This window comes from Leopardus geoffroyi, chromosome D1 (assembly GCF_018350155.1).
Source record: "Leopardus geoffroyi isolate Oge1 chromosome D1, O.geoffroyi_Oge1_pat1.0, whole genome shotgun sequence".
Classification (NCBI taxonomy): Eukaryota; Metazoa; Chordata; class Mammalia; order Carnivora; family Felidae; genus Leopardus; species Leopardus geoffroyi.
This window is the reverse complement of record NC_059329.1, coordinates 21,249,545-21,377,176: the sequence shown is the minus strand read 5'-3', so window position 1 is coordinate 21,377,176 and position 127,632 is coordinate 21,249,545. Positions and strand designations below refer to the sequence as shown.

The 127,632-nt window shown below is 38.9% G+C and overlaps 8 protein-coding genes across 9 annotated transcripts in view; 7 read left to right on the top strand and 1 right to left on the bottom strand.

Moving 5' to 3' along the window:
• Nucleotides 1-7,667: 7,667 nt before the first annotated feature.
• On the bottom strand, nucleotides 7,668-10,672 carry LOC123600857 (olfactory receptor 143-like). The gene is made up of 2 exons (XM_045483289.1): nucleotides 10,661-10,672; nucleotides 7,668-8,603 (listed from the first exon to the last, which is right to left on the bottom strand). The coding sequence occupies exons 1-2, from the start codon at nucleotides 10,670-10,672 to the stop codon at nucleotides 7,668-7,670; spliced, it is 948 nt and encodes a 315-aa protein (XP_045339245.1).
• Nucleotides 10,673-29,250: 18,578 nt separating this feature from the next.
• LOC123602219 (olfactory receptor 8B3) lies at nucleotides 29,251-30,275 on the top strand. The gene has a single exon (XM_045486567.1). The coding sequence runs from the start codon at nucleotides 29,251-29,253 to the stop codon at nucleotides 30,268-30,270; it is 1,020 nt and encodes a 339-aa protein (XP_045342523.1). The 3' UTR covers nucleotides 30,271-30,275.
• An 8,916-nt stretch (nucleotides 30,276-39,191) lies between these two features.
• Nucleotides 39,192-40,124, top strand: LOC123600856 (olfactory receptor 147-like). Its single transcript, XM_045483288.1, has one exon. The coding sequence runs from the start codon at nucleotides 39,192-39,194 to the stop codon at nucleotides 40,122-40,124; it is 933 nt and encodes a 310-aa protein (XP_045339244.1).
• Nucleotides 40,125-52,020: 11,896 nt separating this feature from the next.
• LOC123600855 (olfactory receptor 8B3-like) lies at nucleotides 52,021-61,206 on the top strand. 2 transcript variants are annotated; one of them, XM_045483286.1, is made up of 2 exons: nucleotides 52,021-52,031; nucleotides 60,273-61,206. In XM_045483286.1, the coding sequence occupies exons 1-2, from the start codon at nucleotides 52,021-52,023 to the stop codon at nucleotides 61,204-61,206; spliced, it is 945 nt and encodes a 314-aa protein (XP_045339242.1). The 2 variants fall into 2 exon arrangements, with proteins under 2 accessions (XP_045339242.1, XP_045339243.1); XM_045483287.1 differs by lacking the exon at nucleotides 52,021-52,031 and adding an exon at nucleotides 54,367-54,377.
• Nucleotides 61,207-68,003: 6,797 nt separating this feature from the next.
• On the top strand, nucleotides 68,004-68,960 carry LOC123600854 (olfactory receptor 143-like). Its single transcript, XM_045483285.1, has one exon. It carries the CDS (start codon nucleotides 68,028-68,030, stop codon nucleotides 68,958-68,960), a length of 933 nt encoding a protein of 310 aa, XP_045339241.1. The 5' UTR covers nucleotides 68,004-68,027.
• Nucleotides 68,961-91,808: 22,848 nt separating this feature from the next.
• On the top strand, nucleotides 91,809-92,741 carry LOC123600853 (olfactory receptor 8B3-like). Its single transcript, XM_045483284.1, has one exon. The coding sequence runs from the start codon at nucleotides 91,809-91,811 to the stop codon at nucleotides 92,739-92,741; it is 933 nt and encodes a 310-aa protein (XP_045339240.1).
• Nucleotides 92,742-107,814: 15,073 nt separating this feature from the next.
• LOC123602218 (olfactory receptor 145-like) lies at nucleotides 107,815-110,799 on the top strand. Its single transcript, XM_045486565.1, has 2 exons — nucleotides 107,815-107,825; nucleotides 109,836-110,799. Exons 1-2 carry the CDS (start codon nucleotides 107,815-107,817, stop codon nucleotides 110,797-110,799), a joined length of 975 nt encoding a protein of 324 aa, XP_045342521.1.
• Nucleotides 110,800-126,987: 16,188 nt separating this feature from the next.
• Nucleotides 126,988-127,632, top strand: part of LOC123600852 (olfactory receptor 145-like) — a 933-nt gene continuing 288 nt past the window's right edge. The window contains exon 1 of the mRNA XM_045483283.1: nucleotides 126,988-127,632. This exon is cut by the window's right edge and continues 288 nt beyond it. Within this exon, the coding sequence (XP_045339239.1) occupies nucleotides 126,988-127,632 (645 nt within the window).

Sequence of the window (127,632 nt, the reverse complement as noted above, 5' to 3'; positions counted from 1 at the left end):
GCTTTTGCCAGCCAGACTCCGGGGCTCTGCTTGGCCGGCGAGCCGCCCCTCTGCCCCGGCTCCCTCCCACCAGTCCGTGGAGCATGCACCGCCTCGCCGCCCTTCCTACCCTCTTCCGTGGGCCTCTCGTCTGCGCTTGGCTCCGGCGACTCCGTTCTGCTAATCCTCTGGAGGTTTTCTGGGTTATTTAGGCAGGTGTAGGTGGAATCTAATTGATCAGCAGGACGCGCGGTGAGCCCAGCGTCCTCCTACACCGCCATCTTCCCTCAACTCCTGCAGTGTTATTTCATTGCGGTTTTAATTGTGTTTCCCTAATGATATTGAATATCTTTTCATGTGTTTATTTGTCATCTGCCTGCCCTCTTCAGTAACATGTTTGTTCATGTCTTTTTCTAACTTACTGTTCTTTTCTTTTAAAAATTTTTTTTTAATGTTTTATGTTATGTTTGAGAGAGAGAGAGAGTGCGCAGGGGAAGACAGAATCTGAAACAGGCTCCAGGCTCTGAGTTGTTAGCACAGAGCCTGATGTGGGGCTTGAACCCAACGAACCGTGAGATCATGACCTGAGTCAAAGTTGGACACTTAACCGACTGAGTCACCCAGGTGCCCCTTTATTTTCTTTAACTGTTGAGATTTGAGAGTTCTTTATATATTCTGGATAATAGTTCTCTGTCAGATATATGCTTGCAAATATCTCCCTCTTCCGTAACTTCTCTTTTTATCCTCTTACTAGAATCTTTGACAAAACTAAAACATTTAATTTTGGTGAGGTTAAATTTACAAGCTTTTCCTTTTATGGATTGTGCCTTTGATGTCAAGTCTTAAACATATATGTCTAGCTCTAGATCCTGAAAATTTTCTCAAAAACCGTGTTCTTTCAACCAACTAAACAAGCTTAAAACTATTGGGTTTTTGTTTTTGCTTCCAACTCTGTCTATCCTACTTAGGAGAGAAAGTTTTAGAAACAGTGGCTAGAACAAATGTCTATCGGCTGATGAATGGATGAAGATGTGGTATATACATACAATAGATCACTACTTGGCGATCAAAAAGAATGAAGTCTTGCCATTTGCAACAACATAGATGGAACTAGAGTGTATTATGCTAAGCGAAATAAGTCAGTCAGAGAAAGACAAACATGTGATTTCACTCATGTGGAATTTAAGAAACAAAACAGATGAACATAGAGGAAAAATAAGATAAAAACAGAGGGAGGCAAACCATAGGGACTCCTAGATACAGAGAACAAATTGAAGGTTACTGGAGGGATATTGGTGGGGGGATGGCTAAATGGGTGCTGGGCATTAAGGAGGGCACTTGTTGGGATGAGCCCTGGGTGTTATACGTAAATGATGAATTGCTAAATTCTTCTCCTGAAACCATTATTAACTATATGTTAACTAACTTGGATTTAAATTTTTTAAAATCTTAAAAATAAAAGAAATGGGCTGAAGATCAAAATTTTCTTCTAGGCAGGTATTCTTGGTGATATTAGCTGAGTTTTACTTTCTTCTATGGTCATGAGGAGACTCTGAGTCAGGGTAAATCCCACCACAAATTCCATAGGGCAAACATCCATTATCATTGCTTTCATAATGAAATCAATCATCTGGTGGTTTTCTTTTGCTGATCATAATTGTAAACAGATGATATTTGGGAAAGATTGGGTAATATACAAAAAAAAATTCTCTCCATTAAAAAAGGACTGTATTAAATCAAAACTACAATGAGATATCATTTCACATCAGTCAGAATGGCTAAAATTAACAACTCAGGAAACAACAGATGTTGGTGAGGATGAAGAGAAAGGGGAACTCTCTTACACTGTTGGTGGAAATGCAAACTGGTATAGCCACTCTGGAAAATAGCATCGGGGTTCCTCAAGAAGTTAAAAATAGAACTACTCTACAACCCAGCAATTGCACTACTAGGTATTTATCCAAAGGATACAAAAATACAGATTCAAAGGGGCACATGTACCCCAATGTGTATAGCAGCATTATCAATAAGAGCCAAATTATGGAAAGAGCCCAAATATCCATTGACTGATGAGTGGATAAAGAAGAGGTAGTGTGTGTGTATGTATGTATATATATATATATACATATACGTATACATATACGTATATGTATACGTATATGTATATGTATATATATATACACACACAGTGGAATATTACTCACCATCATAAAGAATGAAATCTTATCATTTGCAATGATGTGGATAGAGCTTGTTTCACAAGTCAGTCAGAGAAAGACAAATACCATACGATTCCACTCATATGTGGAATTTAGTAGGGGGAAAAAAGAGAGGCAAACCAGGAAACAGATTCTTAACTACAGAGAACAAACTGAGGGTTTCTGGAGGGGAGGTGGGCAGGGGATGAGGGTAGGTGGGTGATGGGTATTAAGGAGGGCATTTGTTGTGATGAGCACTGGGTGTTGTATATAAGTGATGAAACACTAAATTCTATACCTGAAACTAATATTACACTACATGTTAACTAACTGTAATTTAAATAAAAATTTGAAGAAAGAAAAGAAAGGAACAGTATTAATCACAAATGAAAAAGGGTCATTTTCCTCTGAGTGAACTCAAATGCACAGCTGCACACATTATTCTCTTCATGGGTTGATTTTTCTTTATTTCTCTTTTTTTAAGTTTATTAATTTATTTTGAGGGAGAGAGAGAGAGAAAAAAAAAAAAGAGAGACAGCACAAACAGGGGAGGGACAGAAAGAGAGGGAGAGAGAGAGAATCCCAAACAGGCTCTGCAATGTGAGGCTCAATCTCACAAACTGTGAGATCATGACCTGAGCCTAAATCAAAGAGGTGAATGCTTAACCTGAGTACAGGCACCCTTCTGGGTTGATTTCTCTTAACCACATTTTTTAACCTATTGCTCTGTTTGATATTTCATCTCAAAACTGAGGGAAATCGGACAGTTTTTCTACCTGGTCATAGCCACCATTCTATACCACAGTATGAGTGAGTTCCACAAATGTAGGGGACTCTGTTTTATTCTATATTATATCCCAAGCACAGCACCTACTATGATAGGTATTCAAAAAAATTTTTGTGGAATGACTGGATGAATAACTCAAGAGGATAACCACTATTACTTTAGGCAATTTAGGAGAGTCATCCCTGCAAGAAAGATCAGAACAGTGAATTCTCTTAGTGTCCTATTTCTAAATAACAGAGCTAAGGAGTACACAACAAGAATTTCTCAGGCTGGTGACCTTGGAGAGGAAGGAGTCTCTCCATGCTGACCCAGTTATATACAGTCTCAAGTTCTGAGGTTTGTGTTCTGTTGGTTCATCCATATTCATGCCTGAGCTGAAAATAACCAAGACGGGCAATATGGATACCTATGCCCATCTCTCAGGGGCCTTAGCTTGAATTCCTAAACTCAGTATTTGGTGGGCATATGCATCCTCCTTGGCCTGTTGCAACCTCCCCCAGCTCCTCTATTAGTGCCCAGCCTTAGTCTTGGAAACCTGATGACATTCCAGCCTCTGCTTGGATTGACTAAATCCTCACTGTAGATCCCAGGCCACACCTTAGACATCACCCAGAATCAGCCACTATTTAACATTTTGCTGTATTTCTTTACAGCCCTAATTTGTAATCACCACGTACGCTTCCATTTGCATGCTTGGGCTCCTCCTGGAATGCGTCATGCTCTATCACCTTTGGCCCTTTCCTCATACTGTTCTTCTAGAATACATCCTCCCTGCCACGCTCCCACCTGTCTTCTCATCAGACAATGCTCATTTCTGTCTTTGTTCAGTTAACTCATGTCCTTCCTCTGTTTTCTTTTAAACATTACTTTCTCTATTAAATCTTCCAGCCTCCTAAACCAATTTCATATGGCTGGGCACTATTGTACCTGTTGTCCTCACTGTAAGTGTAAAACTGCTTGTCAGACTCTAGTATAGACTTTAAGCTCTTAAAAGACAAGGGACAAATTATTCATTGCTGTATCAAGATTGTGGGAGTGGGGCACCTGGGTGGCTCAGTTGGTTGAGCGTCCGACTTCGGCCCAGGTCATGATCTCACGGCTCGTGGTTTCGAGCTCCGCGTCGGGCTCTGTGCTGACAGCTCAGAGCCTGGAGCCTGCTTCATATTCTGGGCCTCCCTCTGTCTCTCTGCCCTCTCCTGCTCATGATGTCTCTATCTCTCAAAAATAAATAAACATTAAAAAAAAAGATTGTGGGAGTGTTTCTGATATGCAGGCAGCAGGTTTCTAACCTTGGAGATACACAGGAGAGAGAAGAGTATAGAGCTGAAAGACAATGAGCATTATCTGGCACATGCTGTCTTATTGATTAATTCTCTTTTATTCTACTTTTAATCCTAAACAAATGCTGTAGGTTCCAGAGTCCATAGTGAGTGAAATTAACATTATGTTGAATTTAGCCTGGTACCAACTTGCCATGATGATATTATCACCAAATATCCTGAGAATATGGTTTGGATGTAGCCTAAATTAGATAATCTAGGTAAACTAAGTCCTTTCGATCCTGTCTTCTCTATAGTTTAAAAATATTTTTTTAATGCTTATTTACTTTTGAGAGAGAGGGAGAGAGATAGAGCACAACTGGGGGATGGGCAGAGAGCAAGGGAGACACAGAATCCAAAGCAGGCTCCAGGCTCTGAACTATCAGCACAGAGCCTGACGCAGGACTTGAACCCACAAACTGCAAGATCATAACCTGAGCCAAAGTCGGACGCTTAATGAACTGAGCCAACCAGGCACCCCAGAATAACTTATAGTTTTGAATAGAAGCAAAATTTGTATGTAACTTACCTCTAATAGCTTTTAGCGGCAAAAACCCATAACTGTAGCAAATGAGGTTGGTGTTACATGAAAGAGGACTCATTGCTGGTAAAGCCAATAATGACATTGCTTTCCTGGTATGGTATCTGATACCTAGCATTCGAATAGCCTAGGATTTAGGGCAAGGTAACTGCCAGTCCTAATGAGGACACTAAAATGCAATCAATTTTTACCATGGTTCAAGCCAGGCCTGAGGACTGTGGAAGACAGCACAGATGTCCATACTGTGTTTCTGCTGCCACCCTGAGACAAAATTTTATCTACCATGATGAATTTTCGTGATATAAAAATTCCACAGCGACTTTGCATACACAGCTAATTTATTCACTTGCTTTTGTTAGCTCCTACTGACATAGACATAGGTTGCATTTTGGAGACAGGTTTTAAATTTCACATATATAATAAATAGTACAACAAAACCCTATTTCATTTTTTTCTGAAGGTAAAATTGCATGCTTTTCCTAATTTGTGCTGTAATCCAATGAAACAGTTCCTTTTTTTGTTTCAAAGGAGCTCCAAGTACTTCAGGAGAAACAAGTTATTTTGCAAGTGGGGAGTGCTGGTTACCTAGAACATCAGCCAATTTGAAAGACACGTGTATTATAACAGAAAGAATGGCATTTCTTTCCATTGTATCAAACCAGACTCTTTTTTTTTTTTTTTTTTGGTCTTGAAGATTTATAGCCATGGGTTCAGAGAAAACTAATTTTATGGAAAAAAAATGAAAGTTTTTATTAACATAAACTTTTAATTTGCCTTAGAGAAAAATTCATATCAGACAGCTATGTAAATTTAATTACATAAATATTTATTTTGCCAGATTTTAGTCTAACCTCGCATAGGAGAAAGAAAGATTAGGTGGTCAAATTCTATTTGATTAGACAGAGATATAAACAAAATCATGACAGTCTGATATATCTATATCTATATCTATATATCTATATCTATATCTATCCATATCATCTATATTTATAAATATCTTATATCCAATGCTATTATAACAAGTCAGATTAAATCAACTTAAATTAATTAGGTTCATTTTTCTCAGTTTCTAACTGGTATTAACATATGTCATACTTATTCTTTTTTTTCTTTCTTTTTTTTGTGGTACTTATAAGCTAATACTTGCAATCCCTTTGACTAAGCATAAATATCTCACAGATATTACTGAAACTTTGTTGAGCATACCATAGTCACTGATATAGCATGTATGGAGTGTCTTTCTTTGTCCCCACTGAGAATCAATAAGGAAAATAAATTAGTATTGTATCTCTGTATTCACACAAAACAAGAAATTTGGTAGAGCTCAATTTTTGATATTTTGTAGTATGAAAACACTACATTTTCCCCTTTTTTCAAATGTAAACTATTGTAATTAGTTGTCTCATTTTGAAAGTATTTACAGAGATTGTCATGCCTCATCAATATTATGCTATAAAATCATAAAAATTCATATTAAATATTTCTAGAAGCATAAGCATTTCTCCAGCTTGGTGTTAAAGCCTTAATGGACCATTCTTCCACTATAGGGATTTTTGGCTAAGGGTGTCATTCCTACCCTTTCTAGCTGATTCTAAAATAATTCTCCAGATTTTCATCTCCCTTTTCTTATACTTCCTATTTTTCTCCTTCAATTCCACCCTGAGAGGCAAAATGATAATATGGAAAGAATACAGGGTTTGTTGTTAGATGACTTAGGTAGAAGTCTGGGCTCTGCTCTGAACTAATTGAACTGAATCTCTGAATCTCAGTTTCTCCATCTATAAAACAGGGCATTAAGACTTGGATTATGATAGCATTTGAAAAGAGACAACTCCTTTTAAGAACTCCATAAATGTTAATTCTGTCTCCTCCAAAGTGAAAGTTACAAATTGAAAGCATGAAGCCCTCCATGGGAAGGGTCTGCTCATTCTTGTTTGTAGGTCTTGAACAGAATAAGAAAGGCTTCCAACCTTTGCAAAGGGGAATTCTTTTTGTGCATCTGGGCAGAGAAGCCTCATGTTGAACCTGACACTTTATTTTGTGGCCAAGGACACTCCTTAAGCTATGAATTCTGTTTCATTCATTATGGTCAAAATATTTTTTAAGAATTATGAAAATATTAGGAGGAAAAAGCTGATCAGCAGCCAGGGCAGTGGCAACCTTCTCTCTATTATATCAAACCATTTTCTCAATGTTATGAAACATACCCATGTTTCTAAAGAAATGTCTGTAATTTTTATCACTGGTGGGTTTGAAGAAGGTGGGAAGGTTGGTGAGCCTCACCCATTCTTAGCCATCCTCAGGAATAAACATTTTTAAAAACCAAAAGCTCAACAAGGAATCTTTTTCTATCTCTTCTGTGGGTTAGGAAATCCAGTATAGAAACCAGGATAAAAAGAACTCTGAAATTCAGGGAAATTTATAACTTACACAGTAAACTTTCCCCAAATGCTGAAAAACAGAAGGGCCATATGCAATTGTTTTTAGGGAAAACAAAGAGGGGTGACCTAATCAGAGAGCATACTGCTATAATGTTTGCTTATATATGAAAAGTACATAGAAAGAAGCAAAGTGGGAGGTGGTTTAAAAAGGAAGTATGGATTGGGTTGAGTCTTAGAACATGATGTTAAGAATAAAGTTCAAGTCAGTATGGGACTGAGAGTAACCATGAAATTCAATAATGTTTGCACATTTAATTGACATGCTTACAGAGGATTAAGTATTTAAAACAAAAAAACTTGTTCTGAAAAAAAATTATGAGGACATGTGCACACACACACACACACACAACAACAACAACTCAGAAACAACACACACCAACAACTCAGAAACATTGATTCTGCTTAGTTTGCTATTCTCTTCAGGGTTTTTTTCAGAGCACATTTGACATCCTTGTTCCTTAGACTATAGATGAGGGGGTTCAACATGGGTATTACATTGGTGTAAAATACTGAGAAGAACTTCCCCTGGTCCACAGAATCAGAAGGAGAGGTCTTGAGATGTGTGAACAACCCAGACCCATAGAACAGACCCACAGTTACTATGTGGGAGCCACAGGTGCTGAAGGCTTTGGGCCAACCCTGAGCTGATGAGACGTGGAGGACATTGGACAGGACCAAAGCATAAGAAATGAAAATAATGAAGCCGGATATTATGACAACTGTGCTCACAATAATGGAATTCAGCAACTCACTGGCATAGGTGCCACTGCAGGAGAGCTGAAGGAGGGGGAAGATGTCACACATGTAATGGTTGATGATGTTAGAATCACAAAAGGACAATCTGACCATGTCCCCTGTGTGGATCATGGCACCAGCAAACCCCATCACGTAAGAACCAAACATCAGCAGAGAACAGACCTGAGGGGACATGGTGACCGTGTACACCAGAGGTTTACAGATGGCCACATAGCGATCATAGGCCATGGCTGTCAACACATAGCACTCAGAATGCACAAAGAAACAGAAGAAAAACAGCTGAGTCATGCATTCTGTAAAGGAAATGATGTTCTTCTCTGAGACAAAGCTCATCAGCATTTTAGGGGTAATGACCAAAGAGTGGCAGAAATCTATGAAGGATAAGTTGAAGACGAAAAAGTACATGGGAGTGTGCAGGTGAGAATTCAGGCATATTAGATTAACTAGGCTCAAATTTCCTACCATAGTGACCACATAGTTCAGTAAAAAGAGAAAGAAAAGGGGTAACTGGAGCTGAGGTCGGTCTGTAAATCCTACCAGGATGAACTCTGTCATTGAAGAGTCATTTTCTATAGCCATTACCTGCCAGGGTGTGATCTGTGAGAAAAGGAGAGAGGTGTCACATCAGGAGAGGATTCAGATCCTTTGTTTCTAGAATAAGGCTTTGTTCTACGGGAGCTTGAGTCTGGCTGTAGGGACAGCACCCTGGAAGAAGAGCCAGGGCAAGGATTCTCCACCTTTAACTTTTCTTTTCTCATTTGTCCTTTTCTTCCATGTTTTCAGATCTCACCCATAACTCCTAACCTCCCCTGGGCTGACACAAACCAGGATGAAGTGATGGTCACATGTGAAAGCAATATCTTGAAGAGATGAATAGGCTGGTCAAGGCCACACAGACAGAGAACAAAGGAGCCGACAGCTGGACATGGGACCACTTCCTATGAAAATTCTTGAGGCTCTGAGACAGTAAAGTCACTATGATACCCACTGCACCCACTGTTCAACCCACTTTCTCCCTTTTACCTTTCAGAAACTCAGTACCTGGCTTAATGAAAGTGCTAAGAGGTAAAAAGGCTCAGAGAGGTTAAGTAACTTGTCCAAGATCACACACATAGTAACTGGAGGAATTTGAATTCCCCTATCATCCTGAACGTCTCCTACCCATTCCCTTCATCCAGTCTTACCTCAAAATCACAATAAATTGTTCAGGAAGGACAGGTGGTCTCCCCACACCTCTTTACTGCTGCAGCTGTGAGAATGAAAACATGAGAACAGAAAGACTCAGCTGCCCACCTTCCTTCTGCCTGGAGACCTCACTACTGCTAGACACCTAAGTGTTTTCCTTTCACTTTCCTGAAGGAGACAAAGCCTCTGAAAATGGAGAAGCCAATATCCCTTGCTTGTGGATTTGCATAAAATGTCTTTGGGGCAAGGCAAATGCATCAACTTTATGTCTCCAAATCATCAGCGGGCTAATATTGTGAATTTATCTTATTCTCCATGGATCTCAGTAACTTGTTTAGAAGCTTGGAAAACAAGGCTCATTTAGCATCAGAGTTTGACCAGGCTCCTGAGGGAAGAAATTATTGAGCCTACGTTTACATCCTTTGTCAATATATTAACACTGGTTCCTTTGAGACTCAACGTTCTTCACGTTATCAGCTCACATTAAGAATTTCAAATTTTCCATGCAGGGAGGAAGTAGCTTCCTTTGTGCTCCTAGTTATCCTAGAGCTCGTGCTCAATTATAAAAGAGGAGTGTTCAGGGGCAGAGCCATTGCCATTCCCAATACTTTTTTTTTTTGTTATTGTTCTGTGATTGATATAGTGTGTGTCATAACTCTAATACTTTTGGTGTCTGTCACATCTCTAGAAAAGTGTAATAGAGAAATGTTAAAAGAATGAGATCTAGAGTCAAATTAATCAAGCTTGAATTCAAATTCTTCCACTTGGTATGTGTGTGATCTTGGAAAGATTACTTAATCACTCTGAGGCTTTTTTACCTCATCTACATTGTAAGTTTAATAATAATTCCTACCTTCCTAGATTGTTTGAGGATTAAATGCCTCATAATCTCTAGCACATTTTAGGGAAATTCTTGGTATAGGGTAAGTCCTAAGTAAGTATTAGGTTGCCTTTCTCTTTATCCTTATCTATATCTATAGCATGGTCCTCTTCCCCAAGGTACCCAACTATTTACTAGACATCCCCACTAAACTGAGTTCACCATCTCCTTGTGGTCCCTTGTGGTCTCCTCTTGCTATCCTTTTATATGTTAATGGCACCATCCTTTACCGAGTTAGCTAACCTAGAAATGGGTTATTATTCAGGGCTCCTCATTCCCACTAACCATTACCATCTTATCTTCAAAGTTTACATAATTCTATTTCCTTAAAATTCCTGGTTTCTTACCCCTCCTGTTCATTGCATTGCCTCTGATACAGCTCTCTTGCCTCAAGTCTGGAATACTCTAAAAGTTTTCTTAACCTGGGGTCACACCATCACCCTATATATTAGCTTGTTATTGTCGTATAATAAATTACCACAAACTTAGTGGCTTAAAAGAACACCCACTTATTAGTCACGGTTCAGAAGTAGGTGAGACGTCTGGTATGGAATGTCATGCTTTTTACAATTACACCCAAAACCATAAAATACCTAGGAATAAATCTAACCAGAGAGGTGGAAAATCTATACACTGAAAACTATAGAAAGCTTATGAAAGAAATTGAAGAAGATACAAAAAAATGAAAAAATATTCCATGTTCCTGGATAGGAAGAACAAATATTGTTAAAATATCAATACTACCCAAAGCAATCTACATATTCAGTGCAATACCTATCAAAATAACACCAGCATTCTTCACAGAGCTAGAACAAACAATCCTAAAATTTGTATGGAACCAGAAAAGACCCAAATAGCCAAAGCAATCTTGAAAAAGAAAACCAAAGTGGGAGGCATCATAATCCTAGACTTCAAGATGTATCACAAAGCTGTAATCATCAAGCTGGGACAGTATGGTCCCAGCACAAAAATGGACACTCAGATCAATGGAACAGAATAGAGAACCCAGAAATGGACCCACACACATATGGCCAACTAATCTTTGACAAAGCAGGAAAGAATATCCAATGGAATCAAGACAGTCTCTTCAGCAAGTGGTGCTGGGAAAACTGGACAGCGACATGCAGAAGAGTGAACCTGGAACACTTTCTTACACCAGACACAAAAATAAACTCAAAATGGATGAAAGACCTCAATGTAAGACAGGAAGCCATCAAAATCCTCGAGGAGAAAGCAGGCATAAAACTCTTTGACCTTGGCTGCAGAAACTTTTTACTCAACACATCTCTGGAGGCAAGGGAAACCAAAGCAAAAATGAACTACTGGGACCTCATCAAATTAAAAACTTTTGCACAGTGAAGGAAACAATCAGCAAAACTACAAGGCAACCGACAGAATGGGAGAAGATGTTTGCAAACGACATATCAGATAAAGGGTTAGTATCCAAAATCTATAGAGAACTTATCAAACTCAACACCCAAAAAACAATCCAGTGAAAAAATGGACAAAAGACATGAATAGATATTTCTCCAAAGAAGACATCCAGATGGTGAACAGGCACATGAAAAAGTGCTCAACATCACTCATCATCAGGGAAATACAAATCAAAACCATAATGAGATACCACCTTACACCTGTCAGAATGGCTAACATGAACAACTCAGGCAACAATAGATGTTGGCAAGGATGCAGGGAAAGAAGGTCTCTTTTGCACTGCTGGTGAGAATGCAAACTGGTGCAGCCACTCTGAAAAACAGCATGGAGGTTCCTCAAAAAATTAAAAATAGAACTACCTTATGACCCAGAAATTGCACTACTAGTTATTTATCCAAGGGATACAGGTGTGCTGTATCAAAGGGGTACAGGCACCCCAATGTTTATAGCAGCACTATCAACAATAGCCAAAGTATGGAAAGAGCCCAAATGTCCATCGACTGATGGATAAAGAAGATGTGGTATATACACACACACACACACACACACACACACACACAATGGAGTATTACTCCACAATCAAAAAGAATGAAGCCATTTGTAACTACATGGATAGAACTAGAGGGTATTATGCTAAGGGAAATCAGTCAGTCAGAGAAAGACAAATATCATATGACTTCACTCATATGAGGACTTTAAGATACAAAACAGATGAACATATGGGAAGGGAAGCAAAAAATAAAAAATAAAAACAGGGAGGGGGACAAAACAGAAGAGACTCATAAATATGGAGAACAAACTGAGGGTTGCTGGAGGGGTTGTGGGAGGGGGGGATGGGCTAAATGGGTAAGGGGCTTAAGGAATCTATTCCTGAAATGATTGTTGCAACATGTGGTAACTAGCTTGGATGTAAATTATAAAAATTAAATAAATTATAGAAAGAAAATAAAAAAGAATGTCATGCTTGATTCTCTGCCCAGGCTGAAATCAGTATGTGGGCAGGACTGCATTTCCTCCTGGGGGCTCTGGGGAAGGCTGTTTCTAAGCTCACTCAGGTTGTTGGCAGAATTCAGCTTCTTGAGGTCTCCACATCCTTGCTGGCTGTCCGCTGGGGGTCACCCTCAGCTTCTAGAGGCTGCCTGCGTTCTTTGTCCTCTAGCCCCCTCTTTTTCAACCCAGCAATAAATTCACACAGGAATCCTTCTTGTGCTTTGACTCTCTCCCTGATATATCCCCTTCTGCCACTAGCTTGATAAATACTCTCTGCCTTCAAAATGTTTGTGTGGTTAGATTAGGCCTACCCTGGTAATCTCTCTATTTTAAGGTCGGCTATACTATATACTATGGCACAGTCACTAGAGTGATATCTCATTATACTTACAAGTTCCACCCACACTCAAAGGAGAGAGGATTATACAAGAGAAAAAGTCATTAGGGAGACATGTTTTAGAATTCTGCTGACCACACCATCTTCTCTGGATATCTATTCCTACATTTTATATAGAATTACCTATAGAGAATGCAACATTCCCTTGCCTAAAACCCTTCCGCTTGTTTCCCAACACAAGTGCAAACCTCTCAGCCTGTCACAGAGAGCTCTCTAGAGTCTGCTTCCTAACTGTGTCCACAGCTTTATCTGCCATGTCTCCACTCCTTGGATTGTACTCTCCAGTAATACTGAGGCGTCTCAAGTTCCTCTCATACATTCTGATGATTTCTTGGCTCCATGTTGTTTCTGCCTGACATGCCTTCTCCCTTCTTCTTCACTTGAATACCATTTACTTATTCTCCAAGACTCAGGCCTGGCATCATTTCTGATAGAACCTTTCTGACCTCTTCCCCTGTCCCCACTCTCAGCACCTAAGGTGCTTTCTCTGTGTGCTGCTGAGGCGGCTTGTGCATGCCCTCACTTACACACAGCGAGCTCACCCGTGTACCTTCGTTACACTTGGACTGTACATTCCTGAGGGCAAGGATTCAATCTTACTCATTTTTATCCATGCTGCTATTAGCAGATCTCTTTCTTCCCCTTCCTTCCTTCCTCCCTCCCTTCCTCCCTTCCTCCCCTTTCCTTCCTTTTTCTTTTCTCTCCTTTTCTTTTCCTCTCATCTTTAACTCTGTATTTCTAAATAGCATGTAGTTGCTTCTTGATTGGTGAGAAGCATTCACTTGGGGATCTGACTACTTTTTTTAAAGACTTTCATGGAGCTCTCCTATTTTTACCTTTTCCTTCACCTCTACTATCGGAGGTGATTCGTGCCACCACATTCCTGAGCATATGGAAGATGACGTAGCATATCATATTTGTTTCTACCATGCCGCTTAGAATTGAGCTTCCTGGGGATTACTGAGTCAGTTACTGATCATTCTTCTGCTTTCCAGCTTTCCAAATGTCTTCCTACCCTTCTTCCCCCTACGGTTTTCCTTGTCCCAGTGGGTTTATGTAACATACTTGTGCTTCTCATTTCTAATGCCTTTATTATCATTCCAGTGGGTTTTCAGAAAGTAAGAGTGGTTAAATACATAGGCTCAATCTGCTACCTCTAATCAGGAGCCCTACTGGTATATGGTAAGTGCTATGTAAGTATTAGGTTGAATTCCTAAGGTGATGTCTGGGAGCATACAAAGGCTGCATAAGTCTATGGGCAAAAAGCACCTGTGTCCCTGCTTAGAGAGGGTATTGGCCCTGAGGTTTAAACTCCTCCACACACAAGTCAACTGATTATTTTAGAACTTTACTGATTCATTTCATTCAAGAAACATCTCTTAGAGGATTTAAGTTGCAAGGTACTTGGAGCACAAAAAGCAGTAAGATACAGATCCTGCCCCTTGGTTCTCTCAGTTTGATTAGAGAAGCAACTGAGAATTGTATAATTTATGGATAACAGGTGTTAGTCACAATACTAAATTCTTTTATTAACTTGCCCTTTATAATGTTCACAACTACCTGAGACAGGCGTCTCTGTTTCACACGTGAAGAAACCAAAGGTAGGGTTAAATGCTTTTGCCAAAGTCACAACAACTAATGGCAGAGCCAGGACTCAAATACAGATCTTTCATAATGTAAGATTAATTTCTCTTATGATGCTATGCAGGAAAAAAGAGTAAGCACTGTCATAGAAGTCTACACAAGGTACAGTAGTGACAAGTATTGATTAAAAACCTTTTCATTATGATAATTACTTTTCATTTTAAGTAAAATCAACTTTACTCAAACAAAAAAAGTTCATTTAACTGGGAAGTCCAGGGATGCATTTTACTTCAGACTTGACTAGATGCAAGGGGTCACAGAGGTTGTATCTCTCTCTTTCAGTTTCTTGAATGTGCTTGGTTCTACGTGGCTTTCTTCTCGGAAAGACTTTCTCCATGTATAGACAAGAAGGCTCCACTTGGCTCCTCCTGACTATATCTTTGTTTTAATTACTCTGACTCAAGTCATTAATAGATCGTTCCTTTACTTGATCTTATATTAGCTAAAATTTCAAAATAGACCTTACTAAGAGTTGGGGCACAACTCAAGGGAAGATGGCTTACCAAGAGACTGTATCAGACTAGCCTGTTTTCTGGGGCTTTATCACCCTTGCCCATCTACTCAGATCCCACAAAAGAGAGTAGCTCTTATCTGGGTACCTACTTTTGTAACTTCCAGTTGTCAACATGTGGCAGGCATCAACTTTAACACTCTTCATCCAAGACTATCCCTGAGGTATTTGGGGTTTGGGAGTCCAAAATGAGGACGGAAAATGAAAAGTGAGGAAAAAAAAAACATCTATATCTGCTGCTCAATGCCTATACTTTTAATTTAAGTATTCTGTTAAAAAAGATGCATCTTTAAAGTGTGATTGACACCAAGAAAATGAACCCACCCTCCACCGCACAACTCTGGGAGGGATTTCAATAGAATATTGTTCTCAGGTAAAAAATGGAGAGAGCCAAATCCAGTGAGGAATCCTACTCTTTCCTTGATTTCACCTATTTTTCCTCCTTTCCCTTGTTCTAATCTTTAAGATTTTTATTTTTTGTAAGCCATTAAAATACAAATTTTATTTTGTTATTTGACTTGTCTACTTACTAACGTCTATTGTTTCTTTACTCCAGACAGGGTACCTTAAAAATTTTATTTTATTTTTCTTCTCTGGAAGTACCAAGAGGTACCACATCAAATTGCATATCCTTTTCATTCCTTTCCTGTATATCTTGCTCTGATCTATTAAGGCACATTTTTTTCTTTCTCAGAATTAGTGTGCACTTACTCTTTCTGACTGTGGTTAAAGATCCAATTAGATCCATCACAACTGCCCTCTTCTCTCTTCCCCAGTTTTTTTCCCCTACCTGCCCTTGCTCATTGCAAAAGCTTGAAGCAGAGTAGGACTCAGAGAGACTGCTCCCTGGCAACTGTAGTTTCATCTTTTTCAAATTTATAGTTATTTTGAAGTTTGGGTATTTCCTATCTTTGGATAATGCTATGACTATATTGTTTTTATGGTGTTTTATTTGTTCTTCTTAATGTTGTGTGTTACCTTTACCAGACATATTGGCAGGTACAGATCTAGGCAGCTGCCATTTTTTTTTTTTTTGGATTCCTGGAAGTCCTTTCAGAAATATTATCTTTGAAATTCTGTATATGTCAAAGAGCTGTATTGTATTGATTTGAAGATGGTTCACTTCTCAGTGAACTCAGAAATATTATTTTGGTTTTAGTTTTGTTAAAAACACTATTGGTCATCATTTAAATTTGTGTTCTCTAAGAAAAAGTAAATATTCAAAAAATTATCAGAATACTGAAAATAGGATAATTATGACTATTGCTATTTTTCAAGATGGCCACCTTGTTGTAAATAACTACACTGTCATATAAAATATAGATGTTTTCTTTTGGGAATGAAGATCTGAAGAGTGTAAAGAATTACTAGGTCAAAACAGATTATATGAAGAGTCCTAAATCTCTTAGACAAATTGAATTAAGTAAGTAATCCTTTACACACACACACACACACACACACACACACACACACTCATCGTCAGCCCCCAATGGCTTCATTGGTTAATTCTACCAAACATGTAAGGAGGAAATACTACCAATTTTATGCCAATTCTTTCAAAATACAAACAGAGAGAAAATACTTCTCAACACATTTTATGAGGCCATAATAACCCTGAAACTCAAATGAGACAAAGAATCACATGAAAAAAAATACAGCAATATCCCTCAGAAACATAAGTACATTTTTGCTTTTATTTATAACGGAATACTACTTGGTAATGAAAAAGAATGAAATCTTGCCATTTGCAACAATGTGGATGGAACTAGAGGGTATTATGGTAAGCAAAATAAGTCAGTCAGAGAAAGACAGATATATGATTTCACTCATATGTGGAATTTGAGAATCAGAACAGGTAACATAGGGGTAGGGAAGGAAAAATAAGATAAAAACAGAGAGGGAGACAAACCATAAGAGACTCTTAAATACACAGAACAAACTGAGGGTTGCTGTAGCAGAGGTGTGTGGAGGGATGGGTCAAATGGGTGATGGACATTAAGGGGCACACTTTTTGGGATGAGCACTGGGTGTCATATGTAAGAGATGAATCACTGGGTCCTACTCCTGAAGCCAAGACTATGCAGTATGATAACTAACTTGAAATTTAAAAAAAAAAGAGAGAAACATAAGTACAAAAATAATTTAAAAATATAAGCTAATTTGGAGTGTCTGGGTGACTCAGTTGGTTGAGAGTCCAATTCTTGATTTCAACTTAGGTCATGATCTCGATCGAGGCCTGCATTGGGCTGTGTGCTGATAGCTTGGGATTCTTTCTCTCTCTCTCTCTCTCTGCCCTTCCCCTGCTTGTGCTCTCTCTCTCTCAAAATAAATGAACTTTAAAAAAATTAACTAATCTAGTATAACATTCTATAAAAAGGATAATGCATTATGACCAAGTGGGGTTCATCACACAAAATTAAAGTTGGTTTCATTTCTTTTTTTTTTTTTTACATTTATTTATTTTTTGAGAGATATAGAGAGACAGAGCACAAGTTGGGGAGGGGCAGAGAGAGAAGGAGACACAGAATCCAAAGCAGGCTCCAGGCTCCGAGCTGCCAGCACAGAGCCCAACGCGGGGCTCGAACTCACAAACCGAGAGATCGTGACCCAAACCGAAGTCAGATGCTTAACCGACTGAGCCACCCACGTGCCCCCCCCTTTTTTTTTAATTTTTAAAGTTGGTTTCACTTCTGAAGGTCATTCAAAAGAATTCATAACATTAAGAGAAGAGAAAATAATGTGATCAACTATGATAAAATACTCATTTATTATAAGAAATCAGAAAAATAGAAATAGAAAAGAAGCTTCTCAATTCAGCAAAAGGCATTTGTAAAAGGTCTACATCTAACATCACAGTCAATGGTAAAGACTGAATGTTTCCCCACAAGATTGGGATTAGCTAAGATTGTCCTCTCTCTTTTGCATTTGGTGAAGAGGCTCACTCTTGAAATAGCATAAGAAAATGAAATAAAATTCCAGCAGGTAAAAAAAGAAAAAAGATAATAAACACTATTCACAGATAATATGACTATTAATACAAAAAATCCTAAAAAACCCACAAAAGCAAAATACTAGAACCAATAAGTGGACTTAGCAAGGTCTCAGGATACAAAGTCATCAAAACATAAATTGACATAAAATAAAACTCCTGTCCCGGAGGCAAGACAGGAACAGCTTCATGGTGAATATGAACAAGAAGGAGGAGAGGAAAACATTGATCAGACTCTTCCTATGTTTCAGGCAGTGTTCCACTATTTTACATGCAGAAAGTTATTTAATCCACACAATTATTTTCATCTTATAGATGTAGATACCAAGGCTGAAAGAGGTTCCATAACTGATCTAAGATCTCACAGTACAGAAACCCTCTGGATTTAAATTCAGAGAGACTTGAAAGTCACTCCCTTACCCACTTTACTACAACCAACCACAACCTCAGGCTAGTAGAAGCACGGGGCCTCTCTGCTTTCCTCACACTAACATCATATCCACAACCATGCTCTGTGATGTGGGTACTGATGTTACTGGTCCTCAAGGCCTGCCCCACCCTTACCTCTTATCTTACCTCTGCATCTACCAAGTTGGGAGTAGGGGATGCTGATGGGAGAAGCTGAGAATAGGGGATGCTGATGGGAGAAGCTGGGAGAAGGGGATGCTGATGCAACACATCATGAACTCCCATTGTCTTACATAAAGTTCAACACTTCTTGAAGCATCAACAGTTCTCAGATTTGGTTTGATTTCCAGAGTGCCAAAACTGTTTTTAGTTTATAATTCTGTCCAAGTTTATAGATGCTATAGCAGAGATTTGCTGAACTTCTCACTCAGCCATAGCTGGAAGATACACTGACATTCTTTTCTGTTTGACTTACCCATCTTTTTCAAAAAAAAAAAAAAAAAAAAAAAAAGTAAACTGTGTTTGTGACGTCTAATAATTTTTGCTGGAAAAATACAAAATTGCAGCAAATGAGTTGATATTATATGAAACCTGTTTCATAAGTCGTGACTTATTGAGAAAGCCAATAGTGATATCGCTTGCCAAAGAGGAAGCTAGTTTCTTGTCTTTTGAGAAGTACAAGGATTATACAAATTTTAATAATTGTTAAACACCCTAAAATCTTGTATTCTTAAGTTTAGTTATGTTTATAATTTATACTTTAACCCATTGACAGATACATGTTTTGTCAGGTAGTTTAAGGGTTTATGTGGACAAACAATAGAAAGTGACGGTGATAAAAAGCTGTATGTCAATTGTATCTCAATTAAACTGGAAAAAAGGTGACTTTAGCTTTTTTAAAAAGAAAAAGTTAATAGAAAGGACATTGGGAATTGAGAGATTTGATGTGAAGTTGGAAAACCAAAGTTGGAGAATAGGCAGGACCAAAGCAACTCCAGGGGTCAAGGGCAGAAAGTATTTCAGACTTCAGGCCACTCTGATGTTGCAGGATCCCCACCCTATTTCCTATCACTGACTCAGCCTTGGACACAGCTGCAGCTACATGAATGATTCCCAGTTATCTCACTACATTTGCATTATTTGTTCCAGGTCAAAATCTTAGATAGGAGTTATGGGTTTGGTTGAGTCTGGGTCAACATGCCTGTCCTCTGTCTGCCAGGGAATGTTGGGGCAGAACTTCTCACCCTCTTGGATTCTATAGTGGAATGTCGAAGGTTGAGTGCTATATCATACCAAGATGACACATAGTGAGGATTCTGTCTAAGCATGAAATGGGACTCTTGCCCATCTTCCCAAAAGATAAACATGTGTGCAAATGTGGCTTCCTATTTGTCGAAAGGAAAAAATTTTATTTTCAAATCTACAGAGAGGTTTACATAAAATCAAATATTACGTATTGGGGGGAGATGAGAGATTTGTGCTTTTGTAAATAACTTTTTATTTAAAAATAATTGTGTGTTTATAGAAAAGTTGCAAACATAGCACAGAGGATTCCTGTATATACCCTTCATGCAGAGTCCCCTAGGGTAAATTTCATACATACCCATGGTACACTTCTTAAGAGTGAGAATAACTTCAGTACAACTCTGCTAATGAAAATACTGATTTTAACTTGGATTCCCCAGTTTCTATGGTAATGCCATATTTTTGTTCCTGGATCCAATTTAGGAAGCCACACTGCTTTTAGTTGATACATCTCCTTAGTTTTCTCTGATCTGTGGCAATTTCTTAGTCTTTGCCTTTTTAATGACAATAGTAATTTTGAAGAGTGTAGATCAGATATATTATAGAATGCCCTCATTTGGCTTTGTATACTACTTTCTTATGGTCATACTGGAAAATAATGTAGAGTGAAGAGTCTTTACCAACGCATTATAACCAAGCCTATATGATATCAACTTGACTTCTCACTAGCGATGTTAACTCTGATCAACTGGTTAAGGTGGTGTCAGTTTTCTTCCTTGTAAATTTACTATTTTTCCCTTTTCCTATTAAATTCTTTGGAAGCAAGTCACTATGTCTGGGAAAGAGGAATTAAATTCTACTTCCTGGGGAAGAGTTAATCTAGATATGTATTTTTGAAATTCATATGGATTCACGGATATTTACTTTATTCTTTGGATTATAACCCAATAATGTCATTATTTATTTTGTTTTCCAAATAGTTCTAGCTTTAAGAGCTGGTCCTTAAGAGCTCCCAGGTTAAATTCTATGAACTTTTGATGACTCCATCTTCTCTCTAAAAATCAACTTTTTTTTTTTTTAACTCTCTGACACTATAAGGTGTTTCAGAATCATTCTGTAAATTTCCTTGGTCCAGCTCTAAAATGTATCAGTTCTCCAAGGAGCCCTACTTCTTATTATCAGAGGATTTTATTCAGAAATAAGATCTGAGTGCTAGATATGGTCATTGCTGCTAGGTATCACTGCTTCCAGGCCCTCTTGAAGCTGCCTTGACCCCTCTGGCCAACCTTTAAGCATTAGCAAGCACCTTACCAGTGTGATTGATTAACTAACCTTTCTCGGTATATCTATAGATCATGCATTCTTTCCTAGAAAGAACAAAACTCCCATGCAGCTCAGGAAACTGAAACCAGACCCCCTTGACAAGCCCCTGTAATCAAGGGCAGGTAATCAAGTAATCAAGAAATGTTACTGACCATTGTACTCTCTTTATTGATTAACTGCCCTAAATTCTTTTAAAAACCCCTGGTCCAGGGAGAAACCTTGGAGCTGGCCTTTGGGCAGAGTCTGCCTTCTCTTCAAGAGGAATAAAGCTCATATTTTTTTCCAATCAAAACTCTACCGGCTTTTTGAGCGACAGGCAGCTAAACTTGGGTTTCAGTAACATTCTCAATGGAAAGAGGTAGGAAATATGTGTATGTATTCAAACTCTTGTGTGTATTTCCATATTTAATTATCTCTTTATCCATCTATCTTAATATATATTTAATAGAAACACGAATTAATGCCGTTAGCTCCAGCTCTAATCTAGCCACACAGGACTCATTACAGCCTCCCTCTTTTGCCTAGTTGTAACTTATTTCTGTGACAATGGGACACCTGGCTCCATTATCTACCATTTATTTACTTATTTGACTAGATATTGTAAATTGAAGGTAAAAAGAAATGTATAAAGCATGGTACTTTAGTTGCTAAATTTGTCCTTCTCAGGAGTATGTTTGCAACTCTGAAACTGTTACATGCATACCGGGATTGACTGAATGACAATACATTGTAAATAACGGAAATTTTGTCATACACAAATGCCTTTCGCTGGCTGATCTGCTTTTGATTAATAAACGGCGCTGCAGTGAGCGTGCTGCCCAAGGGGCCTGCACGACTCCGTCCCACTTTCGGGGAGGCGGAGCTACAGGTGCCGCCATCCTGGCCGCAGCCACACAGCTGCTCCCCCACCCTGCGTCACAGCGCCCCCTCTCCGCCCACCCTGTACTTCCTCTCTGCGGAGGCTCCACCTCCACTCCATTCCACTCGGAGCCAAAAGGGAGCCTCACCGCAGGCTATTGGGAACACAGGGACAGGTACTCCTGGTGTCCCCTGTGCCGGAGCGCAGGGGCAGCCTCACTCTTACCTTCTCTGCGGAGTCTCCCAAGACCGGGTCGGCGGAAGAGGCGGCTGCGGGTGCCATGCAGGTCCTGTGCGAGGGCTCCAGAGCTTCGGCAGCTGCTAAGCCCCAATGGTGAGGGGTGCGCAGAGGACGAGGTCTATTGCTGGAGAACCGGCAGCCTGAGAGCCCCAGAGGCCGTCTTGGGCCTGGGGGACAGCGTGGAGGCTGCAAGAGGAGAGAAGTGGGACTCGTGGGCGCTTGCGGCCTCCGCCACGGCCAATGCCTTATACAGCAGCAACCTGAGAGATGACTCGAAAGCCACGGCCAGAAACGCCATGGAGTCCCTGGTGTGGCCCAGGGCCGCCCCGAGCGAGGCCACCTGCCTGCTGCGTGCAGCCTGGCCCCTGACACATCCAACGGGGACAAATGTTCAGCCATCTTCCGCTCTGACAGCCTGGGGACGCCAAGGCCTGCTGAACCGCACACTGCCCTCTGGGGGCGTGGAGGGGTGAGTCGCAGCGTGAAGCATGCGCGAGGAGAAGCGTCTGCAAGCTGCTGGGAGGTCTTCTGGAAAAAGGAGCAGTTTAGTGGCCCTTGGCAGGGGGAGGGCCCAGCAGAGGAAGACGCCAGGGACTGCAAGGCGGGAAAGTTCATGCCCAAGATCGAGGGTACGTTCAAAAGCAAGAAGTAAGTCTTCCCGGACCCACGGGGAGGTTCAGTCGGAGGTGGCCGCATCTCTGCCACGTGTCAGCTAGAGCGCCTGGCCTTCCTGCCACAGCAATTTGGAACCCATCTGAGCAGAGGCAGAGCTCGGCTCCACTTGGGACTCACTCCGTGGATACCCTGCCTCTAGCCCCTCTGCCTTTCTGTCCTTGTCCAGCTCCTCAATGCCCCATGCCTTACGCCCCCCCTCCCCTCCCCCCATCATTTTTCAGTGTCTGTCTCAGGGCCCTCAGCCACCTTCTTCTTTATGCATCTGCCTCCACCGTGTTAGGCCTTCATTCACTTCAGGGAACCATCTCTTTGTACCTCAACCCCCCATTCTCTCAGGGCCTCCTGTTTCAGGGCTTCTGCATTCTCAGGGTTCCTGTCTACTCACAGCCTCTTAGCTGCTTTGCTTCTTCATTCTGCTGACTCTTTACTATCTCCTGGCAGCCCTATCCTCTCTTTCAGGGCATCCCACTTTCTCTCCCTTTCTCTCCCAACTCCATCTCAAATCGGTGAGGGCTCACTTCCTGCCCTGCTTGGATTCTCATCTTTTGGCTGCCCTCCCAGCACCTTTCTTGGTGGCCTGTCCTTTTGCCTTAGGGAAGCAGAGCTGGTTGCAGGCAGTTTTCGAGGGAGGGTGGAGCTAGGCCCAAATGACACTTTTCTCAGTAAGTACAACAGGGCCAGTGCTGGCAAGGGGGCAGAGTGCAGAGGATCCCGAGAGGCTGCCCTGCCAATGCCAACCGAAACCGATCTGGCTTGCTCCGCCAGCAAGGCTCCAGCTAGCACTTGGTGAGGAGTGAGAGCATTAGGCTTCACAGCACAATAAAACCCAGTCTGGATGGGTGACAATACCCCAGCTCATGAAGGGTCCTGGCATGCTCTGACAGGCTCACAGGCCCATTCCCAGCCATGCCCAGAAAGAGGTTGGATGAGGACTGCTTGTTCTTGAACAGGTGAGCACAGGGGAGGGAGTATGGTGGTGCCTGAGCCCCGCCCTCCTGCTCTGCAGGGTCCTGGCACACTATGAGGTGGGAGTGGTCCTTGCCCTGGAGGTACCCAGCAGACCCCAACTTCACCCTGTCGTTGGGCCCTTTCTTCTTTGTCACAGACCTGCAAAATGTGTCCAAGATTCTTCTCTTCTTTTTCTTGTATCTTTTTCACCTCCAGAGAGTGACTTTGATTTGGAATGACCCATTTTGGCATGAAATGCTTAGAAAGTTCCCCTGCTGTAGGTTCTAGCATTGTGAAGTTAGTGTTTCTGCTATTTCTTTTCAGATAGTTTTTGTTTTTGTTTTTTTAAAGTAAAAGAAATCATAAGAGCAAACATTTAAGAAACCATGCCACTGAGCAAACACAGCAGTTCTGAGAAGCTGGAGAAGGGAGGAGGGTGGTATTTGGGGGACACTTTCACTCCCTGACAGCTCACTGTCTGGTTACCAAGGCCACCTCTCAGGTAGGGGTGACAGCATGGACTTTTTTGGGGTGGAAAAAGTCAGGTTTGTTTTTATGCAGACTGGTATGTTGCCGTTCTGAGCAGGCTGTTCTAGGCCTGTTATTAAGAGAAAACCTTTGCAGGAAGTGAAGCCTTCTGTCCATGGAGAGGCCAGAGTTTGGGAGTCCAGCCAGAGCCCTTGGAGCCTCCTGTCTGTATCCTCCTATATCTCCTAAAATGTGATTCTTTACGTTTTGTTGTTAACAACAAACACAGCACACACACACACACACACACACACACACACACACACATTTTACACACACACACACACACACACACACACACACAAATAATGATGTTGTGCACTCTCATGAAGAGTAATAGTAGGACATACCCTGTGTTCCCCTCGTCTTTGATTATAATACCAACCAAATTCTGGGTGTCTCAGTTTTTATTCTTGGAGGAGAAAGGATGAGAGTCTTGACTTAGGTTGGCTTAAAGAAAATTCCAAGATGAATAACATAATAAGATCATAAGACGAACAATATATTACATCATGGCACAATGACAACTTTTTACTGTTTTCCTCACAAAAAACAGCAGTTTCTACAATCACCCACAGATGAGAGAGCCCTCGTAGAAGTCCAGAAGTTTTGTGGAGAAGTCACAGCACACTGTTGGAGCAAATTAAGAATCCAAGATTGGATGTACTGAAGCAGGTAAGAGGAATAGTTTCACTTTGCCTATGTCCTGCGTCCTCCAAGGCAGCATAGCTCAGTGCCAAAGAGGTGTTCTTATAACCTGTGACTTGTGATTTCTCTCACTGGGGAAAGTGAGAGTATGTGAGTGAATGAATGCCTGGTTTCCTTAGCTGTATGAGACGCTGCCAAAGAGATCCACTTCTTTTTTTTAAATTTTTATTTATTTATTTATTTTTTAAAAATTTACATCCAAGTTAGTTAGCATGTAGTGCAACAATGATTTCAGGAGTAGATTCCTTAATGCCCCTTACCCCTTGAGCTCATCCCCCCTCCTACAACTCCTCCAGTAACCCTCTGTTCTCCATATTTAAGAGTCTCTTCTGTTTTGTCCCCCTCCCTTGTTTATATTATTATTGCTTCCCTTCCCTTATGTTCATCTGTTTTGTGAGATTCACTTCTTTTCATCCCATCCAGATTGCTTAGGTATATCGTGTGGTTGAGCATGGGAGTTGTCTGGGAAGGTATCAGGTAGGGCTGTTGGAGGGCATCAAAGGGATATGGGGTGGGTCAGTCGGTTGAGAGTCTGACTTCAGCTCAGGTCATGATCTCATGGTCTGTGAGTTTGGGCCCCACATCGGGCTCTGTGCTGACAGCTCAGAGCCTGGAGCCTGCTTTGGATTCTGTGTCTCCCTCTCTCTCTGCCCCTGCCCTGCTCATGCTCTGTTTCTCTCTCTCTCGGTCAAAAATAAATAAACAACAACAAAAAAGGGATATGGATCCTACTAATCATGCTGTGGACTCCATCAGGAAGCTTGCTTGCTAATGAGCCATTGGGGATAACTCCAAATAGTCATGGGCACCCCCTTACACATAACCCTACCCTGTGGATGACTCCCTGCATGTGCTTCCAGTGAGAGAGTCTTTGCAGATGGCTAGTGAGCACATGCAGAAAGATGGCCAGACTGCAGGCTGGGGAGAAATCACAAACTTGAGCATTCATTCCCATCTTAAGGAAAGCAAAACGGAGGCTCTTGGCAACCAACCTGGTTTTGCAAGATTGAGTGAAGGCATGGAATCTTAAGAATACTACAGAAAGGTGAAACAAGAAGTATGGAGCAGGAATAACCTTATAAAAGGTCAGAGAAAGGCTCGGAATCACTAGCAGGGGTGACAGAAGGTAATTTTCTCCTAAAGCAAGTCAGAAAGACTGGAGGAGGTGGCTGCTTCTTCAGATAGTAAGACAGTAGCAGTTTTCAAGGAGTATGAATTATCAGCATAAACTGACACCACCAAAGGAACACAATAATTTTCCAGAAACAGATCACAAGGAAATGAACATCTGTGATTTGTCTTATAAAGAATTCAGAATAGCTGTTTTAAGGAAGCATGGCGAGCTACAGAAAAACACATAAAGACAAGTCAATTAAATCATGAAAACAATATGCAAAATGAGAAGTTTAACAGAGGGATAGAAATCATAAAAAAAAGAAGCAAACTTTCGGAAGCTGAAGAATATAATGAATGAAATGACAAATCCAATAGAGAGCATCAGTATCAGATTGGATTGGGCAGAAGAATAAGCCTGTGAAGTAGAAACAGGACATTTAAAATTATGGAGTCAGTGAGAATACAGGAAAAACATGAAATGAATAAAGAAAGCCCCCATGGCCTGTGGAGTACCATTAAGCGAAACACTGTAGACGTGATTGGAGTTCCCAAAGGAGAAGGATGCAGAAAGGGGCAGAAAGCTTGGTTAAAGGAATAATGGCTGGGAACTTTCTAAATCTGGGGAGAGATTTAGACTTGTAACTCATAAAGTTAATAGGTCACCCCAATATTTCAACCCAAAGTGATCTTCTCCAAAACACATTATAATTCAGCTGTCTAAAATGAAAGATAATGGAGAGAATTTTAAAAGCAGTCAGAGGAGGAGCGCCTGAGTGGCTCAGTCGGCTGAGCATTCGAGTTCAGCTCAGGTCATGATCTCATGGTCTGTGGATTTGAGCCCCGCATCGGGCTCTGTGCTGACCGCTCAGAGCCTGGAGCTGCTTTGGATTCTGTGTCTCCGTCTCTCTCTGCTCCTCCCTGCTCTCTCTCTCTCTCTCTCTCTCAAAAATAAACATTAAAAAATTTTTTTAAAGCAGTAAGAGGAAAAATAACCCTCATATGCCCAGGAACCCTCCATAAGGCTATCAGATTTTTTTTTTTTTTTTTGAGAAACCCTGCAGCCCAGAGAGTGAGGGATGATATACTGAAAATGATGGAAGAAAAAACTGCCAACCAAGAACACTTTACCTAGTAAAGTTGTCTTTCAAAAATAAAGGTGAAATAAAAATTCTCCCAACGAAAGCTGAGGGAATTCATAAGAATTCCCACTAGACTTGCTTTATAAGAGATGCTGGAAGGAGTTCTCTGAGCTGAAACAAAAAGACACTAACTAGTACCATGAAAACATTAGAAAATATACAACACACTGAAAATTTAAATATATTCAGTCAAGTTCAGAATACTCTAATACTGCAATATGGTGGTTAATCACTTAATACTAGTAAAGGTTAAAGGAAAAAAGTACTAAAAATAACTATAGCTACAATAACTTGTTAATGGATTCACAATATAAAAAGATAAATTGTGACATCAGAAACAAAATATGAGAAGGAAGTAAAGGGATAAAGGTTTGTATGTGATTGCAGTTAAGTTGTTATCACTTTAAAATAGACTGTAATGTCTGTAAGGCACTGAATATTTAAAGGAACTCAAATGTTTTAAAAGGGTAAAATGAACTTTACTGAAATGTTCATAAATCTGTATGAACTTAAATCCTTAAAACTAATATGTTACCTAGAATTATAATTAGAGAAATTTTCAATGACATGAATTATTTGAACCTTTAGAGAGGACAGCATAAGATCCTTTCTCATAAGGAATATATAATCTCTGATGGGAAATTAACATGTACTGTCACAATTAGGATATAAGCACAGACACCAGTTCCTTCCCTACAGAGTTTATTGAGATGCGAAGGTCCTAGGGGAGACTCACACCTGAATTTCTAGCCAGATCCAAAAAATATATAAGCCTTAAACAAATGCCTTGAGCTCTGACACAGTGGCTCAGGTCTCAAGTATGTAGTGGCCCTTCGTATTTTCTTAATAAATTTATAATGACCAGTTTGATCTACAGCCAAGAATGACTCCTGGAACATTCAGACTGTGAGATCTATGCTATGACCCTTTTGCCGGTAAAGGAAGAAGAAAATTCAGTGACTACCTCTGCTCAACCTTGACATCCTAAAGGCCAGTTCTTCCAGTGGAGGTGAACCATACTTACAGGGTCAGCATGGTTATTTCCATGGAAGGAGAGTGAGTTAACCAAGTTTCTATTTACCTCTCATGCTCTCTGTTCCTGTAAAATGAGGAAAAATATTTATAATTCATAACAAGAAACTCAACGTTTAAAGCCCTGGCTATATACTTTTCTGTATATTTTCTGTATACTTTTCTGCTTATTCTAAGCATACCCTCTGTTGGCTTCATCTTCAGTGTGGTAGCAAGATAGCCATAGCAGGACCAAGGGACATCTAGCATGTAGCAACATCAGAGGAAAAGATTTATCTCTTTCTTAAGTTGTAAATTGAAATAGACATATAAAAGAGCTTATGTGTTATAAGCATGCAGCTCGATATGTGTTCACAAACTTAACAACTAAATAATCAGTATCCAAATTGGTTGTGTTTCTGTTTCATGCCTTACTACAAAACCAAGGAAAGCACATCCACCTTTCTTTATTCATTATCTGTCCAGCTAGGCTGGAACAGGGAAGCAGAATATGTAGAAACACTGACGACATGTTGAATTATAAATCTTAGGCTACCAAAGTTCCCCTCGATACTTGTTACCCATTATTGATTTCATGGATGCTTGCAGTAAGCTATCTGCAAAGATTATAGACTGGTAGGGACTTTCTTCTAGGAAGCAGAATTATGATATGCTCTCTGCCCGAGAGAAATCGTCTCTTTCATGATTGTCGTCACAGGGAAACTGAGGTATCTGGTAGGATAATGGAAACATAGGAACTAAGAAGTGAACGGTCAGATGAGTGGGAGGGAGAGAAGAGGGATACCTCCCTACTGAAGCTCACCAACAGGTGGGCTTAGTCCTCAGCTACTCCATCCTTGTATCTTCTAGTAAAGACAAGGGCAGTTGTTTGTCACATGAAGCTTCATGCAACAAAAGAGTGATTTTAATGTTGACGGCTGTGTGTGGCAATACATTCGGACCCTGTGAAGCAGAGTCTTCTGAGTCTTCTGTTTATAAATGAGAGCATGTAAGGAGAGAGCTGGGGTCTCTAATGGGATTTTCTTCTGTTCTCACAGATTTCTGAAGAGAAGAATACTGGTTAGAAATGAGTCCTTAGTGACTGAATTTCTTCTTGCTGGCCTAACAGACCGTCCAGAGCTCCAGCAACCCCTCTTCTTCCTGTTTCTGGTGATCTACATTGTCACCATGGTGGGCAACGTTGGCTTGGTCACTCTTATTAGTCTAAATTCTCACCTCCATACCCCCATGTACTACTTCCTCTTCAACCTATCCTTCATTGATGTCTGTTACTCTTCTGCTTTCACCCCCAAGATGCTGATGAACTTTGTATCAAGGGAGAATATCATCTCCTACGTTGGCTGCATGACTCAGCTGTTTTTCTTTCTCTTTTTTGTCATCTCGGAATGCTATATGTTGACCTCAATGGCCTACGATCGCTACGTGGCCATCTGTAATCCGTTGCTGTATAAGGTAACCATGTCCCATCAGGTCTGTGCCTTGCTGACTGTTGCTGCATATATGATGGGGTTTGCTGGAGCCTCTGCCCACACAGGGTGCATGCTCAGACTAACCTTCTGCAGTGTTAATGTCATCAACCATTACCTGTGTGATATTCTTCCTCTCCTCCAACTGTCTTGCAGCAGCACCTATGTCAACGAGGTAGTAGTTCTGATAGTCGTGGGAATTAATATCACAGTACCCAGTTTTACCATCCTGATTTCTTACGTCTTTATCCTCACTAGCATTCTTCATATCAAATCTGCTCAAGGACGATCAAAAGCCTTCAGTACCTGTAGTTCTCACATCATTGCTATTTCTCTTTTCTTTGGCTCGGCAGCATTCATGTATCTTAAATATTCTTCTCCGGGGTCTATGGAGCAGGGGAAAGTTTCTTCAGTTTTCTATACTAATGTGGGGCCCATGCTCAATCCCCTGATCTACAGTTTGAGGAATAAGGATGTCAAAATTGCACTGAGGAAAGTCTTGATTAAAATCCAAAGGAGAAGCATGTTCTAATTAGAAGTGGCAACAATATAAAGAAGTTCAACTTTTTATTTTATAATTATTGGTGTTTTTCAAGGTGAGAATGTGATCATAAACATGTTGTTTCTAGAGATTGTGTTTTGTGTGGTTTAATAGACGTGCTTGTGATTTTTCTGATAGCTGATCTCATCTCATTTTTCCTTCTGTATCTCCATCATCTTGTGCAAGTTTACATAAATAAGTAATACGTTTTCTGGGGTGCCTGGGTGGCTCAGTCGGTTGAGTGTCCGGCTTCGGCTCAGGTCATGATCTCACAGTTCATGGGTTCGAGCCCCACATTGGGCTCTGTGCTGACAGTTCGGAGCCTGGATCCTGCTTTGGATTCTGTGTCTCCCTCTCTCTCTCTGCCCTTCCCCCATTCACACGCTGTCTCTGTGTCTCTCAAAAATGAATAAATGTTAAAAAAAATTTTTTAAAAAAGTAATATGTTTTCTAAATAGAAACTATGCCCTGATATTTAAAATAACTTCTATACTACTTTTGTCTCTGGGCTATTCCTAATATGGGCAAATATGATTAGTTTTATCAGTTATATAAAGTTGAAGTTAGAGCTCTCTGATCTAGATATAGAAATGACAAACACTACAAGAGCTCATTCTTTTTATTTTATTTTATTCTATTTTATTTTTTTAAATTTACATCCAAGTTAGTTAGCATATAGTGCAACAGTGATTTCAGGAGTAGATTCCTTAATGCCCCTTACCCGTTTAGCTCATCCCGCCTCCCACAACCCCTCCAGCAACCCTGTTTGTTCTACATATTTAAGAGTCTCATGTTTTGTCCCCTTCCCTGTTTTTATATTACTTTTGCTTCCTGTCCCTTATGTTGATCTGTTCTGTGTCTTTTTTTTTTAATTGTTTTTTGATGTTTATTTATTTTTGAGACAGAGAGAGACAGAGCATGAACGGGGGAGGGGCAGAGAGAGAGGGAGACACAGAATCAGAAGCAGGCTCCAGGCTCTGAGCCATCAGCCCAGAGCCCGACACGGGGCTCGAACTCACGGACCGCGAGATGGTGACCTGAGCTGAAGTCGGATGCTTAACCGACTGAGCCACCCAGGCGCCCCTGTTCTGTGTCTTAAAGTCCCCAGATGAGTGAAGTCATACGGTATTTGTCTTTCTCTGACTGACTAATTTCACTTAGCATAACTTACCCTCTAGTTCCATCCACATAGTTGCAAATGGCAAGATTTCATTCTTTTTGATTGTTGAGTAATACTCCATTGTATATATATACCACATCTTCTTTATCCATTTATCCATCGCTGGACATTTGGGCTACAAGAGCTCTCATTCTTAACAATATTGTTACTGGTATAGGCAGCAGCACTCAAAGAAATGCATTTCAAATTGTGTGTAAAGATTATAGCAGGATCAGATCCCTCCAATAGTGGCCTTTTGTTCTATTTTTTCTTGTCACTTTTTCTGTTATTATTCTGACTTTCCTTCTGTTCTTTGGTAATGGCAAGATCTATATGACATACTACCTGCTTCTGAGAGTGTCTATCAGGGCGATGTATTCAATATCTAAGACAATACACAGACTCCATTGTTCATTGCCAATCATAGTAGTAAGAGGGGATGATTAGAGAAATAATACATATGTATCTCAGGATCCCAGTGTGGGGGTTTTGGGTTGGTGGTTTAGTGTATTATAAAAGTTGCATTCTTTACCATCTAAAATGATACCAAGTATTTGAAAAAGAGCATATAGTTCTTACTGTAAATTTTAAAATTTATCACCTTAAGGAAAATACTACACAGAGTATTAAGAGGAAAATTTTAGCCATTGTTTTATTAATACAGTGAAGTTTATCATGAAAAAGGTGTATATTAATAGAAATAAACTATATTCCAGCAACATTTTGTGAATTTACTGAAACCTTGTCTCACCAATAAGATACTAAATATATTTAACTAGATGCTTTTTCATATAATTTTCCTACTTGCCACAAATGCTTTTCCAAAAACCACAAATGTTTCCCAAAAAGTGCTTTTCCCATTTGTGTATTTAGAATATTAAATATAGTGGGAGGTAAGAAATACCTCTTACCTTTTATTCATGTGTTTGAATAACAACAATAATAAAGTAAATGTTGTAATAAGTAATAGAGATTACGTTACAAAACACACACACTAGTTTTCTGTAAGTCCCAATATATCTGCTTAACAATATATTGTTTAAAATATTGAACTCTGCGTATTTTTACACAAATAAATTTTACTTACAAAGACATGAAATATTTCAAATTTTGCTTAATAAGGTATAGTTTATATATAGTAAAATATACAAATATTAAATATACACCTTGATGACTTTTTGCCTAAGTATAAACTCCACCCAGAAAAAGATATGGAACATTTCAATGAGCCCAGAAATTTTCCACATTCCCCTTTCTAGTCAACAGCAACCCCCATTGCTCTGATTTCTCTCACTTTAGAGTAGTTTTGTCTCTTTTTAAAAATCTTAAAAATAAAACCAAACTGTTTATAGGTTTGTGTCTACCTTCTTCATTTGACATAATCATTTTTGTATTTTAAACATATTGCTGCATATATCATTAAATTATTTTCTGAGAAGTATCTTATTGAATCTATTTTCCACAGTTTACTTATCTATTCTTGTAATGTTGGAAATTTGGCTATTATAAATAAAACTTGAATAAATATTTAAGTACAGTTTTTTAACGTGTATACTAATTTCTCTGGATATATAGTTAGCAGTGGAGTATCTGGATCAGTACATGTATGTGTATCTTTATTAGAAAACACCAATTTGTTTTCCAAAGTACTTATACTATTTTACTCTCTTGACAGTAGTGTATGAAAGTTACAGTTGTTCCACATCCACATGTATGCTTGGTATTTTAAGTCTTATTAATTTTAGACATTCTGGTGTGCATACAATGGTATCTCATTATAGTTTGGACAAGAATACTGAAATAAAAATTTTCAGATTTATTAATATATTTGGGCCTGTATTGCTTGTTGGAATGATAACTTTTAAAAGTTTGCTACTTATACAGATTAGGAAACAAATAAAGCTGTCTTTGTTCTCAGATGACATGACTATCTCTATAGAGAATCTCTCAAAATTGATAGCAACAACAACAACAAAAACAAAGCAACAAACAAAACCTTGTGGAATTAGTAAGTGACTATATGAAAGTCACAGGATACAAAGTTAACCTACAAAAGTTAATTTATTTCCTATATATCAGTAATTGGATAATTGGAATTTGAAATGAAAACACAATACTGTTCATATTAGCGCCTCTGTAGCCATCCCCAGTAAAGAAGAAATACCTAGTTATAAACCTAACAAAATATTTGTAGTATCTAGATGTGAAAAACTACAAACTTTAATAAACGTACTTAAAAAGATCAAAAGAAATGGAAAGATATTCTATGTTAATGGATTGGAATACTCAATAACATTAAGATGTCAATTCTTCTTAACTTCATCTATGGATTCAGTGTGATCCCCATCAAAATTCTAGCAAATTTTTGTGGATATCACCAAAGTTTATATGGAAAGGCAAAAGAGCCAGAATATCAAATAAAATACTGAAGGGGAAAAAAGTTGTAGGACAGACACTATTCAACTATAAGACTGACTATAAAATTATAGTAATCAAGACTGTGTGATGAAAGAAAAGATACATAGACCAACAGATCAGAAGAGAGAGCTCAGGAATAAACATACAAAATATTGTCAACTGATTATTGACCAAGGAACAAAGGCAAATCAGTTGAGAAATAGTAATCTTTTTAACAAGTGATGCTGGAAAAATCAGACACCCATATGCAAAAACATGAATTTAGACATAAACCTTATGCCTTTCAAAACAAAACAACCTCAAAATAGATCATCAACCAATTGTAAACTACAAAATTCAAAGCGTAAACTATGACACTTTTAAAGGAACTCAGAGAACTTAGGTGAATTTAGGTGAATTTGGATTCGGTGATTGGTGAGGTTTTAGATATAATACCAAAGCATGATTCGTGAAAAAAAATTGGTAAGACAAACTTTAAATGTTTAAAAACACTTCTGGAAACAACATTGTTTTAAAAAGGAGAGTCAAGGGGCTCCTGGGTGGCTCAGTCGGTTAAGTGTCCAACTTTGGCTCGGATCATGATCTCACAGTTTGTGAGTTCAAGCCCTGCGTTGGGCTCTGTGCTATCAGTTCAGAGCCTGGAGCCTGCTTCGGATTCTGTTATCTCCCTCTCTCTCTGCCCCTCCCCCACTCATGCTCTGTCTTTCTCTGCCTCTCAAAAAATGAATAAATGTTAAAGAAAAATTTAAAAAAAGGAAAGTCAAGCCACAGAATGGGAGAAAATATTGGCAAAGCATAGATCTGAGAAAGAACTTGTATCCACCGTATACAAAGAATTCTAAAACTCAACTGTAGGAAAACAAACAACTGAAAGGATGAGACAAATATTTGGACAAACACCTCACCAAAAAAGATATGCAGATGGAAAATAAGTGTTTGAGAAGTTGCTTGGCTTTATTTGTTTTTAGGGAATTTTCAATTAAAATAACAATGAGATGCCCCTACAAACCTATTACAATGACTAAAATTGAGAAACTGGCAGTACTAATTGCTGGCAAAGATGTGGAGCAATAGGAACTTTTGTTCATTGCTGGTGCTAATGCAAAGTGGTATAGCTACTTTGGAAAACAGTTGGGCAGTTTCTTCTAAAAGCAAACATAGTCTTCACTCTGAATCCAGCAATGATGCTTCTCAATATTTCCCAACTGATTTGAAAATTTCACGTCCAGACAAAAACCTTCACATGAATGTTCATAGCAGCTTTATGATTGCTCCAAACTGGAAGCAAACAAGGTGTTCTTAAAAAAGGGAATGGAGGGGCGCCTGGGTGGCGCAGTCGGTTAAGCGTCCGACTTCAGCCAGGTCACGATCTCGCGGTCTGTGAGTTCAAGCCCCGCGTCAGGCTCTGGGCTGATGGCTCAGAGCCTGGAGCCTGTTTCCGATTCTGTGTCTCCCTCTCTCTCTGCCCCTCCCCCGTTCATGCTCTGTCTCTCTCTGTCCCAAAAATAAATAAACGTTGAAAAAAAAAATTTTTTTTTAAATTTGTGTTTTCATACGGTGCCTCGTCTTTTGAATTTTTTAACTCAAATTTCATATTTGGTATTTATTCTTGTTCATATATGGAATAGTTACTCATTTATTTTCAGTCTGCTTGCCAGGGTCTATGTAGATGCTCTCTGCTCAGATCACCTAGAGTTTAGCTTACTCTGAACCTGAATCTCTCACACCATCTCTGTGGCCCTTTCATTTTTTTTTTTAATTTTTAAATGCTTATTTATTTTTGAGAGAGAGAGAGAGAGAGAGAGAGAGAGAGCGAGCAGGGGAGGGGCAGAGAGACATGGAGACACAGAATCCGAAGCAAGCTCCAGGCTCCCAGCTGTAAGCACAGAGCCTGATGTGGGGCTCCTGAGATCATGATCTGAGCTGAAGTTGGGTGCTCAACCAACTGAGCCACCCAGGCGCCCTGCCCTTTCATTTGTTAAAGTTGGCCTGCCTTTTTGCTTTTTCACCTTTTCTGAAACCCATGCACCTTTATTGAGACCCTGAATGTGTAGCCCTGTCTATACTGAAGCAGGCATTTACCTGTGGAAAAACTGCGATAAACTGCAGACACCTGCCAAGGTGTAAACGCCGGATGACCAATAAATAGGTTTTCTCCTCAAAATATGCTCATCTGAACAGCAGCTTCTGTGGTAGCTGGGAAGTCATTAGAAGTACAAAATCTAGTGCCCACTCCAGATTTACTGAATTAGATTCTGTTTTCCTTTTCCTTCCTGGCACTTGAAGACTTAATTTTCTTTTTGTTACCTCAGTTATATATTTACCCTTAAAAATATATTGGCCGGGGTGCCTGGGTGGCTCAGTCGGTTTAGTGCTGGACTCTTGGTTCTGGCTCAGGTCACAATCTCACAGTTCGGTTTGTAGGATCCAGCCCCGCAGAGGGCTCTGTGCTGTTAGTGCAGGATTCTCTCTCTTTCCCTCTCTCTGCCCCTGTTCCTCTCTTTCTGGCTCTCAAAATAAATTTTAAAAAAACTTAAAAAAATTAAAAAATATGTTAACTAACATTTCTGGGTGTTTATAGCAGGTTAGCTCAGTGAGACATTGTCCTGCAAATTAAAAATTGAGTTAGTCAAAAATAAGTTTTTCTTTTCTGCATCTTTAGGAGAATATACTATAAGGCTTAAATTACCACTCACTTTGACAAGTTAGAACATACTGGGCTTGATTACTAAAACGGAGTCAAGGGATGTTCTGGTAGGTCTCATGAAAAGGGTCACCATTTGACATACTTTGTTACAATTGAATTAGGCTAAGGTGACTGTTATGTAGGTGGAGCAAAGGACATGAATGAGATAGTTTTGCAATGTATGGATAAGCTCAGAGTCTCTCTACACTCATTCTGTATTGCACATATTAACACTGGTTGTATTAAAGGTGAAAAAATGACCTTCAGCTCTGGCTTAGAACCTTGGCATAAAACTCTTCTTGCAATGTGATTTGATATAATATGAACTTAGAGGGAGTGTTTCTGGTTCTTAGATCACCTAAATAAGAGTTCTTAACGTTTCTATAGAAAACACATGTTTTAATAAATCTCCAAGGTCCTCATCACTACTGCCGCCCAAGGAATGTCTATCTTTTGGGACATATTTCAGATTTACCCTGAGGAATGTTTAGTCCCCTTGTAATTTTGAGGAGTCCGAGAATAATAATTGAGACCCATTTTAGTAATGGTTGGTTTTAAATTATCCTAAGTATAGACCCATATGAGGGAGTTCCTAAATATTTTTCTTGACCTCTGTTCTTTTTCCCTTTACTCTTTCTCTCATTAAGTTCACATAATGTCATGGCTTTAACCTTTATAGAATTAATCTCCAATTTTTTTTCATATTCTGGTCTGTGTCTTGAACTTCATTTAGCCTTAAGTAGGCTGTATACTTCTACCTGGATGTCCAGTTGGCAACTGAAGTCCACCATGTTCAAAATTGAATGTATATGTATATGAATATTTCTACTCATTCTGAGTTCTCTTTGTTTATAGCAACACCATAATTTATCCAAATCCCTATGCTAGTACCTTTGGGAATTTCTTGCCTATATCTGTTCCCTTTGTGTGAAGTCCTGATGAGTCTTTCCTTACAACATCTCTTGCATTATATTTATTATATATTATTTATGTGGTTATTATATATTTATTTATTTTAATATTATAATTGCCTCTCATAGCTCCTCCTTCCTTCAGTTTCTCTTGTACCAGTCCCCACTGCTGGCCTCCACCATATTAGTCCTTCCAAATCTACGCTTTGATCTTTTCCATCCTGTGCCAAAATAGGAATTAAAATCTCGAGTGACTTAATGGCCTCTCATAATAAGCTGACCTTGATTTTGGCATTTGAAAGCCAAATGCCACTATACTGACCTAAATCTGACTTTTGATCTTACTCCATGCTGCAGTCCAGAGGGGGAGACATTGGAACTTCTCTGAGAGCCTGTGAAAGTAAGTCCTCTATGTGACATTCAGGGAGAAAGCTCAGTAACTCTGATCTGTGTGGTATCTAAGAGTTCAGTAGTGGCCTTTACTAGTCTTACTGATGTCTTTTTCTTCCTACATTCAGGTCTACAGAGAAAACCATTGACACCACACAAGCCTTTGCCTGTGTGCCAAGAATTCTGTTGTAGTATTCACTATAAATTCCAGGAAATTCTGTTGTAGTATCCACTATAAATTCCAGGAAATATGGAATTCATCTATTCTTCTATTATACAAATATTTATTGAACTCTTAGGTGCTACAGGGATAGCACTGGAGAAAATAGACACAATCCATTTGGAGCTTAAATTCAAATGTAAGTGGGTACATGAGTGTGTGGTGGGAACATACAACAAATGAATAAATGAATAAATGTGTAGTATTTCATAGAGTGATAGGTGCTAGGGAGAAACCATTGTGGATGCAGGAAAGATCATCATGTTCTTCTATCTGGGGATGTACCCCATTTGGGAGGAAATGAAATTGTATGCAAAATGGCATACTCCCAATGGTCAATGCTATTATCATGAACTAAGTTATAAATGTAGACTAGGTAAAAATTGTTTTCCACTGCAAAGTCTGATCTTTGGGGAAAACACAGGTCTTCCAATTTTTAATCAGTTCCCTAGGATTTCCCACCCATGAAAACTCCTTTGGGTCATGTTAGCAGATGGATCTTCTGGCACTAGCAGATGATATTTACTTCCCCCTAGTCTGAGCACTAGGCACTGGTCAAAACCACCATCAGAAATCATTATCTGTAACTCCTGACTCCTCAGAGTCTGTGGTTCTGAGGTTTGTGCTCTGGCTCCATCAGTTCAAAACTCACTCAAAACAAAAATAACAAGAAGATCTCTGTTTTGGGTTGTTCATCCCTGAAATTCATCAGAGCCAAGGTCCAATATTAAAGTTCTAATGCAGAAGATTGCATTTTATTGTTCCTACTATTCTTTTTCCAAATCTTTTTTATGAGAGCCACAGACCCCTTGAAATGATATATCTCTTGCTGAGATGGCAGATGTCCCTGAGGTGGGACTGGTGGACTGTCAAAGAAGGCGTATAGAAGAGATGATCACAGGGTTCCTGCATTTTATCCCTATGGATATTGCCCTTTATGACTTTTTGATAGACATCTTTAAACAATCTCAGCAAAGGCTGAGACAGCAGTGGCACACAGGAGGGTGGGTGTGAGTTCATTCTCATTCTAGGACTCTGTCTTATTACGGAGGGATTGGGGGAAGAGAGCTGGGTGCTCATTTTAATGTCACCCTCTGTCCTGTTCTCACAGATACGCCCTAGGGAACAATGGCAGCAGGCAATGACTCTTCAGTGACCCAGTTTATCCTGCTGGGTTTAACACAACAGCCAGAACTCCAGCTGCCTCTCTTCTTCATTTTCTTAGGAATCTACATGGTCACCGTGATGGGGAACATGGGCTTGATTATTCTGATTGGTCTGAAGCCTCACCTGCACACTCCCATGTACTACTTTCTCTTCAACCTTTCCTTCATTGATCTCTGCTACTCGTCTGTCATAATGCCTAGAATGCTGATAGGTTTTGTAAAGCAAAACACCATCTCTTACGCAGAGTGCGTGGCTCAGCTCTGTTTCTTCTCCTTCTTTGTCATTGATGAGTGCTGTATTTTGACATCGATGGCCTATGACCGGTATGTAGCCATCTGTAAGCCCCTGCTTTACAAGGCCATCATGTCCCACCAGGTCTGCCTCATGCTGATGGCAGGAACATATGCAATGGGATTTGTGGGTGCCATGGCCCACACTGGGTGCATGCTGAGGCTCACGTTCTGTGATGGCAACATCATTAATCATTACATGTGTGACATACCTCCTCTCCTTCAGCTCTCCTGCACGAGCACCTATGTCAACGAGCTGGTGGTTTTCATTGTGGTGGGAATCAATGTAATCATGCCCAGTCTCACCATCACCATTTCTTACACCTTGATCGTCTCCAACATCCTCCGTATCCGTTCTACAGGGGGCAGGTCCAAAGCCTTCAGTACCTGCGGCTCCCACATAGTTACTGTTTCTCTCTTCTTTGGAGCATCGGCATTCATGTATCTAAAACCTTCTCCTGCTGGGTCCCTGGATCAAGATAAGGTATCCACACTTTTTTATACCATTGTGGGGCCAATGTTGAATCCTTTTATCTATAGTCTGAGGAACAAAGATGTCAAAATTGCACTGAGTAAGACTTTTAAGAAAAGGGTGTTCTCTTGAGTAGAAACGGTGTTAGTTACAGATGCCAACTCCTAGTAAAGGCAGACAGTGTATGAAGCTATGGAGAGAACAGTAAGAAATCAAAGTAGAAATGCAAATGATTCAAATATAGGGTAAATTAAGCTAATTATTTATAAGTCATTTCACAAAGACAATATAAGGAAGAGGAGGATCTGTCCTTTATCTTTTCATGGAAAGTAAAAGTAGTTCATTTGTTGTTCTCCAACTTATTTTCAGAAGTTATAGATTTAAGTTTAAATGGTTGAATTGAGGTAAATCCAGAAAGGATAACTTGTGAGATTTTTGACTGAGGTATGTCTGGAATTCCTACAAAACTTTGTCATGGATATATAGACTTTGTCAGCCTTGAGTTTCAGCTATTTATTCATTCATTTAATAACCCTTAACTGAAAGGCTACTGAGTTTGAGGAACTGAGTGTGGTCTTTTGGAGTGCTGTAGGGGCTTTTGTTTTAGGAGATTCTTTCATTTCCTGAAGGAGCTGAGAATATGGAGATGCTCTTGTCACTTAAGTCTCAAGGGAATGTGGCAGAGCAAGGTTTCCTTCTGGTCTCTGCTCCTAAGGACAAGATAACCTTTTATTGTATTTTAGTTTATTTTTATTTTTTTTAATGTTTGTTTATTTTTGAGAGAGAGAGAGTGTGTGTGTGTGAGCAGGGGAGGGGCAGAGAGAGAGGGAGGCACAGAATCCGAAGCAGGTGCCAGGCTCTGAGCTGTCAGCACAGAGCCCGACATGGGGCTCAAACCCACAGACTGTTTAGATCATGACCTGAGCCGAAGTTGGATGCTTAATGGACTGAGCCACCCAGGTACCCCCTGATATCGCCTTTTAGAGCCATTAGGAATGAAAGCATCCTACACTGGGTTTTACCTCTTGGGACTTTAGGGCAGGAAATAAGACATGCTATGTCTTCACTGGGAAAAATTTTACTAGGAATATTCACCAATTATTAGCAGAGGAATTTTTGTCCTTTCCTCAAATGGGCTTTCAAATCTGTAATTCATTAGCAGTCAGCATTTTGCCTTTATTATTTTCATTTTCCCTTTTGTCTCAGATTTTGATGCTACAAATGATATCATTTATTTAATTAACAAATAAAAGCACCTATCCTCTACCAGGCTCTGTTTTTAAAACATCAGAAGATACAGTGGTGAACAAAACAGACAATATGTGCACTCTCATTGGGTTCATTGTCTACAGCGAGATGGAGGTGGGGTGCAAATGGGCAGGAAGAGGAGACAGGTGATGAACACTTGTGAATAGAGCAGAAAAATGCAGAGTCTGAAGGTGAGTGGTACAGACAGTAACTGTGTGGTTGCTTTCGGTTGGGTGGAGGGGCTTTTCTGAAGAGGTGGCATTTCAGCTGAGATCTCACAAGAGGAAGAGCCACATGTAGAGCATTCTAGGCCACGGGAATATTGGCAAGTAATCATACTGATGAGTATGAGGGACAAAAAGCAGGCCAATGTGACTGTGACATAGTGGTAGATGTGTAAGTATTAGGAAGTGTATGTAATATGTAGGAAAAGAATTTGGAAATGAGGATGGAGATCCAGGGTTGTGCAAGCCTTGAAGAGAATGAATTTTATCTTAAGTGCAGTAAACATCCACGTGATATTAATCACACAAAGACCTTAGTTCTGCTTTCCCCTCTCTCGTTGGGAGGCTCTATTATTATTTTTAATTAATCCTGGAGAAAAGTTCAGGGTTCCGTGACTGATTTATAGTGAAACCTATGAAGCAATAATACTTTAAATAACATCAAATTGCTATCTCCTGCATGGGGGATTTTTCTGTTGCTAATCTTGCATGTTTAAAGAAGGTGAGTCAAAGTCTGCAGGATGTCAACTGAAAGGAACATGACTTATGTGGAAGTACCCTTTTTCTTGTCTTTTCACCTACCAGATACAAGTGTCTTGAAATGCAGACTGTTGAATTTGGAACCAGGCAATCAGGTTTGGTTCCAGATTTTGTGATTTTTGTATTCTGGGTCCTCTCAGCCTTGGTTTCTAATATTTCAAAGTGCTCTGGTGCAGATGAAATGAAGCAATACATGTTTAAAAGATGCTACTGGGGCACCTGGGTGGCTCAGTCAGTTGAGCATCCGACTTCGGTTCAGGTCATGATCTCACACTCCGTGAGTTCGAGCCCCGCATCGGGCTCTGTGCTGACAGCTCAGAGCCTGGAGCCTGTTTCAGATTCTGTGTCTCCCTCTCTCTCTGACCCTTCCCCGTTCATGCTGTCTCTCTCTGTCTCAAAAATAAATAAACGTTAAAAAAAAGAAAGATGCTACATAGTTTTCGCGTTTTAAAAATCACACTCCAGCGACTCTTAAGATGTACACATCCCTGAAATTAGTATCCATCTTATAATCAGTGCTGTCTTACCTTTGTTGTTGGCTTGTGGCAATTGTGATGCAATTGTCATTGCTCATGCATGTGCAAATTTGATCATAACTGTTCATGCTGTTGTCATTGCGATGGTATTGGAATTGTTGGTAACACATGTATGGGCTTAATTGCCATTTAAAATTCTCTAGTTTTAAGTATGCGTATTATGTAAAAATTTAATTCTACAGTGTTTATAACTGTAACTTCAATTCCGTTATTATTATTATATAGCACTGAAGTATAAAGTTTTCATGTACACAGAAAGATCAGAAAGATATGGAAACAACAGTGGGTGTAAGTTCAAAAATAGTTAAGCAGATATACTTCATTGGTGGAGTGGTTACAATTTCATTTATCCATCCGTCTGTCTATCCTATCTATTTATTACAGAACAACAACAAAAGAGTTTTACAGGCCCTAAGAAAATAAGATACAAGTCAATGAAGCTGGATCATATTTCATTACTGAGATACACGCAAAAGAACAGCATAACATGCAAAACAATGTAACTGAAGGCAGTATGAGTTCTTCATAATGTCAATGTCTAGAAACTTCTAGAAGAATACTTTCATTAAGTATAAAATAGAAGTTCTAAGTGGGACATGATCATCATGCCACTATATAGTTGGCCGCCTGTTTCTTAGTATACAGAACATGTCTTAAAACGGTGACATTGAAGTTTCAATAAGATCCCATACTATCTTTACCCTGTTTGGTTAGTAATGGTTGTTATGGGCTGAATTGTGTCACTCAGATTCATGTGCTGATACCTTAACCCCCAGTACCTCGGAATGTGACTGTATTTGGAGATAGGGTGTTGAAAGAGGCGATTAAGTTAAAATGAGGCCATTAGGATGGGCCCTAATCCAACCTGATTGGTGTCCTTATAAGAGGTGATTTGAACACAGAGAGACATCAGAGGCATGAATGTGTGCACACCAAGGAAAGACCATGTGAGGATATAGGGAAAGGATAGCCATCTGTCAGTCGAGGGGTGTTGCCTCAGAAAAAATAAAACCTGTTACCTTGATCTTGGACTTCAGGATTTGTGAGAAAATACATTTCTGTTCTGTAAGCCACCTGGTCTGTGGCATTTTGTTACAGAAGCCCCAACAAACTAATATATACAATAGTTACTAAATATATGAAATTTACTAATACATGAAAGTCTTTATTAAATATTCTAGGTAACAAAAATACACCATATGCTATAAATAAAAAAATTCAACTGAATAAATTTTAAAGATCTAACTGGCTAATTGGCTTCATAAAATGATTCATGAATTGGGTAGTATGAAATAGAGCAAATAGAGGAGTGTACCCAGGTACCCAGGAGTGATTAAAAAATGGAAGATTTTTATGGAAGGGGTGTGGGGCAAGAAAGGTATTATAAAAAAAAAAAAAAAAAAAAGGTTGTTCATCCCAGGCAAGGTGGTTTTCCCTTAGGGGTTAAACAAGGGGATCTTATAGTACACTCATCTTTCTTTGGGGAATAGAGAAGGCCCATGTGGAAGATGCATTGGCACTGGTTGAAAAATTCCTGACTGGCTGGTTAAGACTACCTTTCTGGGGGAGGTTGAAACTGCAATTAGATTAGGTATTAGACCCTGGTTTGGGAACTCCGTATAAGTGGCACTATTTGAGGCCTGTGGTTTTCTTTTTAACGCTATGAAAAATTTTTTTTTTTAACGTTTATTTTTGGGACAGAGAGAGACAGAGCATGAACGGGGGAGGGGCAGAGAGAGAGGGAGACGCAGAATCAGAAACAGGCTCCAGGCTCTGAGCCATCAGCCCAGAGCCTGACGCGGGGCTCGAACTCACTGACTGCGAGATCGTGACCTGGCTGAAGTTGGACGCTTAACCGACTGCGCCACCCAGGCGCCCCTGAAATATTTTTTAAAAGAGTTGGATTCATGGTATAAATGTTTTGTTTAATACTAAATACAGCTGTATCAAATTTGATAGTCAAAAAGGCATACCTATCAAACTTACTTTTACTAAAAAGACTCACTCATCTCTATTTGAATCTTCTCTTTAATTCACTTTGAATTCCAAGACTCCATCAAAAAGGATGTTCATGAAGATGGCAGGAAGTGAGTATTTTTATGTGTGTCCAGGGTTAGGGCTTTCTGAGCACATTTGACTGGAACCCAGGTGATAGGACAAGTGTTAGAAAGGCTGGGACCCCAGAGGCATGCTCCAGCCCTCTTCCTTCTGGGGGAGAAGCCAGTCTCAGTGATCTGCACTGAACCAAGCTGCTGGCTCCTTTCCTTCGTTTTAAGCTGACCCCAGGCATCCAAGCTACACTGGTTTCATCAGCACTCTGGGTGAAGAGAGAAACCCTTTCCCTGTTCTATGTGAGTTTGAGAAAAATGTGTATCGTTCTCTGTTGGATGCCATTTAATCTCCCAATTCTGTAAATTTAAATTAATCAAGTTGATTTGCTGGTCAGGTAATATTATCCTTAGTGACTTCTGCCTGCTTAATCTCTATGGTAATATCTCTCTTTAATTAAATTAAATAAAGATTGAGTGTCCCTGATAAGCTTCCTTTTTCTTATGTCTTTTTACTGAAATTAATATAGCTACTCCAGCTTTCTTTTGAATGTTAGCATGGTATATGTTTCTTCATTCTTTTACTTTTAACCTCAGTATTTATGTTTAAAATGAATGTCTTATACACAGCATGTAGTTGGGGTTTCTTTTATTACTGACTTTGAAAATCTCCATCTTTGTATTGATATATCTAAACCATTCACATTTAAGGTGATTATTAATGTGGTTGCATTAATAGCTGTTTATAACTGCTTTCTGCCTGTGCACACATTCTTTATTTCTTGCTTCTCTTCTTTTTTTGTGTTCTCCAGATTTAACTGAACATTATATACACATGTATGTATATATGTGTATATAATGTTCAGTTATATATATATATATTTATATAAATTTATTTATTTATATATAAATTATATATATATATATATTTATACTTGTTTTCCTATAGTTTACAATACACATTTTAAGATAACCTAAGTTCATCTTCAAACCCTCTACCACTTCATGTGTAATGCAGTTACCTCAGAGTATTTCTGCTTCTTCCCACCTGCCCATTTTAACATTGCTGTTATTCATTTCACTGATCCACATTATCATCACCATTGTGTTGTTAACTATTATTATTTAAAATACACAGTTATTGGGGTGCCTGGGTGGCTTGGTTGGTTAAGCATCGGAATTGGACTCAGGTCATGGTCTCACAGTTCGTGAGTTCAAGCCCTGCATCGGACTCTCTGCTGTCCGTGCAGAGCCTGCTTCAGATCCTCTATCTCCCTCTCTCTTTGCCCCTTCCCTACTCACACTGGTGCACACACGCTCTCTCCTTCAAAAATAAATAAACATTAAAAAAAGTAAAATAAGATAGACAGTTATCTTTTAGATAAATTAAGAATAAGAAAAATTAGGAGCGCCTGGGTGGCTCAGTCATTAAGCATCTGACTTTGTCTCAGGTCATGATCTTGCAGTTTGTGAGTGTGAGCCCTACGTTGGGCTCTGTGCTAACAGCTCGGAGCCTGGAGCCTGCTTCAGATTCTGTGTCTCCCTCTCTATCTCTGTCCCTCCCTGGTTCCTCCACTCTGGTTGTCTCTGTCTCTCTCTCTCAAAAATAAACATTAAAAAAATTATAAAATGTTAAAAAAAGAGTAGGAAAAATTGAATATTTAATTTTTCCTCCATTTATTCCTTCTCTAATGCTCTTTTATCCTTTAAGTCAATTCAAGCTTCTGATGTACATTATTTTCCTTTTGCTTAAAAAACTTTAATATTTCTTGCAAGGCAGGTCTGCTGGAAATACCTTCTCTCATATTTTGTTAGAGAAAGTCATCATTTCACTTTGACTTTGGAAGCATAATTTCATTGGATATAGAATTCTAGGTTGGGGATTTTATCTTAACATTTTAAATGTAATTTTTTTTAATCTTTTTTTTAATGTTTATTTATTTTTGAGACAGAGGGAGACAGAGCATGAACGGGGGAGGGGCAGAGAGAGAGGGAGACACAGAATCTCAAACAGGCTTCAGGCTCTGGGCTGTCAGCACACAGCCCGGTGTGGGGCTCGAACGCACGAACTGTGAGATCATGACCTGAGCCGAAGTTGGACGCTCAACCGACTGAGCCACCCAGGAGCCCCTATCTTAACATTTTAAACATTTCATTCCACTCTTTTCTTGATTGCATGGTTTCTGGTGAGAGTTCCACTGTGTAATTCCTATCCTTGTTCACTGTAGGTCAAATGTTTTTTTTTTCTGTTGGTTTCTTTCAAGATTTTCTCTTTGTATTTGATTTTCTGCAATTTGAATGTGATAGACCTACATGTTTGAGTGTGGAATTTATTTTGCTTGGCATTCTTTGAGTTCCTGGATTTGTGGTTTAAAGTCTGTTATTTATTTTGGAAAATTCTTGATCATTATTATTTCAAGAATTTCTTCTGCTCCACTCTTTCTTATCCTTCTGATATTTTAATTATGTATATTTTTCACTTTTTTTTTTAAATTTTTTTTTCAACGTTTATTTATTTTTGGGACAGAGAGAGACAGAGCATGAACGGGGGAGGGTCAGAGAGAGAGGGAGACACAGAATCAGAAACAGGCTCCAGGCTCTGAGCCATCAGCCCAGAGCCCGACGCGGGGCTCGAACTCACGGACCGCGAGATCGTGACCTGGCTGAAGTCGGACACTTAACCGACTGCGCCACCCAGGCGCCCCTATTTTTCACTTTTTAAAAATGTTTATTTATTTTTGAGAGAGAGAGAGAGACAGAACATGAGCATGGGAGGGTCAAAGAGAGAGGGAGACACAGAATCTGAAGCAGGCTGTAGGCTCTGAGCTGTCAGCACAGAGCCCAATGGGGGGCTCAAACTGATGAAATGTGAGATCATGACCTGAGCCGAAGTTGTACACTTAACCAAATGAGCCACGCAGGAGCCCCTATTTTTCACTTTTGAAATGATGTTTCCAAATTACTTTTCCAAAATTATTTTATGTTCTGTGTTTTGTTTTGTTTTGTTTTGTTTTTTACTCTTTTTTATCGACCTGTCTTTAGCTCACTTTCTAAACTGCATTGAGTTCTGATGAGCACATAGAAGGAATGCTTCATTTATGTTACTGTGCCTTTTATTTCTAGTATTTTCTTTTGATTTTTTTCTATCTCTCTGCTTATATTACCCAAGTATTCTTGTATTTTATCTATTCTTCCCTTGAAGCCCTTAACATTCTCACTATAGTTATTTACAATTCCTGTTTCATAATTTCTATATCTGATTCTTATTTGATTCTGTTTCTGTGGTTTGCATTGTCTCTTCAGACTGTGCTTTTTTGTCTTGTGTTTTGTCAGGCTTTGTGATTTTTTTGCTGAAAGACAGACATGCTGTATCAGGCACTAACAACTTAGGTAAATGACCATTAGTGTGAGATTCTTTGGTATTTTTTTTATGAAATTTATTGTCAAATTGGTTTCCATACAACACCCAGTGCTCATCCCAACAGGTGCCCTCCTCAGTACCCATCACCCACCGACTCCTCCCTCCCACCCCCCATCAACACTCAGTTTGTTCTGTTTTTTGGAGTTTTTGCTCCCTCCTTCTCTAACCATTTTTTTTCTTCCCCTCCCCCATGGTCTTCTGTTAAGTTTCTGAGGATCCACATAGGAGTGAAACATACGGAATCTGTCCTTCTCTGTATGACTTATTTCATGTAACATAACACTCTCCAGTTCCATCCATGTTGCTACAAAAGACCATATCTCATTCTTTCTCATTGCCACGTAGTATTCCATTGTGTATATAAACCACAATTTCTTTATCCAAGAAAAGATAAAGAATATCCATTCTTTAGGCTCTTTCCATAATTTAGCTATTGTTGGGAGTGCTGCTATAAACATTGGGGTACAAGTGCCCCTATGCATCAGTACTCCTGTATCCCTTGGGTAAATTCCTAGCAGTGCTACTGCTGGATCATAGGGTAGGTCTATTTTTAATTTTTTGAGGAACCTCCACACTGTTTTCCAGAGCTGCTGCACCAGTTTGCATTCCCACCAACAGTGCAAGAGGGTTCCCGTTTCTCCACATCCTCTCTAGCATCTATAGTCTCCTGATTTGTTCATTTTGGCCACTCTGACTGGCATGAGGTGATATCTGAGTGTGGTTTTGATTTGTAGTTCCCTGATGAGTAGTGACATTGAGCATCTTTTCATGTGCCTGTTGGCCATCTGGATGTCTTCTTTAGAGAAGTGTCTATTCATGTTTTCTGCCCATTTCTTCACTGGATTATTTGTTTTCCGGGTGTGGAGTTTGGTGAGCTCTTCATAGATTTTAGATACTAGCCCTTTGTCTGATATGTCATTTGCAAATATCTTTTCCCATTCCGTTGGTTGCCTTTTAGTTTTGTTGATTGTTTCCTTTGCTGTGCAGAAGCTTTTTATCTTCATGAGGTCCCAACAGTTCATTTTTGCTTTTAATTCCCTTGCCTTTGGGGATGTGTCAAGTAAGAAATTGCTGCGGCTGAGGTCAGAGAGGTTTTTCCCTGCCTTATCCTCTAGGGTTTTGATGGTTTCCTGTCTCATATTCAGGTCCTTTATTCATTTAGAGTTTATTTTTGTGAATGGTGTAAGAAAGTGGTCTAGTTTCATCCTTCTGCATGTTGCTGTCCAGTTCTCCCAGCACCATTTGTTAAAGAGACTGTCTTTTTTCCATTGGATGTTCTTTCCTGCTTTGTCAAAGATAAGTTGGCCATACTTTTGTGGGTCTAGTTCTGGGGTTTCTATTCCATTCCATTGGTCTATGTGTCTGTTTTGTGCCAATACCATGCTGTCTTGATGATGACAGCTTTGTAGTAGAGGCTAAAGTCTGGGATTGTGATGCCTCCCGCTTTGGTCTTCTTCAAAATTACTTTGGCTATTTGGGGCCTTTTGTGGTTCCATACAAATTTTAGGATTGCTTGTTCTAGCTTCGAGAAGAATGCTGGTGCAATTTTGATTGGGATTGCATTGAATTTGTAGATAGCTTTGGGTAGTATTGACATTTTAACAATATTTATTCTTCCAACCCATGAGCATGGAATGTTTTTCCATTTCTTTATATCTTCTTCAATTTCCTTCAAAAGCTTTCTATAGTTTTCAGCATACAGATCTTTTACATCTGTGGTTAGGGTTTACTCCTAGGTATTTTATGCTTCTTGGTGCAATTGTGAATGGGACGAGTTTCTTTATTTGTCTTTCTGTTGCTTCATTATTAGTGTATAAGAATGCAACTGATTTCTGTGCATTGATGTTGTATCCTGCGACTTTGCTGAATTCATGTATCAGTTCTAGCAGACTTTTGGTGGAGTCTATCAGATTTCCCATGTACAGTGTCATATCATCTGCAAAAAGTGAAAGCTTGACCTCATCTTTGCCAATTTTGATGCCTTTGATTTCCTTTTGTTGTCTGGTTGCTGATGCTAGCACTTCCAACACTATGTTAAACAACAGTGGTGAGAGTGGACATCCCTGTTGTGCTCCTGATCTCAGGGAGAAAGCTCTCAGTTTTTCCCCATTGAGGATGATATTAGCTGTGGGCTTTTCATAAATGGTTTTTATGATGTTAAGTATGTTCCTTCTATCCCAACTTTCTCGAGGGTTTTTATTAAGAAAGGGTGCTGAATTTTGTCAAACGCTTTTTCTGCATCGATTGACAGGATCATATGGTTCTTATCTTTTATTAATGTGATGTATCACATTGATTGATTTGCAAATGTTGAACCAGCCCTGCAACCCAGGAATGAATCCCACTTGATCATGGTGAATAATTCTTTTTATATGCTGTTGAATTCGATTTGCTAGTATCTTGTTGAGAATTTTTGCATCCATATTCATCAGGGATATTGGCCTGTAGTTCTCTTTTTTTACTGGGTCTTTGTCTGGTATAGGAATCAAAGTAATGCTGGCTTCATAGAATGAGTCTGGAAGTTTTCCTTCCCTTTCTATTTTTTGGAATAGCTTGAGAAGGATAGGTATTATCTCTGCTTTAAATGTCTGGTAGAATTCCTCAGGGAAGCCATCTGGTCCTGGGCTCTTATTTGTTGGGAGATTTTTGATAACTGATTCAATTTCTTTGCTGGTGTGGGTCTGTTCAAGCTTTCTATTTCTTACTGTTTGAGTTTTGGAAGTGTGTGGGTGTTTAGGAATTTGTCCATTTCTTCCCAGTTGTCCAGTTTGTTGGCATATAATTTTTCATAGTATTCCCTAATAATTGTTTGTATTTCTGAGGGACTGGTTGTAATAATTCCATTTTCATTCATGATTTTATCTATTTGGGTCATCTTCCTTTTCTTTTTGAGAAGCCTGGCTAGAGGTTTATCAATTTTGTTTGTTTTTTCAAAAAACCAACTCTTGGTTTCATTGATCAGCTCTACAGTTTTTTTAGATCCTATATTATTTATTTCTGCTCTGATCTTTATTATTTATCTTCTTCTGCTGGGTTTGGGGTGTCTTTGCTGTTCTGCTTCTATTTCCTTTAGGTGTGCTGTTAGATTTCGTATTTGAGATTTTTCTTGTTTCTTGAGATAGGCCTGGATTGCAATGTATTTTCCTCTCAGGACTGCCTTTGCTGCATCCCAAAGCATTTGGAGTGTTGTATTTTCATTTTCATTTGTTTCCATATATTTTTTAATTTCTTCTCTAATTGGCTGGCTGACCCATTCACTCTTTAGTAAGGTGTTCTTTAACCTCCATGCTTTTGGAGGTTTTCCAGACTTTTTCCTGTGGTTGATTTCAAGCTTCATCGCTTTGTGGTCTGAAAGTGTGCATGGTATGATCTCAATTCTTGTATACTTATGAAGGGCTGTTGTGTGACCCAGTATGTGATCTATCTTGGAGAGTGTCCCATGTGCACTCGAGAAGAGAGTATATTCTGTTGCATTGGGATGCAGAGTCCTAAATATCTCTGTCAAGTCTATCCAATCCAATGTATCATTCAGGGCCCTTGTTTCTTTATTGATCCTGTGTCTAGATGATCTATCCATTGTTGTAAGTGGAGTATTAAAGTCCCCTGCAATTACCACATTCTTATCAATAACGTTGCTTATGTTTGTGACTGTTTTATATATTTGGGGACTCCCATATTCAGTGCATAGACATTTTTAATTGTTAGCTTTTCCTGATGGATAGACCCTGTAATTATTATATAATGCCCTTCTTCATCTCTTGTTACAGCCTTTGATTTAAAGTCCAGTTTGTCTGATATAAGTAGGGCAACTCCAGCTTTCTTTTGACTTCCAGTATCATGATAGCTAGCTCTCCATCCCCTCACTTTCAATCTGAAGGTGTCCTCAGGTCTAAAATGAGTCTCTTGTTGACAGCAAATAGATGGGTCTTGTTTTTTTACCCATTCTGATACCCTATGTCTTTTGGTTGGAGCATTTAATCCATTTGCATTCAGTGTTATTAATGGAAAGCTATGGGTTTAGAGTCATTGTGATGTCTGTAGGTTTCATGCTTGTAGTGATGTCTCTGGTACTTTGTGGTCCTTGCAACATTTCACTCACAGAATCCCCCTTAGGATCTCTTGTAGGGCTGGTTTAGTGGTGATGAATTCCTTCAGTTTTTGTTTGCTTGGGAAGACCTTTATGTCTCCTTCTATTCTGAATGACAGACTTGCTGGATAAAGGATTCTCAGCTGCATATTTTTTCTGTTCATTACGTTGAAGATATCCTGCCATTCCTTTCTGGCTTGCCAAGTTTCAATAGATAGGTCTGCCACTAGTCTTATGGGTCTCCCTTTGTAAGTTAGAGCATGTTTATCCCTAGCTGCTTTCAGAATTTTCTCTTTATCCTTGTATTTTGCCAGTTTCACTATGATATGTTGTGCAGAAGATCGATTCAAGTTACATCTTAAGGGAGTTCTGTGTGCCTCTTGGATTTCAATGCCTTTTTCCTTCTGCAGATCAAGGAAGTTCTCAGCTGTGATTTGTTCAAGTACACCTTCAGCCCCTTTCTCTCTCTCTTCCTCTTCTGGAATTCCTATGATATGGATATTGTTCCGTTTGATTGCATCACGTAGTTCTCTAATTCTCCCCTCATACTCCTGGATTTTTTTTTATCTCTCTTTTTCTCAGCTTCCCCTTCCATTATTTTATTTTATTTTATTTTATTTTTTTAATGTTTGTTTATTTTTGAGAGAGAGAGAGATAGAGACAGAGAGACAGACAGTGTGCAAGCAGGAGAGGGGCTCAGGCAGGGGGAGACACAGAATCCGAAGTAGGCTCCAGGCTCTGAGCTGCCAGCACAGAGCCCAACGGAGGGCTTGAACTCACGGACTGTGAGATCATGACCTGAGCTAAAGTTGGATGCTCAACCGACCCAGCCACTCAGTCACCCCCATAATTCTATCTTCTAATTCACCTATATTCTCCTCTGCCTCTTCAATCTGAGTTGTGATCGCCTTCATTTTATTTGCACCTCATTTATAGCATTTTTAGCTCCTCATGACTATTTCTTAGTCCCTTGATCTCTGTAGCAATAGGTTCTCTGCTGTCCTCTATACTTTTTTTCAAGCCCAGCGATTAATTTTATGACTATTATCCTAAATTTTTGTTCCATTATATTGCTTAAATTGTTTTTGACCAATTTGTTAGCTGTCGCTACTTCCTGGAGTTTCTTTTGCGGAGAGTTCTTCCATTTTGTCATTTTGGATAGTCCCTGGGGTGGTGTGGAACTGCAGAGTACTTCCCCTGTGCTGTCTGGAGTAACTTGTGTTGGTGGGCGGCCGCTGTCAGACCTGATGTCTGTCTCCAGCCCACTGCTGGGGCCACGGTCAGACTGGTGTGTACTTTATATTCCCCTCTCCTGGGGGCAGGGCAGTGGAGTGGTGTGACCCCTGTCTGGGCTGCTTGCACAGTGCCAGGGTTGTGATGCTGCTTTGATGGGATCTGACCAAGGACCTATTAGCTGGGGTGGATCTGCAAGGTACACAGGGGCAGGAGGGGCAGGCTTAGATTGCTTTGCCGTCGGTGGTCCCCTGCAGGAGGGGTCCTGCAGCACCGGGAGGGAGGCAGGCCTGTCGACTTTAATTTTTAAAAATATCTGTGCTTATTGAAAATTTTTATTGCCAACTCCTTCAAATTTGGGACGTAAGAGACAAAAGTAATCCAGGGAACTGACCGTGAGTCTTCAGTCCCCTTACCAGCCTGTTTCCTCCTCTCTACCCTTAATAATCTTCTTATGTTTGTTTTTTATATAATGTGTAGGGTTTTTAGTTGTAATTGTAGGAGGAATAAGGAAAAAATATACCATTTCCTTCTTCTCAGGAGCAAGAGCCCCATTTGGCTCTTTTTTTATTTTCTATCTCTCTGCTAACATATTTTATTTTATAATGTGTTTTAAAAGATATAATCTGCCTATTTGTAATTTGGGTGCCTGGGTGGCTCAGTCAGTTGACCATCCGACTCTTGGTTTCAGCTCTGGTCATGATCCCAGGGTTGCCGGATCAAACCCAACATCAGGCTCTGTGCTGATCTGGAGCCTGCTTGGGATTCTCTCTCCCTCTGTCCCTCTTCCCTGCTTGCATGCTCTCTCAAAAACAAAATAAAAACAATTAAAAAAAAGTATTTGTGATTGCTTGTGGAAACAATTTTGTTTACTGTATTAAAATTCTTTTCAAATAGTTGTAACATCTGAGTCATCTCCATATTGGCATCTGTTGGTTCTCTTTTCATCTTCAAGTGATGGTGGTGGTTCTTGTCATTGATATGATGAATGGTTTTCAGTTGTGCCCTGGACATTTTGTATATTAGTTTGTGAGACTATGGATCTCATGTGGTTTTCTTTTTCAGTGGTCACCTTGCTTAGGTATAGCGTGCAGATTCAGATACTTCTGGATATTCAGATCCCTGCCGAGCCCTGAATGTCCCTCCAGTGTCATTGGGTTGCTGACTTGTATCCCCCTCAATACTGACATGTGGGATAAAAATTCAGCTCCCACTGGGGCACCTGGGTGCCTCAGTGGATTAAGCATCTGAATCTTGATTTTGTCTCGGGTCACGATTTCACGGTTTGTGAGTTCAAGCCCCATGTTGCGCTCTTCACTGACAGGGTAGAACCTGCTTGAGGTTCTCTCTCTCCATCTCTCTCTGCCCTTGCCCTGCTCATTTTCTCTCTCTCTCTTTCACTCTCTCCCTCTCCCGAAAATAAATAAATAAACCTAAAAGAAATTCAACTCCCACTTCAGTTCTTTGGCAGCAACTTAGCTAGAATGGGACAGTTACTGACAGCGCTTCATTGCTGCTGGGTGAGGAGTAGAAGTGTAGTTCCCTGATGAACCCACTGACAGCAGGAGGAATTGGGACTGAGTATGACGACTAGCACTATCTTGTATGGTCTTGTTTCACATCACTGCTGTTGGGTGGGATGGAAACTAGTTCCCCACTTGGCCCCACTGACTCTATACCAGCAGGGAATATAGAGTGCCAGTTAATATCATTTTGTTCAACTTAATTGCTGCTGAGTAGGAAGGGAGTTCAGATTATTGCCCAGTCTTTAACACTGTGCTGGTGGGGGCATCAGGTTGCCGCTTCCTATTTCCAGCCAGAGGATAAGCAGTTCAGTCTCCACATGGCCCTGCTGACATCACCCCTGTGAAGGAATCAGAGTACTTCCTGTTACCCTCAAGCAGAGGGTAGAGATGTAGCTCTCTGCTTGGCCCTTCTGACATGGGTTGCTAGGCAGGTTGTCATTTAATTTTTGCCTGTTGTTGGGTGGATATTATAAAAAATGTTTTCTGTTTTACTAGACTACCTTTTTTTCCCCTATTTCTTTGGTTGGAGGAAAGCTTTTTGGGTCTGTCTTTGGTAGTTTGGGGTTGCAGGCTTGTTCAGTGTACCATTAGGGCAAAAAACAACCCAGGGAACTTACCAGCCATATTCCTCAATTCCCCATACTCCATGGAAGTCTGTCTTGTTTTTACCTTTCAATGTCTTCCTATGTTTGTTTGTTGTGTTATGCCCAGAGTTTTTTAGTTTAAGAGGGTAGAGTAGGGAGCAATGGTGTATTCTATCTTGGCTGGAATCAGATGTCAGTCAACTGAGATTTAAAAAAAAATTATTCAGTTTCTTAAGTCTGAAATCTGAGAGATCATTCCAGCATCAACATATTCAAGTACTCAGAGAATCATTGGGCAGAAATTGAGCTCACACATATCAAGTCAGTGATGCTTCCGATTGTTGCTGAGGTATCTGTGATAAGTAGAGAAGCGAGTTCAAAGCTCAAGGTTTTTATTGATTAAGATAAAACGAGTTCAATAAAGACACCGTAATGAATCTTTCTTACAGCTCAATTTCTCTTTGAGGGTTGTCTTTTAAGATTCTTTTTCATGTTTACTTTTATTTTTGAGAGAGAGAGAGAGAGAGAGAGACAGAGCGTGAGCGGGGGAGGGGCGGAGAGAGGGGGAGACACAGAATCCGAAGCAGGCTCCAGGCTCTGAGATGTCAGCACAGAGCCTGACGCAGGGCTGGAAGTCACAAACTGTGAGATCACAACCTGAGCTGAAGTTGGACGCTTAACCGACTGAGCCACCCAGGTGCCCCTGCAATCCTTCTTGGTAACATAAACAGTTGATAAATACATATTTTTTAAGTTATATGTATTATATGTTGTATTCTTATAATAAAATAAGCTAGAGAAAATAAATGTTTTCTCAAATTGTCAAAGACTTTAAAAATTTTTTCTAATATATTTAAGCCCATGTGATTCAAGGGTCAACTGTACTTATTTTGTTGTTCAAATAGGTCCAGCTTTGCTCTTTCAGAGCTCCCAGGTTGGATACTGTAAACTTTTGCCATGACTCTGTCTTCTTTTTTAAAAGTGAATTCTGTACTTTCTATATTATAAGATGCTTCAGAATCATTTTGTGATTTCCCTGGTTCATCCCCAAAATGAATCATTTCTCCAAGATGCCCAGTTATTATCAGAGAATGTTATTAAGAAACGAAGGTCTGGGTGTTGGATGTGTTCATTTCTTTAAAATAAATTTTCTTTTAATGTTTATTTTTGAGAGAGGGAGACAGCACAAGCAGGGGAGGGGCAGAGAGAGAGAGGGAAATACAGAATCTGAAGACAGCTCCAGGCTCTAAGCTGTCAGCACAGAGCCCAACGCGGGGCTCAAACTCACAAACTGTGAGATCATGACCTGAGCCAAAGTCTGACACTTAACTGACTGAGCTACCCAGGCGCCCCGGATGTGTTCATTTTTACTAGGGTATCACTGCTTCTAGGCCCTCTTAGTGGAGAGAGATAGGAAATACGTGTATGTATTCAAATGCTTGTGTATCTGTCTGTCTGTTATCTATCTATCTATCTATCTATCTATCTACCTATCTTTTTGAATCTATGTATCTTAATATGTGTATTAAGATGTATATTATGTGGTGCTAATCTAGCACCACATAGTTCATTCTAGACTCCCCCTTTTGTATACTTATAACTTCTTTCTGTGACAGAAACACTTGACTATACGTTGCAAGGGTAAAAACAAAAAAACCTGTACATAAACACTGTACCCTGGTTGATAAATTGGTTTCCCAAAGGCGTATGGGTTTGCAACTCTGAAACTCAAATACACATGTACTGAGATTGAATGAATAAGAAATTGTAGCGAATAGAATTTGCATTATGTTCAAATGCCTTTTCCTGACTATTTGATTGTGACTACTAAGGTACACTTTCAGAAAGAGTAATGTTGGTACATACACTGTGTTCCCCCTTGTCTTTGACTGATTATAAGACCTATTTAAATTCTGGGTGTTTCAGCCACTATTCTTAGAGGAGGGAGAATGAAAGCCTTGACTCAGGTTAGCTTAAAGAGAATTCCTAGTTGAACCAGTCTCAACTGTCATCTGGCTCCTGTCCCTGAAACATTTTCCATGAATAAAACAGATTTAGTTTTGTATCAATACCAAGATTTTTTTTTTTTTGAGAGAGAGTGTGAGTGGGGAAGGGGCAGAGGGAGAGAGAAAGAGGGAGAGAGAGAGAATCTTAAGCAGGCTCCACACCTAACACAGAACGTGATGCAGGGCTCAATCCTACGATTATGAGATCATGACCTGAGCTGAAGTCGAGAGTCAAAAGCTCAACTGACTAAGCCACCCAAGTGCCTCCCAGTACCCAAATCTTAAGTTACTACAGAAGGTTGAATAAACTTGAATTGTAAAATACAGAATACTACTCAGCAATGAAAGGGACAGACCGCTGATACATACAACAGCTGGGATGGACTTCAGGACATGGTACTTAGTGAAAAACACTAATCTCAGAGGTTACGTGTTATATGATTTCATTTATTGTTCTCTAAAGGAATCAACTGAAGAGGTGGAGAACAGGTCAGTGGTTGCCGGAAGACAGATGCAGGTGGAAGGGGTTGGGTTTGACTGTAAAGGGGTAGAATAGCTGGTGGTGCAGTCCTGTGTCCTAATTGTGGTGGCGAATCTGTACAAGGGATCAGCTTGCATTGATCTCCACACACACACACACACACACACACACACACACAGGCACACACAACACAAACTCTCAGTGCATGTAAAACTGCTGAAAGCTGAATAACATCTATAGTCCTAAATTCTACTTAACATTATTGTTCCAAAGTCAGTTTACTGGTTTTGCTATTATACTACAGTTGTTGGAGATGTAGGTAGGAATCTGGAGTTCCAGGAAATCTCTACGTTATTTTTATAATTCTCTGTGAATCTATATTCATTTCAAAGTAAACTTTAGATATCTTCTCACAAGCATAAGGAGAAATTAATATATACTCTGGAATTCTAAAATTGTGTTTTCTTAAGATGGAAACCTATTACCAGTGATTTTTCTTATAGATTTAATTTTAATATGTGGAAAGCAAAGCCATATTGAGTCAGAACAACGCAAAGTAACATTTCATAGAATAATGGGTTGTTATTCTATCACATAACTTTCTATTTAAACAATAATCTCTGAAAACAAAAGCATCCTTTTGCTGTGTCTATAAAATATACTTAATGATTATTTTAAAATTCTCAAAATATTAAAAAAGCATAATAAATAAACTTTAGGAGATGTGTATAAATTCTGACTAGAACTGGGTTACATAGGATGATAGTTAGTGACATTTTCAGTGATGCTATTTATATGCATCCTTCTAAGGGACAGCAGAGGACACTTTCTCCTAAAACCTAGGGAATATGTAATCCCTGTTGGGAAATTAACATTTACGGTTACAATTAGTACATAAACTCAGACATCAGATTCTTCCCTGCAGAGTTTATCACGATGGGGAGATCTTAGGGAAGACCTACACCGTATTCCTAATGAGGTCTAAAAGAATTATAAGCCTTAAGCAAAAGCCTTGTGCTCTATGTCATGATGGGTCAGGTGTCACCTGTGTGGTTTCCCTTCAAACTCTCTTAGTAAATTTATAACTAGAAGTTTGATCTACTTCTCAGGCTGACTCCTGGAACATTCAGTCTGGGAGATCTATGCTATTGCTCTTTTGCCAGTAAAGGAAGAAGATCCTGTGACTATCTATATCTGCTCAGTAGTGACATCATAAAAGCCAGTTCTTACAGGGAAGTGGAGGTGAAACTCACGAAGAATCAGCACTGAGTTATCTCAATGGAAGGAGAGTGAGTTATGCAAGTTTCCATTTTTCTCTCACTCTGTTGCTGAAAAATGGGGGAAAGTACTTATTTTGAATAGCAAGAAATTCAAAAGTATGCAGCCCTTAATCCACTGCCTGCATTATTCTTAGCACACCCTTCCTGTGTTGGCTTCATCCTCAGTCTAGTAGCAGGAGAGCTATAGCAGTTCCAAGTGACATGTCCAGAAAATAGAAACATCAGAGGAAAAGATTTGTTTTTTTCCTAAAAATATTTTTTAGCTGAAATATGCTATTTCAGCTGAAATACACGTACAATAAAGTTTAAATGTCCTAAGTAAATAGCTTGCTACATTTTCACAAACCTAACTAATTTAATCAACATCCACATTATGTTTCTCTTCTGTGCCCTCCTACAAAGAGAAGGAAGCACATCCACCTTCCTTTTACATTCTCTGTCCAGCTAGGATGGAACAAAGGAGGGGAACGTGTAGAAACACCTGATGTGTGGTTAAATATAAGTCTTAGGCTACCAAGGGTCTCCTCAATAAGTGTTATCAGTTGACTTTGTAGATTCTTGTGGGAAAGATCTGGAAACCCTGTAGACTCTGACAGACTTCCTTCTAGGAAGCAAAATACCTGAATGATCTCTACTCTAGCAGAAGTTTCTCTTTTTTTGTTAGTCATCACTGGGGAACTGAAGTATCTGGTAAGGTAATGGAAATGTGAGTAGGAACTAGGAAGTGAAGGATCAGATGAGTGGGAGGGAGACAAGGGGGATACCTCCCTTCTGAGGTTTAGGTGGGTTTAGTCCTCAGCTACTCCATTCTTGTATCTTCTAGTAAAGACAGGAATAGCTGTTTGTCACATACAACTCATGCTAAAACAAAAGACAGAGTGATTTTAATGCCAATGGCTATGTGTGCAGTCCATTTGGACCCTGTGAAGCAAAGGGACTTATTCGATTTCTGCTGGTCTGAGTCTTCTCATAAATAAGAGCATGTAAGGAAGGAGAGAGCTGGGGTCTCTATTAATGGAAGTTTTTTCTGTTCTCACAGATTTCTGAAGAGAAGAATACTGGTTAGAAATGAGTCCTTAGTGACTGAATTTCTTCTTGCTGGCCTAACAGACCGTCCAGAGCTCCAGCAACCCCTCTTCTTCCTGTTTCTGGTGATCTACATTGTCACCATGGTGGGCAACGTTGGCTTGGTCACTCTTATTAGTCTAAATTCTCACCTCCATACCCCCATGTACTACTTCCTCTTCAACCTATCCTTCATTGATCTCTGTTACTCTTCTGTTTTCACCCCCAAGATGCTGATGAACTTTGTATCAAGGGAGAATATCATCTCCTACGTTGGCTGCATGACTCAGCTGTTTTTCTTTCTCTTTTTTGTCATCTCGGAATGCTATATGTTGACCTCAATGGCCTACGATCGCTACGTGGCCATCTGTAATCCGTTGCTGTATAAGGTAACCATGTCCCATCAGGTCTGTGCCTTGCTGACTGTTGCTGCATATATGATGGGGTTTGCTGGAGCCTCTGCCCACACAGGGTGCATGCTCAGACTAACCTTCTGCAGTGTTAATGTCATCCACCATTACCTGTGTGATATTCTTCCTCTCCTCCAACTGTCTTGCAGCAGCACCTATGTCAACGAGGTAGTAGTTCTGATAGTCGTGGGAATTAATATCACAGTACCCAGTTTTACCATCCTGATTTCTTACGTCTTTATCCTCACTAGCATTCTTCATATCAAATCTGCTCAAGGACGATCAAAAGCCTTCAGTACCTGTAGTTCTCACATCATTGCTATTTCTCTTTTCTTTGGCTCGGCAGCATTCATGTATCTTAAATATTCTTCTCCGGGGTCTATGGACATGGGAAAAATTTCTTCAGTTTTCTACACTAATGTGGTGCCCATGCTTAATCCCTTAATCTACAGTTTGAGAAACAAGGATATCAAAGTTACATTGTGGAAAGCATTGTTTAAAATCCAAAGGAGAAACATGTTCTGATTAGAAATTATAACATGAAGAAATTCAATTTTTATTAAAAAAATTTTTGTACGTATAATTATTTTTGAGAGAGAGACAGACAGAGTGTGAGCAGGGGAGGGGCCAAGAGAGGCAGACATAGAATCCGAAGCAGGCTCCAGGCTCTGAGCTGTCAGCACAGAGCCAGACGTGGGGCTCAAACTCACGAACCATGAGCTGAAGTTGGACGCTTAACCGACTGAGCCACCCAGTTACCCCAAGAAATTCAATTTTAAAAATTTTATTATGTTTTTCAAGAGGTTTTGATCATTATCAATGTTGTTTCTGCAGATTGTGTTATCTGTGTTTTAATAGACCCGTCTTAGCATTTCCCTTATAGCTACTTTGTTTCATTGTTTGCTTTTGTATTTCTGTACCTGAAACCAGCTTACTAAATAACTAATAACATGTTTATAAAAAGAAAAAATATACTGGCTATTTTCTTTTCATACTGTTTCTGTCTCTAAGCTATTCTTAATCTGAACAAATATGATAAGCTTCATAAGTCACAGAAAGTTGAATTTACAGTTATCTCTCTTAAACACAGAAGTGCCAAAAACTAAAGAAACATTCTTATTCTTCTCCATATCATTGCTGGTATAGGCAGGAGGATTCAATGAAATGTGTTCATTACAAACTGTGTATATGGCCTAAAGTATAATCAAGTCCTCTGATATTTTCATTTTTTTCTATTTTCTTACCAACTTTTCCTTTTACCATTCTGTTCTTTCTTGTTCCCATTGAAAATGGCAACATGCATTCTGTGCACCACCAGCTTTTGAGAGCCTCAAACAGTCTAGTTCATTTAAATTGAAGTGAATACATATATTGCCAAATATAGCATTAATATATATGATTAAAGGAATAATACATATGTATCTCAGGATCCAAATATGGGGGATGGTTGGTGTATGACTAGTCTGTTACTTATCACTTAAAGGAAAATAGTGCATATTGGGAGAAACATGTTAAACACTTTTACTTATTTAATGAAATTTATCATGAAGAAAGGGTATATATTAATGATAATAAACTTTATTTCTAGCAACATTTTGTGACCTTCCTTAAACCTGTCTCATAGTCCATTTGGGCTATTATAATAAAATACCACAGACTTAGTGGCTTACAAACAACAGAAATTTATTTCTAACAGCTCTGGAGGCTGTAAGTCCAAGATCAGGGTGCCAGCACAAATGGGTGAGAGCAGTTTTTTAGGTCACACACCTCTCATTACATCCTTACATGGTGGCAGGAACTAGTGATTTATATGGAGATTGATTGATTGATTGATTGATTTAAAGTTTCTTTATTTATTTTGAGAGAGAGAGAAAAGAGTGGGAGAGGGACAGAGAGAGGGAGAGAGAGAATCCCAGGGAAGCTCTGCACTGTCAGCACAGAGCCCAATTCGGGGCTCGACTCATGAACCATGAGATCATGACCTGAGCTGAAATTAGGAGTTGGATGCTTAACCAGCTGAGCCACTCAGGCGCCCCTCTATGGAGCTTCTTTAAAAGGTATAAATCATACTTATGAGAATTCTATTGTCATGAACTAAGCACCTCCCAAAGGCCCCACGTTCTAATATCATGTTTGGAGGTTAGGATTTCAACATTTGACCACAGCACTTTGTCTCACCAATAAGAAAATAAATATTTACAGTAGATGCTGTTTCCTTCAATTTTCCTATCTCTCCATGTTTTCTCATTAGTATATTTAGAATTTCAGATACATTGGGAGGGCAAGAAATGCTTGTTGAATTGGATTGTCTTGTTTGAATAACAACAATAATAAATTTATTGCTAAAACAATAATTAATAAAATATAATAAAATAACAATAATAGATAAATAAGAAAGAACAATGGGACATATTTTGTTTTGGGGAGTGGACTGTGGCAGTCATAGACAGCTCCTCTTCAAGAGAACCAGCTGTGTGGAGAATTGTTGACTAATAGTCTATAGCTGATACTCCTTTGGATTCACCATCATGTTCAGGCAGAGTCCACGCTCACTCTGAGATGTCCCCAGCCGATGGCTGAGCATGATGGATCAGACAGGAGCTGGCCAATATCTGCGTAACATGGCGTCTTCTGATAGGCAGTCTTTGCTTAGGGACTTCCTGTCGTCCTAACAGAGAATTTTTAGAACTGCACTGTAGGCTGACATTTTCCTACCCTGTCCTTCCTTCTCTTTCTTCTTTCTTAGGTGTTGAGGTTTCAACCCAGTCTGAAAGCCTTTATCATTGATTCCTTCTCCTTCCCATTTTATCCTTCTCAGGCATTTACCACAATAAATGTCTTGCAGGTCTAACTATTCCTTGGCATCTGCTTCTTGGGGAACTTTAGATGACACAGAAGATTTACACTAACTGATTTTACCACTTAGATTTAGGCTCTGGTAATGAGGACAGATTGGTTTTGTTATAAAGATAGATAAATAAGTCATGGTACAGCGTAGAAGGTTCAGAGAGAAATCCTTACTTATACAGTCAATTGATTTTTGACCAAGCAGCAAAGTAAATCCATAGGGATAGGAAAATCTTTTAAGCAAATTGATGCTGGAAATACTATTCATGAGAAAACAATTAAATGACCTCTACCTCACACCATATACAACAATTAATTTTAAATATATCAAACCGCACATATAAAGCTTAAAAATAAATCTTCTGGAAGAAAATATAGAAAAGTATGCTGGTGTAGGCACAGATTTCTTAGACATACTCTAGAAAGTACTATATTCAAAAGAAAAAAAAAGACAAAATAAACTTCATTAAAATTAGAATATCTGTTTATCAGAAAACTATTCATAGGCAAGCCACAGACTTGGCAAATGTTTACAATACATATACCTGACAAAGGTATTGTAACCATAATATGTAACAAGTTAAAAATTAAGAGATACCTCAATAATAAAAAGGCCATTTCATAAATGGGCAAATGATTTGAAAGATACATCCCAAAGAAAGGCATGCAAATGGCCAATAAGCACATGGAAATGTGCTTAACTTCCCATACCTCCTTAGATGCACAGTCAGTAGCTGGACAACACTCCCTTGGCAACTGTATTGCCCTCCCTTGCTTCAGTGCATGGGCTGTGTGTATCCTGAGCAGCTTAAGCACTTGTCGGGTTTCCATTCATCCAAGCACCGATCCCATAGAGCTGCTCCTCTGAGATTCCAGAATCTGGTTATTCTTCCTTTTCTATATGTTCCACCAGTTGTGAAAATGGTTATTTTCTATAGTTTACTAGTCTTTATACTTTTTTGTAGTTTAATATTTTCTGTAGTTTAACAGTCTTTATATTTTTCAATTTTTTTCTCTTTCCCCCTTGCAATATCTGTATAAACCAAATTCTTTGTTTTAAATATACTCTATAGGAAGCACATATTATGCCATTTGTTTTTCTGACTGGACCTTGTCTGATACGGGTAACTCATTTTATGTGATTTTGATAGATTGATTTGCTCACGTTAGGAGACATTGTCTTGTCCAATCAGCACATGCCGAATCTCAATGGCAGTGATTAGTCAGAAATAGTCATTTGACTTGTCTTTTCTGCCATAACTATTAAAAAAGCATTTTTCTTTTCTCCCTAGAGTTACTGAGTTGGTAAGATTAAATCTAGGGATTTTGATGGTTCTCTTTTCTTTTAAATTTTTTTTTCAACGTTTATTTATTTTTGGGACAGAGAGAGACAGAGCATGAACGGGGGAGGGGCAGAGAGAGAGGGAAACACAGAATCGGAAACAGGCTCCAGGCTCTGAGCCATCAGCCCAGATCCTGACGCGGGGCTCGAACTCACGGGCCGCGAGATCGTGACCTGGCTGAAGTCGGAGGCTTAACCGACTGCGCCACCCAGGCGCCCCGATGGTTCTCTTTTCACTACATGGGGAGAACCCATCTGAGATTAAAACTGGGTAGAATTAAACAGAACAAAAAGTGGGAAGAGAGACATACCCATGAAGGACTTGGTCCTGTACAGCCACACAAGAAGCCATGTGCGTTCTCAATTCACCAATTTCACACACTTCTGTGTTACAGGCTGGCTTATCGAGATAAATTTGACTTGAATTTCTGTCACTTAATTTGAAGGAGTCTTTATGTACGCTTTAGAAAATTGTGTATATCACCTCTACCACACAATTATGTAGTGGTAAAATAAATCAATTTTGGATTCATAGCCGTTTAAGTATGAATCTTGCTCTGGCAGTTGCTGTTTTGACCTTGCAACAGCAATTAATCCCTCCTGCCTGATTTAGAGGGTGGGTGTAAGGTGACATGAGGGAAGGTGGATAAAGAATCTAGCATTGTGACTGGCTAACAATAACTAATAGTGGTACAAATCTCAGTTTCCTTGGTTATCTCTCTAATATACTGAGAAATCATAGGGTCAAGGCCTATACCTCATTCTGTTCGTGTTCACTCTGTCTTGTAGTCTAAATGCTCAAAAAATTGTTCAATATGAAATGAGCCAGTAAAATCTCTAAAATAAAGAGAAAGTCTATTTATGGAGTTTTAGCCCTCATGTAGCATCTACTTTGGGTGGAATATAACTGATCAAGACCTGGAACATTAAACTCCAGGCTCCAGGTTCCTGTGGACTTAGTGTGATCCTAGAAGTGCAGTGGAGGACTCGGGTTAAAGACAGAAGACAACGTAAGCAACTTGTCTCTATTTCTTCTTGAAATTCACTGATGTGACAGAATGGATTAAAATGGCATTAACTCAGATAATTTATGATTATAGCCATATGTCGGTAGGAATTAGGAATAGAGAGCAAGAAGAGAATGTGCACGAATGTGCAGTGATGAAAGGGGGTAGAAAAGTTCCAAATTCTTATTTTCTGTAGGAGTCCAGGTTGGAAAACTGTTAGAGTAATCTGAATTTGAGATAACGAGAGAATGCAGAAGCTGTGTAAGAGGGAAGGCCAAACCTTTCAAGGAGTTGGATTCTCTGGGACTTGGAGACTGGATGAAGATGGCAAGTGAGAGGAAATTGCTTCAGTTTAGTTTGTAGACTAGTTGCCTTGGATGATGGTGAAAATGATGATCTGGAGGAGGAGCAATGGAAATCGTAAGAAAATGCTAACTCCAGTTTTGGGAACTTTGTGCTTGTGGCACATAATGGACATAAGATAGAGCTTTCTGAGAGGTACTTAAGGAAGAAGTGCATATATATGTAGATATAGATCTACATATGGATCCACATTTCTCAAAATGAGTGATTTTGCCCCCCCCCCCCCCCCCCCCCCCCGCCAGGGACCTGTGCCAATGTCTGGAGAACATTTTGCTGGTCACAACTGGTGCTGGGGATACTACTGGCATCTAATGGGTAGAGGCCAGGGATGCTTTCAACTTACGATATGTAGGATGGTCTCACGATAAAGAATTATCTTGTTCAAAATGTTAATGGTGCCAAGGTTGAAAAACCTTGATATGATTAATATGGATTGGGAACAGGGGAGGGGTACCAACACTTATCAGGCCCCTTTTATGTGTCAGGCATGTTTCTGATACTTTATATGATTTAACCCATTTAATCCTCACAGCAATCCCTATGAGATTGCTCTTTACTAAACTCATTTTATAGATATACATAGGTATAAGTACATATAAAAGTATACATACAAGGGCCGGAGAAGTTATCACTGCCTTCAGTCTCATAATTAAGGACTTTAAAGCCCAGACTTAAACTCAGTCTCACTTGAGGGCCCACTCCCACTCTCTCAACCACTTTGCTAGAATATCCCTTTACAGGAGTGAGATCCACAAACATGGACAGGGCTAAAGCTATGATTTAATGTTTTGCTTATGCGATCCCAAAGGCTTTAGGAAAATGCTAGAAATGGCAAGTGACCATGCCCAGATTTTCCTCTTAGAACTGTGCAAAGACTCCAGGGGATGATGAAGGAAATGAGGCACTTCCTTCCTCTGAATTGGGGGTTAAGAATGTCTATTGTGAAATTATAAACTGAGCAGAACATGGAGTCTTAAGGGATCCAACATTAGGTCTATGACACAGGATATAAACATAGGCTCAATAATGTCTATCCTCAGTGGACTCATTTAAATTGGAAGGAAATAATGAGGGAGAGAATAAATCTTCTGTGATTCTAATCAATTTCCCCAGAACTACAGGTCATGGAATAGATTCCCATTTGAGTCAATTGTTTTGGAGCTCAAATAAGGTTGTTTTCCTTCTTGCAAGTGAAGAGGACTTCTGGACAAATTCTCAAATAGAGAGCATGGCCTGTTCTCCAGAATGCCTCTTTTAGCCTGTCAAAGACCTAGGGTGTACTGATGGATATTGCCTTTTTCCTTGTCAGAAACTTTGACCCCTCAGGACTGTAGAGTAGAAGTGGCCGTAAGGTCCAGCAGCAGTGAGGCCTCTAGGAAAGCGAAGGTGAGGGTTGAATTACATTTGTCTGGATAATTTTCTTTCAGACTCCAGACTGCACAAGTCAAGGGTTGTGGGGAACAACACCAATTTATTAATTTATTGCTCTTGTCAGCCTTAATCCTGAATGGAAACTGGGGAGAAGGGAGGAAATGATGTGCAGAGACATTGGGGGTCTACCAGAATTCTTTCTGCACAAATAGCATGTGTAGAATTAGAGGAGAAAATGAGGAGTCATTTAGAATAATCATAGGAAGTCGTTCTCCTTGGATTCCTTGCATGTGTCTTTAGATAACCTTGAGCTTGTAAACCAGCAGATGCATCTCTACCTCTGGAGACAAAGAGTGAGGGTCCATTGTTAATGTCAGCTTCTACCTCTGTTCCTGCAGATCATACCTGTGAAGTGAATGGCTGTGGAAAATGACTCCTCTGTGACTGACTTTATCCTTATGGGATTAACAGACCAACCTGAACTCCAACTACCTCTGTTTTTTCTGTTTTTGGTGAACTATGTGGTCACTGTGGTGGGCAATTTGAGCTTAATTAATTTAATTTGCCTGAATTCACACCTTCACACCCCCATGTACTTTTTCCTCTTCAATCTGTCCCTGATTGATCTCTATTACTCATTTGTCTCTACCCCAAAAATGCTGATGAGCTTTATTTCGGACAAGAACATCATCTCCTTAATGGGATGCATGACTCAGTTATTTTTCTTCTGCTTTTTTGTCAACTCTGAGTGCTATGTGTTGACAGCCATGGCCTATGATCGCTATGTGGCCATCTGTAAACCTCTGCTATACACCATTACCATGTCCCCTCAAGTCTGTTCTCTGCTGATGTCTGGTTCATATGTGATGGGTTTTGCTGGTGCCATCGTCCACACAGGGTGCATGATCAGGCTGATCTTTTGTGACTCCAGTGCCATTGACCATTACATGTGTGACATTTTTCCCCTCCTGCAGCTCTCCTGCAGCAGTACCTATGCCAGTGAGCTGGTTATCTCTGTTATTGTGGGCTCAGTTGTCATTGCATCTAGCCTCATTATCTTTATTTCTTATTTTTTGATTCTTTTCAATATCCTTCACATCTCATCAGCTCAGGGTTGGCCCAAAGCCTTCAGCACCTGTGGCTCCCACATAGTAACTGTTGGCCTGTTCTATGGATTTGGGTTGCTCACTCATGTCAAGCCATCATCTTCTGGGTCTGTGAGCCAAGGGAAATTTTTCTCAGTGTTTTACACCAATGTGGTACCCATGCTCAACCCTTTCATTTATAGCCTCAGGAATAAAGATATCAAACTTGCTCTGAAGAAAACCCTGAAGAGAATTACAAACTGAGTAGAACCATCTATGTCTCCTTTACTATGTCTTTTTGTCTGCTCTCTGGTCTTCTTCATCCTCTTCTTATTTTTTTCCTTCCTCTTATCCTTTATAAAGTCTTCTGGGCAGGATTTCTACCTTAGTTTCCTTTTTTTCCCCTCTTGTCACTTAATGTAACCATTTGGGCCTATTCCTGGACTTGAGGGTCATCCTCAGTTCTAAGGTGACCCCAAACTGATCTTTATTCACCATATCAGTTGGAGACACAAGGCTAACCTTTCCTATTTAAGGATAACTCTACCTATTAGTTTTTCTCTTGTCTTTCCCATCCAGGGTAAGCCATCAAGTAGTATGCTATCTTATGAGTTCATTTCTTTCTTTCTTTTTTTTTTTTTTTTTTTGCTTTCTCTGAAACAGTTACACAGAGAACTTCCCTGTTTCAGGGGTTTTATTACCTATAATTGCATTAAAACAGAGAAGGCATGAGAAAAATTGTGGACACAATACATTTGTAAAAATTTCCAGTAATGGTTCTTGTTCTGGATTTTTATTATCATGTATGTAATGGAATTGAATACCTTGTTGAATCTAGCTTCTTTCTTTTATTCTTGAAGATGCTTGGAAATGAATGAGCTACACTACTCTGCTCACATTTTCCAATCCCCACTAATAATGAATGCCTCTGTTTGTGCAGTGGTCAACTGATATTTTGTCATAAATAGAATTGAAATTACCATCAACTTGTCTGTGTATGCATGGATTGTGATTGTGATTAAAAATCACAGAATAATATTCTTGGCTACAGAATAGGGTGTCATGTGCAATGTCAAGATTCTTTGCCTAGCTCTGTAACAGGGATTCCCTTTTGCAAAGGAAGATTTGTTTCCTGCTTTCAAAAGACAAAAATATATGGCAGAAACCTTGCCCTATTGGGATTTATTTTTTCAATATGTAAATTTGACTCCTCCCTTTGGTCTCTTACAAGAAAAATTAAATCTATGGTCCATATGTGTGCCACATTCTTTATAAGTTATATTAAAAGATAAGCCTATCTATCCTGTTCTTGGATGAGGAAATAGTTATGTGACTTGCAGGTACACTTAATGGTGCAGAGCCCAGTGTTTTAGTCCACTGTGCATCTTACAAAGAAATGGAAGGGAAGAAAGGAGAATTGTGAAGGAATAAGAGAACTTCTGGAATGTTGTTCCAGAATGAGTTTGAAAGTGGGAATTTTCATGGAAATAATGTCCTCAGCCATGATGCCTGTCCAAAAGCAATTGTCTACAGAGCTTTGATGCCCAGCTAGAAAAATGCATCTGTCTCTGGAGAAGTTTGATTTTAAAGTGAGGTTACAGGGTGAGTTACAAAGATATATTTTGTCACAATCTTTTTATGTCTGTGATCATTTCTTGGGATACTGAGGCTGAGGAGTTTGGGGGTAAGCCTCCCTGGTGAGGCATGCTACAATTTTCAGAGTATTATGTATAGTTTAACAAGCCTGTTAGATATTATGCTATCTGCTGGAAACAAGCAACAAGAAAGAGTTCTTTATAATAAATACAATGGAAAATAGGACTCTACAAAATTTTCCTATTTTGTGTGTAACTTTGTGTGTGTCTACCATCCATAACTACTTTCAATGATTTTAGAGTCAGATATCTCTCAAGGGATATATCCTAGGCAGGGGATATATTAGATTATCTCTGTCATTTTTATGTTTATACAAAGATATCATGAGTTTTGAGAAGTTCTAAAACATTAGTTTGTAAGAATAGCCTTATGAAATAACTAATGCTTTTAAGAACTTTGCTTAAACCAGATTAAAATTATTGTTACAAGATTTGGCTCAGTCAGTTAAGGGCCCAACTCTTGATTTTGGCTCAGGTCATGATCTTGCAGTTTGTGAGATCAAGCCCTGCCTCTGGCTCTGTGCTGACAGCATGAAGCCTGCTTGGGATTCTCTCTTTCCCTCTCTCTCTCTGCCCCTCCCCTGCTTGCACTCTAACTTTCTCTCTCTCCCAAAATAAATAAACATTAAAAAACTACAAGAACAGATAATCAGGTAATTATATTTAGTATACTACCTAGCACACTGTCATAATTTTTATGGTTTGTTTTTTGAGAGAGAGAGCATGAATGGGGGAAGGCAGAGAGAGGGGGACAGAGGATCTGAAGCAGGGTCCATGGCATTAGCACAGAGCCTGATGTGGGGCTGGAACTCACACACCTTGAGATCATGACCTAAGCCGAAGATCAACGATCAAACAACTGAGCCACCCAGGTGCCCCACTGTCATAATTAAAAAACAAAAAACAAAACAAAACTTTTATTCCTCAAGTAAATATGAATGCCTCATACCCACATCTGTCCTTCTTTGTCTATATCCACTTAAATGCCTGGTTAAATAGCTTAAAACTGTTTGGTTTGAATTTGGCTCTAAAGCACATGTTTTTAGAAGTTCACATGCTTTAATAAAGACCTAGAATAAGACATACAACATCCGTGTCTATAAATCCTTGGTACTTAACAAAAAATAAAATGTTTATCACAGGCATAGCACATAACTTGTGGTCTGAATACTGTATGTAGGCATCAGCACTCCATAGCCTGGCTCAGTTCTGTGAAGTCAACAGTCTTAACTTCACAGGTCGAAATTCTTGTGTTGACCTAGCAAATCTAATTGATTTAACTTTTTAATTTAAACCACATTTTAATATTTATAAATAAAATTGTTAAAATTTAAGCCTAGTGTTTTAAATATTTATGTAATAAGAAAATTCAATGTGAAATAATTTCAGAATATATAAGCTTATTTTACGACTATTGAATGTTTGGAAATTTTGTATATGTATTTTGGTGACTTTTTAAAAGATGTGGATATTGTTATATACTTATTTCTTTTTCTCCTGTTATATCATAGTTGTTTCCTAAACAATTTAAATTGGAAAATCCTTTGTTTCACTTACATTCAACCCATATTAACATAAATTAAAGACATATCAAATCTTTTTTATATATAGAAAATTACATTAATTATAATCTGCTTAAGTAGATTATGCTAACTTAAAAGGGTCCTTTAGTTAAACTTTCGAAGAAAACATGAAATAAGAAATCTTAGAAACTTATTGTTTTAGCAGTTATGAATGGTGAATGGTACCTGTTCATCAACCAAGTTCATTCCATTATTTAAAGGAATTGAAATGTTTTCAGGTCCTTGATTTGCTTCAGCACTAAGGCTGACTTACTAATGAAAAACTTTTTAGATTTTTTTAAATCCAAAGTTCTCATTCTTTCTCCTTCATGAATAAAAATTGGGACAGAGTTTTCTCTGCATAGCAGACAGTATGGCAAATGGGTTAAGGTTAAGGTGTTGGATTTAGGGCAATCAGATTTGACTGTGAACAGCTGGAATTTAAATCTGATTGCCAAGCATGTGGTAGGTAGCCTAGAAACAGAGATAAAGAGGAAAGGAAGTCTCTACTACAAAGCTGTAATCATCAAGACAGCATGCTTTTAATTCCCTTGCCTTTGGAGATGTGTCAAGTACAAAATTGCTGCAGCTGAGGTCAGAGAGGTTTTTTTCCTGCTTTCTCCTCTAACATTTTGATGGTTTCCTGTCTCACATTCATGTCCTTTATCCATTTTGAGTTTATTTTTGTGACTGGCGTAAGAAAGTGGTCTAGTTTCATCCTTCTGCATGTTGCTGTCCAGTTCTCCCAGCACCATTTGTTAAAGAGACTTTTTTTCCAATGGAAAGAGCCTAAATGTCCATCAACGGATGAATGGATAAAGAAATTGTGGTTTATATACACAATGGAATACTACCTGGCAATGAGAAAGAATGATATATGGCCTTTTATAGCAATGTGGATGGAATTGGAGAGTGTTATACTAAGTGATATAAGTCATACAGAGAAAGACAGATACCATATGTGTTCACTCTTATGTGGATCCTGAGAAACTTAACAGAAGACCATGGGGGAGGGGAAGGAAAAAAAGAGTTAGAGAGGGAGAGAGCCAAATGTAAGAGACTCTTAAAAACTGAGAATAAACTTAGGGTTGATGGGGGGTCGGAGGGGGGGCAGGGTGAGTGATGGGCATTAAGAAAGGCACCTGTTGGGACGACCACTGGGTGTTGTATGGAAACAAATTTGAGAAAAAAACAAGAGGTAGGAAGATGGCAGCATAGGAGGATGCTGGGCTCACCTCATCCTGCTGATCACTTAGATTCCACCCACCCTACCTAACTAACCTAGAAAACCTCCAGAAGACTAACAAAATGGACTGTCCGGGGCCACGTGTAGACAAGAGGCCCACAAAAGAGGATCCACCCGCCTAATACGCCCTTGGCCAGATCCCATTGAAGCAGCACCACAAGCCTAGAAGTGTGCAAATAGCCCAGACAGGGGCCACACCACTCCACAGTGAGTTCTGCCCTGGGAGAGGGAAAGATAATGTACACATCAGTCTGACTGTGGCCCCAGCAGTGGGCTGGAGACAGACATCAGGTGTGACTACGGCCCCGCCCACCAACACAAGTTACTCCAGCACAGGGGAAGTACTCTGCAGTTCCACGCCAACCCAGGGACCACCCAAAATGACAAACTGGAAGAACTCTCTGCAAAAGAAACTCCAGGAAGTACAACAGCTAACGAATTGGTCAAAAACGATTTAAGCAATATAATGGAACAAGAATTTAGATAATAGTCATAAAATTAATCGCAGGGCTTGAAAAAAGTATAGAGGACAGCAGAGACTCTATTGCTACAAAGATCAAGGGACTAAGAAATAGTCATGAGGAGCTAAAAAAACATTATAAATGAGGTGCAAAATAAAATGGAGGTGATCACAGCTCGGATTGAAGAGGCAGAGGAGAGAATAGGAAAATTAGAAGTTAAAATTATGGAAAAAGAGGAAGCTGAGAAAAAGAGAGATAAAAAAAATCCAGGAGTATGAGGGGAGAATTAGAGAACTCCGTGATGCATTCAAACGGAACAATATCTGTATTGTAGGAATTCCAGAAGAGGAAGAGAGAGAGAAAAGGGCTGAAGGTGTAGTTGAACAAATCATAACTGAGAACTTCCCTGATCTGGGGAAGGAAAAAGGCATTGAAATCCAAGAGGCACAGAGAACTCCCTTAAGATGTAACTTGAATCGATCTTCTGCATGACATATCATAGTGAAACTGGCAAAATACAAGGATAAAGAGAAAATTCTGAAAGCAGCTGGGCATAAACAGGCTCTAACCTATAAAGGGAGACCCATAAGACTAGTGGCAGACCTATCTATTGAAACTTGGCAAGCCAGAAAGGAATGGCAGGAAATCTTCAACGTAATGAACAGAAAAAAATATGCAGCCGAGAATCCTTTATCCAGCAAGTCTGTCATTCAGAATAAGGGGGCATAAAGGTCCTCACAAACAAACAAAAACTGAAGGAATTCATCACCACTAAACCAACCCTACAAGAGCTCCTAAGGGGGGTTCTGTGAGTGAAATGTTGCAAGGACCACAAAGTACCAGAGACATCACTACAAGCATGAAATCTACAGACATCACAATGACTCTAAACCCATAGCTTTCCATTAATAACACTGAATGTAAATGGACTAAATGCTCCAACCAAAAGACATAGGGTATCAGAATGGGTAAAAAAACAAGACCTATCTTTTTTCTGTCTACGAGAGACTCATTTTAGACCTAGGACACCTTCAGATTGAAAGTGAGGGGATGGAGAACTAGCTATCATGCTAATGGAAGTCAAAAGAAAGCTGGAGTAGCCATACTTATATCAGACAAACTAGACTTTAAATCAAAGGCTGTAACAAGAGATGAAGAATCGCATTATATAAGAATTATAGGGTCTATCCATCAGGAAGAGCTAACAATTATAAATGTCTATGCGCCGAATACAGGAGCCCCCAAATACATAAAACGATTAATCACAAACATAAGCAACATTATTGGTAAAAATGTGGTAATTGCCGGGGACTTACACTTATAGCAATGGATAGATCCTCTAGACAAGGATCAATAAAGAAACAAGGGCCCTGAATGATACATTGGATCAGATGGACTTAACATATATATTTAGAACTCTGCATCCCAAAGCAACAGAATACACTTTCTTCTCAAGTGCACATGGAACATTCTCCAAGATAGATGACATACTGGGTCACAAAACAACCCTTCACAAGTATACAAGAATTGAGATCATACCATGCACACTTTCAGACCACAATGCTATGAAACTTGAAATCAACCACAGGAAGAAGTCTGGAAAGCCTCCAAAAGCATGGAGGTTAAAGAACACCCTACTAAAGAATGAATGGGTCAGCCAGCCAATTAGAGAAGAAATTAAAAAATATATGGAAACAAATGAAAATGAAAATACAACACTCCAAACGCTTTGGGATGCAGCAAAGGCAGTCCTGAGAGGAAAATACATCGCAATCCAGGCCTATCTCAAGAAATAAGAAAAACCTCAAATACGAAATCTAACAGCACACCTAAAGGAAATAGAAGCAGAAGAGCAAAGACACCCCAAACCCAGCAGAAGAAGAGAAATAATAAAGATCAGAGCAGAAATAAACAATATAGAATCTAAAAAAAAAAAACTGTAGAGCTGATCAGTGAAACCAAGAGTTGTTTTTTTGAAAAAACAAACAAAATTGATAAACCTCTAGCCAGGCTTCTCAAAAAGAAAAGGGAGATGACCCAAATAGATAAAATCATGAATGAAAATGGAATTATTACAACCAATCCCTCAGAAATACAAACAACTATCAGGGAAAACTACATAAAATTATTTGCCAACAAACTGGACAACCGGGAAGAAATGGACAAATTCCTAAGCACCCACACACTTCCAAAACTCAAACAGGAAGAAATAGAAAACTTGAACAGACCCATAACCAGCAAAGAAATTGAATCAGTTGTGAAATATCTTCCAACAAGTAAGAGTCCAGGACCAGATGGCTTCCCTGGGGAAATCTACCAGACATTTAAAGCAGAGCTAATACCTATCCTTCTCAAGCTATTCCAAAAAATAGAAAGGGAAGGAAAACTTCCAGACTCATTCTATGAAGCTGGCATTACTTTGATTCCTAAATCAGACAGAGATTCAGCAAAACAAGAGAACTACAAGCCAATATCCCTGATGAATATGGATGCAAAAATTCCCAACAAGATACCCTCAAATCAAATTCAACAGCATATAAAAAAATTATTCATCATGATCAAGTGGGATTCATTCCTGGGATGCAGGGCTGGTTCAACATTCTGAAATCAATCAACGTGATACATCACATTAATAAAATAAAAGATAAGAACCATATGATCCTGTCAATCGATGCAGAAAAAGCATTTGACAAAATTCAGCACCCTTTCTTAATAAAAACCCTCAAGAAAGTCGGGATAGAAAGAACATACTTAAACATCATCAAAGCCATTTATGAAAAGCCCACAGCTAATATCATCCTCAATGGGGAAAAACTGAGAGCTTTTTCCCTGAGATCAGGAACACGACAGGGATGTCCACTCTCACTGCTGTTGTTTAACATAGTGTTGGAAGTTCTAGCATCAGCAACCAGACAACAAAAGGAAATGAAAGGCATCAAAATTGGCAAAGATGAAGTTAAGCTTTCATATTTTGCAGATGACATGATACTATACATGGAAAATCCGATAGACTCCACCAGAAGTCTGCTAGAACTGACACATGAATTCAGCAAAGTTGCAGGATACAAAATCGATGTACAGAAATCAGTTGCATTCTTATACACTAACAATGAAGCAACAGAAAGACAAATAAAGAAACTCATCCCATTCACAATTGCACCAAGAAGCATAAAATACCTAGGAATAAATCTAACCAAAGATGTAAAGATCTGTATGCTGAAAACTATAGAAAGCGTATGAAGGAAATTGAAGAAGATATAAAGAAATTGAAAAACATTCTGTGCTCATGGATTGGAAGAATAAATATTGTCAAAATGTCAATACTACCCAAAGCTATCTACACATTCAATGCAATCCCAATCAAAATTGCACCAGCATTCATCTCGAAGCTAGAACAAGCAATCCTAGAATTCATATGGAACCACAAAAGGCCCCGAATAGCCAAAGGAATTTGAAGAAGAAGACCAAAGCAGGAGGCATCACAATCCCAGACTTTAGCCTCTACTACAAAGCTGTCATCATCAAGACAGCATGGTATTGGCACAAAAACAGACACATAGACCAATGGAATAGAATAGAAACCCCAGAACTAGACCCACAAACGTATGGCCAACTCATCTTTGACAAAGCGGGAAAGAATATCCAATGGAAAAAAGACAGTCTCTTTAACAACTGGTGCTGGGAGAACTGGACAGCAACATGCAGAAGATTGAAGCTAGACCACTTTCTTACACCATTCACAAAAATAAACTCAAAATGGATAAAGGACCTGAATGTGAGACAGGAAACCATCAAAACCCTAGTGGAGAAAGCAGGAAAAGACCTCTCTGACCTCAGCCATAGCAATTTCTTACTTGACACATCCCCAAAGGCAAGGGAATTAAAAGCAAAAATAAACTACTGGGACCTTATGAAGATAAAAAGCTTCTGCACAGCAAAGGAAACAACCAACAAAACTAAAAGGCAACCAACGGAATGGGAAAAGATATTTGCAAATGACATATCGGACAAAGGGCTAGTATCCAAAATCTGTAAAGAGCTCACCAAACTCCACACCCGAAAAACAAATAACCCAGTGAAGAAATGGGCAGAAAACATGAATAGACACTTCTCTAAAGAAGACTTCCGGATGGCCAACAGGCACATGAAATGATGCTCAACGTCGCTCCTCATCAGGGAAATACAAATCAAAACCACACTCAGATATCACCTCACGCCAGTCAGAGTGGCCAAAATGAACAAATCAGGAGACTATAGATGCTAGAGAGGATGTGGAGAAACGGGAACCCTCTTGCACTGTTGGTGAGAATGCAAATTGGTGCAGCCACTCTAGAAAACAGTGTGGAGGTTCCTCAAAAAATTAAAAATAGACCTACCCTATGACCCAGCAATAGCACTGCTAGGAATTTACCCAAGGGATACAGGAGTACTGATGCATAGGGGCTCTTGTACCCCAATGTTTATAGCAGCACTCTCAACAATAGCCAAATTATGGAAAGAGCCAAAATGTCCATCAACTGATGAATGGATAAAGAAATTGTGGTTTATATACACAATGGAGTACTACTTGGCAATGAGAAAGAATGAAATATGGCCCTTTGTAGCAACATGGATGGAACTGGAGAGTGTGATGCTAAGTGAAATAAGCCATACAGAGAAAGACAGATACCATATGTTTTCACTCTTATGTGGATCCTGAGAAACTTAACAGAAACCCATGGGGGAGGGGAAGGAAAAAAAAATAGATTAGAGTGGGAGAGAGCCAAAGCTAAGAGAGTGTTAAAAACTGAGAACAAACTGAGGGTTGATGGGGGGTGGGAGGGAGGGGAGGGTGGGTGATGGGTATTGAGGAGGGCACCTTTTGGGATGAGCACTGGGTGTTGTATGAAAACCAATTTGACAATAAACTTCATATACTGAAAAAATAAATAAATAAATAAATAATTCTCATCAAACAAACAGATAAAAACTCAAGACAAATATGTGAGAGGTAATAGATGTGTTAATTCAAAGGGGGGAATTCTTTCACAATGTATATGTGCATCAAATCCTGATGTTGTACACCTTAAATATCTTTTTAAAATTATTTTTAATTTTATTTAAACCCAAGTTAGTTAACATATAGTGTAATAAAACTATCTATTTTTACCTTCAAAAAAAAAAACTGAGAACAAACTGAGGGTTGATGGGGGGTGGGAAGGGGGGAGGATGGGTGATGGGCATTGAGGAAGGCACCTCATTGGAAAGAGCACTGGGTGTTGTATGGAAACAAATTTGACAATAAATTTCATATTAAAAATAAGTAAATAAATAATTAAATAAACATTAAAAAAAATTTTTTAGATAAAAGTCGACCCAAGGTCTAATAAGTCATTTTATAGAAGGGTTTTCTAAAATCACCACTGTTCACATTTTGGGCCAGATAATTCTTTGTTGTGGAAGGTTGTCCTCTGTATTGTAGAATGCTTGGGGGCATCCATCCCTGGCTTTTACCCACCACGTGCCAGTAGCATTCTTCCCATCCTTCCCCTCCCAACCCCCAGATGGTGACAACCAAAACTGTTTCCAGACATTGTCAAATGTACCCTGGGGATTAAAATTACACCAGTTTGATTGTGCCTGGGTGGCTTAGTCAGTTTAGCGTCTGACTTTGGCTCAGGTCATGATCCCACAGTTGGTGGGTTCGAGCCCAACATTGGGCTGTGTGCTGACTGCTCAGAGCCTGGACCTTGCTGTGGATCTGTGTCTCCCTCTCTCTCTGCCCCTCCCCCGCTCATGTTTTGTCTGTCTCTCAAAGATAAATAGAAATGTTTTACAAAATTAAAAAAAAAAGAGTAAAGGAAGTCTGATGTGATTGCACTTCTATGGTTTTGGCAAGCAGCAAGAACAAGAAACAAAAATGGTACCCACTGCTCCATTTTTAAAGCCCAGACAGGGGCACCTGGGTGGCTCAGTTGGTTAAGCATCCCACTCATGATTTCGGCTCAGGTCATAATCTCATGTTTGGTGAGTCTGAGCCCTGTGTTGGGCTCTGTGTTGACAGGAGGGAGCCTGCTCGTGATTCTTTCCTCTCTCTGCCCCTTCCCCCACCCCGCTTGCATGAGCACATACCTTCTCACTCTCAAAATAAATAAATATTTTAAAAAAATGAACTGAGGGTTGATGGGGGGTGGGAAGGAGGGGAAAGTGGGTGATGTACATTGAGGAGGGCACCTGTTGGGATGAGCACTGGGTGTTGTATGGAAACCAATTTGACAATTTCATATTAAAAAAAATAAAATTAAAAAATAACACAAAAAAGCCCAGACATATTGTTACTCCACTGTCTGGTGGCCAGCTATAGCAGCTACATGCAGAGGAGGACAGTGCCCGTTGTGAACAAGAGTCCCATGGCTCTTGTCTAGGCTGCTGAAGAGTTGTGTTTTAAGTGTGCCAGGAGCATTCGTAGGTGCTGTAGTCTGTGGTTGTGGGAGGCCAGGCAAGGAATCCTGAATTTGCTCCAGATAGATGCCCCCACATCTGTTTCCCCATTTCAGATACTCTGGTCCATCACCAGAGGGATGTACCTTCTTAGTACTATTGAAGCTGGTGTGATTGTTCTAAGAATGTACAAGCGTTCTGCAAATTAGGGCTTTGTTATTCTGAAGTGTTTGAAATGAAATATGAAATTGGCTCTAAATTGGTTTAACATGAAAGAGAAAAGCTCTTTCCTTATTTGAATGATTTCATTTGTAAACTTTTGAATGGTTTTAAAAGTGATTTAAAACTCTATGTTACTTTTATATTCAATATTTTTTGTTATGGGGATTGTAAAAAAATTTATGATTATACGCATTAAGAATTCATGATCAGTAATTGCTGTTTAATTCACAAAACCTGATAGAAAAAATAGGTTCCAGAAACAAGCACATATTTTAATTAAGGATTATGAAGATATTTTATTTGGAAATATTATCTAATAAATAAAATAATGACAAGTCTCCTTCCCCTCCCCCATGGTCTGTTAAGTTTCTCAGGATCCACATAAGAGTGAAAGCATATGGTATCTTTCTTTCTCTGTATGACTTATTTCACTTAGCATAACACTCTCCGGTTCCATCCACGTTGCTACAAAAGGCCATATTTCATTCTTTCTCATTGCCAAATAGTATTCCATTGTGTATATAAACCACAATTTCTTTATCCATTTATCCATAAGAGACTCTTAAAAACTGAGAATAAACTGAGGGTTGATGGGGAGTGGGAGAGAGGGGAGGGTGGGCGATGGGCATTGAGGAGGGCACCTGTTGGAAGGAGCACTGGGTGTTGTATGGAAACCAATTTGACAATAAATTTCATATAAAAAATAATAAAAATAAAGTTATTTAATCTAAAAAAATAATGACATTTTTCAAGTGTATTTTGAGTTTCAAATAATTTACATTAATATGGTATTTATTGAAAATACTAAACTTTTATTTTACCATGAAACATAACACACATATTGAAAAGTTCACAGAATATTTATTCATAATTTAATAAATAATAAATCAATGTAATCTCCACCCAGTTCATAAAATATTGCCAAAATAGTTTATTAAGTATTTATAGCTGTATTTTTCCCCATATGGGTATTTAGTTTCCCCAAACTTAGCCCAACAATATGAGATAGGTAAATAGTTAAATTAGGGCAAGTGGAATGGGGTATTCATGACATAGTTCAACTTTTGGTGAATGTCTTCATAGTTGGAGTAATGTTTGTATAAACAGTCATATTTAGTGTTAAAAGAGTTAGGTAATATATATTATAATTTTGTGAGTTTTTGCAAGTTTCTGCACACTATCTATTAGACTTATTACACAGAATCCTGTAAATAATGTACAGAAAATATTTTGGAAAGAAAATATCTAGATAAGGAAAGAAAGCTCTTGGGTCTTTCTCAATTCTCTCACGCTCCTTGGGTTTACCACTCTTACATCTGGCCATTCAGAGCATACTATTAACTTTTTTTGTCTGACCAGGACTCTACTTTTATTATTGTTTTTCACTACTAAATAGCTTTTTCATGCTGAAATTTTCAAAAGAAACCATTGGAGAAATAATGAAAAATAAGGATAAACATACAAACCTAAAATAATCCAGTTTCCAGAACAGAAGAGTTTTCTGCAAATTTTGGTGGACTCATACGGCAAATGCTTGGGAATAGTATTCTTTTCTTTCCAGCTTTTCTCTATTCCTTACCATGTGGTATAGTCTTTTCTGACTGAAGTCTTCCCTTTAGGGAAGTCGCCCATTGGCTTCTGGAAATTTACTTCATGATATAAAGAGAGATATTTGAAAGGAGTTCTGTCCTCTTGTTCTCTTGCTTTCTTCTTTGGATGTAATTGTTTTTAGATTGGATTATTGGAGCTATGGCAGTCATTTTGTGACTAGGAGGTGAAAAGTTTGAGGACGAGGCCAATAGTTTGAGGACAGTGGAATAGAAGAACCTGGGTCCTTGAGAGTATTTAGTTGGCGAACCAACCCTAGGATGCTGTACCTCCAAATTTATTATTATTTGAGAAAAATAATTGCCTATTTTAAATGAGTATTTGAGCATTCTGTAATAAAGGTACAAACTTCCTAATTGATAACATGGGTTAATGATTACATTCCTGAGATACTAAGTAGTATATTATAATAACAAATGAATATCTTGGGGGATAGTCTTGTAACTTTCAGTAAACACTGAAGAGAAAAATTGTATTATGATAGAAAGGAGAGTATGTAAATATTTACACTTAAATTTTAAGTACATTCTTCAGTTCACTTGGCTAGTGCTTTTCATTCATTGTACTCCTGTAGTCTCTGAAATGTAAACATTCTCTTTTTTATATTTGTGGAGAAGGGTAAGAGTTCGCACAATACTTAATGTACTCAAAACACTACAATCAATCAAAATAGTACTTTCATGATTTTTTTTTCAGATTTAACTCTCAATTGATTTCTTCTTTAATTTTATATAAAAATCATAGCTTTTGAGACTCATGTTTTTATTAGTGTTTCAGTTGCCCATTGGGTAATTGAAGGACAGACCTGTGCTTTCAGAACTTTTTCTAGCAGCAGTGAATATGGCTAAATGCAAGGAAGTATGTGGGAAAATGCTAGAATAACAGTTAGGAGTCACTACAGTTCAGCAGCATAGTTGAATTAAGAGCTAAAAACTTATTGAACTTGTGTAGTGCCTGAGGGAAGTGGATGGAAATCATCGTAGACTCTGATGTTTATAGCCTGTGAGAAATGTGGAAGCCTTTCTGAAGGTTTTCACCAAAGAACACCATAATTTACAGAATTATTTATGGAGTGCCTAGTATGCATTCTGTACTCTACATAACACTGTGAGAAAAATAGTAAACAATACAGAACTGATGTCTGTCCTTATAAAACTTACAGTTTATGGGAGAACATGAGGATTAAAGGGAAGAATGTCTTCTGAACACCGTGAGAAAAGTAGTAAACAAGACAGAACTAATGTTTGTCCTTGTAAAGCTTACAGTTTATGGGAGAACATGAGAATTAAAGGGAAGAATGTCTTATGAGTGTTATGATACAAGATCTGGAAGTTCTCGAATGTAAATAACAACAGCTGACATTGATTGACTATTTACCACATGCCAGGTACTGTTCTAAATATTTTACGTACATTTTTTCATTTAGTCATCAAAACAAACCAATGAAAGAGATGCTGTTATTGTCATCACTATTTTAAAGATTGTGAACTCAAGGCATGGAGATTTTAAGTAATTTGTCAAGTTTGTAAGCATGGTGTATGGTTCGAACACATGCCCACTAACTCCTTAGCCCCCACTCTTTTCTATGAGGAAAAGAATATGGCATCATTTCTTCATTAAATCATTAAATGTATGGCCTCTTACATTTAAGGACCCAGTAGGACTTTCAGGGACAAATTACAGAAGGTATTTAGAAATAAAAACTTTAAAATTGGGACTTCTGAGGAAGATGCTCGGATAGGAGGATCCTAAGCTTCCCTCATCCCACAGATACACCTGGATAACACCCATATTGGTGTAAACAACCCAGAAAATGATGTAAAGCCTGGCAGAACAGATTCTCCACAGCTAAATGTAGAGAAGAAGCTACATCAAAAACAGTAGGAAGGGCAGAGATATGGGCTGCAACCTGACTGACTGTCCCCAGGCTGGAGGGACACCACAGGTACAGAGAAGGGAGAAAGGCAGATGCCACACTAGGCATCCCAGGCATGAGGGACCCACACTGGGAAGATGAATGCCCACCACATTTGTCTTTGAAAGCCAGAGAGACCTAACTTCATGAGTTCTTATAATTAGTGTGGCTTGACCCCTGGAACTTTAAAAATCAGCAGGCTTCCCAGAGCCAGAGGGTGATAAGATACTGAGTCTCTGCCCTTAAAGACATAGCATAACAAATAGCCCCTCTGAGGTACAGCATAGAAGCAGAAGTTTGAAAAATGTCCAGGATATATGGGAAGTAGATTTATTTACTAATCTCAGAACATGTGCTGGAGGGGCAGGTATCTTTGGGAGACTTCTCCAAGAACAAAGGAGCTGGTGGGCAACATTTCTCCCCTGTGTCCCAGCCTAGATACCCAGACACCTTTGAGAATCAGCACAGTGCAAACACTCTCACCCAGCTTCGCTATCAGCCTGTGCCATCCTTGTGTGCCCCTGCTGACACCCCCCGGCTTGACCATTCTCCAAAGCTGATCAGGTCTCCTTCCACAGCGGACCTGTGCACACCTTGCTAATACAATGTGCCCTGCCTCTGCATTCTCTTATGGGCCCTCCCTATCCACCATGCCCTTGGTAGGAGTCCATCCACAGCAATGCCACAAGCATGGAAGTGTGCAAATATCCCTGAAAGAGGGCAGTACCACTCTAAAGTGACTCCTGCCTTGGGTAGAAGGGAAGATAACTATACATACCAGTTTAGTGGTGGACCCATAAGTGAGTTGGGGGCAGATATCTGGCCTGGCTGTGGCCCTGCCCACCAATGAAAGCTTCTTAGAGCACAACACTGGGAGAGTGCCCTGCAGTTCCATGTAACCAGAGCTCAAGGTCTGACCCTATTCATGCCCAAGATGGCCCCAGAATGGTCCATGAACAACAGAGGGACCAAATCCTTTCCACAGCTGGAAAAGAGAGCCATTGCAGATGACTGGACTAAAGGCAAATGTGACTCAGCCACAACAGTAGGGTGCATGTAACATGGAGAAGACACTCCTAAAGTGCCAAGTTCTGGTGAACAGGGGACATTGCACTGCAGGCCACTACTTTCCAGCAGGAGCCATAGCTGACTTTCCTAACACATAGAAACAGATACAGAAAGCTAGACAAATGAGTGGACAAGGAATATGTCCCAAATGTAAGAACAGGACAAAATCACAGTAGAAGAGCTAAACAAAATGGAGATAAGTAATAAGCCTGATAGAGAATTTAAAGTAATGATCATAAAGATACTCACTGGACTTGAGAAGAGTGGAGAATCTCAGTGAGTCCCACAGCAAAGCAATAGAAAACCTAAAAAAGAACCAATCAGAGATGACTAACCCAATAACTGAAATTAAAAACAGAGAAAGCAGAAGAATGGGTCAGTGACCTGAATGACAGAATAATGGAAAGCAATCAAGCTGAACAGGAGAAAGAAAAAAGGATAATAAAGAATGAGAATAGATTAAGGGAATTCAGCGACACCATCAAGCATATAACATTTGCATTATAGGGATCCCAGAAGGAGAAGAAAGATAAGGAGCAGAAAATTTATTTGAATAAATAATAGCTGAAAAGTTCCTGAATATGGGGAATGAAACAGATATACAGATCCAAGGGGGCACAGAGACCCTCCCCCTCACCCAAATCAACCCAAGGAGGTCCACACCAAAATACATTGTAAATAAAATGGCAAAAAAGTTGTGATAAAGAGAATTTTAAAAGATGAAAGAGAAAATAAAAGTAGTTATATACTACTTTTCCCCATAAGGAAATTAGCTAATTTTCCAGTAGAAACATTCTAAAGGCTAGACGGGCATGGCATGATATATTCAAAGTGCTGAAAGAAAACAACCTGCAGCCAAGAATACTGTATCCAGCAAGGCTATCGTTCAGAATAGAAGGAAAGATAGTTTCCCAAACAAGCAAAAGCTAAAGGAATTCATGACCACTAAACCAGCCCTCCAAGAAATATTAAATACTAAAGGGGACTTGTTGAGTGTAAAGACCATAAGCAGGAGTAAGAAAAGTGGGAAGCACAAAAGCAATAAAAGTAAATGTATATCTAAAAATCAGTCAAGGTATTCACATGATAAAAGGATGTGAAGTATGACACCATATACTTAAAACATGATGGCAGAAGGAAGTAAAAACTTAGTGCTTTTAGAATGGGTTCAAAATTACTCATCCATTGACTCAATATAGACTGCTATATGCATAAGATGTTATATTCAAACCTGATTGGAACCACAAATCAAAAACTAGTAATAGATATGTAAAAAATAAAAGAAAGGAATCCAACTGTATCACTACAGAAAGCCAGCAAGCCATGAGAAAACAGAGTAAGAGAAGAAAGGGACAGAGAAGACCTACAAAAACAACCATAAAACAAGAAATAAAATGATGATAAGTACATACATGTCGATAATTACTCTGAATGTAAATGGACTAAATTCTTCAATCAAAAGACAGAGGTGATGAAATGGATAAAAAAAAAAGATCCATCTGTATACTGCTTACAAAAGACTCATTTCAGACCTAAAGATGCATACAGATTGAAAGTGAAGGGATGGAGAGGCATTTATTGTGCAAATGGAAGTGAAACAAAAGCCTGGGCAGCAATACTTATATTGGACAAGACAGACATTAATACAAAGACTGTAACAAGAGACAAAGAGGGACACTACATAATCATAAAGGGAACAATCCAACAAGAAGGTACAACAATTGTAAATATTTATGAAACCAATGTGGGAGCACCCAAATACATAAAGCAGCTATTAATAAACATAAAGGAAGTAGTTGATAGTGATACAATAATAGTAAAGGATTTTAACACCCCACTACATCAATGGATAGATCATCCAAACAAAATCAATAAGGAAACAGTGGCTTTGAATGACGTATTGGACCAGATGAATATAACAGATATATTCAGAACATTCTGTCCTAAAAGAGTGGAATACACATTCTTTTCAAGTGTACATGGGACACTACAGAATAGATCATATGTTAATCCACAAAACAAGTCCCAACAGATTCAAAAAGATTGAAGTCATACCAAGTATCTTTTCTGATCACATCACTATGAAACTAGAAATCAATCACAAGAAAAAATCTGGAAATACCACAAATACATAGAGATTAAATAACATACTATAAAAGAGTGAATAAGTTGGGGCACCTGGGTGGCTCAGTTGGTTAAGCATCCAACTCTTCATTTCGGCTCAGGTCATGATCTCACAGTTCGTGAAATCGAGCCCTGTGTGGGGCTCCAAGCAGACAGCATGATGCCTGCTTGGGATTCTCCCTCTCTCTCTCTCTTTGCCTCTTTCCCACTCGTTTTTTTTCTCTCTCTCAATAAATAAATAAACATTTAAAAAGAAAGAATGAATGAGTCAAGAGGAAATAAAATAATACATGAAGACAAATGAAAATGAAAACACAATGGTCAAAAATCTTTGTTCTAAGAGTGAATTTTTTAAATTTTTAAGTGTTTTTGTTTATTTTTGAGAGAGAGAGAGACAGAGCATGAGCAGGGGAGGGGCAGAGAGAGAGACACACACACAGAATCTGAAGCAGACTCCAGGCTCTGAGCTGTCAGCACAGAGCCCGACGCGGGGCTTGAACTTGTGAACTGCGAGATCATGACCTGAGCCGAAGTTGGACATTTAACCAACTGAGCCACCCAAGCACCCCTAAGAGTGAAGTTTATAGTAATACAGGTCTACCTCAAGAAGCAAGAAAAATCTCAAATAAACAACCCAACCTTACAACTAAAGGAGCTAGAAAAAGAAGAATAAACACAACCCTAAACCAGTAACAGGAGGAAATAAAGATTATAGCAGAGATAAATGAAATAGAAATTAAAAAAAAAAAATAGAACAGATCAATGAAACCATGAGCTGATTCTTTGAAAAGATCAACAAAAATGATAAATGGTAGCCAGAATCATTTTTTAAAAAGGAGAGAAAGGACTCAAACAAAATCAGAAATGAAAGAAGAGAAATAATGACCAACACCACAGAAATACAAAAGATTATAAGAAAGTATTATGAAAAATTATATGCCAACAAATTGGACAAAGTAGAAGAAATGGAAAAAATTCCTAGAAACTGAAGCTGGAAAGAATAGAAGATTTGAAGAGACCAATTACCAGCAATGAAAAATAATCAATAATAATAAAAAAAAACCTTCCCAAAACAAAAGTCCAGAACCAGATATCTGGCTTCACAGGCATATTCTACTAAACATTTAAAGAAGAGTTAGTACCTTTTCTTCTCAAACTACTCCAAGAAATAGAAGAAGAAACACTTCCAAATTCATTCTACAAGTCCAGCATAACACTGATATCTAAGCCAGATAATTACAGTACAGAAAAAGAGAACTATAGGTTAATATCTCTGGTGAGCATAGATGCTTAAGTCCTCAACAAGATATTAGCAAACTGAATCCAACAATACATTTAAAAAATCATTCACTATGATCAAGTGGGACTTATTCCTGGGATGCAAGGTGGTTCAGAATTCACAAATCAACCGTCATGATACATCATATCAATAAGAGAAAGGATAAAAATCATATTACCATTTCAATATGGAGAAAAAGCATTTCACAAAGTACAACATAAATTCATGATAAACACCCTCAATAAAGTAATAGCTAACTACAAATCTGTAGTAATCAAATACTACAAATCAAATACTACTGTAGTAATCAAATATACTACATATCTATAGTAATCAAAATAGTATGGTACTGGCACAAGAATAGAAACATAGATCAATAGAGTAGAATAGAGATCCCAGAAATAGATCCATGATTATATGATCAATTAATCTATGATAAAGGATGCAATAATATGCAATGGAAAAACAGTCTTTTTAACAAATGGGGTTGGGAAAATTGGACAGTTATAGCAAAAAAAAAAAAAAAAAAAAAAAACCTTTCTTACACCATATACAAAAATACACTCAAAATAGATTAAAGACCTAAATGTGAAACCTGAAACCATAAAAATACTAGAAGAGAGTACAGACAATAATTTCTCTAACATTGGCTGTAACAGCATCTTTCTAGATATGTCTCCTGAGGCAAGGGAAACAAAAGTAAACATAAACTATTGGGACTACATAAAAATAAAAAGATTCTGCACAGCAAAGGAAACAATCAACAAAATAAAAAACCCAACCTATTGAATGCAAGAAGACATTTACAAATGATATATCCAATAAGGGGTAAGTATCCAAAATATAAAGGACTTATACAATTCAACACAAAAAAACAAGTAACCCAATTAAAAAATGGGAGAAGACATGAATAGACATTTCTCCAAAGAAGACATACAGATGGTCAATGGACAAATGAAAGGATGCTCAACATCACTCATCACCAGGGAAATGCAAATTAAAATCACAATGAAATATCATTCATACCTATCAGAATGGCTAAAATGAACAGCACAAGAAACAACAGGTGTTGGTGAGGATGTGGAGAAAGGGTGACTCTCATGCATTGTTGGTGGGAATGCAAACTGGTGCAGCCACTGTGGAAAACAGTATGGAGGTTCCTCAAAAAGTTAAAAATAGAATTACTATATGATCCAGTAATTCCACTATGGTGTATTTACCCAAAGAATACAAAAACACTAATTTGAAAAGCTCTATGAACCCCTATTATTTATAATAGGTAAAATATGAAAGCAACCCAAGTGTCTATTGATAGATGAAAGAAGAGGCAATATGTATATACAATAGAATTTTACTCAGTCATAAAAAAGGAATGAAATCTAGCTATTTACAACAACATTGATGGATATAGATTGTATAATGCTAAGTTAAATGTCAGTCAGAGAAAGATGAATACCAGATTTCACTCATATGTGGAATTTAAGAAACAAAACAATAAAGAAAAAAAGAGACCAAAAAAACAGACTCTTAACTATAGAGAACAAATTGATAATCTTACCAGGGGGGAGGTGGGTGGGAGTAAGAGTGAAATAAATTAAGGGGATGAAGAGTACATTTATCATGGGTGCCTGGATGTCTCAGTCGGTTAAGTGTCTGACTCTTGGTTTTGGCTCAGGTCATGATCTTGCAGTTCATGGGTTCAAGCCCTGCATAGGGCTATTCACTGACAGCACCAATCCTGCTTGGGATTCTCTCTCTCTCTCCCTCTCTCTTCATTTCCCCTTCTCTCTCTCTCTCCCTCCCTCCCTCTCCCTCCCTCCCTCTCTCTCCCTCTCTCTCTCTCACACACACACATAATAAATAAATAAACATTAAAAAGTACACTTATTGTGATGAACACTGAATAAGATATAGAGTTGTTGAATCAGTATACCTGAAACTAATAAAATTGTACCTTAATTATACTGGAATTTAAAAAATTAAAAAAACACCTTTAAAAGTGAGAAAGGTATTAACCTTTCTTTTTGGAGGTGACCCAGGAGAGATAACAACTGAATTGAATTACTGCAATATTTGAAATATTTAAGAAAAAGAAATAAGGCTGTAGGCAAACTCTATGGAAAGTTTTCATTTAGGATATGGGAAGAAAGGGAGAAAGAACTTATGCAATAGATTTTCATTAAGAGATGAAGATGATAGAAAGATGGGAGTTTAGTTTTGCCTCTGCCTTGGGGAATGTACAATCCTTAGAGTGAAATGTAAACTTGATTAGCTATTGAGTCCCTAAAGAAAGATGGGAGTTTAGTTTTGCCTCTGCCTTGGGGAATGTACAATCCTTAGAGTGAAATGTAAACTTGATTAGCTATTGAGTCCCTAAAGAACTAAAGAGAGATTGTGGTCCCGAGTGTAAACACAATCAATCCCTTTATTTCTCTTTTGTACATAGACTATTCCTTGGGATGGAGACTGAGCAAACATCTACCCTGTTTATAATCAAGTGCACTTTATCATTAAACTCACATTCAGTCTTCTGTGTCTTAAGTAGCAAATGTGATGATAATAAAGACTTTGGTCTTTGCTGCTTGAGAGGACTGAAAGTTATAATCAGAAATTATGATATATAGTCCAGAAATATTTGAAGGGCATATCTGAAATTAAGTATGGGCTAAATCCTTTTAGAATTAAAGAAACCAAGGCCTCAAGAGCCTGAAATTTCCTTTCCAAGACTACAGGGGTAAATACCAAAGATAAGGAAGCACTGAGGTTTTCTGGCCTAAGGAAGGTGAGTTTCTGAATTCTGTTTATATCAGTGTCCTTATTGATTTGACATGGAAGTCCAAAAATGTAAGGTAAGCCACTTCCCTCCCCCCCGCCATTTTGTGTAGTCCTAAGACTCAAGTAAAACTGACAGGAGAATATGTTTCAGGGGATAAAAGAATGTTCAGAGATCAGAGGGTTCAGAGGATGTAGTATCTCAGTCAGTTCCCTCTCCATGGGTGGAACCCTCAATGTTCTAGATTTATGACGTTTTCTCTGTGACATGGGACAGTAACTCAACCTCACCTAGACTCTGGTCCCTTAGTGTTGGATTAGGAACAATATTCATGGTTCCCAATCCACTAAATCTAATCTGGCCCATTAGAGGCCAGCTTCAGCTTGTTAGGGTCTCTGCCTCCAACTTTACTGGTGATGAGAAGGTTCAAGTGAATGAAGAAATAGTGAGATGGGAGAAGGATGATTCTGTCGTGGGCCATGCTTCTTCTTACTCACCTTGGTTTTCCAGCAGTCACGTTGGCATGTGGCAGCACTGGCTTTCCCTCTTAAGGCAAAGTTTGTGATGCACTTTGCTACATTTAGCTTATTAAGACTCTAGTAAGGGAAAGTCCCTGTCACTTAGTCTCATGTTGATGGAAAAGACAGATTCAATGGGTCCGGGTTGGGCTAGTCTTAGACATTCCCAGTGTACACACTCTCTTGTGGGATGAGATATTGCAGGAAGAGCTGAGTTTTTCTGAGTTTTCTTGTGTGTCCACAGATTCCCCTTAGAAAAGAATGACTCCTGGAAATGCCTCTTCTGTGACTGAATTCATTCTGGTGGGATTAACAGACCTATCTGAACTCCAGCTTCCCCTGTTCTGCCTATTTCTAGTCATGTATATGGTCACTGTGTTGGGAAATATGGGCTTGATCATTTTAATTGGGCTGAATTCATACCTACACACCCCCATGTACTTTTTCCTCTTCAATTTGTCCTTCATAGACCTCTGCTATTCTTCAGTATTTACACCAAAAATGCTGATGAATTTCCTATCAAAGAAAAATATTATCTCTTATATGGGATGCATGACCCAGCTTTACTTTTTCTGTTTTTTTGTAATTTCTGAATGCTATGTGCTGACATCAATGGCCTATGATCGCTATGTGGCCATCTGTAACCCACTTTTGTATAATGTTGTCATGTCCCCTAAAGTGTGTTCCAGCCTTATGCTTGGTTCATATTTGATGGCATTTTCGGGTGCTATGGCCCACACAGGATGCATGCTGAGACTGACCTTCTGTGATGCAAACACCATCAACCATTATTTGTGTGACATCCTCCCCCTTCTCCAGCTCTCCTGCACAAGCACCTACGTGAATGAGCTGGTGGTTTTCATCGTGGTGGGCATCAACATCATTGTGCCCAGTGTCACCATCTTTGTGTCTTATGGTTGCATCCTTTCCAGCATCCTCCACATCAGCTCCACTGAGGGCAGGTCCAAAGCGTTCAGCACCTGCAGTTCCCACATAATTGCTGTTTCCTTGTTCTTTGGGTCAGGTGCAATTATGTATCTTAAACCATCTTCTGTTGGGTCTATGGATGAGGGGAAAATCTCTTCTGTCTTTTATACCAATGTGGTTCCCATGATGAACTCCTTAATCTATAGTTTGAGGAACAAAGATGTTAAAATTGCTCTGAGAAGAACCCTCGGTAGGAGAGTGTTTTGATCAGAAACAGTGTCTGTGCAAGTGGTCATAGGGTAGGGATATTGCGTGTGTTTATTTATAGTAATTTTAGTGGAAGTCTTCCTATCCTGTTTCTCACTGTGGTGAAGGAAATATGAGTCTTCTCTCAATCTGTTTCTGGTTTTTTTTTTTTTTTTTAGGTTTGATCTGATTCCTTTGATTACCATTTTTACAACTTTTGCTCCTTTTCCTCATTTTTCCTATTTAAGAATAACATTAAGAAACATATTCTAAGATTAGATTATTTAACCTCTAATAGCTTCTCTTGTTTATATATGGAAGGATATTTTAAGCCTAATTATACTTTAAAATCACTTGTTGAACTTAAAAAAAGATGGAGATACTGAGTCTCAAATCCAGAGCTTATGAAATGGAAAACAGGATATATATGCATGTTTTAAAACTTCATGGGTTAATATGCTGCTCACCAAAAGTGAAAGACTTGATGTAGAAAAGGAGAATAATAGTATCTTTTTCACAGGTCTATTGGAAGCAACAAATAAAATAATGTGGCAACTACCATCAGACCATCAAAAAAAAAAAAAAAGAAACATATTTATCTGTTTTTTAAAATGTCATTAATGGACTTTTTCCTGGAAAAAGATGAATGATTTAACAAATGATCAATAAAATAACACAAGTGTTACCTTGTGCATTGGGGGGTTTCTTAACTGACACTTGTAATGTGCAGTTGGAACCATGAACTAGACAATCTGTCTCTATTCCTTTCTTTCCATTGTACTGTGGGCAGGATTATGACTCCTTCAAATGCCAATGTTTCACAATTATAAAAGATTCCATAACAACTATCAATTTTACTCCATTTTGCAGCTGCAAACCCTACACATTAAACTTCTTTTAGCAGAGATTTCATTTTTACCACTCAAAGTCACACATAATAGATTGCTAATATTTTTTTTTTTTCAACGTTTATTTATTTTTGGGACAGAGAGAGACAGAGCATGAACGGGGGAGGGGCAGAGAGAGAGGGAGACACAGAATCAGAAACAGGCTCCAGGCTCTGAGCCATCAGCCCAGAGCCTGACGCGGGGCTCGAACTCACGGACCGCGAGATCGTGACCTGGCTGAAGTCCGACGCTTAACCGACTGCGCCACCCAGGCGCCCCTAGATTGCTAATATTTATCGGGGTTAATGATTAATTAAAGTCACACAGCTTCTTCATAGAGAAGTCTAGAATAGACTATTAGCTACTTGATTTCAAGTCAACTACTTTTTCTAGTATACTTTCTAATTCACTTTATTTTTATTTTAGTAAACATGAAATATGAGAAAACTTTTCTATTTTGAATGCTGACATTTTTGCAAGAAAAGAAAAATGTGAAATGTTTTCAGAGTCTTCTAATTCAAACAAGACACAGGAAGAAAGATTTTCCAGGAACATGCCATTATTCTATGGTCCAAAGAGATATATGGCCAATAAATCAGAAGACCCTCAGTAAGGAATGGACAATAAAATTTTAGAAACCATATTTCATTCTGAATTTATAACCTGTTCCATAGAATACTGTAATTATCCTTCACTTTCCATGAAGTTTTCATTAAAACTTATAATATACCCATATTAATAATGGTCTTGGGAATGAAGACCAATAGCTATACTCACATTTGTAGGGAACCAGGTAGGGTAAGTAGAGATAAAATAATGAGTTGTAATCAAGTTAGGAAGAAGGAATAGAGTGTAAAATGATGAGAAAGGAAAGTTTTCTGTGACTCTATTCTTTTGGGAAGGCCCTAGAAATAGTATGTGGATGACAGGATTTCTCTTGATAGAATAAAATCTTAAGTTATTTGATATTTAAAAAGTTAAATTCACAGGACTGGTAGACCTGGGAACAATAAAATCACCCCTGCTTTTTGGTGGCTTTCATATGTTACTCCCGTATGGATTTTGAAGTACGGTAATCTCAAACCGCAGCTAGAACAATGGCAATTTGAAAGAACTATTTGGTCTATGGCCATAACACCCTGACTGCGCCCAATCTTGTCTGAATGCGCTATTTGGTGAATAAATGAAATGGTGACAGTGTCTTTTCTGTAGTGGAATGTTGGGTTGTTTTTCTTTTGAGAAAACGGCAAATTGATGAACACTCAAAAATCCTTAATATGTTGCATGGAGTGACAACTTAAACATTTTCTAAGATAATTTTAAAAACGTTCACTATTTTACTTTTTCCAATCTCTACTCACTATTTAGGTATTTTGAAAGTTAGCATAGCTAGATTGTTGGCTTGATTGTTTTTGAGGCATTTGGCATTGCTAAATCCATGACCTGTGGTTTTAAATGACCACTCATTTCCCATGTTGTGACCCCAATATTAATATGCTTGATTTTCACTATTTATATAAAAAAAGGGGTCACGAGTGGAGTTTTTATTTTGCTTTTGTTTTACTGTGTTGATAAAATTGTTTTCCATACTGGAAGAAAAGTTTATGGCTGTGGTATTTGGGATCCTTTGAAGACATTGTAGACTGCATTCACTCTTCATGTATTTTATTGCTCTTTTGAGGTGGACCAAAGAGTGGATTTAAAAGTCATTGATCTTTCATATGGTGAGATTCAAATACAAATGACTTCTGTTCCAATTTCAGGAAAAGAAAATCCTTTATTTAAAATTAGATCCCATTCTTTCAGATTATTTTGGAAATTATTAATAAAAAAGCAGATAAAAAGACATTGTAAAATTTAAGGTGCTAAAGTTTTAAGAAGCAAATTAGTTTTTTAGTTAATGCATTTATAAGTACTATGAAACTATTTGGACCTCTTTCAAAGAGAGGAATATGTCAGAGGAAACAAGTCAGGTGTTTTACATGCACAGCATAGGATTATCCTTTGTAGTTTTTTTATTCTGTGTGTTACATGAAATGTGATAAAAGAAGTTTTGAGAGACAGAATAATTCTATTGAAGTTGTCACAGCTGAGAGTCAAATAAGTAAGCCATAGGATTCACCTCTGCCTGTGTATTAGGAAGGAGATTTTTTTTTCCTAATTTGTGTGCAAGTTTGGAGTTTCTGAGTTATAACATATAAAAATGGTCCTCTTAGTTAAATCATAAGGAAAATTTTCAGATTACATGCTAAATTTGTTTCATGTAAATTTTCTGTAAGTGACCTACTGTTGTTACTCAGGATTAGGTTTGGAATGAGCATGACTAGGGTGTGCTGTGGTTAAGAATTGATGAAAACGAGAAGTAAAAGGGGTTTTGAGTTCTATATCCCTTTAATTCCTGAACCCCAGCTTTGTTGAACCCACTCTTCTTTATAATGCCTCCCTACACACACACACACACACACACACACACACACACTCACACATGCACTCAGTGTATTCAAACCTTATAGTTTATGAGATTTCTGCCTAACATCTATTGCATGGCATGTGACCCACTTTGAATCTTTGCAAGAACATTCAGGTACATGGTTCCTGTTTCTGGCTCCAGTGAGGCAGGGCTGAGTAGGAAATACTACTGAATCCTGCAAAAGGAAATGATTATTGCTTCAATTATTCATTTAATTATGTAAAAGCAACAACAGCAAACATGTTTATACCTGCTAAGTGTCTGGCAATGTGTGCAATATGCAATATGTCACAACTGTAAATAAGGTAGAAAGATAGATAGATTTTTCATATAACAACACAGTAGGGTTACATGCTACACATGGATAGAATCTAAAATCAGTCTTGTATAGTCAAAATTATTATTGAAAATTGATTGTGGTGAATCCGTGTCTGTGTTGGGGGCAGTCATGGTATTTTTCTGGAAGTCTGATGCAGTTGGTTTTTCTCTCTAGCATTGGGATATTTCTATGTATATTCAGCTGAGCACCAGATGAAGTAGTAAATGAAACACCAGGGCTCTGTGGTAAAAAAAAAAAAATGTATATTTGAACATTAAAATCACTTTCACTGTGGGGAAGTTTTACATTCTAAGACAGAGACTCCTATCTTCAGCGAGGGGGATGGCTGGTGGAATCCAGTGGGCGGCTTAAAGTCTCCCTATGACATAAAGTTGAATAGACACACTTTATTAATATAGAGAATGTGCAGGGTGTTATGATTGTTCTGGAAGTAGTGTTACTGTTTTCTCCATGCTGTTACATCTGTGTGTCCATGTGGTCCTCAGGGAAGTGCTGGGAGGTCAGTAGGGAAGGGGATCCAGTTTCTATCTCATTGATGATGGAACTGATTCTCAGAGATTTCATGGCTTGTTCTGAATCACAATTTATAAATGGTAGAAGCTGAGTCGAGGACCTAGATGTTTTGATTCTAAATCTATCAGCTTTTTAAAAATCATGTAAAATTTACCATTCTTTTAAAGCCATGAAAACACGAACAGTGGTTTTAGTTAACTAAGATGTTTCAGAACACAAATAACAGCCAAGTACTCAAAGGAGAAAATATCCAGAAAGTGTCTTTCACATTTCATTGACAATACAGATTGGTTCACACAGAAGAAACCAACAGAGGCCAAATAACACTTACAAAGTAATCCAGACCAGTCCAGGGCAGAGACAATCTCTTTACCACACTTGAAGAATTTTTACTAGTGTCTGAGGGAAGAGGAAGATCAATGTACAAACCCACTGTATAGATTTGTAGAAAGTTATTTGTCATTATATTTAGGGTAATGGTAATGAGGGTATAGTTCTCATTCCATATTATATGATTTCATTTTCTTAACCTTTTCTAGTTTCTTCATATAGTCTTTTTATTTTTAAAGAACTTCTTCAGGCATTGTTTTTAATAGCTCCGTGATGAAAAGAATTTGGGAATATAGATATGGAAATATTTAGGCATAGAGAAAATGAAGAAAAGACATAAGTAGGCAAATCACAGGAAAGCAAATTGGAAAGGTTTACAAATTTATGAATGAATGCTCAACCCCATTAATATTTAGTGGAATACAATTTAGAAGTGCTAGGAGAATAAATATAGTTTCATAAATTACCCGTGGGAATATGAATTGCAATAGTCTTTGAGAAATCCAATATATAAACATACATATTAAAATGAAAGACAATATTCTGGGAACTTATCTCATTGAAATACAGTTACTGTCATATAAAGATTTTTGCATAATAGTGATAACATTGATTTTATTGTAAAAAACTGGAAGATAGTGAATTTCCATCAGTATGGAGTGGGTGGATGAGTTTTGATATATCTACAGCATACAACATTAAAGTGATTCCAATGAAATCTTTTTTAATGTTTATTTTTGAGGCAGAGAAAGACAGAGCATGAATGGGGGAGGGTCAAAGAGAGGGAGACACAGAATCTGAAGCAGGCTCCAGGCTCTGAGCTGTCAGCACAGAACCCAACGCATGGCTTGAACTCACAGACTGTGAGATCATGACCTGAGCCGAAGTCGGATGCCACCCAGGAACCCCTCAATGAAATATTTTCAAATGGCAAAAGCAATAGGTCAACAAAATGTTTCTTTGTAAATACAGGACATAGCTCTTATGAATGCATTTGAATGTATGAGCAGGTAGAGAACAGTGGGAGGGGATGTGCTGAACAAATGTCAGTGATGAGTTCAGGAGAGCTGTACATGGAAAGGGAGTGCTGAGAAAAAGAAAAGAGGAATCTGGGGAAATGGCACATTACAGTAGTATGTCGGGAATCTGTCTCCTCACCTGCACAAAAGTTGCACTTACAGAATTTGTCTGATTTGTCTTGGAACTCTGGAGTCTATAGAAGGTTTACAATTGCCAGGAAAGGCTTGGATGGTAAATTCCAGTTATATTTGATCAATTTCAGCACTTAGTACAGTAGAAGCTGACATCCTTTACTTTTCAGCCTTGTGGCAGGCAGCCATTCATGTCTCCAGAATCAGCTTGCTTATAACTTAGGTGAGCCAGAGTAGGTAGATAAGACACTGTGCTCCAAATAATGGGGAATCATGCTCTGATTGATGATTGCTGCTTCAGATTTCTGAAGTGCAGATAAAAAAGTGAGCAGTATTTATTGTTGCACTGCCCCACTGTGACAAGCCCCTTCTCCTCTTGCTGAATTGACTTCCGGTACATTTAAAGGCCAGTGCTTTATTTTCCCTTTTTGTTTTTCTTTTTTCATCCTTTGGGAGCCAGGCATTAAAAACTAGGTCTTAAAAAAAACACTAGAAATTTCTTTCTTTTTTTTTTTAATATAATTTATTGTCAAATTGGCTAACATACAGTGTGTAAAGTGTGCTCTTGGTTTTTGGGGTAGATTCCCGTAAAACCTAGGACTTTCAAAAGCAACTGTATATGCAAGAGAAATTAGAAAGTCACTGCACATGTACAGGGAGAAGTGCAAGGTCTGAAAATCCTGAAAAGCCCTTAACACCTCAGGCTGATCCTTGGGACAGATATACTCTACAGCAATTAAAACAAGCAAACAAACAAACAAACAAACAAACAAACAAGTAAACCCTGGTGAAGGGAGAAGATTTGATTTCTAGAGTTACCATATTATTAGATTCATATGTTCAGTTTTCAACAAGAAATCACAAGATATACAATGAAACAAAGTATGGACCCTTCAAAGGAAAAAATAAATCAGTAGAAACTGTCTCTGAAAAAGATTTCATGGCAGATCTACAGACAAAGACCTTAAAATAACTGTTTAAAGAGGCTGAAATATCTATAGGAAGATGTGTAGAGAGTCAATTAATTTATAAACATAATGGAAATATCAGTAAAGAAATAGAAAATCTAAAAATAAGTCAAAAAAGAAATTCTGAAGCTGAAAATTGCAATAACTGCAATGAAAAGTTAGGTAGAGACGTGTCTGACTCTTGATTTTGGCTTAGGTCATGATCTCATGGTTCATGGGATCAAGCCCCGCATTGGGCTCACACCTAGACACAACACAGCTAAAATCATACTCAATGGTGAAAAACTTAAGAGCTTTCACCCTAAGATGAAGAACAAGATAAGATTGCGAACAAGATAAAGATGCTCATTCATACCACTTTTATTCAACATAGTACTGGAAGTCCTAGCAATGGCAATCAGACAAGAAAAAAGAATATAAAGGCATCCAAATTGGTAAGGATGAAGCAAAACTTTCACTATTTGCAGATGACATGATACTCTATGTAGAAAACCCAAAAGACTCCACTGAAAAACTACTAGAACTGATAAATGAATTCAGTAAGGTTGCAGGATACAGAATCAATGTACAGAAATCTGTTGCATTTCTATACACTACTAGTGAAGCAACAGAAAGGGAAATTAAGAAAGCAATACCATTTACAATTATCAAAAATAATGAAGTATCTAGGAATCAACTTAACAAAGGAGGTGAAAGGCCTATACTCTGAGAACTATAAAACATCAATGAAAGAAATTGAAGATAACACAAATAAATAAAAAGATATTCCATACTCATGGGTTAGAAGAAAAATATTCTTAAAATGTCCATTCTACCAAAAAAAAATCTACACATTTAATGCAATCATATCAAAATACCAACAGCATTTTTCACAGGACTAGGGCAAATAATCTTAAAATTTGCATGGAACTGCAAAAGAAAGACCCCAAACAGCTAAGACAATCTTGAAAAAGAAAAACAAATCTGGAGGGGTCACAATTCCAGATTTCAAATTATACTACAAAGTTATAGTAATCAAAACAGGATGGTACTGGTACAAAAATAGACATGTAGATCAATTGAAGAGGATCTAAAACTCAGAAACAAACCAATGATGGTATGGTCAATTAATCTTTGACAAAAAAGGCAAGAATATGCAATGAGAAAAAGATAGTCTTCAACAAATGGTGTTGGGAAAACACTCAAAAACCAAATAACCCAGTTAAAAAATGGTCAGAAGACATGAACAGACATTTCTCCGAAGAAGAAATACAGATGGCCAACAGACAGATGAAAAGATGCTCACCATCACTCATCATCAGGGAAATGCAAATCAAAATCACAATGAGATATCACCTCACACCTGTCAGAATAGCTAAAACTAAAAAATAATAATAATAAAGAGCAAGTGTTGGCAAGGATATGGAGCAAAAGGAACCCTCTTGCACTGTTGGTGGGAATGCAAACTAGTGCGGCCACTGTGAAAAACAACACAGAGGTTCCTCAAAAAGTTAAAAATAGAGCTATCATATGATCCAGCAATTCCACTACTGGGTATTTACTCAAAAAATACAAAAACACTAATTTGAAAGATATATACATCCCTATGCTTATTGCAGCATCATTTAAAATAGCCAAATTATGGAAGCAGCCCAGTGTCTATCAGCAGATGAATGGTTAAAGAAGATGTGGTGTATATATATAATAGAATGTTACTCAGCCCTAAAAAAAAAATGAAATCTTGCCATTTGTAGCAACATGGATGGAGAGAGTGATTATGATATTAAGCAAAATAAGTCAGTCAGAGAAAGACAAATGCCACATGGTTTCATTCAAATGTGGAATTTAAGAAACAAAGAAAGAAAGAGAGAGACAAATCAAGAAACAGACTCTTAACTATAGAGAACAAATTGATGGTTGCCAGAAGGGAGATGGGGTGGAGGATGGGTGAAATAGGTGAAGGAGATTAAAGAGTACATTTATCATGATGAGCACTGAGTAATGTACAGACGTGTTGAATTGCTGTATTGTACACCTGAAACTAGTGTACCATTGTATGTTAACTATACTGGAATTAAAATTTTAAACTTAATAAAAAAGCTTTACAGAGACAAAGAAACCATACTTAATGGGAGATTCAATAGAGCAAGAAGATATAATGGTTATAAACATTTACAAACGTAGTAATGGACCATGAAAACATATGCAATCCAAACTGGCAGAACTGGCCTCTAAAATAGACAGTTTTAGTAATAGTTGAAGAGTTCATTGTCTCATCCTCAATAATAGATAGCACAACCAGACATAAGATAAGGAAGGAAATGGAGGCCTTAAATAACATAATAAACTAAGTAAACTTATCAGACATATATAAAACATAGACCCAACAACAGCAGAATACACATTCCTCAAATGCACACCGGATATTTTCCAGAATAGCCATAAGTTAAGCTACGAATTGAATCTCAGTGTAAAAGAGAAATGTCATAGAAGGTGTCTCCTCTGACTACATGGAATAAAGTTAGAAATCAGTAACATAAGGAAAACAGGAAAATGCACAAACTTGTGGAAATTAAACAACATTCCCTTAAAGAAACCAATGGATCAGAGAAGAAATCACATGGAATTTGAAATGTTTGTTTATTTAATTTAAATTTCAGTTAACATACTGTACAATATTGGTTTGAAGAGTAGAATTCAGTGATTCATCACTTACATACAACACCTAGTGCTCATCACAAGTGCCTTCCTTAATACTCATCACCCATCTAGTACATCCCCCTACCCACCTCCCTCCATCAACCTTCAGTTTGTTTTCTATCATTAAGAGTCTCTTGTGGTTTCTTTCCTTCTCTTCTCTTTAAATATGAGTGAAAACAAAGCCACAACATACCAAACTTATGGGATGCAACAAAAGCAGTGGTTAGGGGGACATTTGTAGCTATGCAAGCTTACGTTAAAAATCAAGAAAGATCTCAAATCAATGACCTTACTTTACAGCTTAAGGAAGTAGGAAAACAAGAGAAAACTAAACACAAATCTAGCAAGAGAAAGGAAATAAAGACTAGAGCAGATATAAATAAAACAGAATAGAAAAGCAAAGGAGGTGAAAGGCCTATGCTCTGAGAACTATAAAACATCAATGAAAGAAATTGAAGATGATACAAATAAATAGAAAGATACTCCATACTCATGGATTAGAAGAAAAATACTCTTAAAATGTCTATTCTACCAAAAAAAAAAAAAAAACTACACATTTAATGCAATCCTATCAAAATACCAACAGCATTTATCACAGAACTGGGGCAAATATCTTAAAATTTGCATGGAACCTCAAAAGACCCCAAAAAGCCAAGACAATCTTGAAAAAGAAAAACAAATCTGGAGGTATCACAAACAGAATAGAAAACTGACAAAACTGTAGCTAGTTAGACTAAGCAAAAAGATAGTAGAGTCAAGTAAATCATATCAGAACAATATATTGTTGACAAGAACAAAACGATCATGAACAATATTTCCTGGCTCAATAAATAAAATGAATAAAATTAAATAAAAATAATAAAATGTCTACCTTATTTCTGCTGAGAAAAGATTTTCTACTCCTTCTCAGCTTTCTTCTCTCTATCACTTTCCCCTTGTCCCATAATAGATACCTATAATTTGTTGTAGGGACTGAAATAAGGAGTTGCACTATACTTTTTCCTCATTTCCTTTATATTTTATATCTATAAAGCATGTTAAATGCAGAATGGAACTACCACAATTGCTTGCTTATAGAATATCCAATGGAACTATGGTTTATATTTGAACAGATTTCAATTTAAATAATTTATGATGAAAGGATGTTACAGGGCAAGTTTTTCAGAATGGACCAACTATATCCACTAACTTTATCACCCAGTTACACCTTACACTTTTAGTGTGGATCTGTGTTAAAATCCTCACCCACAATCAGGGAAATTCAGATACTGATTGGACATTTGATAGTATAAGGCATTTTTATTTTAATTTAAGTGTAAAATAGTGTTATTATAATTTTAATAAATATTTATCTTTTGGAAATGCATACTAAAATGTGATACCTGGGATTTTCTCCAAAATAGCCCAGTTGAGGCGGGGGTTCAATAATCATGGTAGAGATAAATAGGATTGACTATGAGTTGATATTTTTTTCATTTATTAATGGGTTCAGGATAGTAAACTGTAATTTGCTCTCAACTCTTGTATATGTATGACATTTTTCATAGAATTTAAAATTTTTAAAAATGTCAAAGAAAACATCAGAAATGATGATCTAGATATTACTACCACTTCTATTGAAATAAAAAGTATTATAAGTGAGAACTATGAGCCATTATATGCCAACAAATTGAATAACATAGATGAAATGGAAAAATTCCTGAAAATTCAAAGCCTACCATGATGTAATCATGAAGAAACAGAAAATCTTAATAAACCTCTAACTAGTAAGAATATTGAATCAGTAGATAAAAATCTCCCACTAAGGAAAAGTCCTGGACTTCATAGCTTTCCTGGTCAATTCTACCAAACATTTATGGAAGAACTACCACCAGTCCTTTTGAAGCTTTTTCAAAAATTGAAGAGAATGGCACATTTTCCAGCTCAGCCTTTGAGGCCACCATTACCCCAATGCCAAAGGCAGATATACACACTACAGGAAAAGAAATCTATGGACCAATAACCTTAATGAACATTAATGCAAATATCCTCAACAAAATACTAGCAAATCAAATTCAGCAGCATGTTTAAAGGATTACATACCATGACAAAGTAGGATTATTCCTGGAATGCGAAGGTGGTTCATCATATGAAAACTAATCAAAGTAATATACCACATTAATAAAATGAAAGAAATACACACACACACACACACACACACACAATCATGCCAATTGATTCAGAAAAAGCATTGAACCAAATTAAGCATTCTTTCATGATAAAAATTTTCAAACAAATTAAGACTAGAAGGAAACTATCTCAACAGAACAAAAGCTGTATTTAAAAAACCCAGGGTACGTTATACTCAATGGTGAAATCTGGGAGCTTTTCCTTGAAGTTCAGGGTCAAGAGAAGGGCACTTAATTCTCACAGTTTCTATGCAACACAGCACTGGAATTTCTAGGCAGGATATTAGGCAAGAAATAGAAATGAAAAGTATCCAAATTGAAAAGAAGTAAAATTATCTCTCTTCATGAATGTTAGGATCTTATATGTAAAACATTCTAAAGAGTCCATAAAAATAAATAAATAAATAAATAAATAAATAAATAAATAAATAAAACCACAAGTGAACTTAGGAAAGTAGCAGGATGCAAAGTTAGCATACAAAAATCAGTTGCCTTGGGGCGCCTGGGTGGCGCAGTCGGTTAAGCGTCCGACTTCAGCCAGGTCACGATCTCGCGGTCCGTGAGTTCGAGCCCCGCGTCGGGCTCTGGGCTGATGGCTCAGAGCTTGGAGCCTGTTTCCGATTCTGTGTCTCCCTCTCTCTCTGCCCCTCCCCCGTTCATGCTCTGTCTCTCTCTGTCCCAAAAATGAATAAATGTTGAAAAAAAAATTAAAAAAAAAAAAAATCAGTTGCCTTTATATATAATAGCAATGAATAATCCTTAAGTGCAATTAAGAAAACAGTTCCATTTAAAGCAGCATCAAATAGAATCAAATACTTAACCAAGGAGATATAGACTTGTAAAATGAAAACTAAAAAATATTGATGAAAGAAAATAGAGAAGACATAAATAAATGGAAACATACTCCACGTTCATGGATTGAAAAACTTAATATTGTTGTTTTGTTTTGTTTTGTTGTGAGACAGAGAACGAGCAGGGGAGGACAGAGAGAGAGGGAGACACAGAATCTGAAGCAGGCTCCAGGCTCCGAGCTGTCAGCACAGAACCCGACGCGGGGCTCGAACTCACAGGCTGTGAGATCATGACCTGAGCTGAAGTCGGACGCTTAATCAACTGAGCCACTCAGGCGCCCCAAAAAACTTAATATTGTTAACATAAATACTACTCAGGGGCACCTGAGTGGCTCAGTTGTTTGAGCATCTGACGCTTGATTTCAGGTCATGATCCCAGGATCATGGGATTGAGCCCCAATTCAGGCTCCACACTGGAGCCTGCCTATGATTTTCTCTCTCTCTCCTTCTTCCCCTCACACTCACTCACTTTCTCTCTGTAAAAAAATAAATAAATAAACAGATATTAATACTACCCAAAGTGATTTACAGATTCAACACAAATTCCAATGCCCTTTTTTGCAGAAATAGAAAACCCCATCCAAAATTCATATGGAAACACAAAGGGCCCTAATAGCCAAAACACTCTTGAAAAAGAGTAAAGCACCAAGACTCACACTTCCTGATTACAAAACTTACTACAAAGCTATAGTAACCAAGAGAGTGCGGGCTTGGCATAAAGATAAACAGAAAGACCAAGGGAATAAATACAAAAACTCAGATATAAAATTTTGCATAAAAGGAAGATTTTCTTGGATATGACACCAAAAGCAAAGGCAACCAAAGCAAAGATAGATAAATGGGATTACATCAAATAAAAAGCTTCTGCAGAGCAAAGGAAGCAATCAGCAAAATGAAAAGACAACCTATGGAATGGGAGAAAATGTTTGTAAACCATGCATCTGATAAAAAGTTATCCAAAATGTGTAAGGAACACCTAAAACTCAAAAGTAACAGCAACCACACAAAAAAGAGTCTGCTAAAAAACATGGGCAATGGACCCGAATACACATTTCTAAAAAGAAAACATACAAGTGGCCAAAAAGTATATTAAAAGATGCTCAACATCACTGATTGCCAGAGAAATGCAAATGAAAACCACAGTGAGATACCACCTCACATCTGTTTAAAGGCTAGTATCAAAAAGACAATAGATAAGCATTGGTGAGTTTGTGAAGAAAAGAGAATCCTTGTACAGTGTTGGTTAAGATATACAAAGTTTCCTTTATGCAAGGTGAATAAGTTCTGGAGATCTAATGTGCACCAATATCACTATAGCTAATAATTTATTTCCTACTTTTAAATTTGCTAAGAGGGTAGATCTTAAATATTCTCACTGCAAAAAAAAAGGTAACTATGTGAGGTGATAGATATTTTAATTAATTTGGGGGAATTATTTGACAATGTTTACACTTATAAACTCCAGTCAAATATCTTAATTTTTTTATGTTTATTTATTTTTGAGAGAGAGAGAGACAGAGTGTGAGTGGGAGAGGGGCAGAAAGAGAAGGAGACACAGAATCTGAAGCAGGCTCCAGGCTGTCAGCACAGAGCCTGAGGCGGGGCTCAAACTCATGAGCCGTGAAATCATGACCTGAGCCAAAGTGGGACGCGTAAGTGACTGAGCCATCCAGGTGCCCCTCAAGTCATATATCTTAAATATATAAAGTTATTAATTTTCAATTATACCCTGTAAAGATGGGGAAGAAAGAAAAAAATAGCTTCGACTCAATTTCTTCTTTGGTTTTACTGAGGCTGAATCATGGCATGGAGGGGGGGGGGTACCTTTTGCTTATTTTTTTAAAGCAGGCCCCATGCCTACCGTGGAGTCCAAGGCAGGGCTTGAACTCACAACACTGAGATCAAGACCCAAGCTGAAATCAAGAATCGGACATTCAACCACCTGAGCCACCCAGGTGCCCCTGAATCACAGTTTTAAGACATCATTTTATGAAAAATTTCAGTTGCCCAAGATAATGGAGAACAATTGAAAGTTCTTGAACTAGGGAATGACAGATCTGTGCTTTCAGAGGTCATTCTAACAGCAGTGTGGATGGTTAAGTAAGAGGGCGTGTGTGGAAATGCTAGAAAATAGAAAAGCCACTATGGTTCCGTAGGAGAGTTAAGTTAAAACCTAACCACTGCCTCAATTATGGTGGTGGCTGAAGGAAAGGCATGGATGTCATTGGGTGGCAGACTCTGTGGCTTAGCATTTGGGTTTTGTGGAAAATATTTTGAAGCTTTGAGAACATCACTTTCAGAAAAATTTGAGTTCCTACTCTGTACACTGTACTGTACTTAACAAATAAGACAAAAATTATTCTTACAGAAGTTATAATTATTGAAGAACAGGAGAATTAAAGGGAAGAATGATGAGTGTTATGATGGAGGTTGTTTCAAAATTTATGAGAACCTATATAAGCTGACGTTAATGACTATCTACCGTGGGATAGTCAGTGTTCTAGCCATTTTACTTACATTTTTTCATCTAATGATTAGAACAATTTAATGAAAGCGATGCCATTTTTTTTTTACCATTTCTATTTTACAAAGATAAACCAGAGGAAGAACGAGATTAAGTAATTTGCCTGGGGTATGATTAGTAAGAGTGGAGGTAGGATTTATACACATGCTCTAACTCTGTAGCCCCTGTTTGTGTGTGTGTGATGAGAAGAAATAGATGACCTCAGTTATTGAAATGTCACAAAAGTCTCAGGAGGATGGTCAGGTACAAATTTCCAGTATGTATTTTAAAAAAAGAAACCTTAGAAGGGATACATGGCATTAAAATTATTTTAGACATATCCCAGGAAGAGACAGTTGACCTGAGATGCTCCATCTTGAAAATTTTCAGATAAAGAAATAAAGAATCTTAGAGGCAGAATGCCTGCAGAAAAATTTCCATTTAGGATATGGGAAGAAAGAGGGAAATGTATAATTGATTTCCCTTCAGAGATGAAGATGACAGAGAGATGGGAGTTCATTTTGGGCTTTGTCTTGGGAGACACAATCCCATGAGTGATGAGAAACCTTGAGTTAATTTTGAGTCCCTGAAGAACTAAAGACAGATGCATGGTGGAGGGTGTAAATACAATCCTCTTATTTCCCTTTATGCATAGAATCTATTCCCAAGGGGAAATGACTGTGCAAGCTTCTATTCTGTTTATAACCACGTGCAGTGTATCATTAAACTCACATTCAGTCATGTGTACCTTATCAAATGGCAAATGAGTTAATAGTGAAGACTATTTTTCTCTGTTGTTTGAGAGAACTCAAAGTCATAATCAGAAATTATGATCTGTAGCTCGGAAAGGTTTCTAGGACGTATCTGAAGTTACACCTATGCAATATCCTCTTACAATCAAAGGGCACAAAGCCTCAGAACCTGAAATTGCCTTTCCAGGACTGCTGGGGTAAACAAACAATAAGGAAGCACCAGGATATTCTTGCCTAAGAAGGGTGAGTGTTTGAATTCCATTTATATGAATGTCCCTCTTGTTGTAAGATGGAAATCCAAAGATCTAACATATGCCACTTTCATTTTTACTTTGTGCAGTTCTTAGATTCAAGTGAGGAAGAATCTGTTCAAAGGGAGATCAGGAACGTTTAGAGACTTAAGGAGTGCAGGGATACAATATCTCCATCAATAAGTTCCTTCTCCATGGATAGAACTCTCACTTTTCTGGATTTGTGGATTTATTCTGTGACATGAGGCAGTAACTTAACCTGTCCTAGACTCTGGTCCCTTAGTTTTGGATAGAAACCATGTTCTTGGACACCTGGGTGGCTTAGTCAGTTAAGCGTCTGACTTTAGCTCAGGTCATGATCTCACAATTTATGAGTCCAAGCCCCATGTTGGGCTCTGTGCTGACAGCTCAGAGCCTGGACTCTGCTTCAGATTCTGTGTCTCCCTCTTTCTCTGCCCTTCCCTTGCTGGTGCTGTTTCTCTCTCTCTCTCTCTCTCTCTCTCTCTCTCTCTCTCTCTCTCTCTCAAAAAAAATAAACAAGCATTAAAAATTAAAAAAAGAGGGGCGCCTGGGTGGCTCAGTTGGTTGAGCATCCGACTTCGGCTCAGGTCACGATCTCATGGTCCGTGAGTTCGGCCCCGCGTCGGGCTCTGGGCTGATGGCTCGGAGCCTGGAGCCTGTTTCGGATTCTGTGTCTCCCTCTCTCTCTGCCCCTCCCCCGTTCATGCTCTGTCTCTCTCTGTCTCAAAAATAAAATAAAAACATTAAAAAAAATTAAAAAAAGAAAAAAGAAAGAAACGATGTTCTCGGTTCCCACCACATAAGGTCTAATATGGATTAGAGACCAGCAAATATCCTAAGATCTCTACCTCCATATTTATTTAATGGGAGTCTTAAGTGAATGAAGAAATGGGGGGATAAGAGAAGGATAATTATGTCCTGGTCCATCCTTTTTCTCCCTTCTCCCTTGGTTTTTCCAGCAGTTGTGTTTGCATATGGCAGCACTGGACTTCCCTCTTTAGGCTAAATTGCGATACTCTTTGCTATATTTAGCTTATAAACCTCTAATAAAGGAGAAGTTAGTGTTTCTCAGTATCATGATAGAGGTAAAGACAGATTTTATTGATCTAGATTTGGTTAGTCTCAGATAGTCCCAGCCTATATTCCCTCTTTTAGGATGCAATATTGTGGGAAGTGGTGGGTTTTCATCTAATGTAACCCTGTTTTTCTGTGCTCACAGATCCCCTTGGAGAAGAATGGCTCCTACAAATGCCTCTTTTGTGACTGAATTTATGCTGGTAGGGCTAACAGACCTACCAGATCTCCAGCTCCCCCTGTTCTGCCTGTTTCTAGTCATGTATGTGGTCACTGTGTTAGGAAATTTGGGCCTGATGACTCTAATTGGGCTGAATTCACACCTACATATCCCCATGTACTTTTTCCTCTCCAATTTGTCCTTCATAGACCTCTGTTATGCTTCTGTGTTTACACCCAAAATGCTGATTAATTTCACATCAAAGAAGAATATTATCTCCTATAGGGGGTGCATGACCCAATTCTACTTTTTTTGTTTTTTTATCATTTCTGAATGCTATGTGCTGACATCAATGGCCTATGATCGCTATATGGCCATCTGTAACCCACTTTTGTATAATGTTGTCATGTGCCCTAAAGTGTGTTCCAGCCTTATGCTTGGTTCATATTTGATGGCATTTTCGGGTGCTATGGCCCACACAGGATGCATGCTGAGACTGACCTTCTGTGATGCAAACACCATCAACCATTATTTGTGTGACATCCTCCCCCTTCTCCAGCTCTCCTGCACAAGCACCTACGTGAATGAGCTGGTGGTTTTCATCGTGGTGGGCATCAACATCATTGTGCCCAGTGTCACCATCTTTCTGTCTTATGGTTGCATCCTTTCCAGCATCCTCCGCATCAGCTCCACTGAGGGCAGGTCCAAAGCGTTCAGCACCTGCAGTTCCCACATAATTGCTGTTTCCTTGTTCTTTGGATCAGGTGCATTTACATATCTCAAACCGTCGTCTGCTCTGTCTATGCATAAGGGGAAAATCTCTTCTGTCTTTTATACCAGTGTGGTTCCCATGATGAACCCTTTAATCTACAGCTTGAGAAACAAAGATGTTAAAACTGCTCTGAGAAAAACCTTCAGTAGGAGAAGGTTTTGGTCAGAATCAGTGTCCCTGTGCAGGTAGTAATAGGACTGGTATATTCTGTTTCTTTTATCACAGTAGTTTAGGCAGAGCCTTCATGTCCTATATCTTTGTTACCATGATGAAGGAAATTGGAGTCTTCTCTCAATTTGTTTCCAATTTTTAAATTGTATAATTTCCTTCCTCACCAGTTTTGCAATTTCTACTCTTTTACACCATTTTAACTATTTAACATTAATGAATAAGCTTATCTCTGTTTTTCCATTGTCATTATGGAGTTTGATTTTTTTTTCTCCTGGAAAAAGATAAAAGGTTCTGCAAAAGATCAGGTAAAGTAACACTACGGTGATCTTGGATTCTTACCTGCGACTTATAATGTACTGGTGGAATCAGGAATCAGATAATCCATACTCTACTGGTTATATCTTCCATTGGCCTTTAATGTGCCTCCTTGAAATGCCAGTGTTTCACAGATATAGCAGGTTCCATGAAGTCCATAAAATATAATCCACTTGCCAGCTGTAAACTGGCATAAGCTCCTTCTGGCAGAGATTTCATATTTATCTTGGTGAATATGAAACTGAGACATATTTATATCATGAATATATATTTATTGCATAGACATGATACTGAAGCTGAGAAAATGTAATGAGTTAAATCATACAGCTTATGAAAGAAATACCTAGATAAACTGTAACCTCCTGATTTCAGTCTACTGCTGTTTCAAATATACTTGTCTACTTCATTTCATTATTTTTATTTCAGTAATCGTGGAATATGAGAAAACGTTTTTATTTTTGAAGTTGACAGTGCTTTGTTGGCTTATACATGAATATCTCTCAGGGTAGTGGTTGTTTTAGGAAAATAGTTTAATAGTTCTTTTTCTTGTGAAAGAGAAGTCCTGTTATGCTAGGATAGTTGAGAGATGATTGGCTCAAACATGGAGCTTTTTCTGTAAATTAAGTTAAAAAAAGATTTTAGAACGTTTGCAAGTACTAGTAATTCACAGAATAGGGCACAGAAGAGAAAGGAACCCGGCCACAAATCATTAGGTCAAGACATAAAAAAACGCATGTACAATAAACAAAAAATCTCTCTGCAGAAAAAAGGACAATGAGATTTAAAACTACATTTCAATTTGAATTTGTATCCTGCTCTTTAGAGTACTGTAATTATCCCCCACTGTACATATAGCTTTGATAGAACTTATAATGCATGATGATCATGCATTAATAGTGTGTTGGGGAAGGTAGGCCCAAATTGGTGGCCATATTTATGAGGAACGAGGAACACAGAGATCAGAAATTTCAGGAGATTAAATAGTATGTGGTATTCAAAACTCAAGTGAGGTTGAAGGAGTTTAGAAAGCAAATTATGGGGAAAAGACAGCTGTTTCTATGACTCTTCCTTTCTGGAAACTCTAGGAATGTTATGGAGATCTCAGGATTTCTCTGGATAGGATAAAAGTGAAAGTCACTTGATATTTAAACAGGAAAACTCACAGAGCTACAGGACTTGGGAACAGCTAAATCACTCCTGTTTTTGTTGGTTTCCATATGCTACTCCCATATGGAGTTTAAGATACAAAACCCTGAAACTGCAGCTGGGAAAGCAATGACAACTTGAAAGAAACACGCGGTGAATAAACCAAGTTGTGACAATTTCTTTTCTGGAATAGGATGTTGGCTTATTTTTCTTTTGAGACAACACAAAATGATGACTACTTTAAAAACTTTTAATCATAAATTTCACTTCTGAATCCAATATTACGCTATATATTAACTAACTAAATTTGAATAAAATCTTGATACAAACAAAAACCTCTTAATCAAGTGATAATTTAAACATTTCTAAGATAACTTTAATAATATTACTTTTATACCATTTTTCTAATATTCGCTCAAGATTTAGATATTGTGATGTCCATCGACTAATGAATGGATAAAGAAGGTGTGTGTGTGTGTGTGTGTGTGTGTGTGTATACAATGGAATACTACTTGGCAATGAAAAATAATGAAATCTTACCATTTGCAACAATGTGGATGGAACTAGAGGGTAATATGGTAAGCGAAATAAGTCAGTCAAAGACAGGTATCATATGATATCACTCATTTGTGGAATTTGAGAAACAAAACAGATAAATATAGGGAAAGGGAGGAAAAATAACAAAAACAGAGAGGGAGGCAAACCATTAGAGACTCTTAAGTACAGAGAACAAACTGAGGGTTGCTGGAGGGGTGGTGAGTGGGGCAATGGGTTAAATGAGTGATGGGCATGAAGAAGCACACTTTTCAGGATGAGCACTGGGTGTCGTATATAAGAGATGAATCACTGGGCTCTACTCCTGAAGCCAAGACTTCACTGTATGTTAACTAACTTGAATTTACATTAAAAAAATAAAGATTTAGGTATTGTGAAATTTAGCATAACTGGTTTGTTAGCTTGTCTTTTTTTTAGATGTTTGACATCGCAAAAACCTTGACTGTGGTTCACTTATTTATTTTAAAAATTAATTTTTTTCTGGAAGCCAATTTATTACAAAGAAGAATTAATTGATCTTTAAAGTATAGTTAGCATAAATATTACACTAGTTTCACACATACAACATAGTGATCTGACATTTATATACTGTACAAAATGCTCACCATGATACATGTAGTTATCATCTCTCACCAGATAGCCACTGACTTATGATTTTACATGACCTCTCACACCACATGCCCTGTTCTCCATATCAACATGCTTGATTTGCACTTACCAAGTAGTATTTATAGAAAATGGTTGATTTTCAGTGTTTTTTTTTAATTTTTGCTTTTCTTATACTTATTGTCTATTTTGATGAAATTGTATTCCTTATTGAAAAAAGTGTGTCAGTATGTAAATAATGTCTGTGCTATTCAGGAATCCCTGTAGACATTGCAAAGGTGTGTTCATATTGCTATGTATCTTATCACTATTTGAGGTAGCTAAAAGTATGTGTTAAACCTGGTCACTAATATTTCATTTGAGAAGCCTTAAAATACAAGTGAAATCTGCTTCAGTTGCAGACAAAGACTTTCAGAAATGATAATTTTTTACTGCCGAAAAGATAAGCTTTCTTTTGAACTAGGCCTCATTTTTTTCAGGTTGTTTGGGGAAAAGTTTATTAAAATTGTCATAAAAGCTATTAAGACATTTATAAAGGTAAGATTGACAAAGCTTTAGTCAAAGCAACTCAGCTGACAACTTTCTGGTTAGTGAATTAAAACTGTGTATGGATTTTCCTTTTTTCAAAAGGAGAACCAAGTTAGGTATGTTACATGCACAACATAGAGTTATCCCTTATGGTTTTTGCTTTTTCGTGTTATGTGAACGGCCATAAAAGAAGTTAGGAGAGAAAGTATGAGTCTCATATCAAATTGTCACAGCTAGGAGTCAAGCAGGTAAAGCATGGGATTTGTCTGGACCTGTGTACTAGGACAGAGCCATCTCTAAATCAGTATGAAAGCTTGAGCTTTCTGGGCAATAACAGAAAATGATCCTCCTAGTTCAGGACCAGAAGCGACGTCGATTACATTCTGCCTTTGTTTAATCTAAACTTTTTTTTTTTTAATTTTTTTTTCAACGTTTATTTATTTTTGGGACAGAGAGAGACAGAGCATGAACGGGGGAGGGGCAGAGAGAGAGGGAGACACAGAATCAGAAACAGGCTCCAGGTTCTGAGCCATCAGCCCAGAGCCCGACGCGGGGCTCGAACTCACGGACCGCGAGATCGTGACCTGGCTGAAGTCGGACGCTTAACCGACTGCGCCACCCAGGCGCCCCTAATCTAAACTTTCTGTACGTGAGCTGGTATTGTTGCTCAGGACCAGGTCTGGAATGAGCATGATCAGGGTAAGCTGTGGTTAAGGTGTCATGCAAACCAGAAGTACAAGGGGTTCTGAGTTCCATGTCCTTTGAATTGCTGAACACCTACATTTATTGAACCTAGTTTTCCACTCCTCTTTACAGTGCACCCTAAGCACACCCCCCTCCCTACACACACAGAATCTTGGAGTCTTATATTTTATGAGATCACTGCCTAACACTGATTGTATGATATGCAAACTACTTTCGGGTAAATGGTTCCTGGTTCCAGCTGCTGTGAAGGATGAGCAGGAAGTACTTGCTGAATCTAGTAAAAGGAAATGGTTATTGCTTTAATCACTTTCTTGTTCATGGAAACACACACACACACACTTGCGTGCACACACACACACAGCATCTTGTACCTCTAAGTACCTAGCAATGTATGGCATTGGGCTATATGTCACAGACATAAATAAGGCATGGTAAGAGAAAGATGTAAATGTATATTATCATAATGTGACAGAGTAGATGGATTCTAAAATCAGTCTTAAAATTACTTCTTAAAATTGATTTTGGGGGCACCTGGGTGGCTCAGTTCGTTGAGCATCCGACTTTGGCTCAGGTCATGATCTCGCAGTTCATGATTTTTAGCCCCATGTCAGGCTCTGTGCTGACAGTTCAGAGCTTGGAGCCTGCTTCAGATGCTGTGTCTTTCTCTCTCTGTCCCTCCCTCGCTTGCACTCTGTCTCTTTCTCTCTCTCTGAAAAATAAATGAATGTTAAATAAATAAATAAATAAATAAATAAATAAATAAATAAATTTATTTTGTTGAATTGATGTCCGTGTTGGGGACGAACCTGGAATTTTCCCTGAGTCCGGCAGAATTGGTTTTGCTCTCATGCATTGGGACATTTCAGTTTATTATCAGCTGAACAACAGTTGGTTGATATGTGGGGTTTTGTTATGCAAAATCTGTACCTTTAAACATTAATCTCATACACAGAAATTTTACACGCTGAGACAGAGACATTCATCTTTCTCAGTGACTAGTGGCTGGTGGAATCATAGGGGCTCTGAAATCCTCTCTCTGCTGTAAAGTTAAGTTAACCCACTTCAAATATTCATAGAGATGTGCAGGGTGTTACGATTGCTCTTAACGTGTTTAGTTCTTTCTGCACTGTCACATCTGTCAGTTTAAGTATTCCGAAGGGAAGTAATGTGAGATAAAGAAGAGAGGGAATCTTAGTTTTCATTTCACAGATCAAGAAACTGATGCTCAGACTTGTTCATGATTTGTCTCAAATTACAACTTTTCTTTTCTTTTCTTTTTTTTTTTTTTGAGAGAGAGAGAAAAGGTGCAAATGAGCAAGGGGCAGAGAGAGAGGATCCGATGAGGGGCAGAGAAAGAGAGAAAGAGAGAGAAGCGGGCTCACCCAAAGTAGGGCTTGTGTTCACCTGAAGTGGGGCTCAAGCTCACCCAATGTGGAACTTGAACTCATGAACCCATGAGATCATGACCTAACCCGAAGGCTGGTGCTTAACAACTGAGCCACCCCGGGCACCCTCAAATTACAACTTTCAAGTGGTAGAGCTGTGACGAGGAATGGTGTTTTGATTCTAAGTATATCAAGGTACTATTATCATTATTATTATTATTATTAATATACTGTACTTTTAAATATCAGTGAAACAGGAAAATGGTTTTAGTGACTAAAAAGGCTCAGAACACAAATAAAAACAAAATCCTAAACTAAGAAAAAATGTCGAAAAATATCTTTGACATTTCATATTTGAAAGTTCTATCGCTTAATTTAGAATGTGTGAATAAATTCTTATTTTATACTGGCCTACATGATAAATGGAAACACCTAAGGGTAGACTATAATAATCGTTTCCATGTTTTATTTTCCTTCTGCTGGCTGCATGTGGAATGCATGAGGCCCCACTTAAGTGACGAAGCTGGGAACAAATGCTCCTGCATGATTGTAGCGGTATCATGATGGAGAATGGGAGACTGTAGGGGTGCACAAGGGCTCTGAAAGGCAGGAATAGTCTATTTATAGATCTTCATGGTCATTATAAGCTGTTCATTTTATGATGGTTGAAGTGTATATTTTGTAGACTTTGATATATATATTTATGTTAACTTTAACAATAAATTAAGGCTGAAAACTTTTATTATACCTCTACTGAAATTAAAATTTAAACTAATCAGGACTCAGAATAAAGTCACAGGTGGAGGAAACAGCCTTCTAAGCACAGCATGGCTCGCACAGAAGAAACCAGCAGAAGTAATGTATGGAGGACGCTAAACCAGTCCAGGGAAGAGAGAATTCTTTTACTACACCTAATGAGGAATTTCCAGCAGTGTCTGTGGGAGGAGCAAAGTCAACATAGAACCCCATTGTATAGGTTTGCAGTAGGTTATATGTCATTAGGTTAATGTAAAGAGGATATAGTTCTCATAACATTATATAATTTAATTTTCTTCACCCTTTCTACATTCTTGATGAAGTCTTTTCTTAAAGAACTTTTTTAAAATATTAAAAAAAAAGGTCTCGAGGGAAGATGGCGGCGTAGGAGGACGCTGGGCTCACCGCGCGTCCTGCTGATCACTTAGATTCCACCTACACCTGCCTAAATAACCCAGAAAACCGCCAGAGGATTAGCAGAACGGAGTCGCCGGAGCCAAGCGCAGACGAGAGGCCCACGGAAGAGGGTAGGAAGGGCGGCGAGGCGGTGCGCGCTCCACGGACTGGCGGGAGGGAGCCGGGGCGGAGGGGCGGCTCGCCGGCCAAGCAGAGCCCCCGAGTGTGGCTGGCAAAAGCGGAGGGGCCTGACGGACTGTGTTCCGACAGCAAGCGCGACTTAGCGTCTGGGAGGTCCTAAGTTAACAGCTCTGCTCGGAAAGCGGGAAGGCTGGAGGACAAAGGGAGGGAGAGCTGCTGAGCCCCTGGACGACAGAGCTCAGTTTGGTGGGGAACAAAGGTGCTCGCCAGCGCCATCTCCCCCGCCCATTCCCCAGCCAAAATCCCAAAGAGAACCAGTTCCTGCCAGGGAACTTCCTCGCTCCGCGCAAACACCCAACTCTGCTTCTGCTGAGGAGCCAAACCTCCGGCAGCGGATCTGACTCCCTCCCGCTGCCACAGGGCCCCTCCTGAAGTGGATCACCTAAGGAGAAAAGAGCTAAGCCTGCCCCTCCTGCCCCTGTGCACCTTGCCTACCCACCCCAGCTAATACGCCAGATCCCCAGCACCACAAGCCTGGCAGTGTGCAAGTAGCCCAGACGGGCCACGCCACCCCACAGTGAATCCCGCCCCTAGGAGAGGGGAAGAGAAGGCACACACCAGTCTGACTGTGGCCCCAGCGGTGGGCCGGGGGCAGACATCAGGTCTGACTGCAACTCCGCCCACCAACTCCAGTTACACACCACAGCACAGGGGAAGTGCCCTGCAGGTCCTCACCACACCAGGGACTATCCAAAATGACCAAGCGGAAGAATTCCCCTCAGAAGAATCTCCAGGAAATAACAACAGCTAATGAGCTGATCAAAAAGGATTTAAATAATATAACAGAAAGTGAATTTAGAATAATAGTCACAAAATTAATCGCTGGGCTTGAAAACAGTATAGAGGACAGCAGAGAATCTCTTGCTACAGAGATCAAGGGACTAAGGAACAGTCACGAGGAGCTGAAAAACGCTTTAAATGAAATGCAAAACAAAATGGAAACCACCACGGCTCGGATTGAAGAGGCAGAGGAGAGAATAGGTGAACTAGAAGATAAAGTTATGGAAAAAGAGGAAGCTGAGAAAAAGAGAGATAAAAAAATCCAGGAGTATGAGGGGAAAATTAGAGAACTAAGTGATACGCTAAAAAGAAATAATATACGCATAATTGGTATCCCAGAGGAGGAAGAGAGAGGGAAAGGTGCTGAAGGGGTACTTGAAGAAATAATAGCTGAGAACTTCCCTGAACTGGGGAAGGAAAAAGGCATTGAAATCCAAGAGGCACAGAGAACTCCCTTCAGACGTAACTTGAATCGATCTTCTGCACGACATATCATAGTGAAACTGGCAAAATACAAGGATAAAGAGAAAATTCTGAAAGCAGCAAGGGGTAAACGTGCCCTCACATATAAAGGGAGACCTATAAGACTCGTGACTGATCTCTCTTTTGAAACTTGGCAGGCCAGAAAGAATTGGCACGAGATTTTCAGTGTGCTAGACAGAAAAAATATGCAGCCGAGAATCCTTTATCCAGCAAGTCTGTCATTTAGAATAGAAGGAGAGATAAAGGTCTTCCCAAACAAACAAAAACTGAAGGAATTTGTCACCACTAAACCAGCCCTACAAGAGATCCTAAGGGGGACCCTGTGAGACAAAGTACCAGAGACAACACTACAAGCATAAAACATACAGACATCACAATGACTCTAAACCCGTATCTTTCTATAATAACACTGAATGTAAATGGATTAAATGCACCAACCAAAAGACATAGGGTATCAGAATGGATAAAAAAAACAAGACCCATCTATTTGCTGTCTACAAGAGACTCATTTTAGACCTGAGGACACCTTTAGATTGAGAGTGAGGGGATGGAGAACTATTTATCATGCTACTGGAAGCCAAAAGAAAGCTGGAGTAGCCATACTTATATCAGACAAACTTGACTTTAAATTAAAGGCTGTAACAAGAGATGAAGAAGGACATTATATAATAGTTACAGGGTCTATCCATGAGGAAGAGCTAACAATTATAAATGTCTATGCGCCGAATACCGGAGCCCCCAAATATAGAAAACAACTACTCATAAACATAAGCAACCGTATTGATAAGAATGTGGTAATTGCAGGGGACTTTAACACCCCACTTACAGAAATGGATAGATCATCTAGACACACGGTCAGTAAAGAAACAAGGGCCCTGAATGAGACATTGGATCAGATGGACTTGACAGATATATTTAGAACTCTGCATCCCAAAGCAACAGAATATACTTTCTTCTCAAGTGCACATGGAACATTCTCCAAGTTAGATCATATACTGGGTCACAAAACAGCCCTTCATAAGTTTACCAGAATTGAAATTATACCATGCATACTTTCAGACCACAATGCTATGAAGCTTGAAATCAACCACAGAAAAAAGTCTGGAAAACCTCCAAAAGCATGGAGGTTAAAGAACACCCTACTAACGAATGAGTGGGTCAACCAGGAAATTAGAGAAGAAATTAAAAAATACATGGAAACAAACGAAAATGAAAATACAACAATCCAAACGCTTTGGGACGCAGCAAAGGCAGTCCTGAGAGGAAAATACATTGCAATCCAGGCCTATCTCAAGAAACAAGAAAAATCCCAAATACAAAATCTAACAGCACACCTAAAGGAAATAGAAGCAGAACAGCAAAGGCAGCCTAAACCCAGCAGAAGAAGAGAAATAATAAAGATCAGAGCAGAAATAAACAATATAGAGTCTAAAAAAACTGTAGAGCAGATCAACGAAACCAAGAGTTGGTTTTTTGAAAAAATAAACAAAATTGACAAACCTCTAGCCAGGCTTCTCAAAAAGAAAAGGGAGATGACCCAAATAGATAAAATCATGAATGAAAATGGAATGATTACAACCAATCCCTCAGAGATACAAACAATTATCAGGGAATACTATGAAAAATTATATGCCAACAAATTGGACAACCTGGAAGAAATGGACAAATTCCTGAACACCCACACTCTTCCAAAACTCAATCAGGAGGAAATAGAAAGCTTGAACAGACCCATAACCAGCGAAGAAATTGAATCGGTTATCAAAAATCTCCCAACAAATAAGAGTCCAGGACCAGATGGCTTCCCAGGGGAGTTCTACCAGACGTTTAAAGCAGAGATAATACCTATCCTTCTCAAGCTATTCCAAGAAATAGAAAGGGAAGGAAAACTTCCAGACTCATTCTATGAAGCCAGTATTACTTTGATTCCTAAACCAGACAGAGACCCAGTAAAAAAAGAGAACTACCGGCCAATATCCCTGATGAATATGGATGCAAAAATTCTCAATAAGATACTAGCAAATAGAATTCAACGGCATATAAAAAGAATTATTCACCATGATCAAGTGGGATTCATTCCTGGGATGCAGGGCTGGTTCAACATTCGCAAATCAATCAACGTGATCCATCACATTAACAAAAAAAAAGATAAGAACCATATGATCCTGTCAATCGATGCAGAAAAAGCGTTTGACAAAATCCAGCACCCTTTCTTAATAAAAACCCTTGAGAAAGTCGGGATAGAAGGAACATACTTAAAGATCATAAAAGCCATTTATGAAAAGCCCACAGCTAACATCATCCTCAATGGGGAAAAACTGAGAGCTTTTTCCCTGAGATCAGGAACACGACAGGGATGCCCACTCTCACCGCTGTTGTTTAACATAGTGCTGGAAGTTCTAGCATCAGCAATCAGACAACAAAAGGAAATCAAAGGCATCAAAACTGGCAAAGATGAAATCAAGCTTTCGCTTTTTGCAGATGACATGATATTATACATGGAAAACCCGATAGACTCCACCAAAAGTCTGCTAGAATTGATACATGAATTCAGCAAAGTTGCAGGATACAAAATCAATGTACAGAAATCAGTTGCATTCTTATACACTAACAATGAAGCAACAGAAAGACAAATAAAGAAACTCATCCCATTCACAATTGCACCAAGAAGCATAAAATACCTAGGAATAAATCTAACCAAAGATGTAAAGGATCTGTATGCTGAAAACTATAGAAAGCGTATGAAGGAAATTGAAGAAGATTTAAAGAAATGGAAAGACATTCCCTGCTCATGGATTGGAAAAATAAATATTGTCAAAATGTCAATACTACCCAAAGCTATCTACACATTCAATGCAATCCCAATCAAAATTGCACCAGCATTCTTCTCGAAACTAGAACAAGCAATCCTAAAATTCATATGGAACCACAAAAGGCCCCGAATAGCCAAAGGAATTTGAAGAAGAAGACCAAAGCAGGAGGCATCACAATCCCAGACTTTAGCCTCTACTACAAAGCTGTCATCATCAAGACAGCATGGTATTGGCACAAAAACAGACACATAGACCAATGGAATAGAATAGAAACCCCAGAACTAGACCCACAAACGTATGGCCAACTCATCTTTGACAAAGCAGGAAAGAACATCCAATGGAAAAAAGACAGCCTCTTTAACAAATGGTGCTGGGAGAACTGGACAGCAACATGCAGAAGGTTGAAACTAGACCACTTTCTCACACCATTCACAAAAATTAACTCGAAATGGATAAAGGACCTGAATGTGAGACAGGAAACCATCAAAACCTTAGAGGAGAAAGCAGGAAAAGACCTCTCTGACCTCAGCCGTAGCAATCTCTTACTCGACACATCCCCAAAGACAAGGGAATTAAAAGCAAAAGTGAATTACTGGGACCTCATGAAGATAAAAAGCTTCTGCACAGCAAAGGAAACAACCAACAAAACTAAAAGGCAACCAACGGAATGGGAACAGATATTTGCAAATGACATACCGGACAAAGGGCTAGTATCCAAAATCTATAAAGAGCTCACCAAACCCCACACCCGAAAAACAAATAACCCAGTGAAGAAATGGGCAGAAAATATGAATAGACACTTCTCTAAAGAAGACATCCGGATGGCCAACAGGCACATGAAAAGATGTTCAGCGTCGCTCCTTATCAGGGAAATACAAATCAAAACCACACTCAGGTATCACCTCACGCCAGTCAGAGTGGCCAAAATGAACAAATCAGGAGACTATAGATGCTGGAGAGGATGTGGAGAAACGGGAACCCTTTTGCACTGTTGGTGGGAATGCAAATTGGTGCAGCCGCTCTGGAAAACAGTGTGGAGGTTCCTCAGAAAATTAAAAATAGACCTACCCTATGACCCAGCAATAGCACTGCTAGGAATTTATCCAAGGGATACAAGAGTACTGATGCATAGGGGCACTTGTACCCCAATGTTCATAGCAGCACTCTCAACAATAGCCAAATTATGGAAAGAGCCTAAATGTCCATCAACTGATGAATGGATAAAGAAATTGTGGTTTATATACACAATGGAATACTACGTGGCAATGAGAAAAAGTGAAATATGGCCTTTTGTACCAACGTGGATGGAACTGGAGAGTGTGATGCTAAGTGAAATAAGCCATACAGAGAAAGACAGATACCATATGGTTTCACTCTTATGTGGATCCTGAGAAACGTAACAGGAATCCATGGGGGTGGGGGAGGAAAAAAGAAAAAAAAAAAAAAGAGGTTAGAGTGGGAGAGAGCCAAAGCATAAGAGACTGTTAAAAACTGAGAACAAACTGAGGGTTGATGGGGGGTGGGAGGGAGGAGAGGGTGGGTGATGGTTATTGAGGAGGGCACCTTTTGGGATGAGCACTGGGTGTTGTATGGAAACCAATTTGACAATAAATTTCATATAATAAAAAAAATAAATAAAAAAAATAAAATATTAAAAAAAATTTAATGTTTATTTTTTAGAAAGAGAGAGACAGAGTGTGAACCGGGGAGGGACAAAGAGAGAGGGAGACACAGAATCTGAAGCAGGCTTGAGGCTCAGAGCTGTCAGCACAGAGCCTGACACAGGGCTCAAACTCAAGAACCGCAAGATCATGACTTGAGCCAAAGTCGAACACTTAACCGACTGAGCCACCCGGGTGCCCCTTTTTAAAAAATGTTTAATGTTTATTTATTTTTGACAGAGAGAGAGACAGAGCACGAGCAGGGGAGAGGCAGAGAGAGAGCGAGAGAGATAGGGAGACACAAAATCCAAAGCAGGCTGCAGGCTCTTAGCTGCCAGCACAGAGCCTGACGTGAGGCTCGAACTCATGGAGTGCAAGATCAGGACCTGAGCCAATGTCGGACACTCAACCAACTGAGCCACCCAGGCACCCCCTTCTTTTTTTTTTTTAATTTTTTTAACGTTTATTTAGTTTTGAGAGACAGAGCACAAATGGGGGAGGGGCAGAGAGAGAGAGGGAGACACAGAATCTGAAGCAGGCTCCAGGCTCTGAGCTGTCAGCACAGAGCCCAATGCGGGGATTGAACTCACGAACTGCAAGATCATGACCGGAGCTGTGAGGTCATAAAGTCGGATGCCTAACCGACTGAGCCAACCCAGGTACCTCTTCTTAAAGAACTTCTTTAAGCATTATGTTCGACAACTATGTGAATATAATAATTTGGGAATATAGAAAAATTGATATATTTAGGCATAGAGAAAAGACTGCTTCAATCACCAGAGGTATTATAAAACATAACCATTGAATTAGAACCAGATATCACCAACATAATTCAAGTTTAAAGGTGATCCAGTAGTCAGTTAATTTGTGTTGAGTCCCAGAATATTGGGTTAGAGCATTTTATATCTCACCTGCCTGGATAAGCATTGTTCCTGGAAGTTGGTATAGATCTGATTATGCAGGTAGAAGTCAGATTAGCTCGTTAAGTAAAATGGAGAGTGGATAAGTAGTTAACCCTTGGTATTTGTATATGTATACTCATAATGCAATTTTTTTTTTCAACGTTTATTCATTTTTGGGACAGAGAGAGACAGAGCATGAACGGGGGAGGGGCAGAGAGAGAGGGAGACACAGAATCGGAAACAGGCTCCAGGCTCTGAGCCATCAGCCCAGAGCCCGACGCGGGGCTCGAACTCACAGACCGCGAGATCGTGACCTGGCTGAAGTCGGACGCTCAACCGACTGCGCCACCCAGGCGCCCCTCATAATGCAATTTTTATGGGACTTATTTTTCTATAAATAGGTCATAGTATCGGGAAATTGCTATGATGGGAACTTTTCAGCCTTTTTTTCTCCAAATGTGCTTTCTGATCCTATCTCACTGTCCTGCTGAGGTTTCTAAAATGTACATATTGGTCCACATGGTAGCATCCAATAAGTGCCTCATGCTTCCTTCACTATGTTTCATTCTTTTTTCATTTCACCCTCTCGTGGAATAATTTCCAGTGGCCTTTTATCCAATTCAGTGATTCCTTCTTTTGCTTGGTCTAGTTTGCTCTGGACCCCTCCAGTGAATTTTTCAGTGCTGTTATTGTATTCTTCAGCTCCATGATTTCTGTTTAATACTTTTTTCTGTCTCTTGTTCAGATTTCCTCTTGGTTTGTGTTTTGTTCTCTGACTACAGTGAGCATCTTGATGACAGTTATTTTCAATTCTCTGTCAGGTATATCACATATTTTCATTCCATTAGAGTCAGTTTGTGGAGATTGCTCTTAGTCCTTTTTGGAAAGTGTTTCAACTTGTCTTCATTTTCATTGACTCTCTGCACTGGTGTCTGCACATTAGACAAACACCCATTTGGCCTAATACTCATGGACTGGCCTTGAACTGGAGAGGGCACCACCAATAAGCCTGGTCAGAGACTCTGGAGGCCTCTCAAAGTTGGTGCAGTCCTATCCTCTTTCTTTGTTCCTGGTGACCTCCCCTCCCCACCAACAAAGGCATCCATAGTGTGCCAGGTCCCATCCGTGCTCTAAAACATGCAAGACTGAAGTTAGTTCCTCAGGCAGCTCACAGATAAATTGTGTTATTGAACGCATTGTGCCCATTTTCCCTCACCAGAAAGAAGCTGTAAGAAAGGGCTTTTCAATTGCTTGGTCTGTGCTGAGCCAGGGGGAGGAGCTATGGTGACTTCCAGGGCAAACCACTGTCTTTACTCTCTCTCACCCCAGGCAGCTGAAGTGTGCTGTGTCTTGTATTCCCTCTGCTTTCTGACAGAGACTCTCTAGAAGCCAGTCTGCAGGACACAGCTAATAAAAGCTGGGGCATTGGACACATGGTGCACTTCTTTCCCTCCCCTCGGAGAAGCCAGGAACTTGGGGGTTTTGCCCAATGTGAAGGTGCTGTGCAAGGATAAGTATAGGACAAGAGGATATCTTGACCTTCCCTACCAGTTTCAGTGTGACCAGTTTCATGCTTTAACGGGGAGCAGGACTGCCTTAACTAGTGTCTGGATTTCCCACAAAAGCAATCTGTACATGAAATGTTTTCAAATCAGTGTATTCATGGAGGGTATGAGGTCTAGGGCTTCCTCTTCTGCCATCTTGTTTAATGGGAAATGGGAATTTATTCTTTGCCCCTCTTTGGGAGATGTCCATTCCCTACAGTGGAGGGAAAACTTTGGTAAAATTTTGAGTCCCTACAGCATTGGAGACACGTTACGGTCCTTTGTGTAAATACAATCCCCTCAATACCCTATTACACCTAGAAACTATTCCCTGTGGGAGAGACTGAGTAAGTGCCTGCCCTGTTTATAACTGGGTGCATTATATCCTTACACTTGCGTTAAGTGGCAAAAATGATAACTTGCGTTAAGTCTTCTGTGAATTTTAAGTGGCAAAAATGATAATAAGAAAGGCTGTTTAGTTTTGTCTGCTGCTTGAGAGGATTCAAAATCAGAAATTCTATTCCGTAGTTCAGAAAGATTTCCAGAGCACATCAGAAATTAAGAGTGGTCTCCATCCTCATAGAACCAAAGTGAGTGAAGTCTCAGAGACTAAAGCTTCCCTTTCAGAACCACAAGGGTAATAATGGTAGGGAAGAACCAAGGTTTTCTTGCCTAGAGAAGGTGAGTTTCTGAATTCCATTTATATTAATGTCCTCCTTTTGTGGTGGAAGTCCGGGGATCTAAGATATGCCACTTTCATTCCAGATTTTGCAGTCCTCAGACTCAAGTGAAATTGACGGAAGATCTTGTTGGAGGGGGGATGGTGGTGCAGGGAAGGTTCAGAGACATTGGGTTCAAAGGATGCAATGTATTGGTCAGTTCCATGGATGGAACTCTCACTCTTCCAAAGTTATGGTTTTTACTTTGTGGCATGGAACAGGAACTTAAACTCTCCTAGTCCTGGTCTTTTATTTGGATTGGAAACAATGTTTTTCATTCTCACCACACCAAGTCTAATCCCCATTAGAGGCCAGCACCAGGTTGATGGGTTGCTGCCTCCAATTTTACTGATTAGGGGAGGAGTCATGTGGTCAAAGAAATGAAATGAGAGGAGGCGATTCTCTCCTAGTCCAATCTTCTCCCTTAACCTTTGCTTTATGCAGCAGTCATGTTGACATATGGAAACATTGGCCTTCATGCTGTCAGCTCAGTTTTGATGCTCTGTGCCTATGCAGTTTATAAAGACTCTAATGAGGGAATGCCCAAGTCACTAGATTCACGATAATGGTAAAGCAGATCTGTGGGTCCAGATTAGGCTAGTCTCAGATATTCTTTGTACATACCCAATTCTCATGAGAGGCTATATGGTGAGAAAAATTGAATTTTTCTGTGTAACATTTTCCTCCTGTGTCCACAGATTCACTTAGAGTAAAATGGTGCCTGGGAATGCTTCTTTTGTGACTGAATTCATTCTGCTGGGGCTAACAGACCTACCAGATCTCCAGCTCCCCCTGTTCTGCCTGTTTCTAGTCATTTACGTGGTCACTGCATTGGGAAATTTGGGCTTGATAACTCTAATTGGGCTGAATTCACATCTACACACCCCCATGTACTTTTTCCTCTCCAATCTGTCCTTCATAGACTTCTGTTATTCTTCTGTGTTTACACCCAAAATGCTATTTAACTTCACATCAAAGAAGAATATCATCTCCTATAGGGGGTGCATGGCCCAGCTTTACCTTTTCAGTGTTTTTGGTATTTCTGAAGGTTATGTGCTGACATCAATGGCCTATGATCGCTATGTGGCCATCTGCAACCCACTTTTGTATAATGTTGTCCTGTCCCCTAAAGCGTGTTCCAGCCTTATGCTTGGTTCATATTTGATGGCATTTTCGGGTGCTATGGCCCACACAGGATGCATGCTGAGACTGACCTTCTGTGATGCAAACACCATCAACCATTATTTGTGTGACATCCTCCCTGTGCTCCAGCTTTCCTGCACAAGCACCTATGTAAATGAACTGGTGGTTTTCATCGTGGTGGGCATCAACATCATTGTGCCCAGTGTCACCATCTTT

Excerpts from the sequence above, each read along its gene's own strand:
- LOC123602219 (XM_045486567.1), top strand. The coding sequence starts at position 29,251 with ATGAGAGCATGTAAGGAGAGAGCTGGGGTCTCTAATGGGATTTTCTTC.
- LOC123600856 (XM_045483288.1), top strand. The coding sequence starts at position 39,192 with ATGGCAGCAGGCAATGACTCTTCAGTGACCCAGTTTATCCTGCTGGGT.
- LOC123600854 (XM_045483285.1), top strand. The coding sequence starts at position 68,028 with ATGGCTGTGGAAAATGACTCCTCTGTGACTGACTTTATCCTTATGGGA.
- LOC123600853 (XM_045483284.1), top strand. The coding sequence starts at position 91,809 with ATGACTCCTGGAAATGCCTCTTCTGTGACTGAATTCATTCTGGTGGGA.